The sequence below is a fragment of the Marmota monax genome, unplaced genomic scaffold (assembly GCF_021218885.2).
Source record: "Marmota monax isolate L192 unplaced genomic scaffold, Marmota_monax_Labrador192_F-V1.1 WCK01_AAM20220418_F8-fsc00062, whole genome shotgun sequence".
In the NCBI taxonomy this organism is placed as follows: domain Eukaryota; kingdom Metazoa; phylum Chordata; class Mammalia; order Rodentia; family Sciuridae; genus Marmota; species Marmota monax.
In genome coordinates this window covers 10,944,475-11,088,653 of record NW_026695221.1, presented here as the reverse complement: position 1 = coordinate 11,088,653, position 144,179 = coordinate 10,944,475, and the positions used below count along the sequence as shown (strand labels likewise).

The 144,179-nt window shown below is 41.4% G+C and overlaps 4 protein-coding genes and 1 non-coding gene across 18 annotated transcripts; 1 reads left to right on the top strand and 4 right to left on the bottom strand.

The window, feature by feature from the left end:
- The first annotated feature begins 30,173 nt into the window (after positions 1-30,173).
- On the top strand, positions 30,174-36,231 carry Nrgn (neurogranin). Its single transcript, XM_046432764.2, has 2 exons — positions 30,174-30,477; positions 36,005-36,231. The coding sequence occupies exons 1-2, from the start codon at positions 30,463-30,465 to the stop codon at positions 36,224-36,226; spliced, it is 237 nt and encodes a 78-aa protein (XP_046288720.1). The 5' UTR covers positions 30,174-30,462; the 3' UTR covers positions 36,227-36,231.
- Positions 36,232-37,996: 1,765 nt separating this feature from the next.
- Vsig2 (V-set and immunoglobulin domain containing 2) lies at positions 37,997-43,398 on the bottom strand. 2 transcript variants are annotated; one of them, XM_046432761.2, is made up of 7 exons: positions 42,365-43,398; positions 41,771-41,934; positions 41,158-41,365; positions 40,185-40,343; positions 39,161-39,280; positions 38,901-39,045; positions 37,997-38,187 (listed from the first exon to the last, which is right to left on the bottom strand). In XM_046432761.2, the coding sequence occupies exons 1-7, from the start codon at positions 42,450-42,452 to the stop codon at positions 38,055-38,057; spliced, it is 1,017 nt and encodes a 338-aa protein (XP_046288717.1). In that variant the 5' UTR covers positions 42,453-43,398; the 3' UTR covers positions 37,997-38,054. The 2 variants fall into 2 exon arrangements, with proteins under 2 accessions (XP_046288717.1, XP_046288718.1); XM_046432762.2 differs by having other exon boundaries at positions 38,901-38,957.
- A 134-nt stretch (positions 43,399-43,532) lies between these two features.
- Esam (endothelial cell adhesion molecule) lies at positions 43,533-53,140 on the bottom strand. 2 transcript variants are annotated; one of them, XM_046432760.2, is made up of 7 exons: positions 52,916-53,140; positions 49,285-49,472; positions 47,859-48,060; positions 47,521-47,676; positions 44,970-45,092; positions 44,562-44,688; positions 43,533-44,330 (listed from the first exon to the last, which is right to left on the bottom strand). In XM_046432760.2, exons 1-7 carry the CDS (start codon positions 52,983-52,985, stop codon positions 44,015-44,017), a joined length of 1,182 nt encoding a protein of 393 aa, XP_046288716.1. In that variant the 5' UTR covers positions 52,986-53,140; the 3' UTR covers positions 43,533-44,014. The 2 variants fall into 2 exon arrangements, with proteins under 2 accessions (XP_046288716.1, XP_058431244.1); XM_058575261.1 differs by lacking the exon at positions 52,916-53,140 and adding an exon at positions 50,313-52,863.
- A 4,061-nt stretch (positions 53,141-57,201) lies between these two features.
- On the bottom strand, positions 57,202-92,584 carry Msantd2 (Myb/SANT DNA binding domain containing 2). 12 transcript variants are annotated; one of them, XM_046432672.2, is made up of 5 exons: positions 72,161-74,920; positions 68,412-68,501; positions 64,493-64,592; positions 62,492-62,552; positions 57,202-58,737 (listed from the first exon to the last, which is right to left on the bottom strand). In XM_046432672.2, the coding sequence occupies exons 3-5, from the start codon at positions 64,566-64,568 to the stop codon at positions 57,885-57,887; spliced, it is 990 nt and encodes a 329-aa protein (XP_046288628.1). In that variant the 5' UTR covers positions 64,569-64,592; positions 68,412-68,501; positions 72,161-74,920; the 3' UTR covers positions 57,202-57,884. The 12 variants fall into 12 exon arrangements, 9 of the variants coding, with proteins under 9 accessions (XP_046288628.1, XP_046288627.1, XP_046288626.1 ...); XM_046432671.2 differs by having other exon boundaries at positions 64,493-68,501; positions 72,161-72,240; positions 72,332-74,918; XR_009225750.1 differs by lacking the exons at positions 57,202-58,737; positions 62,492-62,552; positions 64,493-64,592; positions 72,161-74,920 and adding exons at positions 64,733-64,748; positions 80,654-80,826; positions 89,874-89,990; positions 91,610-92,584.
- A 15,630-nt stretch (positions 92,585-108,214) lies between these two features.
- Positions 108,215-108,324, bottom strand: LOC124085267 (U6 spliceosomal RNA). The gene has a single exon (XR_006849390.1). It is a non-coding gene; the product is annotated as a U6 spliceosomal RNA (small nuclear RNA).
- Positions 108,325-144,179: the final 35,855 nt, after the last annotated feature.

The window sequence follows — 144,179 nt, the reverse complement described above, 5'->3', positions numbered from 1 at the left end:
GTTTATGCAATTACAGGGACTGAGAAGTCCACAGTATGTCATCAGTGAGTAAGAAAACCAAGAACTAGTGGCATAATTTGATTCAAGTCTGAACGTCTAGGAATGAGGAGAGTCAAAACTATAGCTCAGGCCAAGGCTAGATGAGATTCTTTGATGTAAGTCCTAGCGTCTCAGAAGTCTAAGTTCTCACATCTGAGGTCAGGAGAAGATGACTTGTCCAAGTTCCAAAAGAGAGAACTCACCCTTACTCTGCCTTTTTGTTCTATTGAGACCCTCAGTTCTGCCCATCCACACTGGTAAAGGCAGATCTTTACTCAGCATACTGATTCAAATGCTAATCTCTTGCAGAAATACCCATAAATATGTTTTTGTGGCTCTCTGGGCATTCCTTAACCCAGTCAGATTATCACATAAAATTAACCAGCACACACACTTTCCCCCTTTCAATATAGCAGTCAAAGGATCCCATTATAATCATCCCTATCATCCCCCAATATCTTCTCATTTCTCTAAGAGTAAGAGCTAAAGTCTTCAGAATGGTCTACACAGCTCTCTGCAGATCTTTATCCTATTATCTCTGACCTCATCTTGCTTGTTCAAGGGCTCCAAGCACACTAATCTTGAAGTTCTTCCTTATTCATTCCCACCAAGCTTTCATGTGAGATTCTGTATGTGTCATTCCCTGCATCCCTGCCTGGAAGGGTTCTTACCAGACATTGTCTCATTCTTCTGCTCTTAACCCAATGAATAAAAGTCAGTGAGATCTTGCCTGGGACAAAAAGCGCTCCTCTTTCCCCTTCCCTTCTTAATTTTTCTTCTTAATTCTGAACACCATGTAATGTATCTTATTTACTGCCTACTTCCCCTAGTAGAATTCATGCCCCATCTATAGAAGTGGGAAGAGCCAAAGCATCTCCTTTCATCTAATTGGCTTCTATTGGGTTATACATGTATCTCTGAATCAATCGCTGAGCTTCTGAGAAAGGAATATGCAAGTTGTCCTATGCCTGTCACCACCAGAACATGCCCCTGCCAATAGGAGGTCAGTTCTGCCCCCAAAACCTGGCTGAAGTGTGTAGCAAGTTTAAAAGCTTCTAAAGAAAATAGAGTTGTGTTTTTAGGAAGAAGGGATAGCAGATGCTGGGCAGGCATAAAACAAACACACCCCACAATAACCACCACATGGCTTCCTGTTATACCACCTGGTTTATTAAATGGTCATTGAAACCAAAGATTAGTGACAGGAATGAAAGGAAAGGGGCTGGGATTGTGGCTCAGTGGCAGTGTACTTGTCTGGCATGTGTGAGGCACTGGGTTTGATCCTTAGCAGCACGTAAAAATAAATAAATAACATAAAGGTATTGTGTCCATCTACAATTATAAAATATTTTTTAAGAAAGAATGAAAGGAAAATGTAAAACATTATACGAGGGGTTAACAAGCCATGGCAATATGAAAATTTGGGTAGCCTTTCATATAAATTGCATTGCTAAAGGGTGTTTTTTGGAGTTGGGCAATGCAAACAAGAAAATCCCAAAAGAAGAGCTTTGCCAATTAGGAGAAAATGAAAAATCATGTGATTTAAACTGTTTTAGAAATACATGTAAAATTTGTTCTGTGGGAAGCTAAGTGTGAGAGTTTGTCAACATGAATTTTTTTGTAAAACATTATGAACACTGTACCTATAAAAATGGAGTCTTCTGTCATGATTATAATCAGTCCATTTTAATACAGAATAACCTGAAAGGACCTGCTTTGTTCTCTGTGATATAGAACTCAGTCAATCAGTATCAGTGATTCAGGAGTGAACCCAGGTTAAGGTCCTAAATTGTCACTGTCATTCTGCCTCTTAAACATATGATATCATGCACTATTGTTCTAAAGCAAACTAAACAGTGATTTGTCTAATGTCTCAAAATTAACCCAGCAGTTTCTCTTTATATGTTAAAATAACTTGAGCTTCTTAACATCTGGAAACATTTTAGCAGTTTCCATATTTCATTTAAATTTTGTTTTTTCTCCCATGAAATTTTCCCATGTTCTTGTCTTTTGCTTTTTGTTTTGTGGGTACAAGAATGTATAGAAACCAGGTACTAATTGCCTATATACCCTTCTTTTGGCTTGAGACTATTTCTATAGAGTAGATTATAAATATAGACTGATTTTTATCACTTCATTTTTATTCCTAATTTTTCTCTCCTATATGTTTGTGATGAACATATAATGGTTACCCATTTTGTGTCGTTTCGTGATGTTGATAAACTCATTTCCAAGTGCTGAAGTGCTTTGTACAACTATAGCTGCTGGGATTGGCAATTACTGATGTCTGTGAGGCTCTTAGAAGAAAACTATACATTCAGAATACAATATTTCAGAATGTGAAATTGTGTTTGTTAATAAAATATGCTTGAAAGCAAACAGCCTCTGTTATGTAGAGCCAAAAAAATTAAAGACTGCTGGGCAATAACGTTATTCTAACTAAAATCTCCAGAGCCACCACTTATTACCATACACCTTAAGAAAGATTATCAATACTCCAAGAACAGCACATCACCTCAGGAAGGATACAAATACACTATCCCAAGGGAGTCAAGATGTAATGGTGAAGTGTGATAATCTGTCATCATTCTCCCCCTAAAGACATACTCCTGTCTCACAAGCCTTCCAACCAAGAACTAAAGCATCTTGTTATGTTGAAATTAGATTACTAAGAAGTAGAGCCTTGTTTGATAAATCAGACATTAAACCTAGTTTTGAAAACTATCCGAAAAGCTTGTTTTTGAACTGTTTGAGACAATAGAAAATATGCTTGCCTAAAGACTAACAAACCACTGGTAGAAAAGCAAGCTCACTGTGGTGACTCCCAGGTAATGAGTTTAGGGTCACTGACTTCCAGATTGTTTGTGCAATATAGAGAATGCTGTGTTGTGCTACCCAGATCTGCCTTCGTCACTCTCCTCTTTTGAGCCTGAAGATGGCTTCCTTTCTAGAAACTGCTCTCAACGGTAGGGGCTCCTGTACCTTAAGTTGCACCTTTCTTATGGGTAGCCTCATCTACTCAGTGCTACTTACAAGGGCTTGATTTGCCTCAGATTGAAACAACTGGGCAGACTCATCCCAACTCCCAGCTTGAGAATGTTAAGAGCTTATAGTTAAGGCTTACAGTTGATTATTGGGTATTAATATGAGAGAAGGGTGACAATGTTCCATTAGCTGCCACTTTGAGCCTCAGATTAGACTTCTCCAGGGTGACCAAGAGATCCAGCATAAATTCCACCATCCTCCTTTCTACAGTACCTAGCTTTTCTCTTTGGTTTTTACCCTTCAGGGACATAGAAAGTTAGACAAATCTGGACATCAATCCAGATTGGTTTAAGCCAATCAGCACTTTCCATCCTGCAGCAGGCTCTCATGATTTCAGAACTAGATGTGTAATTTAGGTCCATCTAATTAGGATAATAACTGCTATAGTTTGAATATCATTTGTCCCCACCAAAGCTCAAGTTGAAGCTTAATTCCTCAGTGTGGCAATATTGAGAGGTGGGGCCCAGTGGGAGGAGGTTCTTGGGTCATGGAATGGAGCCCTCATGAACAGATTGATTTTGCAGCTCTGGATTAGTTACCTCAAGAAAGGGTTGTTATAAAGCAAGCTTACCCTTGTATTTTGTCTCTTCCACACATGTTGCCCATTTGCTTCTCTGCTTTCCTGTCATGCATGACAGAAAGCCCTTACTAGAAGTTAAGAAGATGTCCAAAACTAAATAAACCTCTTTTCTTTGAAAATTACCTAGTCTCATGTATTCTGTTATAGCAACAGAAAATGAACTAAGATAGAAACTCTCAACCAGGGGAGTTTCACACCTCAGGAGACATTTGGCAATGTTGGGGGATATTTTTGGTTGTCACAGCTTAGGATGGGGAGGGGTAGTTCTATATCTACTACGGATAGACTCAGAATGCTACTTAACATCCTACAGTGCTCAGGACATACCCCTACCACCACGAGGAACTACCTATCCCAAATACCTCTAGTACCAAGATTAAAAAATCTGAATTAGCGATAAAATTTTTATTTATCTCCAAGGGACAGCAAGTTTTTGGAGAGGGATGACTTAGCCAGAAGTAGGGCAAAAAGAAATACACCGCATCTGTTTCTGTAGTGATTACATTAGTGATCCACTGAATCAAAGCTGATGTCCTTGGACTTTCACTTGTATGAGCCAATTAATCCTTTTTATTTTTAATAGTTTAACCTGAAGGAAAATGTGATAATTCATTTTCTTCTAAATCTGCAAATCCTGAGCAAAAGAATAAAAAGGGAAAACAGATATGAAGAAAAAGGAAAAGGAAGAAAAGATACAAGACATCAGCTAGAAGGAGCAGCATCTAGAATGGATATGCAGAGAATCACAGCAAATACTGCCCGCATGTGGGCCTGCTGGAAGAGCTCAGACTTTCCCTAGGAGAGAAGACACACGTTCAAAAAAGGTACACAGAAAAGATAGAAAAGGGGTTTCTAAAATACACCACAAAAAGTACAAACCACAAAAGAAACATCTGATTACATTAAAATTTAAAATTTTCATATATTAAAAACACCAGAAGCAAAGTAAAAAACACAGCACAGTATCAGAGGAGATATTGTGATTCAAAATGCATAAAATTAACAAATTATTACTATCCAGAATATAAACTCCTACTCAGTATAAAAACTTTTTAAAAAATATTTATTCTTAAGTTTTAGGTGGATACAACATCTTTATTTTACATTTATGTGGTGCTGAGGATGCTAGGCAAGCACTCTACCACTGAGCCACAACCCCAGGCCCCTCAGTATAAAAACTTTTCATAGGAATGGTAAATACTAAATTCACAATAGTGATTATTATGGAACACTAGAGAAGACTAAAACGGAGGAAGGAGGACAAAAAATGTGTGTTGTGCATATAAATACATATATATATATATGTTTTGTTTCTTTAAAAAAGATGTAACTAAGTTTTGGTCAATTGCCTAGCATGATACAGCCCTGGGTTGATGTCCAGTACTACCAAAAAAAAAAAAAAAGAAAGAAAAGAAAAAAGAATAAGGCAAATAAAACAATGTTGGGATTTAATGAAATCAGGTGGTGGGAACATGACATTTTTCATATTATTCTCTATTATTTGTATGTTTCAGAAAAAAATAAGAATTCTTGAAGATCAATAAGAAAAAATGGAAAATTGGACAAAAACACGAGCAGAAGAGAAAACCCGAGTCCAATAAACATGAAAAAATGATGTTCAGTCTCATTGATAAAGAAAAGATAAATTCACAACAGTGAGATATGATTTCTCATTCATACACTGGCAAAATTAAAAAGTCTGCCAATAACTAAGTAGATGATGTGAAACAAGTAGAACCTATTCATATTCCTCTTAGGAATATAAATGGGCATAATAGTTAATAAATCTAACCATAAGCATATTTGGGGGGCACAGGAGAGTTGATATATAACACCCTTTTCCATCCAACCCAAATTCTGAACCAGATGAGGAAAACTAAGATGGGAAAAAAGTGGTCCAAAGATAACGTTTAAGAAACAGAATATGGAAATGGGGCTATGATGGAATTTGACAGATAATTAACGCAGCCCAGAAATAGTGACATTGCCTGCCCACAATTGGGCTTGGAATTTGGGTATTCTCATTTTGAAGAGAAAGTGAGAATAACTCTGTTCATGGAATCAGAGCTAATGTTGTGATTTTTGTGGAAATTCAAATACATTTGTAGGTTGCCTATGGATCCTGAATAGCCAAAAGGGTGGACTCTTCCAGGTAGTAAACTATTATCTCTCAGCTTCAAGGACACCTTCTAGTCAGCTTTGTGATGCTGGGCTCTGAAAAACACATTTCTCCTTTGCTAGCTGAATCCCTTCTAGGCTCTGGCAATAGATCCCTTAGAAAAGACTTCAGGGAGTAAGGAGGGGGCAGGAGGCATATGTTCTTTTCTGTTTCCTTTCTGTTAGCTCCTTATGCCTATCGGTGTCACCCAACATTGCTTTTTCCTCACCCCACAGGATTGATCCAGCCCCAAACATTCAAGTTTGAATCGAGTTTTCTTTTTTTTTTTCATTTTTAATTTGTTTTAATTAGTTACAGTACAATGATCTTGACATATCATACATTTGAATCAGATGGGATATAATTTCTCATTTTTCTGAGTGAGTTGCAGAATTACATTGGTCGTGCAGTCACGTATATACCCACAGCAATAATAATATCTATTTTATTCTGCTGTCCTTCCAGTTTTCTAACACTCAAAGCCAGCCCCATTAGACTCCATCCAAGGCAGCCACACAGGGCCTATCAGTGCTTGTACTCAGAGGTCTGAGTTTCAGCTCCACAGACCGAGTTTTAGTAATTCCAACTTTTCTTTGTCTCTTCAGACTCAGAGTAGTTGTTGCTTCCAGTGTTTATATGTCAATAATAGCTAAATTTTCTCTCTTGGCATTTTCAGTCACTATGTTAAAAATTCTTTTTACCTGATTAACAATTCTCTATATTAAAATAAGTATGGTGGTTTCTGAGTCCTTATTAGACTGTGATTGATTTAAATGAGAGTCAAAATATTATATTTTTTATTTAGAAACTTCTAGATTAATATGGAAAACTAAGCCCCATTAAAACAACAGCAAATGATTTTATTTTTTTTAAAAAAATCTAAATGTGGTTAGGGCAACAGGAAATGAGACAACATCAACACATTGTGAAGCTGGAAAACAGATTTATCTAGCAGAACAAAGAGAGGCAGTTTCCAAAACCACAGTAGGGAAGATTGGAAATTGACACAACTGCACCACAAAATTCACAAAATATATGGTGGTACCTGGTACTTGCAGAATTTGAAAGTACCAGGTACCACCAGAACTAGACATAAAAGGGGGGTGGGGATAAAACAGTAAAAGCTGTTTGAGAAGCAGTAAGATTCCTAGATTCCTTTTCCCACTTCATGTCACTCTTTCACCCTAGCAGAAATCTGGAGGGCTATAGTCCAGAGGGAATAGAATAATCTCTAGACCAGGTGATATCAGGCCCTGATGGAGACAGAAATACCATGCACAAAGAAGAGGATAGAGTGACCCAAGTACAGACTGAATCATAAGAGACTCCCAACCCTTTCTCAGACATGCCCAGAGCACTGGTAGAAAGACCCTCACTTTCCAGATGAGAGACTGGAAAGTCCATCTATGAAATTCTGTTCTAAAGATAATAATTGACATTAGGAGTTCTCAACAAATATTCCAGCAATTCACTTTGAAACTCAGAGCCATAGAGACCACTCACAGGGTCAAGACCATGATCTGACTGGCTTTCTGTTCCTCACTATTATTTTTTTTGTTTGTTTGTTTGTTTGGTACCAGGGATTGAAATCCAGGCCACTCAACCACTGAGCCACATCCCCAGCCCTTTTCTTGTATTTTATTTAGAGTCAGGATCTCACTGAGTTGCTTAGCGCCTCACTGTTGCTGAGGCTGGCTTTAAACTCATGATCCTCTCTTCCTATCTCTCAACCTCCTTAGACTGGCAAGTGTGCTTCTGTCCTGGAGTGGTAGAACATGTAAGAACAAATAAAAACACTCCTTATCTTGCAATGAAATTACACTCTATACATCCAACTTCATAAGTTGAAATGTTCATAAGTTGAAAGTGCATTTAATAAACTTAGCAAATGTCACTGCCCAATAAATATATACACAGAATGTATATACACTGTATGTATTCTGCCTTAAATATACACAGAATACATACAGTAGCCTATGGTTGGGCAGAACCATCTAACACAAAGCCAATTTTAAATAAGTGTTGAATATCTCATGTAACTTTTTGAAAACCTGTATTTTAAAAATGCTGGCAACACAGTATTGATATAGAGTATCAGTTGTCAACCATCGTAATCATGTGGCCAACTGGGGACTGCAGCTCACTGCCACTGCTCAGCATCACAAGACAGTATTATACCACATTGTGCTAGCCTGGGAAAAGATCAAAGTTCAGCACCACATAAAGACAAATAAAATTAAGTTATTGAGTCTGTCTAGAACCAAAAACATAAATATGAAAAAAAGATCAAAGTTCAAATTTTGAAGTATGAAAGTATGATTTCTACCAAAGGTGCATCACTTATGCACTGCCATAAAGTTTAAAAATCCTAAGTCAACCTATCATAAGTCAGGATATGTATGAGATGTCTCTTAAGAGCTAAGCTTGGAACTGATGCATTCACTTCCCTCCATAACCCAGTGGCCTAAACAAGTCCTACAATCATGCCCAGAGAGAGACATGAGTCAGGAAGCACACACCACCATAATGTGGGCATGAAAAGATGATGGACACGTATAATGATGAAGAACTGAAGACAATTATTCAGCCTTCTGCCCCTGATTACATCTTTATACAAATTTCCTTTATTAGGGGCTGGAGTTGTGGCTCAAGTGGTGGTGTGCTCGCCTGGCATACGTGAGGCACTGGGTTCTATCCTCAGCATCACATAAAAATAAAGATATTGTATCCACCTAAAACTAAAAAAATAAATAAATATTTTAAAAAAGAAATTGTTTTTAAAAATTTCCTTTATTAAATCCACCCCAATTACCCCTATTTGAGTGTGCCACAGATTGCATTCCATACTGCAGATAGATGCAAAAATAGATACCAGGAGGAACCCAAGAAAACAGACCCCCAAAATATATCCTGCTCTCATATATTTAAGAAGCATGCAATTAACCTCCTTACCAGAACAAAATGGAATACTGGTAATTCATGGCATTCAGTGCAATAACAGTAACTCAACTTATCATTGGTGGTAGCAAGAAACAAATTCAGGTGGAGGGCAAGAGAAATAAAGTGAGGGTGGTACTTAGTCACCATGGTGATAATAGTGATTATAAAGATTGCAGAGTCAGCTGACTATCTTTGATGGCTCTAAAAAGAATAAACAGGGAAAAGGAGACATTTAATGCCTTGAATACCCAACTCAAAATCTGATGTGAAATCAGAAAGTCCCTCTGGTGGCTCTAAAGGAGTCCTCCTTTATTCACTGAACTCACATCAATGAGGACCAAGTCTAGAGAATTCTTATAACGCTTGCAGGATTGCAAATTCAATTAAAAATCAAAACTTTTAGTTTCTGTCTCCTACAATAACCTAAGGGTACTGATGGGAAAGTAGCAGGTCACTGAGATATGAAGTGGAGACATTTGTGCAGACATGGATGAGACTAAGAATTTATATGCATAAGTCCTCCTAAACCTCCAGGAGGAGGTTTATATCCCAATCCCATCTCCACTGAATAAAAAGTTTTTGTGATGGCACTTTGGGAATTTGCCTTACAAGGAGCTGTGATTTTCTTCTGAACTACCTCCACTACCCCTCATTGCTTCCAGACCCATGAGAACTAGATGTCAGCATAGTCCAAACTGTAAAGTACAAGACCTAGGCTAGATAGAAGAGATAGACTTTATGACAAAAGAGTTGCAAAATTTCATTTAACTTATAGCAGTCATCTGGGGAGCATTACTTACATGGTTTCTAAGGTTGTTAGACCAAGAAGAATATAACTTAAGACTTAGTTAAACTAAATCTAATGAAATGGATGCACAATGGGGAATCAGGGTTTGCTGTCATGGTTTGGATACTTGACAATTGGCATTAACAGTCAACCTCAGCACTAAGCTACAAGTCAGTAAAGTTGTGATGCCAGAACTTTCCTGGCATATGACAGACAAAGAAGTCTAAATGCTAAAGGACATAAGGATGGATCTAAAATATGCATCTTAAGCAAGAATTCTCTAGACATATCTTTTTGGAGGGTAGGAGGATACTCCCTTCTTCAAGCATTAAGAAATGAATTGAACTGACCCTAATGATAAAACCCAAAATGCCACTTAGGTTCACTAATTAGAGTATGCGTATGAAAATCAGGCAAATAATGAAGTTTGGGTCTGAGTCCCATAGAATGATAGATCCATTTTGTGATTCCCGGCTTCAGAAGGTATAAATTTGGAATATATATATATATATATATATATATATATATATATATATATATATATATACTTAGTAACTGGGAAAATCCTTATGTTGGTTCCCTGACCCACACAGTGAGGTCTGTGGCCAGAAGGGAATACTAAGTTGCAAGTAGAAGCCCCTAGACCACCCATTCCAACCCACTTTCTCTTGCCAAGCCAGTAACCCAAAAGCAAACCCACAGCCCCAGAGGAACTGCAGACTCATTGCTACTATGAATGACTTGATAGAGGCAGAGGTATGATTCTATCCACATCCCCATTTGGCTTCCTTCTTGACTTCAGAAAAATCTGAATGGTCTTGGAGAATAGCTGAAAATTATCACACACTTAATCATGTGTGCTATTCATGGTTGATACCAGATGTACAGTGTAGCCCTTGAAAGGTGGTGCATAGATATTTGAAAAAAGAAATTCCCCACCAGTCCCATTCCTATCTCTGAAGATAATCAAAAGCAAATTGACTACTTGTGGGAGGGACAACAATATATCTTCACTCTCATACCTCAACCTATCTCGATGTTCCTGATCTTTGTCCTAACATAGTCCAGAGAGACCTTGATTGTTGTTATTCTTTGGAACTTCACACTAGTTCATTCATCGGTAACATGATAGAAAGTTCAAAGGCTTACCACCACGGGAAGGTCCTAAGGGTCTAGTGGTCTAGCTCATGTCATAATATGTTTTTAAAGTAAAAGACAATTAGTTGTATCTACCCACAAAAAGAAAAAAAAAAGCTATAATTCTTGGCCAGCCTATTTGGATTTTAGAAGCAACACATACCACATGGTAATGCATTGCTTCTACCCATTGATGAGGAATCTTATAATAACACTGTCATTTTTGATCGGTGTGCAGAACAGAAAAAGACTTTCCCACAGCTCCTGGCAAGTTCTCCTGCCACCTTTAACTGTACCAGACAGCACTGACTAAATAGAAAGTGACTGGGGCAAGTCAAGATTCTCTACAAGGATTATTTTGATCAGCTATGGTTAAGGAAAGCATCTTACTGAAAGAAGAGGTACAGGATGGATACTAGAAAGAAAGGTGAGTGCATATAGTCAGCAAAATCAGATAAGCAGCTCACAGATTTCCATATAACCTTATTTCAGAAATCCTGGTCTCAGAAGTACCATTCCTAAATTAGAAAAATCACCCAAAGGACAGAGTTTTCTAATGTAACACAGACTTGCTTTTCTACAACATCCCTCCAAACTCTCTGAATGGTTTTTCTTTGTTTGTTTGTTTGTTTGGTACTGAGGCTAGAACCCAAGGTTGCTTAACCACTGAGCTACATCCCCAGACCTTTTTAAAAATGTTCTATTTTGAGGCAAAGCCTCCACTAAGTCCTTAGATCCTCACTAAGTTGCTGAGGTTGGTCTTGAACTTGCAGTCCTGACTCAGCCTGCGAGTCACTGGGATTATAGGCATGCGCTACCATGCCCAGAGAGTCTAACTGCCTTAAAGTAAGTCTTTACTGCCAATGTCATCCATGGCTGATTTGATATTGAGAAGTGACCCCCCTGAAAAAGAACATATCATATGTCAAATGTCTACACAGCATAGTGGATATTGCCACTCTTCCCTGGATATCCAAGAGTGATTTCTTAGTTTGATTTTATTTTTTAAGTTCCACATAGGAATATAAACTAGTACATATTTATTGGGTACCATGTGTTGGTTTTTTTGTTGTTGTGTTGTTTTGTTTGGTTTGGTTTGGTACCAGGGATTGAACCTAAAGGCGCTTAACCACTGAGCTACATCCCCCCTTTGTATTTTTATTTTAATTTTGAGACAGGATCTCCCAAAGTTGTTTAGGTCCTTGCTAAGTTGTTGAATCTGGCTTTGAACTTTCAATCCTCCTGCCTCAGCCTCCAGAGCCACTGGGATTACATAAAGCCATGCCCCACTGTTCCCAGCCCATGTATTATTTTGATACTTGTAAACATTTTAAATGTTTAAATCAAGGTGGTCATATCCATCTCCTCAAAACATTTATCATTTCTTTATAGTGAAAACATCCAGAACCAAGGACGATTTTTAAAAAAACTGGTTCTATTCCAAAACAATCACAGTTCTTTGAAGCATAGACTCCTGCTTTGGCGCAGGCTGTGGCAGTCCTAGAGATAGCTTCTCTCTGGGACTCCTCCCTAACAGTCCCCAAAGCAGCACTGAGAGCCAGAGGAAGGCAAAGAGTGGGATACGGTGTCCTGTCTAGTTTTGCCTTACCTCAGGCTATGGCAAGGTTGAATATAAGTGGTACCATATACCCCTCTTCCTGACAGCTATGAAAAGATGGGAGCTCCTATGGACCAAATGATTTTGTCCCCACAAATTTCATATTAACCCCTAATCCCCAATGGAATGGTATTTCAAGATAAGGCCTTTGGAAATGATTAGGTAATAAAGATGGGGCCCTCATGATGAGGTTGGTGCCCTTTTAAGAAGATGAAGTACAGCTTGCTTTCACTCTCCCCCCGACACACTGCTTGCCATGGGAGGATACAACCAAAAGATTGTTGTCTGCAAATCAAGAAGAGGGTCCTCTAACCAGGCACAGAATCAGCCAGCATCTGGCTCTTGGACCTCCCAGCCTCCAGAACTACAAGAAATAAATGTTTATCATTTAAGGCAACCAGTCTGTAGTATATTTATTACCAGAGCCAGAGCTGGGTAAGACAGGAGCCAGGGAAGTCTCAACAAACAGCCAGTGAGAGGTGGACATCCCTTCTCAGACTTTCAGAAAGGAATCTGGAGACACAGGTTGAAGTGAAGCCCATCTACCACAAGGCTTCTGCCATTGCCTCCCTCTCTCCAAGAGAGGAATGGTATCAGAAATGAGCATCTGCCATGGGCGTCCTGTGATGGCTGAGGAACCTGGGTGAAGAGCATAGTAAATACTGGGCAAAGTTAGCAGCCTTCAGAGTGGGAATGGAGAAGGGAGTGATTCCAGAGCAATATGGAGACCGAGCAGCCGGCACAAGATTTTTGTGCCTATTCCCAAGTAAAAGGGAACAAGCCTGAGGAGGCTTCCAGCACCTCCCAGCGGAGCCGCAGAGCCTGAGCCGAAAAGAGTCAGAGGGTGGGGACAGCTGGGTGGGAGTGGCCGCGACAGCAGGGTGGCAGCAGTCAGGTTGCAGGAGAGGCAGGGTGGCAGTCGCGCCCACGCGCGCGTGGTGCCCTTTGTGTGAGGAGCCGTTCTGGGACCAAGATGATGCAGGGGGAGTTTTAGGCAGCATAATGATTTGTTGCTCCCGAACCACGAACCCCACAGTTGTCAGTGACGGCGCTGTTGTTGTTGTGGCTTAGAGTTTGGCAGCGCTGCGCCTCCTGCGCTGTGCTCACTGGCTCTCCGCAGAGGTTCCCAGCAACTCTCCCACCGCCCTTCTGTACAGCCTCCCCAGCTCCTGGCCCGGCAGGCCTCCTGATGCATCTCCCCTCCCCACTCCCTGTCCCAGGGAGTGCGCAGCTAAGGAGGGGGCAGGCGAGATGCTAAGGTACTAATTGTATTAATGAAAATGGCAAACACACATCCTTTCCATCTGGCTGCACAAAAGCAGAGGCTGTTGGGGATGCAATTACCCACTACAGGAGAGAGTCAAATATTTGTCAGGTTTAGCAATAAAATTAATATTCCCAATTACTAGAATCTTGCTAATGAGATGAATACAAATTGCCTTTCCTAGTTGGAAGAGGAAGAACCCGTCGCATAAAACCCAAAGTGCCATTTTTCGCTAAGCCCAGGAATCTGTGCCACTGAAACAGGCATTTCATGTGTTTGAGGATTCAGGGTAGTGAAACTAGAGATGATATTGTGATTGTCAGTGACACACCCCAACATAACAAATTGGGGGTGTGGGGGGTACATTGATCTGGAACCTGTGACCCCTAAGATGCTAGGGAGCCCTGGACATGCCACATAAGATGGCCAAGGATCCCACACACTCTGGGCCACCAGTCACTCTTCCCAGTCCATCTGTGCAGCCTTCCAGGTGTCCTACAGCCGGCGGTAGTAGCCCATTTACGGTCAGATATTTTTGCAATTTCCGACATTTTTTTTTCCTTTGTGAAATTTGTATATAGCAAAAGCTGGGTTTGCTTTGGGCACAGCATATGCTTCATATTTATTGGAATAAGTTTTCTAGTTCCTTAGCATTCTGTTCACTGATATTCCGTATGTTAAAAATATCTCTGCTTTCCCCCCTGATACTCAGTAGTAGGCAGCCACAGTTTTCCTCTATAGTTTTTCTGGGTAGAAACCAGAACATACACTCCCCACATCCCAGGGGAGTTTTCTATACCTTTGCAGAGCTTGACCTGATTTCCCACCCATGAAGAGAAACACAATTTTCTTACTCGCCACCAATTTTACAGAGAATGATACCAGGTAGCCTGATTCCAGGGAGCAAAAGACCCTTATTTTAGAAAGGAAAATGGTAAAGTCAAACACTCCATTTCTCATTAAGAAGTCAAAAATTTTGATCCCTTTTGCGAGTTTATAATGTGTTCAAGGTGAGAAAAAAAAAAGAAAACGATCTAAACACTGGAGAGTCTGGGGCTCCAGGAGATGGCCAATGAGTTCTGCAGGTGCACTGTTTTGAAGAGTGAGCTATGATCTCCTTGGGACCTCACCTGCTGAGAGCACAGCTATGATGCCTCTGGGATTTCCAGGAAGTCCAATGTGGAGGCCATCACTCCTGCTGAGCCCCTAAACACACAAGGAGCTACCATTTCACCAGTGGAACATTGATATTTACAACAAAAAATGAACTGGCACTATCCACATTTGAGAAACAGAATTTGAAGTTAAAACGGCAGAATCAATTCCCAAACTCATGTGTGTGCGCACATGTTCAAGAGAGACAAACAGAGATGTGGGTGGATGTTCACAACTAAGAGGAAAAAACAAATGCCTTGGAAGAGACTTGAATTGAACACGCCCTTTATCTGTGCTGCTGGAAGATTGGGATAGAGAGTGGAGTTGCCAAGGCCAAGACTGATTACCCACTTTAGTGGCCCCAACAGCCCCTCAGAGATCTTTTGGCAATAACACACACATACACACACACACACACAATCCATTCACAGAAATTCCTGCAGCCTTATTGTCTTGACTGATCCAAGGAGCTGTCCAGGGTCTGAGCTACAGGTCATGGGTTGGTAGACTCACTAGCACATCAGGAACCTACCCTGGGCCTCCTGACCAAAGAGATCTTATAAGTGAACCGGACTTAGGAACTCATTATATATTTCAGATACTCTTTTTTCCACTGGTTATTTATAATTTAAAATGCCTTTTCTCATATAAACAACACTCGACAATTGTCTATTGAGTTCTAACCATACCAGGTGCTAGGGATGTGACAGTAAAAAAACAGACACGGAGGTGACATTCCCAGATCAACCCATGAAAACTATTTAATCAATAATAAAGGTAAAGTAATTTTTTAGTGTGGGAGAACTGCATTCTGCACTCCATCTTGGGCTACCTGGAAAATAGCATTCCCTAACTTGGCAATAACAGTGAAAATTCCCACCTGGTCCTTGAGCAACTGCAACCACAAGTAAAAAGTGTAGAAACCAATATTTGTTTAGTGCCTACTGTATGTCTGGCTGTGCTAGCAATTCACATACATTTAGGCAATAGACATAATTGCTCTCATTTTACAGATAAAGAATCCAGTACTCAGCAGCAAAGTTTTCTAAGGTCGTATAGTTCCTAAGCTAGAAACTGAACCCAGGCAGCAAATACCAAAGCCCATATTCCTTCCGGCTATTCATCAACTGACTGCCTCTGTTGGGACTTTGTCCAGGAAGGGTGGGACAGAATGGAAAGACTGAGAGTTAGGACATTCTTAAGTGCTCTGGGGAATCACGGGGCCATGGGGGGAAGTGAAACATGCAGATATATGTATATAGATTACACACAGGCCAATCATTCTGGAATCAAACTCTGAGTCCATCAGTTTTCCTAACATGATCCATTGCTGTCATCCACCCTCCTTACTACCTTGGAATCCTTAGGAGCAGCCATGTACTCAAGCCCCCAGTACTCAGCTGGAACTAAGAACCCTTTTCTTCACTGTGTTTTCTAGGGAGATGTAGGAGTCTTGCAGGAGGAAGCCAGAGTGTGAGTAATGAAAGATTTGCTTATGTAATAGGGATCCACACCATCTAGGGTACAGGGACTTCACTGGGATCCAAGGAATCGGATCTTTTCCAGATTCTCTTCCAAGTTCAACCACACTTGGGTCTGTCATCTTGAGCAAGTCCTGCCACCTTCTCCAGTTCCCTGCTACATAACCTTGATACTGTGATATTCTTCCCCTTTCCCATGAAAAGACCCCCCAAGGAGTACCTGTGCATAGCAACAGGCAGGGGCCACGCGGCAATTGTTTCTACCCATAGCCAATGCTCCTGTCACTTTTAGGTGCTCAATTTTGCATCGCACTCTATGCGGGCTGTGGTTCCCATTTGTCTCTCAAATGTCTTCAGTTTTACTGGAAGTGCCTAAGATGACTGTTCTCCCCACCTCCCTGCCCAGGCCCAGCAAGGTTATCATGGCTTCTAATTATCTAGCTGTGAGCAGAGGAGGAATGTCAGCAGCTTCTACTTAAAATGAAGTGTCTCTGCCTGGATACCTGTTTTCCAATTCCACCTCCACCACTAATTAGGTTTGTGTCCTTGGAAATTCACTTACCTCTCTTGACCTCAGTTTCTTCATTTGTAACAAGGGAATTGAACCAGAAGTCTTTATAGTCTCTGGATTTGTCTCCCTCATCTAGGAATCTGAGCCATCTTCTACCTCCTTTCATTTCATAACCTTAGGATGACAAAGCTTTATTACTGAAGTGGACTCACAGAATCATTCATACAGATGCAAGCCCTTTCCAGCCTCACACCAAGTCATGCAAGACACCCTTATTGGTTCTCTGCAAGGTACAACCCAGTTTCTGCAGTCAGGTTATCTCAAACTGCTCTCTCCTCTCCCTCTCGCTGCTACACCTTTTCCTGGCATGGGGTCCTCTGCCCAGTCCAGCTCACAGTAGGTTTCTTCTGCACAGCAAGAGGCTGCTCACCAGCCAGTCCTTCTCAAAAGCTGTAGAGGCCCAGCTGGAAGAGGAGACTGGTATCTCACCCTAGCCACCCATGTTCAGCCTCAGGACAGTTCTGATCTGCTCCACACGCCCTGCGTGGGTTGGCTCCTGTTGCTAGGAGAACCTGACCATTTGCATTTCCTGCTGTTTTTATTTTAGATTAGCAGCCACACTGCTGCAGGAACACAGGGTATTTTAAGAGAGACAGAAAGGGAAAGGGTGAGAGAAGAACCTAACATGGGTCCTCCTTCCCTGTGGGCATCCTTAACACTCAGGCTAAAGTGACAATCATCCCAGACCCTATCCCCACCCAGGCCTCTCACCTCTGCTTCCATGAGCAGCACCATCTCCTGGTACTGACACTCCTGGCACATTCACAATCACTCCCAAGCCACACAGGAGCACAACAGCAGTCTTCTTCCAGGAAAAGCAAAGATCACGCTTAAAATCAATCTAATGCATACACGGCCCAGGTTTTCCCCTGTTTTAAAAAAAAATACTTCAGATCCCATGTGGATGGTCCAACCCAAAAACACCTGATGTCCAAAGATGATTCCTACTTTCTTCTTTTTCCTTTTTCCTTCTCTCCAGGCACTTCCCTAAAAACAAATGGGTAACTTTTCTACAAAGGCCTCGTACAATCGGTGTTGTCTTCCTAGATTCCCTTCTGTGTTATATTAATCTATCCCTCCCCTGCTCTAACAATCCCTCAACCTTCTCACATTTACCTTTTTGTCAAATCAGTAATCTAATCTTCTTTCTCCTCCACTAGACAGTGAACTCCTAGAAGCCAGTGTCTAGGTCACTTCTAGTGTAAACTCCCTATTTATCTACTCTTGCTCAACATAAATGCTCATTACCACTTTAAAATTTGTACATTTCCATCAAACACATATTAAGCCCAACTAAGAGTTGTAGGCCATAGGTGGTCATAAAACCTACTCTATCACTAGAGAGCTCTCAGCCCTGTGGAAGAAGACACAGATAGTTTTAAACCATGTGGTAAGTGTTGCAATGAAGATACAAAGGATCACAGAATCACAAAAAGGTTCCTGGGGTAGTGTTGAGGAATAGAGAGGATGTACAAGAGAAATCAGGAATAGTTTCATGGAATGGACTCTTGAAGAAGAACTGAGAGTCTACCATGGGATGTTCATTCCAACCAGATATAACAGTTTGTCTCAAGCACAAAGACCTAAGAAAAACGGACTGAATTGAATACATCCTGCAACATACACACCTGGAGCCCTAACCAGGAAAACTGGCTAGTTCACCCCTCCATGCCTACACCCATGCCCTTCCCCATTTGCATTGTTCCTGAAAAAGGAAAAAAAAAATGTCTGCCCTCTCTTTAGCCACTTCTTCTAGGAGGCTATAGGAAGTAAAGTGCTTCTAGGAAGAAGATCAGAGACCAAAGCTGTTCCTAGACACATACTGCAAAGCCCCCTACAGGGCCTCATTCCTCAATACAACTGTCACCTCTTTTTAGCCTCCTTTCAAACAGCCAGTCCTTAGTGTGAGGCTAACCCTCCCAGCCTCACTTAGGATGACCAACTTCTGAAGATCAACTATCAGCTTAGGAGTGACTGATGCAACCCAAAACCAAAGCAGGCATTCCAATGCTAGTCTTCTTCCTGCTGTCAGCTTTTTCTGGGAGGTGGGCTAGGAACCCTCCCAAGATCTCCCTCCCTCATATCAGAGATTCTTTGTCTTGAGACAAAGATTACAACAGAAGTTCCTAGTCTCTACCATTCTTTTCTCATTTTTCTAATTGACAAAAACAATGGTTTATATGGAGCTACAACATAGTCAGCTAAAATATATTTCCCAGTCTCTCTTGCAGGTAGTTATGGACAAAAAGAAGGAAATGAATTTCTGGGGAAACTCATTATAGGGAGATTTATTTTCTTGCTTCCATTCCCCATATTTTTCCTGCTTCTTACCCAGAATATATCTCAGCTAAGACTCTAGCAGTCATCTGGAATCATAAGATAATTTCAATAACGGGTACCATGTACTGAGCATGATACTGTGGGTCATACCAGCCTTGCTAGAAATCCCCAACTCCCCCCCGCCAAAACTATTTATGTACACACAGTTTTTCAAAAAAATTCCAGATTTTTTTAAAATACATTTTTTAGTTGTAGATGGATACAATTCCTTTATTTTATTTTTATGTGGTGCTGAGGATTGAACCCAGGGCCTCACGTGTGCTAGGCGAACGCTCTACCACTGAGCCACAACCCCAGCCCCAAATTTCCAGGTTTTATGAGTCCTGAAACTAGTCTTCAGACTGCATTTTTAAAATCCTGCCTTATGCCAGAGCTCAAGAAGCTGAGGCAGGAGGATTGCAAGTTCAAAGCCAGCCTCAGTAATTTAGTGAGGCCCTAAGTAACTTAGCAAAACCCTGTCTCAAAATTAAAAAAAACGGGGGGGGGGGGGGGGGGGCAGGCCTGAGGTTGTGGCTCAGAGGTAGAGTGCCTGTCTAGTATGCATGAGGCGCTAGGTTCAATCCTCAGCACCATATAAAAATAAAATAAAGGTATTTTGTCTACTTACAACTAAAAAATATATGTTTTTTTAAAAATATTTTTTAGTGTTGACAGACCATTATTCTATTCATTTATTTATATGCAGTGCTGAGAATTGAACCCAGGGCCTCACACATGTGAGGCAAGCACTCTCTACCAAAGAGCCACAACCCCAGTCCCTAAAAAAATATATGTTTTAAAAAAATTTTTAAAAATTAAAAAGGGCTAGGGATGTGGCTCAGTGGTTAAATGCCCCTGGGTTCGATTCCTGGTACCAAAAAAAAATAAAAATATATTTTTTTAATTAAAAAAAAAAAACCTGCCTTACAATGGAACACACAAGTAACCTGGTATGTTCTAGACTTTGTCAAGACAGTCTCTGAGATGCAAAAGGACCCCATCAACTGTTCTGCAGCTCTGGTACACAGTGGGAGGAGACATGTTTTCAACTATTGGCCATCTATATTATTTATTTAATTCCTGTTGCTTTGTATGTTGTGTTTAAATCAAAAGAGCTTTTTCATCAAAATAAAACTAAAAAACCTCCCCTTAGGGAAGGTGGGGAGCCAGCACCACCCCAATTTCTTAGATTACTATTATTAAAGTGGGGGAGAACCCAGTATTGTGCTGTGACTTTGTCCTCTGTGACCTGACAAGCCCTGCTTCCCTTTTGCCAGCACCCCTACCCTCCCTGTCTGGTTCCTCTTAATTGTTCTGATGCAGGGCTGCCACCACCACCCATCTCTCCTCGCTTTCTTCCCCCTCCCCAGGTATTCTCCCTGGGCTGCCAATCCCACTCCAAAGTCACTTTATACCTGCAAGGAAATTAGCATTTATGTTGGGACAGAAAGTGACACTGCTCAGTTCTCACTGTCATTCTGCTCTTAATTAATATTTAACCTCAGAGAGATTGTGTAGCAGACGGAAGTGGCTGATGGGAGAACAAAGCCTGGCTGGCTCTCCTTTTCAACACTGCCTCCCCCACTTCCAGCTCTTTTTCCTGCACACCAGGGCCCTGAAGGACCCAAAGGCCCTGGGGGTGAGAGGCAGGGGGTGCCCCTGACGACCCTCTACTGTACTTTATGGATTTGCTCCCTTTAACCTCTTGTCAAAAGAACCCTACGGCCACAAAAAGAGACAGCTGGGGCCTGGAACCTGATTCTGAGTGCCCAGAGCTAGACCCAGGCCTGGTGTGCCAGGAAGGATGAAGAGACAGGCAAGGGGGGAAGACAAGCAATGCAAATGTGCCCCTCAACAGATTATATTTAATGCACTATTTTTAGTTACCTTCAATCCCTCGGGGCTGTCAGGGCGGTTGCAGCCCCACTCCCCCGGGAAAGGAAATGACAGGCATTATTACCCAGCCCAGGAACACTGGTGCAGTGCGTGGTGGGTGGGGGAGGTGCTGCCTTGCCAGCTCCAAAATTTGGGAACTTAACTTCCAACGGGAAATCGAGGACACGGAGAGAGATGCAGCCGCAGGACCTCCTCCTCCGTTCGCAGCCAGCCAGCCAGATCAACCCCACGTTCATGTCCACTGGGCCCAGACCAGGAGTGTGGGAGTCTCCTCAGTCCCCAAGTTGTCTCGAAAAGTAGGTTATACAACATCCTTCACTGCCAAGTTCTTCCTGCTCTCTAATCTTAGCCCTGCCTCCGGTCTAAGCCCGTTCCCCTTGCTCTGCATGCAGAGGCAAAGGAGGACAGCTGGCCATCATCCCTGGGCGACGGCCCTTCTTTGTCTTGAAGAAAATGATTCCGTTTCCTCTCAGCCCTCTCCTCTCTCTCCTGAGTCATCCCAGTGCCTTTAACCTTTCCACACACATCATGTTTTTTTAGCTCCTCTCCTTGTCACTTTCCTAACCCTGCTCTGAATATATCCCCCAAGTTCCTCCAGGGAACCCTGAAAGGACGCCAGATTCTTCCCCAGGGAGCACCTGAGCATCAGTTTGAAGGAAGGAACTTATCACCCACCATCATCTTGGAAAGGTTTGCCGATTTTCTTGGTTAACTCACCTCTCCACAAGAAGTAGCTCCTTACTGGCTGCATTCTGTCTCCCACCCCTGTGATGACCTCCCTCATCCTCCTGTGTACCCATCAAAGTATGAGATTTGTAAGATGTGGCACATAACTTTTCATGGTCAAAGTGAGGTGCATACAGAAAATTTTTTTGGCAAAGTACTTACAATTTACCTTCTAAATTATGCAATGGCATTCAAATTAGAATTCCTTATTATTGCAGTACATACCAGACCTTTGGAGAATGCTTTGTAAACCATATAAAATATAGCAATATATTACATTCATTCCTTCAATAAATATTTATCAAGCTGCTACCATATGTTAGGCACTATGCTAGATGCTGGGATGTCAAAATGAAAGGCAAAATCCTGGTTCTGCAACATTAACAGCCTGCTGAGGAAAATAAGATGTAACAATGACTAGGCAATGTAATAACTGCTAATAATGTCCACACCAGATACCAGGGGACACAGGAAGAGGCAGAACAGGGCACAGCTCTATGCTTTAATGATTCCACCTTGTTAGGAGTTAACATGTAACTTTTTTTTTTTGATACCAGGGATTGAACTCAGGCACACTCAGCCACTGAGCCACATCCCCAGCCCTATTTTTTAATTTTTATTTAGAGACAGGGTCTCACTGAGTTGCTTAGTGCCTTACCTGTTGTTGAGGCTGGCTTTGAACTTGCGATCCTCCTGCCTCAGCCTCCCAAGCTTCTGGGATTACAGGCGTGTGCCACCACACCCAGCGACATGGAATGTTTTTGACTGCCAGCATACCTTCCTGGGGTTGGCCCACGCCCTCCCAGAGTTTCTATGGTCCTGGAGTGTTTGTCAGTAATACAAGTGCTATTGTTTGGATCTTGCATGCCTTCCAAAGGCCCCAGTGTTAAAGGCTTGGTCCACAGTCTATGGTGCTACTGGGAAATGGTGGAATCTTTAAGAGAAGAGGCCTATTGGGAGGGAGTTAGGTCACTGAGGCTGTGTTCTTGAAGGGGATTTTAGAGCCCTGACTCCTTCCTGTCTCTCTGCTACCTGGTCACCACAGGTAGAAAGGCTTGCTCTGCCACATTCCTGCCATAATGTATTGTGCCACCACAGGTCCAAAGCAACAGGGTCAAGCAAGCATGAACTGCAACCTCTGAAACTAAACCAAAATGAATCTTTTCTCCTCATAAATTGATTATTTCAGGTATTTTGTCATAGTGATGGAAAACTGATTAACACAATAGGCAAATGCTTAGAGCCCTTTTGCAACATTTATATATGGATGCATAGAGAAGAAAATGGTCTTTTTTTCTTTTGAGGGTTTGGGCTGTCAGGCATGTTTTTTTCCCATACCATGCAGAAGACCTATCTGAAGGTATATCTAGCACAGACAGCCTTGCTGAAAGATGGGGAGGAAAGAGACCACATTATTCTAAGCACCAGGTCCAGGCACACCGGCCCAGTTAAGTGGCCTAATAAATCCCCATTTTTGTTTAAGCAAATTACTCAAGAAGGAAGCAGGATCCTCAAAGAGTCCTCAGTGCCAAGATGATCTTTCCTAGAGGACAGAGGGACTGAAGGTGTTGTCTCATGTGCAAACTTGGAACATTCTGTCTTAATGGCTTTATGACAATAAGATACACAGACTGAGAAGAAATTCATCAAGACAGAAATAGCTGTACAGTGGAGCAGCTTTAGAGTTAGGTAGACTTGAGTGGAATCCCAGTTTTGCTGCCTACCAGTTGTGTGCCCTTGTTCAAGTACTTAACCTTCCTGTTTCCCCACAAAATCCTTATCTATAAATACTATTTGCTCCATTGGATTATTGTGAACATGACTTGATGCAGTATACTAAGATGGACATAACATTCATTAGTAAGCCCCGTTCACAATGTCCCCTTCTTTTGTGGACCTGTTCTTCCCCCATTCAAGCCAAATGGTTTCTGGAGGCCCCTGCCAGCCATAGAATCCAATTGGCCATGTGGTTGTGCCACATGTTGGGTCAATTATAATACTTCATTCCCCTCTCCCCAAGGATTGGTACAGGGATAGGCAAGAGGCCCAAGTCAGGTTTATCAGAAAACTATCCTGGGAATGCTTAAATTATTGTCAATGAAGTTGGACTTGAATATTATATTTTCTATTTGGTATAAAACTCTAATGGTTTAAATTCAGAGTTTCCTGTAGCCAAAGTCCCAACATTACAGAGATGGCAGCATTGCACAGAATGAAGCAGAGATAAAAAGAAGAGATTCTATAGACTTTGCATTCCTGGACCTGGTTGTTCCTGGAGCTCCACCTCTGCCCTCTCAGTGAATCAATGCCTATGCTAATGTGAGTTGGGCTTCTATCCCTTCCAACCAAAAGAGTCTTGATGAATGCAGCATGGGATCCACTTAGTATAAAACAGATGGCACATAATAAATGCTCATAATAAATATTTGGCACAGGAAGTACTCCCAGGAAAATGGTTTGAGACCTTCCAGACTTATAGAATCTTCACTTTAATTAAAGATAAATACAGGGGCTGAAGTTGTGGCTGATTGATAGAGCACTTGTCTTTCACTTGTGAGCCCCTGGGTTTGATTCTCAGCACCACATAAAAATAAACAAATAAAATAAAGGTATTGTGTCCAATTACAACCAAAAATAATAAAAAAAGATAAATACAGAAGCCTGTGTGTGAGTGTGTGTGTGCACTGACTTACAGTAAAAATAAAAGGAAGAAGTGCCCTCCCATTGCTCCAGAGATTTCTTTTTATTGGTATAAGCAAATTCCATATAATAGTGAAAAGTAATACCTATTTAAAAGTAGATAACCAAGGAATGGGTAGAGTCTTTGTCCTAATGGTACCTACTTAATTCTTCAGAATATCAGAATAGCTAGATTGATGAGTGCATATGGACGACCAAGTACTGTCTGGTGGAGGACAGGAGTTATCCCCTAAGGTGCTCCAAAAGTTGTACAAACAAGGGATTCTGAATGAACATCCATCAAACTCCTTCCATTGCTAACTTTGGATGGCTTTATTTTGAAATAAAGAGAGTTTCTTCATTGGGTGATCTGGCATGGCATGGTTGATGCCACCTCACTTGAATAGGTTTATGCTAATGTCTTCTGCCTACCAGGCCAAATCAGTGGCCTAGCTGGGTACTCCTTGATTCCTCATGACATATTCATTCATTTTCCCTCCTCATTCAATAATTCAAAAAAATCGTTTTTTCAATGATTCAAACAGAATTTATCCACTATGCCCAAGGGTACTAAAACTATAGTGCTTAAAAAAAAAAAAAAAACTCAATTCTTTCCTATTTTTTCCTACCTAGCACTATTATGGTACGATTTTAAAAAATTATGTATACACAAGGTATACAATGTGGTGATTTGATAAATGTATACTTTATGAAATAATTACCATAATGAAATTAATTAGCACATTCATCACCACACATAGTTATCTTTTTTTGGTGTCTATGCAGTAAGAGTATTTAAGATCTACTCTCTTAGCAAAAGTCACCATGCTGTACACTGTATCACCAGAATCTCCTCTTAACCAACAGAACTTACAGTTTAATAATCATATACTTGAAAAGAAGTATTAAGCAGTTCTTATAGCTCAGAGATAGATAATAAATGATACTCAGGAAATCATAAGAAATATAGACTAAATACATTGAGCGATGGTTTGAGAATTGTTGATGAATGATGGGCACATTGGAGTTAATTATATAGTACTTTACTTACTTTTGCATGTTTAAATTTTTCTAAAATTAAAAAATTATAAGTATTAATAGAAGACAATAAATGGTAGATATCAAGTGAATGGTATAGCCATGGATCACTCCAAGCTTCAAGTATCAGCACAAAGAAGGATGGGGCTGGGATACTAATCACATACACACATTCCAAGAGATGACCATTCTGGATGATTTCAAGATGTCTCCACCTTCTGGATAAGAATTTTTCCCCTCTACCCTGAGGTAGACAACAATAGGGGGAAAAGAGCTGAGAGTATAGCTCAATGGTAGAGCACTTTCCTAGCATGTGAGAAGCTCTTGGTTCCATTCCCAGCTTTGAAAACACACACACACACACACACACATACACACCCCTGTACTTTTTTTCATCAGACTATAAGAACTAAGAGAGTAGAGATTTTGTCTGATTTGTTGACCATGTGGCTGGCTCATTACACTGAGTACAAATATTAGAGGTATTTTAGAAGGAAAAGAGAATTCTAAGTTAGAACTTCAGTGTTTCAGTCCTCCTTCTGCATTACATTAGAAGTCTAACACCACTCAAGTAACAGGTCACTTAACCTCTTTCAGCCTCAGTTTTGTCTTCAGAAAGAAAGGGTTACATCCCTCCATAGTCCTTAAGACTACCACCTTAAATAACACATGTGAAAGCACTTTGGAAAGCACTATGCAATGTATTCTAATGTAACCTAGTAGCTGGGGATGTAGCTTAGTGTTAGAACATTTGTCTAGTGTGCACAATACCCTGGGGTTCAATCCCCAGCACTGGGGGAAAAAAATTCCCAAATGTAATTAGTACTCACTCAACTCTGTTGGTTCTTTCCTCAATCTTACCAAGAACTGTCATCCCTCTGTATTCCTGGGGGACTCGTTCCAGGACCTCCACAGTTACAAAATCTGCAGATGCTCAAGTCCCTCATATAAAATGGCATGATATTTGCATATAACCTACGCACATCCTCCTGTATATTTTAAATCCTCTCTATCTTACTTTTAATATTTAATTCAATGTAAATTTCATGTAAATAGTTGTTATACTATAATGTAACTTGTGGAATAATGACAAGAACAAAGTCTATACCTGTTCAGTACAATTTTATTTTTTTCTCTGAATGTTTTTGACCTGCCGTTGGCTTAATCTACAAATGCAGAACCCAAAACCATGAATACGTAGAACCAATTGTCTATTATAGCAAGCCTTCTATATTATGCCCCTAGTAGCACTCTGCTCACAACAGAAGTTTAAGAAATATTTACTCTTTTTTCATAATGCTGCCAACATAGCAATGCTGATGATGATGACTGAAAACAACTACTGATGAAGATAAGGTGATGGTCGCCTAATATCCAGCAAACCCGATTTTTAAATTTGAATGCATCCTTTAAGCCATGTCCTTTCTCCCTCTCTTCTTTCTGACATGTGGGGTGATGGTGCAAAGAGCCCTCCAGTCTAGCAGAGGCCCCTTTAAAAAATGTTCCCGGGCTCCTCCTCTGCCAACCAGGTTGCTAAAAATACTACTACAGCAAAAGCTGAAATATTTGCAGAGAAAACTGAATTTCCTGCTACCCCCACTCCCTCTACTAAATGGGTAAAATCCTGACCTAAGAAGCCCCCAGTCAGCTACCCCCACTCCCTCTACTAAATGGGTAAAATCCTGACCTAAGAAGCCCCCAGTCAGCTCCTCCTACTTTCCCACCCCCTTCTTATTTGGAGTCCCTCTGTGGGCTTGAGCTGGGATGTTATGTTCAGAAAGTGCCCACTCCAAAGAAAGGAAGCCATGAGTAAGTATTGGCAAATAGATTGTCACGTGCCTTGGCTTTTCTGTCTGCTTACTAGGACCAGCCCTCTCCAAATCCCCCTCCATCTGTCCCAAGGATCTGTATTGGACCACAGAAGCTTTGCAGTAATCCATATTTTATTCTTTCTTTTGTCTCCATCTCCTCTTCTGCCTGCCTTGGCTTCTATTCTTTACCTTCTACCTCCACGCTCCTACTGGTTCCAGCCCACGGCACTTACATGCCCCAGCTCCCTTCCTAACCCGGCCCTTCTGGAGCTTATCTCCTTTTCAGGCCTGCAACCCTTTTTCTTCAGTGGTTGTGGGGGCTGGCAAATATAGAGAAGAGTTCTCAAAACTGGAAGTGTCAAGAAGGACTACAGGATCCAAGTCCAGCTGGCTAATAGGTACCGCTCCAAAAGTTGGCCTGTGACACTCAGGATACAGGCCAGGCAGGCTACCCCAGAGAATGTTACCTGGATCACCATGCCAAAGACAATAACCAAGGGGAGCCAGGCTCAGGGATCCCATACTACACCTGTTCCTCTTCCTAGCTCATCTAATTTAGAATCACAGCCTCTGAGTCCCACCAGCTCACCTTGCTGACAACGTCCTGCCACCTAGTCCAAGACAGGGACTTCTCACTGAGTTTGGTGTTCACTCTAGCTCCGAGGCCATCAGTGGTCCAATCTGAGATGTCATCGTGTGGTGTGACATCCTGCTCAGGGTGTGCGTCTCTGTGGTTGCACGGAGTGTGTGTCTGTGCCTTTGACTCTAAGTATCTGTCATTTGCCTCTAGGTGTTTGAATTTTTTGAGTATCTGTCTTCTTGTTCTGGTCTCTGCTTCCTCTGTCTGTCTTCTCACCTCAGAGCCTGCCCATCCCCCAGGGCAAGCACTGTGGCCAGTTCTGCGTAGGCGCCTCAAGTGAGCTGTTGATGAAATGGTTGTTTTGTGGATGGAGCTGATAGTTGCTGTATCTGTTCTCCCATGGGTCCACCAGTATTTAGACATTCTCGCCCCACACCAAGGTGTCTTTCAGAAAGAGGGAAGGGCTATGCTGCCTGTGTGGGAGTTTAGGGGGAGGGAAGTGTTGTAAAGATACCCCCCTTTCAGCTCTGACCAGCAGGAAGAAGGGCCCAGAGGCAGCACAGCCTGCAGAGGAATGTTGCCTAGCAACTTGGGAGACTTTACTGCAAACTCACCAAATACTGAATTCCTTGGCTCTAATTTGGGAAGGGAAAAGCAGAGTCCAGGCCTCACATCCTCTCTCTTCCTCAATTTCCTCTTTCCCTCTTTTCTCTGGATTTTGGAACTGAAGTACAAGGGGAATTGGTATAACTTAAAGCTCCAGATGTGCCTATCATTTAGGCAAAGGCCTGAGTTCCCAGGACATCCTGCCATTTGGTGGAGGTGGGGGATGAAGGATGTGCCAGAGACAGATTGGGGAACAGATTTTTCAGTTACAGGGGTGGGTGGGTCCCAACATGCTGGGAGAGACACCCCTACACCCCAAGCCCTGGAATTCCAGCCAGCCTCCAGCTCAGCTTAGAGCCCCAAGCTGGTTAATCCTATCTCCATCCTGAGTGGACACTCATTTCCCCTCCCACTCATTTTTCTTTTGGTAAAAAAAAAAAAAAATCCAGCCCCAATATTTGGGTGGGAAGGAAGCATGTAACAGCCATGCTGTGAGTGGCCAATGACTATAGATTTATTAGAATGCTGTTCCAGGGTCTCCTGTCCCAACAGAGCCACAGTGCATTTTCCCCTCCTCTACTCTGAGCAGTAGTTCATCATTTTCTCCTTCCTCCCTTTGGGATCTTAGCTGAGAAAGACTTTCTAGTTTTCTCAGAGATGGTCCATCCTACCCACACAACATGTCACAATGCCAGCTCTGGTACCCTGACAAGCTCGGAAAGGTGGGCTACCACATAAGTAGCAAGCTGTCCCTGGGAGATGCTGCTTCCACATCTCCCCTTCCCAGCCTTGTTGAACACCATAGCCTTTCTCATCATGGACCCAAAGGGCCAATAATTTTTGACAATTCTGTATACTACTGGGTTTGGGGTATTTTTCTTCTTCCTAGGACCAAGGATGAGGGTAGTTAAATATTGTCTTATTTTGAAGCTATGGATCAAAAGGAGGAGTCTGGTATGAGGAGTGGAAAGGGGGTAAAAGGTGTTTCTTCAAAGTTTGTACCAATATACAAATACATACAAAACAGGTGTTGTATGTAGATGATTTTGTTTAATGCACAGTTGATAGATAACAGATGGTGAATGGATATATAGATAATACATACTGTAATCTAGACATCTTGAGTAGGGTGATTGTTATGTGTGTGTATACACAGTGCCATCACCCAAAACATAGGATGTCTGTATATATTTTACATCTGCACAGCTGTGCGTACGTACAAGGTCTGTGTAGTTGTTTTTGCAGGTTGTTTTGTGGTGTCTGTCTGTTGGAAGAAAGGCATATCTTAGTGAGCCTGGGGGAGTATCATATTTGTACCGGTGGGGCTTGTAAACTTTTGTGTTGTGTGCTCATCACCAGGTTGCGCACCAACACTCTTCACTGCATAGCAGGCTAGCAGGCGTGATGATGGGACTTTTTTTTTTTTTTTTGTCTTTGGAGCTTTTCTTTGCGGACTGGGGGGGAGGGAAGTTAGAAGAAGCCATATTTGGGGCTCTAGCTAGATTGTGGAAGTGTAGGGTGGTGGGTAGGGGGTTTGTGGTTTTCTATCTATGGCCAGGAAGGCGTGATGTGCCCAGATGTGTGTCTGTGCTCGGAATGTCGGGGGCCTCCTTCTGCCTACTCCGGCAAACATCTGCCTGGCAGTCCAAGGTTTAGCAAGCAAGGGGATTGAATTTGGGAGGGTGGGGTGTGTAGGTGGAATGGATGGAAGTGAGTAGGCGGAGGGGTAAGCGAAGGAGCCAGAGCAAGGCGGAGAGAACCGACAGAGCGGAGAGAGGGAGTGGTCCTCCTTCCAGTTCTCCCCGCCCACCCTGCTGAAGGCGTCTCCTGATTGGCTTCACGACAGCAGGGCTCAGGTTACATTCGCGAGCGGAGCTGAGCGCGGGAGACCGGACCTGAGAGGAGAGCTGCTGGTTCTGCGCGGGTCCGCCGGCCTCGGACAGCCCAAGAGCTGCCACCCAACATCACACAGACCCCCCCACCCCCGCCCTGCGCCAGGCTCCACCCCAGCCAAGGACCCCCCAACACTAGCATGGACTGCTGCACGGTAAGTCAGAGGGCCTGGGGAACTGGCACTCAGCTTGGTCTGGGGCAAAGAGAGCTCGAGAACCACCTGCAGGGTGAGTGAAGGATGGAAGTGGGTGCGGAAGACCTAGGAGGACGCCTGCTGAGACGTGGGTGATGGGTGATGGGTGATGGAAGGCGCTCGCCTCACTCGAAAGCCCTAGGGAAAAAATGCTCCCCAACTAGCGGGGGGCGTCTGAGCGCCTATCCGCCAAGCAGTCTAGGTTGGACTTCCAGCTGGGCAGGGCTTTGCAGCAGAGAAACTGCAGGTTAGACGACAGGAGGAACTTCCTCCTGTGAGACGCTGAAAATCGTCGCCTAGCGAAGCTGCGGCGAATTCTCTCCTCTGGCATTTGTCCTCTATACCATATAATAGCCCACTGGCACTGTTGTCGGTGGGTGGACATACTGATCTTTCCGATCCTCGGAAGATCGCCTAAGTCCCTGCACAATGTAGATGGAGGTAATCGGTCCATACTGGTCTTAGTAGTGAGGATGGGCAGCAAAAAGCCTAGTCAGTGTGGTTCTGGAGAGGAGTTGGCCCGGCCCCCAAAGCCTTCTCACTCTGAGGGGGCTGGGTGAAGTGACCGCGAGAGAGCCCTGCTGGCTAGGAAAGGAAGCGTCTGCAATTTGTCAGCGCCCACACGGAGACCAGGATGCAGCAAGTGCCTAATGCAAAAGTAGATTACTGTTAAGGTGACCCTGTATGCAAGCACCCGGCACAGGACCTGACTCCTGGTCACTAGAGGAGTACAGTGATCATGCGCATAGAAATTTATTTTATCTATTTATTTTATCTATTTTATTTATTTATTGTATTCTATCAATTGATTTGTCCTCTCCCCACCCCATAGTGTACAAAAAGGTGAGGGGAATGAGCTTGGGAATTAAAGAATACCCCAGTTCTGTAAGAGGTGAGACTTTGTCTGGATATCAAGAGGCTGAAAGAACTTAGAAGCAAGTCATAGTTGTGATTTTAACTCTTATTAGTATCCATAATAACTGCCAGTTTGTGATTGCTCACCATAACCTTACATTTTATATTTAATCATCACAACTCTGTGAGGTAGATATTATTTCACAGATGTGCATATTGAGGCTTCAAGAAATTATTTTCCCAAGGAGGCAGCGCTCCTGGATATGGAGACAGGATTCAAGCAGAGCCTTTTTTCATTCAAATAGCTATACATTAACCTCTCCTCCAACTATATTGTCTTTTCCTCATTATAAAAGCAACATGCACATAATAGTAAATATAAAGAACAGAGAAAGTATAAAAAGAAACATGTCAATCACATACAGTCCTGCCCCTTGGAGAACACTGATAACATCGTTTTCCCTTTGCTTGTTATTCTTCAGGGACTTATTTATTTTTGTATTTACTGTGCTGGGGTTTGAACCTAGGGCCTCCTTCATGCTAAGTATGGCTTTCCCACTGAACTCCATCCCCAGATCAAGAAACAATTTTTTTGGTTGTGAAAGGAGAAATGGAGGTTTCTGGGATCCACTGAGGAAGAACCTCTCAACCCGCAATGTTTTATAAAGTAAAGTAAATAAATGAATGAATCGTGAATTCAGAGATCTGAGTGAGTGGGGGAAGGGTATTGCTGAGCACGAAGGAATAAGATGAGAAGATCCAAATGATAGGGAAAGGAAAGCAGGAGGCACGGTCAGTGGAAAGAACAAAGAATCCAAGAAGGCAGGGAAGGAATGTAGCCTGTCACCTCCTGTGTCTGCAGGAGTAATAAGGGAGGGGTGTGGAGTCCACCTGAAGGCCCTGGTCAGCCCTGGGTGGTGCTTGTGAGTGCCCAGGAAGCCATTTGTGTAGGGCAAATAGCTAGCTAGGTAACAGATGACAGGTGTTGATAGATAACATCTAAGGGACTAGTAGACAGGGTTGCATTCAGTGTCTCCTAAAAAAAAGGAAAGGACACCCACCCAAAAAACATGAAGGTGGCAGATACACTGATCCCAGTGACCCAGGCTCTGGGGCACCTCTTCCAGTGCACCCTGTACACAGGAACTTTCCTTTTTCATGTCTTAGGTTTTCAGGGCCAAAGGAACGAGCAAGAACAGGCACCATTCTTGGACTGTGCAGGACAACAGGAAGTGGGAAAGGGGACGGACGCTGAGGTGAAGGGTTAGGGAAGGATGGGGCTGGGGCCAGACATTTTCCTACCCAATTCTTTGGAGGTCTGGGCTCAATGCTAGGAGGGAGCTGTGATATGTACAGAAAGCAGTCAGTGTGCCTCTTCATTTTTCATTCTGGAACTCCTCCATGACCACTTCACCTGGTCACCTGGTCTTTAGGAAGACCACTAGCCTTCCTCCTTCTTTCTTCTTGGTCACGAGGCTGATACACAAATGGCAGGGGGCGGGGGGACAGGACAGATCTCCTTATTTTTTTAAATCATATATATATATATATATATATATATGATTTTCCTGCATTCATTTACTATGAAAAAGCAGAGGAACATATTTTGGATCCTACTCCTTTCTTTTGCTTGGTCTAGTCAACCTGGTCCAGCTGAATTCATAAAATGATTGCCTGCCTTGAATCAGATCATTACATTGTTTATCAACTGTGCAACCTCAGGGAAGTTACAAAATATCTCTGAGACTCTTCCCAGACTTCCAAAATGGGGATTGAATAGGTAAAATGTGCAGTGTTGAGCACAGGAACTGACACATAATAAGCACCCAACAGGAATAATTCTTATAGTTATTAGGATTTGGGAGCTCAAGGAGACTTTATTCATCTCAGCCAAGTTTTAGTTGTGGCTGAAAATAAAATAAGGTTCCTAGAGGGAAAATGATGTGCCCAGTGGGACTAGAAACCATGGCTCCACCTTCACATCTCCTGCTAAATGTCACCCAGTTCATACAGAGTTCTCCGGGACACACCATCAGTCTTGACTTTGGAAGGCACCCGCTTACTGTGACCAATGAGCCTTTTTCCCTATTCCTACTACTCTCCCTGCAGATCTGTGAACAGATCTGGAACAGGCCACCTCAAAGCTAGCTCTATCCTGAGAACTCAGCTTGAGGGAGAGGGAGCTGATTCTGGGGGTAGGTTTCCATTTTGGATCCAGCTGGGGTGGGTGGAGACAGCAGGTGGGGTCTTGGGAGACTGGAGAAAGATACCCTTGCTCCACTCAACTTCCCCACGCCTCCATGACTGCCAAGGCCCAAGAGCCTAGTGGGCTGGATTTTTTTTTTAATAGTTGTTGCCCCCTTTTGAAAAGAAGTCTCTCTGTTCCCAGAGAATATTCCAAGAAAGACTTGAACTCTGAGAATCAAAGAACCCAAAGGAGTTGTTTTAGATTTTATGTGAATTAAAAAATAAAAGGTCAGGGAGAGATTGAGACTTAGGAAAAGACAAAAAAGAGGGCCCCTCTACACAATATCAGCCGCCTGGTAACTCCTTGAAATTGTATTTATATCCATGGATTGTGAACATCTCAGCACAAATTGAAGAACCATGAAAGCCCACAAAATGAGGACAGCCTGGGAAATCCTGGCAAGGGCATCCAGAATTTAAACCTGTACTCCTGGGTCAACCTGTCTGGGACAGTGATCATTGAAGCCTCACTTCTAAGACTAGATAACTGACCAGAAGCGGGCAGGAGTAGAACTGAGTTACCATTTTTATGTGAGACCTTGGTCAGCTACTGTCTGAGAAGAAAAAGAGAGTAAAAGCAATGCATGTCCTCAGACACATTCCTAGAAGCCATGGGGCCAAAACAAAGGAGAAATGGTCTTCTAACTTGCCAGTAATCATCATCATCCCAGTCCACACTGATGCCATAAGTCATGTTAAGCCACAAAGGGGCCAAATGCTGAGACTTTCTCTATTCCAGCCTAACCACTGAAATTCATTATATCAATTCCTTAATTCTTTCTACTGTCAGCTAGGGCAGGCCATGAGAGAGACAGAAACCTACTTTGGGTATGGGATGGTCAGATTACAGTTACACATTCCATAATGATGGTAACATGTTCTGAAAAATGTGTCATTTGAATTGTGCAAACAATATATAGTATAATTACCCCAATGAAGATAATTATGACAACATTAAATGATATAATCTTATAGTATCATCATTATATATGAGATCTGTCATTGACCAAAACATTATGTGGCTTGTATTTGTATATTAGAATGAACTTTGTAAAATTGTTATTATATAACCACTTTTGGCATACAGAAGCAATTATTTTGCATCAATATAATATTATATAAAACAATCATAATATATAGCTATCATTTATTGAGCAACTAGTCTGTGCCAGAAACTTTATGCATATCATGCTATTTATTCTTCCCCACAACCCATAGAGGTGGATATTATTATCCTGGTTTTTCAGATGAAGGAACTAAGAAAAGATTAGATAACTTGCCCAAGACAACACAGTTACAGCATGTGGTAGAGCCTTGGTTTGCTTTCTGGGTTGCATCTGCTTATCCTAAGTGGGGGTTAGAAATGCACTCTAGACCCTGATATACAAAGGTTCAAATTTTTGGTCCATTGATAACTTTCTGTATGACAGCAGATAGGTTTTTTCTTTGTTTGTTGCTTTTTTGTTTCACCAGATAGGTTTTTAAACCAATCGCCAGTTTTATCATAATAAACTGGGGTAATAATAAAAAGATATGTCGTTGCTTTATTTTTGAAAGCTAAATAAAATAATGCTTGTAAAACACTGTATTATTGCACCTGGAACAACATATGTGCATAAATGGTAGCTATTGTCCTAATTACTTTCTTCCAATGAGCACACCAAGGAAAGGGCTTCTTGCTCCTGCTGATCTTTTCCTTGTTTTTTTGTTTTGTTTTGTTTTGTTTTTTTAAGTGATAGATTTTGTCTGTCACTTATTCTGAGACTCCAGGTTGTGAGGTCAACCTGGGGAACAGTGGGAAAGTGAAGAGTCCATGGGAAAATAGTCTCTTGGCCTCTAACCCATATGCGGGGGTAGAGGGGAGGCTGATTCACTGAGCTTTGGCCCCATGCTCTCCCTAATTCCAGCTGAGCTCTGGTACTGTTCTACTCAGGAAAAGGCTGTCCTGGTGAATCTTACGTACCCAATCACCAGAAAATCCTAGGCTGGGAAGGGCCCCTTCTGAACTGGAGGCAGCCGTTAAAAGCAGGGGAATGGGTGGCCACATCCAGGAATGCCTGTTTACTTTGCTCCTCCAAACTCGCGGTCCACTCAATTCTGCAGCGCCCCTAAATTGGCCACTGGTAATGGGCCCTTGGCTCACTCCGGGCTGTCTGGATTTCTTGTACCCCATCCCACCATGTATTTCTTTCCTGAGGTGAGTGCACAACTATGCCCACATCATAGCCCTGAACCTTCCTCTTTTCGTTGCCCAGGGAGAAACACACCAGTGTGGCTTCCCTCTCTTCCACATCCTCTCAATCCCCCGAGACTCTGGTCCTAACCTACCCTCTCTGGGTCTCCGACCTGACCCGCCAGTAAGAACCCCTTCCCCTTCCCTCCCCAGGAGAGCGCCTGCTCCAAGCCGGACGACGACATTCTAGACATCCCACTGGACGATCCTGGTGCCAATGCGGCCGCTGCCAAAATCCAGGCGAGTTTCCGGGGCCATATGGCGCGGAAGAAGATAAAGAGCGGAGAGCACGGCCGGAAGGGCCCGGGTCCTGGGGGACCGGGCGGAGCTGGGGGCGCCCGGGGAGGCGCGGGCGGCGGCCCCAGCGGAGACTAAGCCAGGTGAGGCTGGCTGGAGGGGCGCTGCCAGCTGGAGACCCCTCTTTCCCAACGCTCCTAGGAAGGAGCAAGGGAAGACTAAGGGCGTGCTGAAGGTAGAGAAAGGTGTGGAAGGAGCTGGGGGTGGGGAGTAGAAATCCGCCAGGTGAGGTGGGTTGGAGGAGGCTAAAGGTGCTGAGATTTCCGAGAACTCACCTGTTTCTCCCTCTCCCCCCTGCCTTCTGCCCCGCCCTGGACTGAAGAAGAAATGAACATTTTAGAAGGTAACGAATACGACCCAAGCAGAGAGGTTTTGGGGAATGCTAAGTGGGAGAAGAGGACCATTTTCCCAACCCTTCCTCTGTCCGCCTTCACTCACTCCCAACCGGGGAACTTGCACCCAGGGAGAAACACACCAGTGTGGCTTTCCTCTCTTCCACATTTGCTACCCCAGTAGTCCTCCGACTCATTGAGATGCCTGAGGCTGCGACAGGGTCACACCTGGATTAACGCAAACACGCAGTCACCCTCATTTGGCCGCACAAGCCAGGCCGAGGGCTATAAACACACCCGGTCTCACTCACGTATCTTTCTCGGGGCTCATTTCAGCTCATTGACTCAGTGGGGGGGGGGGGTCTGAGTGACTAGGGACCCCTGGTAGCCTTGTTCAGAAAGGTAGAAGGGACGGGGAGAGTAAATTCCAGGAGAGGGCAGGTTCTCAGACCTTCTCTTTCCTCAGTTCCCAAGGAGAGATGGATGCCGTGTCCCCTTCGCAGTGACGAGACTTCCCTACCGTGTTTGTGATCCCCTCCTCCCCACCAGCCTGCCAGCTTCTGGAGCCCCCCTGCGTCCCAGAGACTCTTTCTTCCAGGCAGGCTTCCTCGCGGAGTTGCCAAGTCCGTGCCCTTTTAGTTAGCCCTCCAGTCTAGCGTGGTCCCTGTTCGCCCTTCCTCCCCATCCGATCCCCAAACCCCGCACTCCCAAATTTTCCTCCTTTTGCTTCTCGCCCACCTCTCCCCGCACCCAGCATGCAGCTCTGCCTCCGCAGCCTCTGTGCGCTTCCCTGCGCGCACTGCGGAGGGCGCCCTAAGCGTCGCCCAAGTACACTCAATTTAAAAAAATAATAACAGTCCTTTGGTTCTGTGCGCAGCGATAGGGGGCGCCCTGCGTCTCTGTGCGATTCCCGCCCCAGCCTAGCCTCAGAACTTTAAATCTGGGACATGAGGAAGGGAGAAAAGTGTTTACATGGTTTCGGATGCCCCTTGCTCTGATCGGAAGGGAAGTCCCTATCCCGCACCTGCCTGTCATGTTCCCTTCCTTCTCCCCAGCGCACCCTGAGAGCGGCCTCTCCAGCTCTCCTGTTTACGCAAACGCCGAGCGCCTGGAGGCTCGGTAGGAGGAGTCTTCCGCGGCCCCGCCCCTGCCCCTTCCGGCTTCGGCCCCGCCGGGCTCCTGGGGTTGTGGCCGGAAGGTTTTTAATCTCGGTGTGTGCATGTGACCGTTCTGGGTTGGAATGTGAACAATAAAGAGGAATGTCCAAGTGTTCAGAGGGTGCCGGGAGGGGAGGGAGTTTGGGTGCACAAGGCCACCGGTTGGAGCCTGAACAAATCTCATTTGATCAAGCCAAAAAGCAGAGGGGAAGTGAGATGGAGAAACCCTTAGATTGAAATCTGCCCTTTGACGCAACCAAACTTCCTGCTTATAGCATTATCTCTGGGATTTAAAGCCCAATCCTTCCTTTACTAGTAATACTCTTTGGGCCGCCTAGAGAAATTCGCCAGAGACAATATGGTACCCAAAGGTTTTAATTATTGATCTTCCCCCTCACTGCCCTCAGGGATCAGAAGTCAGACAACCATAGGGAGCTTGGACTTCGTGGTCGTCACAGTACTGGTAGATGGGGACCTTTCAAGGAGCCCTTTGCTAGAATCCACCTTCATAGAAGATTGCTCAAAAATCCCAGGAGCCGTGGCATCCTCCCTGATGGATATAAGCAAATTTTTACTGAAGTTAGAAGCAACCTCCAGACAGATGCTGTCTTGTAACCCAGGAACTTTTACATTTTACTATTCCTGAGAATTGTTTGTGGAACTTTTGGTTAAAATGAAAATTCCAGGGCCTGTCTCCCCCAACACACACACACACACTCACCCAGAAATTTTACTGTAAGAGGGATAGAAAATGACCTGAAACTGAATGTTTAATAAGTTCCTGGTGATACTTTTTTAGGTAACCTGAGGACCACATTTGAAGAAATTTTGCTCTGATTCCTATTCTGGTCCAGCTAAAGTGGAGGACAGAGGAAGCTTTGGCCTCTTTTCCTGATTGCCCCACACAGAACTAAACTCAGCTAAGTGATCAGGATAAATCCAATACATTTAAAATACACACAAACACACGCCTTAAAAACAGAAGAGTAAACATTTTTAAATTTGAGAAGGGTTCAGGCTGTCCTGTAAACTGAGTCATCCATGTCCCAACTTGTAAACTAACTCTTTCACCCTGTACACATTGTTCACACACACACTCATGCATAGGTTATATTGCATCTGCCACCACTAAATACCAGGAATGAGCAGTAATCCCTACCCCCTAACACTTCTAACAGTGTCAGAATTTGAGGGCTAAAGGTTCCACTTTCAACCCAAACCCTTTTCTCCCTCTCTGCACCACCCTCTAGCCCTCCTGCTCACCGAAGTTCACTACCCCCATATGTCTCCTTGGGCTTCTTCTTCCTCTCTTTCTGGAATCTGATTAAACAGAATGCAGCAACTGACAGGAGCAACACACCCAGGAGCACCCCAATCAGAGTTCCAGCCACTCGACCTTTGGAGGAATCTAAGAAGACATAAGGCCCTCAGAGCTTCAGAACTTCTTGACTCATCCTCAGACCACTTTATGCAGCCTCCCCAACCCAAGCCTTTCAGTCTGGCCTTTGCTGAGCATTCCCTACCGGTCACAGAGAGGGTCAGCTCACAGGATGAACTGCCCATCTGGTTGGTGGCCACACAGCGGTAGGTGCCCGAGGAGGTCAGGGAGAGATTGGTGAGAATGAGCTGGCCAGATACCTCATCTAGAGGGAAAAAAGGAAGTGTGTCACCTCAGTCAACTGGATGAGCACCTACTATGAGGAAAGCTCATTCATTTTATCCTTACAGCAGTCCTGCTAAAGAGGAACAACTTGATACCATTGGTGAGAAATCAGACTCAGAAAGTAAATAATTTCTAGAGAGTAATTCCAAAGCCACTTTAACTTATGGGCTCTTTCCACCTCACATAATTACCTTTTTAGGCTTAGGGAGACTGCACAAACATGAAGGTGGTGGAATTGAAGTTGGATTCTTACTGGCTAAGGTCAGGTTCCTGGTTGGGGGTAAAAAGGATTAATTGCTAAAAACTGTATCCTCTGGGGTGGCTCTAAACTGATCCAAGTGTTTTTCTAAACTCTTGCTTTAGAAGACAGAACACACATCAAGAAGTGATGGGGGGGGGGGCGGTCCTGGATTGATAAAGGTGTTTGCAGGAGCTGGGGCTATTAGGAGAGATCTGGCAACTAGAGAAAACTGAGAAGCTAAGGCTTTTAGCTATATGGCTCTTCCAAAGATACCAGCTAAAATGATTCAAGCCAGCCCATTCCACTCTGCTTCAGTTTCTTCTCTAGGAAGTTTGGAAGTGATTCATGACCCTTTAGAAAATCTCCCAAAAGTAGACAAGTAGGAATCATAAGAATGCCCCTTGCTCTCTACTCTCTTTCAGGATATCAGGAAAATATTTAATTTGAGAAATAACTCCCAGGAATGCAGCCACAGGCTGCAGAAGACAGACGGAAAGGGAATAATATAGGGACGAGACATGGAAAAGGTAGAGTGGTTTGTCTCATCCTCAATAGTCATAGAACTGGTAATGTGGGTATATGGGATTTAGAGACCACATTTGTGCAGGTGTGCAGTTCCCTCTTTGAGTCCCTGGGCCCTTACCTTGAACCATGCTACCAGGAGAAGGTGTAGGAGAAGATCCAAGGCGTACCCAGTTGTACACTGGCTTCGGAGCTCCCTCAGAAGAGTAGCATCTCAGTTCAGTAGAGCCCCCCACAAAGGATGGCCCATTCTGAGTGCATAAGGGGTTACTGGGGGATACTGCAAAAATCACAGAAGTACTTCAGCAATCTTCTAATCTCACACCAACTAAGTGCTACATTTCCTGATTTAATACCCCTGCCAAATAATGGTCCATTTCTCTCCACACACCACTGCATCCCCAGGAAGTGATTTCTACTATTGGAAATTTTGAGTATTTTAAAGGTCTTCCTCATGTTGAGCCAAAGTCCATGTTAATAATATCTACCCTTTGATTCCAGTTCCTTTGGGCCCACAGTGAGAAATTAAAATCTCTCCTCCACCATGACAGTCCTTCAGATATTTGAATATAGCAGTCACACAACATCTCCTTGGTCTTATCTTTTCCATCTAAACATCTCTTGCCTCTAATAGTTTCTTTTGATTGCTCATCTCTGACCAGGCTGTGATTTGGGGCGAGATGGAATTTCTGAACACAAAGTGGTGCACAGTGATAGGGGACTTCTTCCTTTCATGGCTACCCTCCTTCTCTGCCACTGACTATTGGGAGGGACAGAATCCAAATCTGAACTATCAGTGGGAGGTTCCTGGCTAATGGAGCTGATAGGGGTATGACTCAGACCCCATATAAGGGAAGGGCTTTTTCTCTCAGACCCTTTGTTACTAGGGCCCTAAGGGAGGAGACATTGTGGAGGGCAGAATTAGAGTATGACTGACTATACAGATTAGAAGTCTTCAGAAGGGGGATTTTTTTTTTAAGGTCCCCAGTGCAGTTGTGTCCTTCAGCTGGAAATCAGGATATGGGGAGAGTTAACAGGGCCTGTACACACTTTCAGAGTACACGGTTAACTGGTGGGTCCCCAGTTGGCCTTACCCAGCACAGTAAGGTTGATTAACCCCAACCCATTGGTGTAGAAATCTGGTGGATTGTTAACATGACAGAGATAGGTTCCAGTATCTGAGGGGCGGACATCAGTCAATCTCAGGGAGGCCACCCCTCTTGTGGGGGGATTCTGAAGTAGACTGGCCCGTTCAGCCTTAGAACCAGTGGGATACAGATGGCCATTGGTGAAGTACAGGATCTGAGAAGAGGCAAAAGACATACATATGTTCCCCTTTCTCTCTGGCACCCATTCCACAGTGCTTCCACATGGAAGTGGGAATAAGTCCACTCACTTGAACTAGTAGTGGAGGAGGTTGCTACTCTGTAGCCTGAACTATTAAGGGAAAACATCAATGTATCCTATTAATCAGCAACACCTCAGCCTCAATGGGTTCAGTAATTCCAACTGGGACTTCACTAACAAGGGGTTTTAATATAGCCATGGGAGAGGTAAGGATAATATAGGGTCACACAGACTGAGAAGATCTAGCAAGAGCCCACTTACCTTTTCATCCAAGCAATACTGATCCCCAAATGTACCCCCACCCCAAGCCCTCATTCTTCCTGGCCAACCCCACTGGGGTCACAGTGGCTCTCAGCTCACGGGATGGGATGTAGAGATGGGCTTTCCAGGCTGCACAAAGCTCCACTCCAGGGCGAAGTTGTCTCCCACTGATGTGCTGTAACTGCAGCTCAACTCAGCAGTCTTGCCCACGGGCGCACTCAGGGGCTCAGTGGGTACCTTCACCTCCACAGCTATCCCTGGGGCTGAGGATGGAGAGGGAGGCAGAACCACAATCCTGGTGATCTGGAAGGTCTGGCCTATATTTCAGTGTCTACATCAAGAGCTGGGGGCTCTCTCCCCACAGTGCACTCTTCTCAAGCCAATCCCTCCTTTCTTCTTGAAACCTGATGTTTCCGGGAGGGAGGTGCCCACAGCCCAGCCGGAGTTTTGTGGGTAAAAGGGCCAAGACTGGGCCAGGTATGAGGATGTATTGGCGGAGAAAAGAAGACAATAGCCCTGCTGTGGTTAAGGAATGCCGCCTGGTGCTCCCCTCTCCTCTGCCCTGGTGGCCCTCAACCCCTGCCTGGATCAGCCGGCTCCGCCTTAGCCCCAGAAGCAGCCCTAGCCCACACCGCAGGGACTGAGCAGTCCTTAAAGAGCCCACCCCCACCTCTCGCTGAGGCTTCTCCTCACCACTCAGGCACACAAAGCCCAGCAGAGCCCAGCAGAGGAAAGGCCCCGCAGGGAGCCCAGTCACGGCCACCTCCAGCTGTCCTGCCATGCGTTGGTCTGTCTTGGTGTCGGGGTCTGAGGAAGGGAAGGTAGTGCCCAGCGGGTAGCCTTGTCGTGCCTGGCAGGAGCCAAACTGACTATCTCAGAGCAAACAAGGGGAGAGGCTGGCACCTTCAGGTAGAGAAATGCTCCTCCCTCCTCCAGGCCAACTCTGAAATCACTGTAGCCCTCCTTCCTTTTCCTTCCTCTTCCCTCAGTTTCTGAAGCTGTCAGGCCCTGGTAAAAGAACCGGGCTTTGGGTGGGTACCCTGAGGGCCAGGGCTCAGAACTGGAGCTCTGCAGGAAAAGATTGTCTTTGGAGGAAGAGGAGGCAATCTAACACTGGGACTTGGCAAATACTTCACCAACATGGGCTCTTGCAGTGAGCATGTAATTCGGGCTTAGACCCTTTCTGACCCCTTCAGAGATTCTTGTTCCTCCAAAAATTCTTCTGTTCACCACTTGCCGGAGTAAGAGTCTCCATAAGTCACACCCACCTCCCCATTCCCAGAGCCCCTCCATTGTACAGAGAAACTGAGACCTAGAGGCTCTCTCCATTGTTAGGAAAGAACACGGCAGAATTTTGACATGTATCTGCACCACATTCTACACTCAGCTCTCCCTCAGTAACAAGAGGGACTGCTACACCATAGGCAAGAGATGTGTTTGTTAAGGATCCCATTGTGTGAGAGAAGGAAGCACAAAGGAGGTTCCCCTCCCCAGCCCCATTGAGGAAGAAGAGAGGAAACGCATGCATCCCCAAACCAGGACCATCAGAACTCCAGCAGAAAGCGTACCCTTCGTTTTCATTCCCTTACTGCTCAGACTGGATTAAGGAATTGGGTGCTTTCTCTTTACATATGACAGCAAATGACCTTTCTAAACACTCTAGAATAGAGATATCCCAAGCCAGTAAATTCAGGCTATATGGAGAAGCTTCCTGCTTCCACAGCCTGGTTAGGTTCCACTTTGCATCCTCCTGAAGCTCAACTCCTGAGAATTCCCAATTGGAAAGGATATGTGATTCTTATTTCATATAAACACAGTGTATATTTATTGAAATTTGAAAAACAAAAACACACATTGCAAGTTAGTTTTTAAAATGTCTTTCATATTCCCTGCCCCAACAAATCCAACCAAGACAGCACAACAGTTTGTATCAATGCAGGGAGCTGGAGTGGCAGCAAGGGATGGCAGTTAGATAGGGGTGGGTTACAAATCATCAGGCTGCCTGCGGCCTCTTTGACTGGCAGTCTCCTCCTCCAGGGCCCTTGGAGGGTAGCCAATCTCAGCAGCATTCAGCTTGCTTCATAGGAAGAAGTGGGGGAGGGGTAAAGTTTCCCCTCAATCCCATCCTAGGTTCACTTCCTCTTTTATTTATACTTTTTTTTTTCTTTTGATCTTCTGGACATTTGGATCTTCCTGAGACCCAATTTTGCTATAGTAAAGAGGTAGGAGCAGAGGACTGGAGGTCTGGAGTATGGCTATCTTCCCAAGACTCAGGCCTCTGTCAGTGCTAAGGGTAACTCTTATAGGAAAGAGAGACACCAGATTGTTTACCCTTGAGTGCCATCACACCAGAGACCCAGCCTGATTCTGCATAGGCACTACTATGGGCACAGCACCCACGTGATTCATGGTAGAGGAAGAAACCCCACCAGGGATAATGGATACTGGCTGAGGGTGGGCCCCATTTGTTCTGGGTAGTCTTGGTGAAGATAGGGCCTGGCTGGAGAGACTAGGTGTAGGGGTCATTGCACCAGGCCTGGGAGAGGCATGGGATGATCGGAGGGCTCGTGCTGAGGTAACAGACGAAAGAGTCCCATTTTTAGAGATTGTGTCTGAGCTCTTGGGCCAGGGCAGAGTCCGGGGAGCAGTGGCATCCTCCCTAGTCATCAAAGAAGTAAAAATACATTACAAGCAGAAAGGAAAAGAAAAGAAGGTTTCTATATGTTTTGTCTTTTTATCTCCACAAATGCAGACTTCAACTCTCTTTTCCTTCTCCCATAAAATCTGCCCCTAGGAAAGATGATCTGCCCACCCTTCTATACTATGAGACTCAAACTCTGTGAGGGAAGTTAGAAGAGCCTCCATCCCTGCAAAGATCAGGGACACTTACTTGATATCATTGGCCAGCTCCTCTGGGGCCTTGCCCCTGCGTTGGTACAAGAGGACCAGCCCAGCAAGCAGCATCAGTCCAACCAGGCTGCCCACAACTGCTCCAGCAACCACAGCAGCCCTGGGTCCTGGAAAAGCCTTGGTGTCAGAAAGGAACACTCATCTGTCCCCTACCCTTCAATTCTACTACCCCACTGCCACCAGATACATTCTTTTTTCCTGTTAAAAAGAGAAGGCACTGTCAAGCAGAAAATGGCCAGTCACTGCACAAACATTTGTAGGAAACTTTGACCAGGGCAAGCTCCCTGTCCTGTTACAATGAAAAGCCTCAGCTAACAGGCTTTCTCCCACTTGCAAACCCACCCCCACCACTGACCACTCTTCTTAACCACACTTACCCCTCACTGACCTGTGCTCACTTCCAGAGTAACATTGCACATGGCACTGCCCAAAAGATTGTGGGCTTTGCAGATATAGACTCCAGACATGGAAGTGGAAAGGTTGGTAAGGCTTAAAGACCCACGGATGTCATCTGTAGATACAATTTTGCCATCAGTTCAGTGACTTTTTTTTTTTTTTCACATGTGAAAAAGAAACAAAAAGTCCTGCCCTTTCTCTAGTATGTCCTCTTTGACTCTCTGGGACTCCTATCTGTTCTCTGATGGAAGGGAAAAGTGTGACAGCTCCCAGTTACAGACCAGCTAGTTCAATATCCCTCTCCATTTCTGCTCCTCAGTACCCCCAACTGTTATCTGAAAGGAAGTGATATATAGAAAAACCCCAAACACCATTTTTACTTTTATTTCTGAAAAGCAATGTGATGACAGAAAAAGAAGGCTAGGAACTAGAATACCTAAGATCCAGAATAGGCCATGTGACCTTAAGCAAGTTACTTTAAATCCCCATGTCCCCATTTCTTCATCTGTAAAATTGGGATAATATGATCTAGCTGGTGATGTTGAAATGATTACATGGGCTAATTATTTTAATAACTAATATTTATTGACTATTTATTCTACGCAAAAAACCACTCTAAGTTTTTTACATGTACTAACTTACCAAAATTTCACAACAAATTTGTGAGGTAAACACTATTTTTAAAAAAAATCTTTTTTGGTTGTAGTTGGACACAATACCTTTATTTTAATTATTTCTTTTTATGCGGTGCTGAGGATTGAACCCAGTGCCTCACACTCTACAGTGGTAGAGCTAGGCAAGTGCTCTACCACTGAGCCACAACCACAGCTCCAAGGTAAGTATTATTTTAAAAAAGAAAAGGACCAGGTGCAGTGGCAAATGTCTGTAATCCTAGTGGCTCCAGGGGCTGAGGGAGGAGGATTGCAAGTTCAAAGCCAGTCTCAATAATTTAGTGAGGCCCTCAGCAATTTAGAAAGACCCTGTCTCTAAATAAAATATGGAAAAAGGGCTGGGGAGGGCTGGGGTTGTGGCTTAGTGGTAGGGCGCTGGCCTTGCACGTGTGTTTGACCCTCAGCACTACATAAAAATAAATAAATAAATAAATGTGTCTATCTACAACTTAAAAAATATTTTCAAAAAATGGGGTGGTAGGCTGGGGATGTGGCTCTGGGTTCAAGCTCTGTTTTTTTGCATGAAAATAGTCAAGTGAGACTGGAGCTATAGCTCTGTGATAGAGTACATGCTTGGCATATGTAAGATGCTGGTTAATGACCAGCATAAAAAACAAAACCAAAAACACCACACACACAAACAAAAAGCTCAAATGAAAATTAGAAAGAGCCAGCCTTAGACACTAAGTATGATTCTGTCTGAAAATTAAAAAATAAGGGATTCTGGTTTGGGGTTGTAGCTCAGTGGTAGAGCACTTGCCGAACACATGTAAGGTACTAGGTTCCATCCTCAGCACTACATAAAAATTAGTAAATAAGTAAGTAAATAAATAAATAAATAGTGTCCATCTTTATCTAAAATAATAATAATAAAATAAGAGCTGAGGACATAACTTAATGGTAGAATGATCCTGAGTCTGATCCCTAGTTCAAAAAGAAAAGTGTGTGTAGGGGGGGTATGAAAATCTATATATCTGCCACCCAGATTTAACAGTTGCTAATATTTTACCACACTTATTTCATTTCTCTTTCTCTAAGAAATTTTAAATACTTAAGTATGCACCTTCAAAAAAATAAGAACACTGTCCCACATAATCACAATACTATTGCAATTAATAATAACTTAAGCAATTAATAATAATTCTCTAAAACCATCTAATACTTCATATAAAAAAATGTTGCAATTATCCGTAAAAGATATTTTTACAGGGCTTCGGTTGTGGCTCAGTGGTAGAGTGCTCGCCTAGCATGTGCGAGGCCCTGGGTTCGATCCTCAGCACCACATAAAAATAAACAAATAAAAGCCTAATGTTAAAAAAAAAAAAAAAGTTGTTGTTTTTTTTTATACTTGATGTGTTCAAATCAGGGCTACTAATATCCAGTTTTACAAGTGAAGAAATAGAGGCACAGAGTCACAAAGTTAGAAATCAGAGCTAGAACCTGAAGGCAGATAATCTACCTCCAGAGCTTCCTTAGTAACAGTACACAGCACATGAAAGCAATGGCATCTGGTAGGGGTTTTTTTTTGTTTTGTTTTGTTTGTACTGGGAATTGAAACCAGGGGCACTTAACCACTGACCCTTTTTGGTATTTTATTTAGAGACAGGGTCTCCTGACTTGCTTAGGGTTTTGCTAAATTGCTGAGGCTGCCTTTGAAATTTTGATCTTCCTGCTGGGATTATGGCGCACTACCTAGCCACTCCCCACCATCTGCAACTGTCTTTCTCACCTCCTCTTCTCTTCCTCCCCCTCTCCTCTTCCCTCTGCCCAGTCCTATGCAGTATTGCCTCCCCTTTTCGTCCCAGTCCCCAGGGCACCTCTCATCTTTTCCCTTCCTGAGTCACAGTCTCAGTTGTTAAGAAATTCCCTCACCTAAAGCTGGTGCAAAGAAAATCTGAGGAGATGGGGGCAGCCGCTCCCACTGATATTCAGCTGCAGGCTTACTCCTTGGGGACTGGCAGCTCAGGGTCACGTTGTTCCCCACATGGGGCACACCCAGGAGGCGGCAGGATGGAGGAGCTGGAGGAACTGGGGAAGGAGACACTGGTTAAAGCCCACACCCAAGGGAGCCATGGATCCTCCCCACCCCCATACCCTTCTGTCTCTCCATTGGCCCCACCCCCAAACCTTATACTCAGCCACTTGGGAGAAAGACCTCCTCACCTCCCTGTGGGTGGGGAGAGATCTGGAAGTGTGTGTTTTTCACTCACCTAGCACTTTGAGCTCTAAGGTTTTGCTGCTGTGGCCCCTGCTTTTGCCTTGGCTGTCTTGCACATTCACAGAACAGCGGTAGGAACCAGAGTCTTTCTCCTGGAGGCCCTCCAGCCGCAGGGACACATTCCGGGAGGGCATGGAGTAGACCAGGGATGCTCTAGGTTTGCTTGACAAGACCCCATTGATGTAGGCCAATACCTAGGGGGCAGTTCACTTCCTGTTATTATTCCATGATGCATGTGCCCATGGGTCAGCCAGTTCCCCTCCCCCAAACTGGCCTTCTTCACATGCTGCTCCCCCACACTCATCCTTCTGACCTGTACCAGCTCCTATCCACCATCTCCCCAGCCACCCTCTCACTGCACCAGGTTCCTCGCCAGCACAGACTTTATTCCCCCTTGCATTGTCTCTTTATCTCCCATTTGGAGTGCTTTAGAAAGGTGGCTGAATGAGAGAAGGGAGTGGATAATGTAATAGGGAATTTGTAAAAGGAAACTTAAGACTGCAGAGTAGATCCAGGTTTTGTAGGGCCTGAAACTTATACAGTTGGAGGAAGGCATCTTTAAGAAAAAGATTTTGTTTGTTTGTTTGTTTTTTAGTGCCAGGGATTGAGCTCAGAGGGGCTTAACCACTGAGCCACATCTCCAGCCATTTTAATTTTTTATTTTGAGACAGGATCTCACTAAGTTAATGAAGGCCTCGATGAATTGCTGAAGCTGATTTGGAACTTGCAATCCTACTGCCTCATCCTCCAGAGCTGCTGGGATTACAGGCATGTGCCACAAACCCCAGGCTAAAATTATCTTTAACAAAACAAGATCAAATGATTTCTTTAAACATATTTTTTTCCAGGACTTTGAAAGCTCTCCCTGTAAGTAGGGGCCTTGAAAACTGTTTCATTAGCTTTTGGGTAAACCTGCCTCTGAGTGGAAGTCTTGCATTAAGAAGGAGGAAAAATGGGAGAATGTGGGAGGGAGACTGCCTTTTGCCTTTCCAGGTTTAAAGGAGAGTGGGATAGATGGTAATTATTGGGGAAGAGAAGTGGCCTGTATTCAACAGTTTCCGAAATATACAGAATGGGAACACAGAAACATGGTCAACTTTTAAATGTTTGCTACTTCCCATAAGCTTTCCCCTTTTCTCAATCTCCACTCCCCTGCTCCACCACTACCATAACAAAGTAAAGTGTCTCTGCTATTATAGTGTTCGGGTACCAGATTTCTAGGGGAAATTGAGGGAAATGGAAGTCTTTGGGGACATCTTTAAGATGGGGGGAAAAAACACTGAAACTAAGGACACATGCTTTTCCCTAAAACTCTTTCCTCAGCTTTCATTCCCCTGCCACTCCTCCACCTCCCCAGATCTTCCCTACATCCACACTTGGGTACAGCTTGCTACTAACTGGGATGCTCTCCCCCTCACCTGGTTTAAATCCTTCCCGTCTTGTTCCAAGAACCACATCACAACTGGCACTTCCCATGGTTGGACAGCAAACGCCTCGCCTTGTATAGTGTACCAAGCTGGGAGCACCACTTCCGTTCCCTCTGCCACCTGCAACTTGGTGAGGCCGGTGGGCACGTGTAACTCCAGCTGGGCTCTCGAGAGGGACACTGGAGACAGAATGAGGAGGAGTGAGCGCTCTGGATTGGCTCCCTGCTCAGACCATGGACCCCTGACCCTGCACTGGCACTGCCGGTAGGGAGGCTATGCGAATCTGAACAGACTTTACCATGCCTCAAGGGGAAGCCTTGAGGAGTACTCAGGGACCTGTAACCGAGTGTCCTGCGTCTCCTCATAGTCCATGGGTTTGTTGTAGGGATGGGAACATATTCCTATGTATTTATTAGTACCCAGAGGCACAGATTCTGAGCACCAAGAAGAAGGATCAAGAATATAGCAGGATTGGGGCAGGTCTATTTTTGATTTACACCCCACTTTGAACAGCTGCTCTCCAAATTTCCTTGGGCGAGAGATAGGATAAGTGAGGACGCTAGTCTGGAACACCAGGTCTCCTCACTCTTCAACCCGATGGGCAGAGGGGTTTGGGAGGCCACAGGGTTACCATTAACGCCGCGGTTCCTTCTGAACCTCGGGTGGCCTGAGAGGAGTTCAGCACCCACGCCTGACCCAGTGACTACCCTGCTCCCGGGCCTCCAGCTCAATCCCAAGGAATCCTCCCTAAGAAAATAAGAGAACTGGGTCTTAGAAACTGGGCAGGTTCTATTAGGTCTCTAGGAATTACAGGTAGGGGAAAGGACAGTATTCTGACAAGCACGGAGATTCCCTGACACGTGCACAGCGTTCAGGGGGTGGACTGGGTGTCTGTTTCACTTAGAGGGATGTGGCTTGCACCATGGCTTATAGGGACACTTGTTCTTTTGTCCTTCAGAGAGGAAATGAAATAGCCGAATGCTGAGTCCTTTCTGGGGTAAATAATTTTGGACTAGTACCTGGCTAAACCTGAGGACGCGGATGGTTCCTGGTCCTGGGCTCTGCTTTTTCCCAGCCACAGCACTCTGCACCGGAGTAGGAGACGCCACCTCCGCGAGGTGAGCTGGCGGCCAATCCGCAGGCAGAGGTGGCAGCCAGGCCTAGTTCTGCGCCCTTGTAGAGCTGGTCTGAAATCCTCCAACCGCCCGAGAGCGGATCCCGGCAGGATGCGCGCCACCCCCACAGCTTCCCTGCTGCACGTCTTTACAGAACCCCTCTCAATTCCTTGTCCTTCCTAGCACCCCCCTTCCCATTTCCTGGCGGGTCCCTGAAGGCTGGGCAGGAAACTTGTGCCCGGAGATAAGGCAGAAGACAATGAAGGGGGGCGGGTTGGACCGGAGGCTTTGCAGGAGAAAACAACCCCGGCCTCAAGGAGCCCCGTGGGGACCTGGCCCGTAGGTGCCCACTCTTCCCGGGCTTTTCTGCAGCACACGCCGAGTGGTCAGAAATGGTTCCTGCCCGGAGACTTGTCTGGGTCCAGGAGGGGTGCAAAGTTCCTTTGCCCCAGGCGCTCCAGAGACCTACTCCCTGTCCGCATTTATAAGTGCATTTTGCAAAAGGTAGAGCGGTGGTTAAAATACACAATGGACACAGAAGGATCGAGACAAATGCTTCCTGTCCTACACCCTCGGTCAGAAACCAGGAGCAGGAGAGTGCCACTGGCTTCTCCTCCGTCCTCTGTCCTGGGTGTCTGCTGCCCTTTTGGTCCTGAGTACGGCTGAGGGGGAAGTGGGGAGTGATTGGGTCCGAGTGAAAGGCGTTGGAACAGCCCAAGAAAGGGACCTCTCTGGCCCACTCTGAGACCAGAGTGAGAAAGCAGGCAAATGCCTATAGAGAGTGAAATGGGCCGGCTCCCCAGGGCTACTATTTTTAGTCTCCTTCATTCTCTGAGAAATTCCCCCCATGGACTTCTCACGCCCCAAGGGCAGCAACGCTGAGCCGAGGAGCCTGTGGAGCCAGAGGACCATGTTGAGTGGGGGCCGAGGAGCAGAGCAGCGCCTGCCTCATGCCCCACGGTTCAGAGCCCATTTAACCCTCAAGAGGACAGCAAGAGCTGGGCAACCCGCAGGGCAAAGGGTAGGAGTGTCAAAGCCTTCAGTATCACAAACTGAGGATCAAAACTAGGATAGATGAGCTGCAGGTGGTCGCCCAGTCAGTAAATATGAATTTTCCTCTCATGCTTGGAGACTTCCCAGCAGGAAGGGGGTTAGGGAAATTGACATAGAATGCAGAAAGGAAAGAGGAACTCAGGTTGAAGTTGGGAGGGTAGAGCCGAGAAGCTGTGTCCATTGTGTACTGTAATCCAGGCTCTACCTTTTGCAAAATGCAATTATAAATGCAAGACCGGGAGTAGGTCTCTGGGGCGCCAGGGGCGAAGGAAACTCACACCTCTCTTGGACTCTGACAAGTTTCAGGGCAGGAACTGTTTCTGGCCACTCTAGATCAAGAGGACAGAAAGCTTACCAGGCTTTGGTATGGCTAGGGTGCTACTCTTAAGACCCATCTGTCTAGAGATCCTGATACTTTATGCCCCGATACCACTGGCTCGCAAAAGGGAAGCAGAGACAGAAAGGAGCTAAGAGGTCCCCATCATTGGGGTGCAATTTCACTCTACATCCTTTTAGGCCTTACTTACCCTGGCATCCTCCTAAAATTAATTAAAGCTGATGTTAACATCCTTGTGATTCTTGGAGGGGGAACAGCAAAAAATTCTGAGAAGCAGTAAGGTGAAACAACTTATGATGAGCTCAGTTCCTCCTGGGTCCTTTTCTCCAGGTGTAGCACTGAGCCACTTAGCTCTTGAAGCTATTGCTGCTGGAAGCTTTTAAATCTCAGCACTTTCTAAAAGGTTACCTTCCTCTCTCTGGGAAAACATAAGGGTGGTAGACCTGAAGGAGAGTCACAATTCTCCCAGCATTTGAACCCTTCCCCATTTCCTGTGTCCAAATGACCTCATGGACATGCCTTTGGGGCACCTCCCTTGATTTCCAGGGCAGGAAGCCAGAGGGGACAAGAGGGAGGAACTGGGCTGGAGAATTGATATTAAGTACGTGTGTCAAGCCTGGGGGCCAGGGCATTCCCCTATTGATCTTTCCTGTCAGCTGGGTGTACATGGAGGGTGGGGATCAGAGGGGGGACGGGAGTTAAGTCCTTAAGCTCTTTAGTCAGTGTCTCATCTAGCGCCTCAGCTCATCCAGCTCTGCTGGAGTTAGAGAGGAAAGTGGAAGGGGAATGGTTCCAATAACTCATCCCAGAGATATCCTGGTCTTGTCTGGAGATTCCCTTATCTGGAGATGCCCTTATCATGCCTGGAGATGCTGCCTCCACCCCCCAACACATACACCACACCCCAAACTGGGAGTTGTCCCTGCCTTATGGGGAGAAATCAGCACAAGCCAGTGATGCTCTAGCGTGGGGGTGGGGGACAATGGAAGAAGGGCAAGAGTCTGAAGTTGGGAGTCCTGTCAAACCCAGTTCCTCCTCAGTGCCCAAAGTCCTCCCATGGGTCGGATTCATCCTATATGACATCCCAACTCCCCTCTTGGTCCCGAGTTTAACTCACCGAGAGTACTTAGCCCTAGGAACAAAAATCGCAGCAAGGGCGTCTCAGGAGGGCCAGGTAGAAAAACCATGGCCCTCCCTGGCCTGGACCAAGTCAGGGGCGCCAGTTCCAGGATACACCGTCGGACAGGTGCCGAGCTGTGTGACAAGCCGACAAGCCGGAGCGTGCGCAGGAGATAGGCCACTGACACCAAAGGCAGTCAGGCCAAGTCTGCTAGTGAGCCGGTGGTGGGGTGGGGACCAACTGCGACAGGGGGCGGGGCATTTAAGGGGGCGGAGAGGTCCCGGGCGGGGCCCAATAGTAACCCACCGCAGGGGGGCGCTTCTAGTACTCAAACAGCGGGATCACGGGCTCTACCCAGGCTCTACCAGGTCAAGCTTCAGGTTGGAATAGGGTTAAGCCATGGTACCACGCCAGCCAGTCCTGGGAAGCAAGAAGGAAAGAGGAGAGTCCTGAACTATTATTTTGGGTCAAACTCATCTCCTTTGCCATTGCAGGGTTGGAAGGGTGACTCTAAAGGGAGTTTGGGGGGGACTCTCCGAAGTCCAGATGCCACCCACGCCCTGACAATGTAAAAGCCTTGGGGCTCCAGGTCGAATAACCCGTTTTGAGCTTGGGGGTATCTAATAAAGGACGGGCTTTCTGGAGGACGAAGGGGAAGCGCGATTCCCCCAAAGCTCTGGGACTTAAGTGTTTTAAGAGGCAGAAAGGTGTTAGCGCTCTGAACCCATACTGCTGCCGGATTCAAACGCTTTCCCAGAGTCAGGGGCAGGCACAGCCATCCCAGCAGGCAGGAAGGGTCAGTGTCACACCCACTTGGCACACTCCCAGTAGCCTGGGGCTGTCGGGGTGGAGGTCCTGGACCACAAGCCAGCACCTGCGGCTCTACGCAGGCAGGACGGTCTTTGTGTGGGCAGGGAGAGCGGCTCTGAGTTCTCATAGACCCCCCTAAAATCCTCCAGCCTTGTGCCTCACACCCCGAGCAGAGAAGACTGGTGCAAGGTATCACCAGGAGATGGGCAAGAAACTGAGGCAGCTGAGTGTTATTCCCAGCCCTTCACTCCTAGAATAAACTGCTTATAGGTCTTAGGCTGACTGGGGGGGGGGGGAGCAGAGGGCGGCTGAAGGAAGGTAGGACAAAATTCTCCGTTTCTTTATCCCCCCTTGTCTTATCTGCCTCCCACCCCTGCAATGAAGGGCTCAGGCCTGCTTTGATCCTTTAATTCCCAGGACTAGATCTTGTTCGTTGTGAATTTAATTTCACCGCCCCCACCCTACCCCCCACCATTCAGCCAAAAGGCATCCTTGCGCCCTCTGCTGGCCGCTTCTTCACATAAGTGTATGCACCTGTTTTTGTTTCTCTGCCCAACCGCCAAAAAAAATAAATAAATAAAAAATAAAAATGAGCTCAGTCATTGAGCAAAAGGGGTCACAGAGGACAGAAAGCGTAACCACGAATTTCTGGCACTGCCCCCTTTTATCTTTTATTCCCAGACAACTCTGGGACTGAAAGGCCTACTGAATTCTCTACTCCACACATTGAGTATAGTCTTGGTGCCCACACTGTGCAAGGTGTTTTTCTACACAATGCCCTATAGACCCTCTCTGGGGCTTCTTCCTTGTGTAACCTGCCTGGCTCCTCTTCAAATACCTGCTGTGCGGTGGCTTTGAGAAACGCCTATGCAAACACTAAACTACTCATGCCATCTCTGGAATCTAACAGTTGGCAGCTCAATGGCTGCAAAGGCAACAGAAATAGCTAACTGAGAGCCTCACAGGGACCTACAAACCGCAGGAACGGAAAAAAGATGGGGGAGGGGCCCTTGGTTTGGTTTTCCTATCCTATCACACTTGAGAGATTCTTCTCAGCTTTAATATACATTGCAAAGCACCTTTTAATTTTTATTTATTTATTTATTTTTAGTTGTTGATGGACACAACACCTTTACTTTTATTTTTATGTGGTGCTGAGGATTGAACCCAGTGCCTCACATGTGTGAGGTAAGCACTCTATCACTGAGCCACAACTCCAGCCCACAAAGCACCTCTTGTAAACTCCCCTCCTTTGTTTCCAGACCAGGATTACACCACTCCAAATAAGTAACTCCTTCCAAGAAAGACGATACAAAGTCTTAGTTGTAACCCTGAAATGACAAAGCATCCGATCACACAGGTGTGCTATCAAGTGCTACTTAAGGTATGGATGGCCTCAATATTCACTCCTTAGCTATTCCTTCAAAATTCAGATTTCAAATAACTTGCTATGTGGGAAGCAAAGCAGGAACCAAGGATTAGTGAATCTATCCTTGTGACACAGGAGCAGTCTCTTCAAGACTTTTACCCCAAAGAATTTTCCTGTTTCAACCACTTCTTTCTTCTGACCCTGAGGGAATCAAGTAGTAGAAGGTAGCAGAGCAATTCTATTACTTACTTCAAGTTTTTGCCAAGATGTACTTCAGGGTGGACATTGCATTCTAACCTGGTGTAAAATGAGAATGTTGGCACACATCTGAGCATGATCAGAGAGCTGCTTGCATACACATATGCAAAAGCTAAATCTAGCTTTATATGTTCCTTCCAAACACACTTTATTTCAGATCCGCAAAGAATTTTGAGTCTTCTATTTGAATATAGTGTCTCCACCCTCCTTGAATCTGTTAATATGGCTTAGCTACCTCCACAGCTTATTTTTTTTTGAGAAGGGTCTTGCTAAATTGTCCAGGACGGCCTTGAAGTTGTGGTCCTCTTGCCTCAGTCTCCTGAGTTGCTGGGATCATACAGGCATGTACCATCACTGCCTGCTTTTTTTTTTTTTTTTCCAATGCTCAGTTATCTGACAACCTGCTTTCTTCTATTATAGGCTGTTCTGGCCAAAGACACTGGATACTCAGTATCAGCAAGCTATTTTCTTGGCAAGCCTCCATTTCCCAAAGTTTAGCTTTGTCCTCTTCTCCCTACCTCCACCCTAACCCATCTCAAGCCAACTGGTAATAACTCATACTGGATCTATCTTTGCCATCTTCTCCATTTTAGACAGTGGTCTAGCAATGCTCTGTTCTCAGTAACGTTAAGTAGGTTTAAAACATCTTCACTACATGTCCCTAAAATATTCTGCCCGGCTGAGTACCTCAGAGCAGTGGCAAGTAGGGTGCAGGAAAAAAAAAATGCATGAAGTATTAATGTTAGTTTAGGGTTTGGTCAGGGGCAAAGTTTTGGGGATGCCACGTGGTGGTTCTGATACTAATGCTTTTTTCTACAGAGTTTAACACTGAATACTTGAGATTACTGCTATAAAATGGACGATAAATCCAAGTCCCAAAGAGTAAACTCATGAGAATTTCCTAAGGCTCCTGCCTACACACTCTGCCCAGAGAGAACAGGTGCTACACTCACACATTCTCAGGATATTTATACTCTCCCTGAATTTACACCTATTTTTAGCAGCTTGCATCAGAAAACAGCCAACTCAATAAGCCCAGATGCAAATAACATAAAGCAAAGCCATCCCATTGATTATAAGCTCACTAGTCATTAGAAAAATAAATAAGCACAAAGAAATCAGAATCACAATGAGAAAATCACTATTCAGATTATGGGAAAAGAACATTTTTAACAAAATGCAATTTTATCTTCACTGGTATAGAAAAACACAAAGAATTACATTTCTTACCTGGAGCTGCAGCCCATTAAAGCAAAGCATCTGAGAAATGTTGAGGAATCAAAAATAAATAACCAATCCAATGAGTTCCTATCATGACACCAAAGTGATCCTTGACTACTCTACTAGTAAACTCCTCTTAGCTAAGAGTACTAACCTCTAAGTGGAGTGGTGACTGACCCACTGGAAATCTTGAAAAAATGGTAGTCACCTTCATAATAGACTGATACCTTACAATTTCTTCTCCTATGGATCACTTTTTAAGGTTTTTGGGGTTTTGTTTTGTTTTCGATATTTCTACTGGGCCCTCAATTCCCCCTCTTGTAGACCCAGCAAGAGACATCAATTTATCATTTGCACCCCTTGGGAAGCTTTCTCCTGATTACAAATTTATGTTCCTCAGGTCAGATAGAATATCCTAGTCATTTTTAAAGAAATACAAAATGCGATGTTCAATGACCTTTGGTACTGACAAGAAATAATGACAGTTGGTCAATGGGTGGACACTGAATGAACACTGCCAGTGGATCCTGCTCTGTTTGTTCTGTTCATTATTAGCAGTTAAGCCAGAGCATAGTCCCCACCGCCAGTTCGGCTACAATCTGCTACAAAAAGCGCAACTAGCATGCCAAGAGGCCAGGTATTACTTTAATTTTTTTTTTTTTTTATAAAAAAAGTTTAAATGGCAACACAACCATAAAGTTGGTACATCACAGAAACAAAGATCTTTGCAGGCAACACTGATTGGAAATAGCAAAACACTTGGCTGGTGAAAAAAATGAAATTCTAAATTATATACAATAGTAGCTAAAGGTGATATTGCAAAACAGTCTTATTTACTGTGACTCAAGATTTAACTTGCCATTATCTATTGCTTATTTATTCAGGGTTGTAAATAATACTTATATAGAGACATAGAGATGTGTAAAAATGAAACATTGTGAAAAAAATACAATTTTTCAATTTCATATGAAACTCAAAGTATAAGTTTTGTCCAATATGGAATGTACCTACATTTGTTTACATTAGGGCTCTAAAATCCATTTAAAAATTTTTTGTTTTAAAAAAAGAAACAAGTGACCCACCATGCAAGTTCACTATATATCTTGCTTGCTCAAAATGAGCATTTTTGGTGGGGTCTGTTTTTATCTGCCCAATGTCTACTGTTTCCTCAGAAGTTGTACTGGCCCAATCGTGGAAAGAGTTCCCATGAAGAGTCTGATGGCAGCATCTGGATGAGGGCAGTCTAGATAACATGGAGTGAGTAGAGAAGAGGGAGGTAAGAGCCCAAATCCTTATGAAGGATGACATTCAGTTGTTAAATTTTAAGGGATATCCAATGGCTTTTTCCAGGCACTCAACTAAAGAGCCAGCGGAAAGAAAATCCCTCTCTACTTCTACAAATTTGATATAGATGGATTTGGGGGAAACTCCAGGATCCACAATACAGTTCTGAGACAAAAACCCATTAATACCAACCCAATCTTTGCTGAAGGTTTTGGTATTTGCTTGGAAATGTAAAAATAAGCATTGCTGTAGAGTCCTGACCTCAGCAATTCCGAGGTAGCAATAGGTAATTCGAGTGGGTTCTATTTCCACCTGTAATGAGGCTTGTGCTGAAAGAGTTTCCAGGTCAACCCCGCCCTCTTTTCCTGGGTCCAGGGAGCGCCGTTCCATGTGGGGTGAGAGGGGCCTCTCAATACATTCTTCATAGCCAATGGCATAAAGGCCTGGGCTTTTAGGAATGCCTCCTGGCAATAAATATTGAACAACATTCCCACCAGTTGGTTTGGAGTGGGCAATGGGTATCCAGTCAATTTCCATGTGCAGCTCTAGGCACCTAGCTTCACTAATAGTAATCTCTAAAAATTTGTAGTAAACATTTTTCCAGTTCATTTTTTGTACTCGGGTCATAATGATTCGTCCCTCAGGCTTCTCAGAGTTGAAATATTCCCGAAGTCGCTTGCCAAGGGGCACCTGGGAGCTGATCTCAGCATAATGGTAACGGATATCCTCTTTCCAACGGGTATTATAACCAATTCCAAAAATGGCCAGTTTATTAGAAAGATGGAGCCTTGAAAAGTCTGTCCAGCTCTGAAATAGTTCCCATTTCAACTGTACTGATTCCAAAATCTGTACAATATTCTGCATGATGTCTCGCTTCCTAGAAAGAGAAATAAAAGTCAAATTCCTCAAATGTCCAGAACATCACTACCTAATAAAACTTTCTGTGATGACAGAAGTGTTCTATATCTGTGCTATCCAATATGGTAGCTGCTAGAACTTTAAGATGTGGCTAATGCAAATTTAATTAAATCATATTTAATTTAAAATCGCATTTGTATAGACACATGTGATTAGTGACTATGACATTGGATAACTACAGTATTGAAATGTAAGAAAGACTTACCCATCGGAAGTTTCTAGAAATTAATGGTAAAATGCTTTCCATTTACTTTCTAAAGTCTTGTTGTAGCAAAAATTAAATATTAATAAAGACCCTGGGATTTCATAAATCCAAGGATCATGTTTTTTTTAAGTGACTGTTATAATTCCTATGATGGCCTTCAGATCTAAGTGCCAAAAGAAGGTGAAAGATGCTTTATCCAGAAAAGCATCCAGTGTCCCTCAAAATATTTAACAATTTAATTTCTAACTTAGAAATTCTCCAAGTTCAATAATTTTGGCCCATGTATGTGAACTGTAGGAAAACATACAATTGATTATGACTAACCTGATACAAAAACAAAACATTTTCTGTAATAACTAAAAGAACTGCCTAGTTAACACATTAAAATCTGAGAATTCAGATGGAAAAGGTTCACACTAGGCTTATGTTTTAAAAGAGAAAGATTTAAGATGAACTGATACTATTCTAGAAAACCCTTTATAAAGGGAGGCAAAAATATAGAAAGTATTTCAGTTTTGACATGTATAGTTAACAGAGTAGGATAGAAAATGCCAGTAAATTTTTGTTTCACAGACCACTTAATCATGTAATTTGTTAACTGATACTTCTTGTAGTTACACACGCACACACACATACTCATAAATATAAATTATGAGTTTGTTTCTAATAACTTTGATATTGGAAGACTGGTCTGTTAAATATTAACTTGGCACCAAACTATTATACTCTACATCACTGACAGATTTAACGTACAAAAACACTGAACTGCCACATTCACAATCAAACAAAGGCATGAAAAGTGGATTTGCTATCAGCTTCTGGGAAGATCATGAAAGAAGACAAAGCCTTAAGACTTTCCTATTAAATTCTCATGCCTTCTAGGGGAAGAGCTTCAAGAACATTCACGGGAAGCTTCAGATAGCCATTGCCTGTCTCCTTGCTCCCCTGGACTTTCTTTACAAGATGACAAGAACTAATATTCTGTTATCAGCTGCTTCTTGGGCCTAGGACTGTCCTGAACTTACTCTCCACCCTTTTGTTTGTCTTGAAAGCTTCTCAAGCATCAGGATGGCCATCTAGATGAAATCACTGCATTCCTGGGACATCTACCTCTTCTCAGGGAACATGAAGGCACTTGACCACTTTTTTAATATTTTTGACTGTGGTGCTTGTGAGGCTAAGATACAGGACTATATTTCTGCATGGGTCAACACTTTAAAGGAAAACTTTCTTTCATAGCTACCACATTTCCTTGTCCTCTTGAAATGATTTATTGATCAAGGCAGACTCCATGAAGGAGTTAGGATGGGGTGCCAAGATTTTTTTGTACATTTTGCTCACAGATGTACTTTAATGCCTAACATTCAGTAGGCAAGATATGTGTTGAACAAATGACATTAGGAGATGTTTCATGGATGAAGGATGATGTATTTTACTATAGGTATTATCAGCTAGTTCAGCTAATCCCACATATACCTACAGAGAACAAAACTCCACTGCCTAATTATAGTTATTTTATTCAGCACTCTCTTAGCCCTACATTATTAATGGTACAGTCAGACACTGCAAAGAACAGTCTGAAGAAACTATTGTGCTGGGAAATAATGGCCCACTAGGAAGCTCTTCAGAACCCCCCAAACACACATTAAGCTGAACCCAGAGAAAGGGTAGCACAGGCTAGAGACAGCCACAGCCTGTCAGTTTCTAGTCCTGCTAACCTGAGCCCAAAGCTGATCTGAGTTCAAGGCTCATATCAGTCTCAAAGTGAGAGAACACCATGAAAATCAGACCCTGTAATTTAAACAGTTCCTGGAAAATATGTTACATTTCCTGCTTTCTGAAGTTACAACCACCAGAAAAGTTCAAGTGGTTTGAGGTTGGTAACACCAATTCTGTGAAGTTTTGAGTTCACAGCTAGTTACATCAACTTCTTTCGGAGAAGACAGGTTTGAAGGAATGAACTCCCAATAGGAGAAGTCTTTAAAGTTACTTTTTGCATTATATACTACTTCTTCCTTCTTCTTCTTCTTCCTCTTCTTCTTCTTCTTCTTTTTTTTTTTTTGGTAGTTGCAAATGGACACAATAACTTTGTTTTATTAACTTATTTTTATTTGGTGCTGAGGATTGAACCCCGTGCCTCACATATGCTAGGCAAGTGCTCTATCACTGAGCTATCCAACCCAAGCCTCATATATTCTTCTTTTTTGAGGACCAGAAAAATGGTTACAATTGAGAAACACCTCTGATCCCTGAATGCTTATCCTCTTCCCAGACATAAAATCAGATGACACTGGGAATTCTTTTATTTCAAAGACATACTCTGACAAAGAAATGAGTGTCTGCAAAAGGGTGATGGGGGTGATGATGGTGATGGTGGTGATGATGGTTTGTTAAATGCTTGTTATCTAGCAATCCTTTTATCTTGCCTCTTTGCCCTTTTCTCCACTATTCTTAAACATGAAGACCATAATGTGTGAAATCAAACATAGAAGAACAAGTGGGTTCTATAAATGCTTCAATGTTACCGGTGGAAAAATGAATGATGTTTTTTACTTGCCCCCTAAATTTTAACTTTTAATCTATACTCTTCAATAGATTTAATCAGAAACCTACTCAAAGATATTAAGAAAGAACTGTGAGCCAGGTGTGGTGGCATATGCCTCTAATACCAGCAGCTCAGGAGGCTGAGGCAGGAGGATCACAAGTTCAAAGCCAGTGTCAGCAACTTAGCAAGGCCCTAAGCAACTCAGTGAGACCCTGTATCAAAATAAAATATATAAAGGGCTAAGGATGTGACTCAGAGGTTAAGGGCCCCTGGATTCAATCCCCAGTAAAAAGAAAGAAAGAAGGAAAGGAAGGAAGGAGAAAGCAAGCAAAAAAGAAAGATCAAACTGTGAACATAAGAGATGAGGAGCTCGGGACATAGCTCAGTGGTACAGTGCTTGCCTAGCATGTGTGAAGCCCTGGGTTTGATACCCAGGTGGAGAAGGAGGAGAAGAAGAACAACCACCACCACCACCTCAACAACATGATGCTAAACTCTCAGGAGAAAGAATAATAATTAGAACCAGTGGTAGACATTGTCCTCAGACTTTTTCAGTCCTTCCTCCAGTAGCTACTTCTTTTCCAAATGTATAGTAATTAAGAATTTGCTTTTTGATCCCCAAACTGAATATTATAAGGAAGTTAAGTGTAACTTTGGCCTCCTGTCATTTTACCTAAACCCAAATAAATTCCAGTCCTTGAATATCTAGATATCCACATCCATACATAGGCAACTACCATCAACCTATTTATTTTCAAGTAACACATTTATTCCTTCTTGTGGTATATGAAATTCTCAACATTTCAGTTCACCACTGGAAAACTGAAGCTAAGCTGAGAGAGGATGGGACAAACATAGTGTGGTGTAGCTGTACTTCCAGAGCATGTCTAGTTTCTTACTGACCCTCCCTCCCCAAGGTCATTAACCTTAGGCAGACACACTATGAGGAAAGCAGCTACTTACTGTGCTTCTTCAGAAGACTCTTGTTTTATTTTTAATGTTCTCTTTGTGACAGGTATTTCATCTGAAAAGTAAAGATTTAAAACAAATTATAGTTTCCAGTTTTATCTACATACATTTATATAGTTAAGTATTTCCTATTATTTCCATACTTTACAATACCAGGCCTTAATACTAGTATCCAACACTGTCCAAAGCCAGCTTTATAAATATATCTGTTATATAATGAGATGCATACATTTATATGCAAGATCAGAAACCAGCTCTACAAGTATAAAATTCTTCAAGGTCACCAGTGGATTTCTAGCTAGGAGCTTAAAGCTTAATTTCACTGCAAACATGATTTTAAAAGAACAAGAATGAAAATAATTCTGTTCTATTTAGATTTTCTATGTGGGTTTTACAGAGCAATTATTACCCCAACATCAGGATCAGTGTATTCTGCATGATCCTCCCTGCCACTAAAGGTTTTGGTGACTTCAACTCTGTGGCACAACCAGTGTTATGAGATGCCAAAGTAATTTAGACCTTATAATTTTTGTAAAATTAAGAGGCAGTGATCACTTAGCATCTATCCTTCTTATCTTTAAGTCCCTTATACACTGTTAGTCTGACAGTTTCATAGTTTCTTCTTTCTTCCAATATCTGAGATTGTTTAAAAACAGCACTTGTAAGAAATATATTAATAGGGCTAGGGTTGTAGCTCAGTGGTAGAGCACTTGCCTAGCATGTGTGAGGCACTGGGTTTGATCCTCAGTACCACATAAAAATAAATAAATAAAATAAAGGCATTGTGTTCACCTTAAAAAAAAAAAAAAAGAAATACATTAAGTTAAGCCTTTTTCTTTTGAATTAGCATTTCTCTATCATCAGGTATTCTGTAAAAAACAAACAAACCAGGGCCTACAGACTTTTACCTTAAGCTAGAAAAACACATTTTTACTGCCAATCCTACATATACTTCCTTGGGATTGCCTTAGTACCTCACTGCAGAAGATTTGCTTAAAAGTGAAAGTCCATTATACAATCTGTTCTTTAATGTGCAATGGGTATAGCAAAAAATTCATCAGTACTTCCAAATTATGAAAATAAAAATTGGAGCACTGAATGCAAAAAACAAAAAAAATGACATATGTGTGTGTGTGTGTGTATTTTTTTGGTACTGGGGATTAAACTCAGGGCCACTCAACGACTGAGCCACATCCCCAGCCCCTTTTCTGTATTTCATTTAGAGACAGGGTCTCACTGTGTTGCTTAGAGCCTTGCTATTGCTGAGGCTGGCTTTGAACTCGGGATCCTCCTGCCTTAGCCTCCCGAGCCACTGGGATTACAGGCGTACACCATCACACCTGGCTAACACATATACTCTTAATTAGGTCACACAAATTTAGATTTGATGGCCAGGAATTGCATCTTCCATTTTGAATGCTTTTACTGTATATAAAACATTTCAGCTATTGTTGGTACAGGATATCTCAGGAGGTTTGAAGGAGAATGATCACTGACATGGCTCAGATATCAGTCTTTTTAGTAAAAGTCAAGGCTTTCACTCTTTTTTTGTTCAGTCTATAAAATCTGGGAAGAGTCTTTCCCATATCAGAAATAGAAAAGAAAAAGTATTTGGAATGAAGGAAGGAAAAGATAGATTCACTTAAAGCACTTAGGACAAGAGCCAATACTCTTAGCATCTTAGAACTAGAATCTTAGAATTAGAAGATTCAGAGTATTAAATTTCATAGGATTCTGTCACTGAGCCTCCTTGTGTGGCTCAGAATTAGGAATTCTTCTATCTTTAGGAATCAGGGTGGTACTCAAATCATGAAAGCACTTGTTGGCAGTTGAAACCTACACCAAAGATGCCCACATTGACCCAAATGAACTGGTGACATGTGCTTTGTGCTGAACCTAGAAACAGCAGAAGACATCACAGATGACAATAAGTACCAGTACACATACCAGGTAGATAAATACACATAAGGATATCACATATTTTAGCTTTCTTACCCAATTCCTGATCTGTTGGATAGCCATGGAGATCCTGACTGTGATTTCCCCAGTCCTCCTGTGAATAGTCCTCCATTGTGCTGCCATCTGACTCCAGCTCCTGGTACAAGCCACTACTGTTAATAAGTACAGGCTGGCAGGGCTGAGCATCCCATCCTCCCTGACCAAACACCTGTTCCAACTGTTCAAATGTGTAACTGCTCTTTCTTTTCCCAACACCATGTTCTTTCACCCGACTGTAACACCTGCGAAGGGTCTAAGACACAAAGTCTTTTGTTATTCCTTTAAAGCTGTACTTCCTCTTCCAGGTACGGACCACAGATATTAATTACTATTAGACAGACACAGACAGACAAACAGAGACACATTGTTACAGGAATACTAGATTTCAAATTCATTATTAGAAAAAATACTAATTTAGCATTTACTCAAACATGTTATAATTCAAACAAATTATTTTGCAATTAATTATCCATTAACAACAAGAAACATTACAACATTATTGCATGTACCCCATACACATATTTTTATACCCCCTCCCCCGTTTAAAAAGAATAAGGGGGGAAAAAACAAGAAATACCAGCCAGCCAATAGGATGCACACCTGCCACAGAAGAGAGAGAGAGCTGCTATGGTGCCCAGAATTTGGAAAGTGTGAGGAAAGGAGGACAGAAAGAAGAATTTCCCAAAGCAAAGAATACCTTCCTTACTCTTAAAAAGGAAGACAGGGTAAAAACAATTGCCTAAATAAATTAACTAATAAAACATTTACATAATCTATATTCCTTACTAACTCACTGTGTCTTTGTGGTAGCTGCTAAAAGTTCAAACAGAAGTCAAATCAATAGTGCCACAAGTTTGCAGTCTCAGACATGAATGATCAAGAACACTAATACCTGTAGCTAAAACTAGACAATTTACTAATCTACCAACTCAAACTGCTAGCTAAACAAACCAACAAACAAAACCAATAGTTTTTTTTTTTTTTTCTTCTGGGTGGAGGGCAAAGTAGGAGGTTTACTTCATTTCTTTTTCTGCTACATGCCACAGAGCAAATAAATATCATTATGCAAGTCCACAGATAAAACCTGGATAACTTCATTATCTTGTACAATCCTTCAATTTTTTTCATGGTCTTTATTGTTAATGTATATTTCTGATGATTAGCCCAGTTTCCTGAGTTTAATAGTACATCTTATGTTATCTTATATGATATTTCAAAAGATAAATCATGGACTTAGTCCCATCTTCCAAATTTACTCACATTCAGGCTCTACTCCATCTTTGCTTCTCTTTTGTTCCTTCTAATCTCCCTTATACTATACTGGGTTTCATTCAACTGAACAGAACCAGTTCACCTCTGACTTAATTTATATGCATTAGCAAGATTATAAATTTATTCCAAAGGGTGAGATTACTTTCCACACACCAATGTGTATAACCATCCTCACCAAACTAAAACAACTCCTGATAATCTTTATAGAGCCGCCGTGAAAGTTTATTATCTTTAAATCACAGTTGACAATCTACAAATACTCTGTCACTTGGAGCCAGAAATCCAGATAGGCAAAAGATATAATGAAAACATGAGACATATGATGGTCTTCCCAGACATTAACAGAACAATAATTAGTCACCCACATTAAAGCCAGCCAGTCTACCCCCTGCACAAACGCCTGTCCCATTCTCTCTTTCTTCAGCTCTCTTCTGGTGTCTCAAATGATGCCTTAGAGAAGTGAGGTTTCCAATAATATACTCTTTTTAAAAGCATTTCTTCTTTCTTTTCATAAAGGATAGTCACAACCACATAAGACAAAACTTAGAGAAACATATCAGAAACATGAGTTTGGGAAATGTATGTCACGGGCAAACCTTACAATACAAATGCTGCAGCAGATTTCTTTTGACTTTCTACATGCTCCCCTTTCCCAGCACTCTCTGCCCTCCTTGCAGGGATTGGAATTTGAATTGCAAACATCCCCTGCCAAATTATTTTTATCTCACAATGTCTAGTTTCTGCCTCCAAGAACACCCCAACCACTCTTTTCAACTCTTCCAAGGACCGTAAATGGAGAGTCCCAACACTGTCCCTTCACCCTTTCAAGGCCATAAATGGAGATGGAAACCATGCCACTGCTCACTACTTATTGGCTGCCTGGAAAAAGCATTCAGGACACAAAAAAGCCCAGTTAGCTCTGTCAGTAAGGGCTGGTCTAGAAGTCAAGAAGTAAAACTAAGGTTCTTTTGAAGAAAGGTTCCACACTTAATAGGAAGTGACACAGGTATAAACAAAGCCACCAATGTTTGATAATATACATGGTGGGAAACCACAGAAAAGACTCTTAATCTTTGAAACCACCAAGTTTAGCTTAAAATTTTGCCTAGCTTCACATGTAACTATGAATAATGAAACCAACAATATCTAATCATTATAGATATGGAAGAAGAGTCAGGGGGTATATTTTATAGTTCACCAAAAAAGACTAACAGATCTTGCCATCTCTTACTTGTAGTGTACATTTGGAATACACTTTTATAATAAGGCAATATGCTGATATGTAAAATATCTATCAGGTGCCTGCAGGTAAGATGTTTAGTAACTTCTAAATCCATGTGATAGTATATTCAAAAGATTTCCAAATTGATTTTAACTCTCTCAAGATACAAATAAACATAAGCAATAACTTCTGAGTTCAAAAAAGACCACAAATCCAAGAGAGGCTGTTTAAACAGGACACATTGACTAAAGTAGGGTTTAAAAAAAAAAAAAAAGGAAAAACTCAAATATAGGCTTGCTGTTACCAGAAACAAACATTGGAATTTAGCTAAACTTGGAAAGAGCTTAGAAATCAATAAAAAGGACATATAGAGACACCTTTCAATTCTTATTACCCACAGTAAATCAGAAAAGGTTACATATTCCACACTCTAAATCATTAACCAAAGCACATTATTAAAAGATTGGGTGCCTGTATCAATATTCCTAAATAAACTAACTTCAAAACCTACTCTAAACCTGAGATTAAAATAATACTTCAGAATCTAGAAAAAAGTGAAGTCTCATACCTCCCATTCCAGACAGCTACCAAATTCAACAAAAACCTCAATTTGGCTTTCTTGGAAAATCACAACCTATTAAACACAAAAAACCTGCTTCCCTTTCTTCTTCCTTTACTTTACCCATCTTAGACATTTACAGTAACTAAAGCTCTAATTGCTGTTTCAAAATTAAAATCTTGGGGCAAAGAATTTGCTTAGACATATTTAAGACTATACTATCCTCAAACTAAAATAATAACTTTTCTTAATGTCAGAATCTCCCCAGTATATTGATATTATGTTTTATTTCCTTCCTGGAGGAAGAACTATAAGATAATACTATCCATCTTGAATGAAATAATAGGGATAGAGGTCAGGAGGAGTCAAGAAAGTCTGAATAGAAGAACTCATTAAGGGGTCAAACCAAAGGAGTTCATGGGTATTGCCTTGGGAAGAAACGCCAGGTGGATGTTTACTAAGTCCACTACCAAGTGCCAAGTCCTTAGCACTACAAAAGGAAAAGAACCACAGAAAGACTTGGAAGATGTCCCATTACCAAAGCAGGGAGAAATATAAGATGGCTGACAACTGACCATTTAAAGGATAGAGTGAAAGTTTGCCAAAGTTTAAGATTAGAGTCAAAGGAAAAGAGAGAATAAAAAAGATGACATTCATTGTAGATGAATGTATGAGGAGTCTATGGGGGAGGGGTAGGTAAACAAAGGCAGGAGTTTTAGATTGGCAGGATTCGGGGTTTAACGGCAGCAATGCAGAGAAAGACCCAGGGTTACAGTACACGTAACATTAAATACAGTGCACAATGCAGCTATCTTGCCAAAGTAAGTAAATCCAGTATTGGGTTGTATAAGCAGAGGAATCACATGTAAGCTATGAAGGTGGCTCTTCCTCTCTATTCAGCACCGGTGAGGCCACAGCTGGAGCACAGCATTCAGTTCTGGGCATCGAACCAGCTACAAGAGAGGGAAATTGTAGAGTTCAGAAAAGGGCAAATAAAATAATGAAAGGCTTGGAAAATAAGATCTATATAAGGGCCAGTGGTTTCATCAAAGCCCATCATTATTAAGCTACTTTGGGAATGAGATTAAAGTTTCTTTTGCTTCAATGTCCTCCAGTTCCTCCTCCAACTTTCAGAAAATGGGAAGAAGTAAGTTCTTCCCTGGTATGGCAAAGTAGGAAGCAAATAAAATAAATCATGAAGGCATAGGCCAAGCAATTCCACCACAGGCTCAATGATTTTCTCAAAATTTGCCCCCACAAAATCACTGTTCAAACTGAACTGACTGTAAGTGGAACAGAGCATATAATGAGGAGGAATAGAAATAAGGCATAAAAACTACACATATAAACATATTGTATGTTGTTTAGAAAACATTGGCTTGATCAGTCTAAGATTTCAGATGAAAAATAAAGTCAATATGAAGGGAGGACAGCTCAGTTATAACAGCAGGAAACCATGGTATAAGAAAAAAAATAAGCAGTGAAACAGATTTTCAAATGTAGTTGTCAAACTGGCCATACTAGAAATGCATGTATTGTCATTTTAACCCTCTGCCACCTAAACATGATAAATTTGTAATTGTGTCATCCACATGATTAAATAAAGACTATACTTATTCACAAGCAAAGACTTTTTTTAAAAATCACACATTATTCTCCACAAGAGATGGATAAATTACACTGGGGTGGGTAAAACTTCAGTGATTGGTTTTCTAATAAAAGTGTCAATAACAATAGTTCAAACTAAGGCAAATGGGTATTTTGAAGCAACAAAAGTGTTCATGAAACATCTTTTTACTTCCTTTAAATTGAGATTATTGTTATAGCAAAGATTATGAATTGCTCTTATGAGGCAACAAAACAACACTTTAATATTTTAAAGAAAGATTAAAATTTCTTTAACTATATACTTTGTTACTGTGAGCATAAAAGTAGGCAAGAAAAAACCTTAAATAGCAGACATAAGTCAGTAAACATGTTCCTGCACATAGTAAGAAGGATGTTAAGGATATAGTATAAATTCCTACACATATCTTTTGACAGTGAGTTGTAACTAATGATTATAAAGTTACCTAAGGCAAAACCTGTGAGGCCGACAGAACTTTTTACTACCTATTTTATTACATTTTCTGTACATTAATACGTAACTGACTTGCCAATTGTCTAAATCTTTTAAAACCAACCAAAAGAAAAAAAACTCAACAAAACCAAGAAGAAAAATAACAGCATACCTGTTTTACATTCCCCCAGTTCTTAGTACTACAGAGCAAGTTTTGGCAAGAAAAAAATCCTTTTCATTCTTCGATCGTTTGCTTTTCCTCTCCAGTATGGAGGTACTTAACTTTTTCAGGTCATGGATTGCCTTCCCAGAAAAATGCATACACACACAAACCATTCCATACAATTTCAAAGGGAACATGGACTCAGTGAAGAGCCCAGACAAGAACTTCAGCTTAAAAAAATCTCTGTTCTACACTATGTTGGTTTTGCTTCCATAGAAGAATATAGCATATATTAGTCAGAAACCCTAAAATAAGGTAGACTTAATTTGTATCATAGGCATTACAAAGATTCTAAAGATCAGCACAACTAGTTTAAGTCAATCAACCAGTTTGCTCAATTTCCTACTCATTTAGATAAAGTACATTGATATTTATTTCCCTTAAGAGGTAAATTAGCCAAATTGCCATTTCTCTGCCTCTATTTTTTTCATTTTGTTTTGTGGTGCTGGAGATCAAACCCATGACTTTAAACAAATTAGGCAAGTACTCTACCACTGAGATACATCCCCAGCCTCTCATTCATTTTTAAAACAAGGTCTTGCTTCACTGGCCAACCTGGCCCAACCTCCAAGGCTCAAGAGATCCTCCTGCCTCAAACTCTAAAGTAAACTAGAGATATAGGTATAAATCAGCACAACCCCCACCCACCCCTCTCTTCTGGGGATTGAACCCAGGAGCGCTTTTCCACTGAGCTACATCCCCAACCCTTTTTATTTATTCATTCTTATTCTGAGACAGCATCTTGTTAAATTGCTTAGGGTCTCAATAATTTGCAGAAGCTGGCCTCAAGCTTGAGTTTCTCCTGCCTTATTATAGGGTTGCTGGGATTATAAGTATGTATACCACACTGACCTCCCCATTTCTTGAAGGAAATAATTTCTACCAGTAAAAAGCATACAGAAATTTCTTTACACGTCACAAAATATACCACTTTTTCCCTACCTACTGGGCAAAAAACATTTTTCTGAAGTGGTCCTTAAACAATATTTTGAAAATCCATTCATTATGCTGATTATCTGTTCCAAATATGTTAACACAGTACTTGATCATTCATTATCTGACTTTTCAATATAGATGCTAGATAAACTAGTTAAGGTAACAACTTAAAACAGGGAAATTAATCCATCCAGAAAAAAGCATAGGAAAGTCTTAACTACCTTCCTTAGCAGTCACTGCACTAAGTTCTCACATATTCCAATTTCAACACCACCTGAAGACTGAAGAGTCTCTCAGGAATAGGCAATGTCTACACTAATTCTGTCCTTCTGTCCTATGGGATCACAGTTTCATCTATTACTCCACTAAAATTATTCCTATCATGATCATCAATGTCTTCTTAATTACTAAGAAGAATGGGTTTCATATTTTGTCTTTAACTCATTTGCTCTCTCTGTAGCTCCTGACATCCTTTACCCCCTTATCCCTACCTCTTCCCCTACAATTTACTTTTATTTTAGAAAACTTCCTGTATTACTTACATTCATCTACAGAGGATGAGTGGAGCTTCAAAAGGCTTAATTGCAAACCAGGCTCCAATGAAGTTTTTTTTTTTTTTTCTTCTTCCTTCTGGTACTGGGGAGTGAATCCAGGGGTGCTTAACCACTGAGCCATACTGGGCCATATCCCCAGCCCTTTTCTGTATTTCATTTAGAGACAGAGTTACTTAGGGCCTCACTAAGTTGCTGAGGCTGGCTGTGAACTTGAGATCCTCCTGCCTCAGCCTTCCCAGTCAACTGGGATTACAGGCATGTGCCACCACGCCCAGACCAATGAAGTTTTGAACAGAAAAGAACCTTAAAAATAAACCTAGTCCAAATTCCTCCTCATTCAGCAAATGAGGAACCAAGGCAAGTATTCCTTCAAAGAGGATTTAGCATACGAAAATGAACAAATGCCACTCACAAAATTTTGATGTTGCTAAAGAAAGCAAGCTATAGAATTGTAAACTGCATGAGAATAGGAATTTTGTCCACCTTGCTTGTCTCTATTTTCCTTGGGCCTAGAAAAATGCCTATCATGTAAGATTAATATATTTATTAAATAAATTAATTTTTAAAGTAAATCACTAGTAAGATCAAATTTTCTTAGCAAAGAATATCAGGAAATTCATTGTTTAACCACAATAGATTATAAAATCAATAAATCCAAAGTTAGACAGGGCTCCTGAAACCTTTTCAAAAAAGCAAAAGCAAAACAAGGTATAAACATAAACACAACTATAATCAGCAAATCAATTTTTTTGTAACAATGAAGGACTAACTGCAATGGGCTATTTTTAAAATATCCCTTCTTCTTGTTAAAAGTTTTCTTTGGGGAAAGAGGCCAGTTACCTGCCAAAGGAAGCTCTGCAGTCCAGTCCAAATTTTGTTACTTCTTACACCTTACAAATATTTAAGACTATAAAGTGGTTCTATCAAAGATAGAAAAAAAAGACTCAGTTGTTTCATGGCTTTTAATAGGGTCAAACAGAAGAATGACCACCACAAACAAAGAGATCTTACCTCTCTGGAGCCTCAATCTTTGTAGGTTAGGAACTGTCCAGGATTGAATCCTATCAGCTTGTACTTCATTCTGAATCTGGCTATGAAAGACTCACTCACTCTGTGTTTATAATTGGCCAGGGCTGTCTTCATAAGAAGAGATTCTTGCAGAGAATACATAATTCAGGAAATTTTGATTCTCAGTGAATATCAAGTCCTAAATTCTCTATGTTTCTTCATGCTAGCAGCTGAGAGTCTCTTGCCCACTCAGATTATTAAGAGAAAAAACCTTGGAGGAGGACAATACTAAGTATCAAAAACAAACATCCAGTGTTCATGGAACTAAATTCATGTGATTATAAAGCTTTTAACCTATACTTGACATAATTTACAAGTATCTCAGATTAATGGCAACACTATAAAATCCACACCTCTAGTACACATGCTTATATGCACAGAATTCTCTGGAATACAAGAATCCTTCTAGACATAGAATCCCATGTGTTTCTCCATTTAGAATAAAACAGGTCAAAAAATTAAGGTATAAACACTTATTCTACATATAAGCAGCAATAGGGAGATAGAGTCACCAAGGGTGGGAAAATAACACTATTTGTCTAGAATTTTCTCCTCATCTGAAAGGGGAAAAAAGGTCAGTTTGGTAAAGAACTGACTTGGATTAAAGATTATTTTTATTATATCACCTACAAAAGTTGATGTGTCCGCATCTTTTTTCAATCTTTTTCCTTGCTTCAGATCTTGGGCACCAACTCCACATGTTATTCAGACAATATTAAAACAATATTATCCTATTAAGAATGTGATAGCTAAAAAACACATTCAAGAGAATTCTCTCAAATATTTCTGGCAGAACAGGGGCAAACCATTTCTCTTTAAAGGTCTCCCACATAATCCCTTTAAATAATTGTTCCACAATCATGTCTAAAATTAAGAACTACCCACAACACAAATAAGACAAAAATAAAACAGAAACCTCAGTTTTATTTTTACCATTTGAATATTGTATTGCTTCCTAATTACAAAATTGGCCTTCTAATCATTAGACCAGTGTTTAAAAGGTAAAAGCGGTTTTTTCCCCTGAAATTGTAGGCTACTTTGTTTCATCTGTTGACCATGTGATCTCTGTGATCTCAACTTGTAGTTGTTTTCCTACTAAAAACTGCCACATTTAAGGCAAAGATAATCTGTAACATAAAATTTTCCATTAGCAAATTTTATACATTTATGAAAAAAGAATCCAGATAAACTCATGTAAAAACTAATGTTATTAGAACTCCTCCATCAGACATGGGAGTATAAACATTAAATCAAGATTCAGTCAATTGGTTAAAGATGTAAAAACAATCTTTTTTTTCATTTTCACAGTATTAACTACATCCCATGGATGCCTGAAAAGAACATATCCTCTTTAATGAAAATTTTGGAAATAAGCAAGTTTTTTTAAAGTTTACTACAAACATCTATCCTTGAGCAACCTGAACTTATTTAGGAAATTGGTTGAAAGAAATTTAGGCAATCATAACACTTTTTAATAGCACATTTGGTAAAATTTTTATATTTTATTCTTAGCTTCATGAGGACTGGTAAGAGAAATGGCCATGGGGGGGGGGGGACAACTCTATGTTTTCTGCAAAATCAAACATTTTCCTAATTAGAATAAATAAAATTTAATTTAAAAAATAATCAAACATTTTCCTTATGTGGCTCAATGTGCCACGTAACAAATGTAAACCATTACTACATACTTGAGATAGAGAAGCAGAGCTGAGCAGAAAAAGAAACTGAAGTGTGACACAGATGCAACAGAGGCCTAACCTCAAATTTAGGCATGGAACTCAGGTGCCCCTTCAGAGCGGTCCTAAATTGAGCCAAGAAGCCTGGACCTTTGTATTTCAATGCTGACCAGTAACTGGATCTAGGCTGCCACCAGAGAGGGGGCCTCACCTTGAACCAGACAGCTCCCTGGGCAAAGGGAAATTCCTTGGAGAAATTCAACCAGAAGCCACCAGCCATTAGGGACCCAAACAGCTGCAGGGGACTACTATTTCATCCCTGGAGGAAGGATCTGGGCAGCACATCACATATATATGGAGAGACATATGGTGCATCCGTTTTAAAGTCTAGAAATCTAAGAGAAAGGTAAGAGCTTACCCATCGTCACTTTTTTTGGTACTGGGGATTGAACCCAGGGACACTCAACCACTGAGCCACATCCCCAGCCCTATTTTACATTTTATTTAGCGACAGGTTCTCACTGAATTGCTTAGTGCCTGGCCATTGCTGAGGCTGGCTTTGATCCTGGGACTACAGGCATGTATCACCATGCCCAGAGAATTTATTAATACTTATTTTAACACTTAGTACATTATTTCTATTTTTAAAAACCTCCTCTACATGAAAGTAAAAATTAGCTGCCCAGCTATAGTTAATTTTTTAAATTTTTAATTATTTATACATGATAGTAGAATGCACTTCATTATACATAATGAAGTATAATTTCTCATTCTTCTGGTTGTATATGATACAGAATCACACCGGTCATGTAGTCATATATGTATATAGGGTAATAATGTCTAATTCATTCTACTATCCTTCCTACCCCCGTATCCCTCCCTTCCCCTCCTTCTACCTAAAGTAACTCTATTTTTCCCTAGTCCCTCCCCCCATATTGTGAATTAGCTTCCCCATATCAGGGAAGAAAACATTCGGCTTTTGATTTTTGGGGATTGGCTTATTTCACTTAGCATGGTATTTTTCCAACTCCACCTATTTACCGGCAAACCATAATTTCATTCTTCTTTAAGGCTGAGTAATATATTCTCTCTCTCTCTCTCTCTCTCTCTCTCTCTCTCTCTCTCTCTCTCACACACACACACACACACACACACACACACCACATTTTTTTTAATTCATTCATATGTTAAGGGCACCTAGGTTGGTTCCATAGTTTAGCTATTGTGAAGTGAGCTGCTATAAACTTTGATGTGGCTACACCACTGTAATATGCTGATAACTTTTAAAGTATTAGGAATATAATCTAAAATGATAAATAGTATAATAAATACACAAATCAGTAACATAGTTGTTTATTATCAAGTATCACATATTTTTTTTTAATATTTATTTTTTTTTTAATTTTCGGCAGACACAACATCTTTATTTGTATGTGGTGCTGAGGATCGAACCCAGGCCGCACGCATGGCAGGCGAGCGCGCTACCGCTTGAGCCACATCCCCAGCCCCAAGTATCACATATTGTCATGATAGCATGTGTTATATTTTATACAACTAGCCACACAGTGGGTGTTTACACAGCACTGCCATAAACATTGAGTAATGCTTTGTCCTAGGATAGATATCAGGACAGCTACAATGCTATGACTAAGAGACAGAAAATTTTCAGCTTCATTATACTCTTTTGGGACTACCTTGTATTTACAGTCCATCTTTTGATCAACATGTCCTTATGCAGTGCATGACTTGTAACAAAACAACCTATCTCATCTCCATCATCTATCTCTAAGAAGATAAGTTACCACACCATTTAAACATTGGGCAAACAACAATACAACACAAGGTAATGGACAAATTCCATAGCCTCCTTTGGCAATGAGCCTCATATCTACCTGCTTTTACAGTCAAAAATGTAAGTCTACGGACTGGGGTTGTGGCTCTGTGGTACGGCACTCGCCTAGCATGTGCAAGGCCCTGTGTTCGATCCTTAGCATCACATAAAAATAAATAAAATAAAGATATTGTGTCCAACTACAACTAAAAAATAAATATCTTTTAAAAATGGAAGTTTACTTTGTGAATGTTTCTCCTGTTCTAATTCAGATTTGTTCCCTTTAAGGGGAGTTGGTAGCCCAATGGATAATATAATTTATATACTTCGAGTAATGACTGAATGAATTGCCTTCAATAATGGCTTTACTTATATTTCCACACATTTTAGGTTCTTTTTTTTTTTTTTGTACTGGGGATTAAACTCAGGGGCACTCGACCACTGAGCCACATCCCCAGCCTTATTTTTGTATTTTATTTAGAGACAGGGTCTCCTGAGTTCCTTAGTTCCTCACTTTTGCTGAGGCTGGTTTTGAACTCGAGATCCTCCTGTCTCAGCCTCCTGAGCCACTGGGATTACAGGTGTGTGCCACCATGCCTGGCTATGTTTTAAGTTCTTAAAAGACTTCCAAATCAATGTTTCCTCTATAGTCTTAGGAAACCAGGAATTCTATACTGCCGCAATCTGGCTGGGCACAAAATAACCGAGCCACCACAAAGCCTGGTAGATTCAAACAGCAACTCTTTATTCCCGAACTCCCCGGCTCTACACGCATTTTTCCGGGAAAAATACACTCCCTTCACCGGGCTCTGTGTACCAAATACTCTCAGAACCCCCGCACAAACTCAACGGGAACTCAAGGAACTCAAGGAGTGGGCGCCTGAGGCAGCAGGATACACCCTATTCCCAGCAGGATCCACCCTAAACCTGGAACCACCCTAATCCAGCAGGATCCACCCTAAACCTGGAGCCATCCTAATCCCAGAGCAGGGTCACCTTTCAATTAAAAATGCCATGTCATTCCTACTTGGCTATGGCTCTCAGCACTATACAATTATTTTAATTTGCATCTTCATTTCTTATCATTTCAATGATGAGAAATATTTATAAGCATGATGGTGTCCATTTGGGTCAATATTTGGTATTACATTTATAATAACACGGTTGGCAAAAACATTACTTCGATTGTCAAAATTTAATAAAAGTAGGCTAATGGCTTACAAGGAGGCAATAATACCAACTGGTTACAAGTATGGGTTCTGGAGTAAAATTGCTTAGTCTAGTGTAACCACCTGCTAGCTTTGTGACATCAAATTACTATCTCTAAGCCTTAATTTCTCTACCCACAAGATGGTACGTATATATCAATACTTCATCATAGATTTGTTGTAAGTACTAAGTTTTTAAAATGAAGTTTGCAAATATATGAAAAAAAAATATTCAACATCTTTAGTAATTAGAGAAATGCAAATCAAAACTACTCTAAGATTTCATCTCACCCTAGTCAGAATGGCAGTTATCAAAAATACAAGCAATAAGTGTTGACAAGGATGTGGGGAAAAAAGGAACAATCATATATTGCTGGTGGGATTGCAAATTGTTTGTTATATGCAACCACTTTAGAAAGCAGTGTGGAGATTCCTTAGAAAACTTGAAAAGGAACCACCATTTGACCCAGATATCCCATTCCTTTGTCTATACCCAAAGGACTCAAAATCAGCATACTATAGTAACACAGCCACATCAACGTTTATAGCAGCTGAATTCACAATAGCTAAACTGTGGAACCAACCTAGATGCCCATGAGTAAATGAATGGATAAAGACACTGTGGTATATATACACAATTAAATACTACTTGCATTAAAAGAGAATAAAATTATGGCATTTGCAAGTGAATGGATGGAGTTGGAGAATATCATGCTAAGCAAAGTAAACCAATCCCAAAAAACTAAAGGCTGAATGTTTTCTCTGATTAGTGGATGCTGACCCATGATGGGGGCAGGAGGGACATGTGAAGAATGAAGGAACTTTGGATTGGACAAAGGGGAGGGAGGGGAGGGATCATGGGGGTAGGAAAGATGGTGAAATGCAAAGGACATCATTACCCTAGGTACACATTTAACTGCACGAAAGGTCCATCTCTACATCATGTACAACCAGAGAATTGAAATGTTGTGCTCCATTTGTGTACAATGAATTGAAATGCATTCTGCTGTCATATACAACTAAGTAGAACAAATAAAAAAAATCTTTTAAAAAAATTCTTAAGATACTATGTAATGTTTTGAACAACTAACAATAAAAAATTTAAAAAAAAATTCTTAAGAAAGAATGGTTATTCTAATTCCAAGGGGACTTCTCTAGACCATTGAAATGGAGGCCAGCTGGGTGGATTGTGCTACTTGAGAGGCCCATTTGCTCAGCTGGTCTGATGATTCTAGTTTTCTGTGTCAGCCCCCATTTTCCACATTGACTTGGATAACTCTCCAATGCTAGGACAGACCTCTCTAGAGTGGATATGGAGATTATAGATCCTGTTCCAAATCTTGTCACAATGGGTTAGAGTGAATGGCTGCCATCTTTAGGCCCTCAAATGGGGAAATTTGATGCTTGCACCAGTGGATTAGACAAAGGGAAATGAAGGGAAGGGAGAATGGGAATATTTACATACATAAGTATTCCACAGTGAATCTCCACATCATGTATATCCACAAAACTGGGATCCTAATTAGAATAAAATATCCGCCATATTTGTACAAATGTCAACATATACTCTACAGTCACATATACCTAAAATTAACAAATAAAAAAGACTATAAATGAAATAAATAAAATAAAATGAAGTTTGCTAAATGCTTGTACTCACTGAATGTTAGCAATCATCAGAAGTATTATAAAAATGATGGTCACATTGTATGGAGACCAAGGAAGCCTTATGAATAATGTTAGTTCAAGTATGGAAAAGTAGTAGCACCAAAGTGTTGTACCACAAGGCACATGGGGGGAATAGCATGGAGGAATCACATACTCTAAAGAACTTTATGTAGCAATCAGTATTAGAGTCTTGTGAGGAAAAAGAAGGTAAATTTCAGCTAACCCACAACATCAGGAATGCTAGGTTAATTTTTTCATTTGTCCTTTGATTAGTGCTTAAGTTTTAAAAAATTGTTTTTGATAACATTTGAGTTCTGTAGTTAAAGGATTTTATACCTAGGTGTAGGTTTGTAAATACTAAGTAACATGGTTATATAAACATGTTATTACCCACACTTTATTCAAGTTTCAGAAACATCTGGCTATATGATCACTTCTCTTACTTTTTGCTTTTTTATGGAGTAAAGCCAATCAACTAATCGTTTTCAACAGTTATTAGTCTTGGCATGAATGAGGCAACTAATACACTGACATATAAACCAAGGGAAGAAAAAAACCTTAACTACCCATCCAGGGGATGAAGGCTCACTTACTGACCAACTAGTCCACAGTAGTAGGAAGAAGAGGTGAGGTTGTAGCTCAGTGGTAGAGTGCTTGCCTAGTAAGGGTGAGGCACTGGGTTTGGTCCCCAGCATCACGTTAAAAAAAAAACAAACAAACAAACATCTCTCTCTCTCTCTCTCTCTCTCTCTCTCTCTCTCTCTATATATATATATATATATATATATATAAAGGTTAAATTCCTTATAATAATATTTATTTATTTTAAAATTTGGGGACAGGGTCTTCCTAAGTTGCCCAAGCTAGCCTGGAACTTGTCCTCCTGCCTCAGCATTCCCAGTAACTGGGATTAAATACATGCATTACCACACCTGGTACTACTACCACTTCTTCAAAAATAACAAAACATTTATGAACATGATTATGCTATAGTGAAGAAATAAAAAAAAAATTCCCTTGATTTTTTTCCTCTTAATTTAGTAGTGTGGCTACATTAGTTATATAAAAACATAATCATTGGGACTAGAAATATAGCTCGGTTGATAGAGTGCTTGCCTCACATGCATAAGGCCCTAAATTCAATCCCTCAGCACCACACACACACACAAAAAAAAAAAAAAGAAAAGAAACAAAGAAAAAAATAATTATTATATATTGTTCTAAAATTGGCATAACCTGGGCTAGGATTGTGGCTCAGCAGTAGAGCACTCACCTAGCACATGCAAGGCTCTGGGTTCAATCCTCAGCACCACATAAAAATAAATTTAAAAAATAAAGATATTGTGTCCAACTACAAATAAAAAATATTTTTTAAAAAATTGGCATAACCTTGATCTCTTAACTCCCAACTATTTACCATGTTTCTTAATTTGTATAAGAGAAGGGTTTATCTGGTTTGGCACAAGACTATACCTTCTGGACCCTTCATAATAATGCCTGGTTCAAGAAGAGATGCTTGGGTAGTTAATCACTGAATGAATAATAACCTAGCCCTCTGCTTTTACTGGTTCAAACCTCAATGACAGGCATATAGAGACAATGAAAAAAATAAATAAAGTCAGGTAAATCTTTCTTAAAGCAAAAAAACGAGTGAATTTCTATTTCTTATACATAATGAAAGGTAGGCAGCTCAAACTTTCTAAGGTTATTAAGGCTTTATCAAAGAATATCTTATCTGATTAGTTTTTGTTTTGATTGAGTTAACTGCTCTGAATTACATTGTAAATGTTGGTTTTTTTTTTAAATCTGAATATAAGTTCTTTGAAGGCAGAAGATTGTCAGTTTTGTTCACTGATGTATTTCCCAGCACCTACATCAATACCTGGCATATGGAAGGAAGGGATTCAATAAATTCTGAGGACTGAATGAATGAATAAATAAAAATTCCAGGGCTGGGGATGTGGCTCAAGAGGTAGCGTGCTCTCCTGGCATGTGTGCGGCCCGGGTTCGATCCTCAGCACCACATACAAATAAAGATGTTGTGTCCCCCGAAATCTAAAAAATAAATATTAAAAAAATAAAATAAAATAAATAAATAAATAAAAATTCCATTAAGACTGCATCTAGGCAACTGAGATACCAAATATAAAGTTCTTTTTGACCTATCACATGCTTCTTTCTAAATCATAAGTCAGATGATTCCATTTGAAGTGTTTACAAATTAAAAATTAATAAAAGCAGTTTTGGGTAGATATGAGCCTTTATTCTGGTTTCATTAATATCCATTACAAAGATAATTGGTTTATTTGGATAAATGAAGTTATCAATAGAAAGTAGAGAAACAGAACTTTGTTTCAAAATCCAATCTGTTACAATAAAATAGTCTTACAAAGGCTGAGAAAGTGCAACTAGAAAATAATCTAAGTAAACAACTTCCATACTATTCTATAATTTATATTGAATGATATAATATTTGGTAGCTCAAAATATATAATTATTGAGTGCAACCAAGAACATGCATATAAAAATAAAATGATGGCTGCTATTCCTAGAGTGCCTGAGAGTAAACACAGGTTTGTATTTTACTAAGGAGTAACAATGTATCTTACTAAATGAAAAGATAACACTCACTTGATCAGTGCCATGAATAAAAGTATTTCCAGTGGTTTTCAAGGATTTGAGTACAAATAGGTGAGATTTAACAAATTCAAATATTAAATATATGCCTTTTCCCAAATACAGACTTTCTTGAATTATTTATTTAGAGGAATAGGGGGAAAGACTTGGCATAGATTATGAACTACAGAAAATTTGTGACACATGCATATAAGGCACAGCTTCCTTAGGCATTCATTATTTTAAACACTGAAGTTTCTACAACAGTAAATAGCAGGCAGAACAGAATATAGAGCAACAGAAACAAAATCAAACTATCTAATTACCACTGCAATCCTAACAATTGTTTATAATAATCTAAAGCACTTTACAGTACTAGTCTGATATTTCTGGAACTCAGAAATTTTTCACCCATTTCTTTCTTTTTTAAACAGTACACACATATAACTTTCCAATAAGAAAAAATTGCTATTCAATCTTAACCTAGTAATAGAAGCGTACTTCAGGGTTCTTGTTTGATTAACATTTGAAATCCTAGATGTGAATTTCAGTTCTGACACCTAGCAATGTTAAGGGGGTCGGGGGAGAAGTCAGGATAATCAGAAGACTGGAGAACTGACCAGAATCCATGAGACTATGGAAAGCACATCCTAGAAGCAACACAGACAGGACTGTCTAAATACGGTGTTCTAGATGTATCACTCTGGGTTGAGAAGTAAAGCCAAAAACTTGAGCTAAGAAGAACCATATAGATCTTTGGTAACTATAACAAGGAGTCCTGCATAAGCTAGTAGAGAAATAGACAGCTTACTGCACACAGGTACAGAAAACATTATCAATTAAAATTTCCTCATTCTCCAAATAGGCCCCTGAGTTTGACATGCATGAAATCTGTCCTCTATAGCTTCATTGCCATTGCTTTCACCTCTCTTCTAGCTCACTGTGAGGCACCTCTTTGTGTCTTCTGCTTCCATTTTCAACATTATAGCCAGGGACTGCTATAAAATTTAAGTCTAACCATGTCACACTACCTGGCTAAAAATCCTTTGATAATTAGGATAAAGTCCAGACTCCTTAACACATAAACTGACCTCTTGCTTCTCTAGTGTTATTTTCATTACTGCCCAATTACTTCCCTTCAACATTCACCCACAAACCCCAGGCTCCAGCTATCTAGAATCACACAGCATAAAGAATATCACAGGTATACCTGGGGCACCAGCTGCCATATCACTGTGTTTCTAATGAGAACTGTAAACCTAGAATGAAAAAAATGTTGATATCACCTTAGTATCTTCTAGTCTTATTTAATCTAACTATAGGTTACAGTCCATCAGTAGGCTGAGAAATCAATTTTAGTGAATTATAACCACCTTTCTAAAGCGCTCCAAATGGGAGATAAAGAGACAATGCAAGGGGAAATAAAGTCTGTGCTGGCGAGGAACCTGGTGCAGTGAGAGGGTGGCTGGGGAGATGGTGGATAGGAGCTGGTACAGGTCAGAAGGATGAGTGTGGGGGAGCAGCATGTGAAGAAGGCCAGTTTGGGGGAGGAGAACTGGCTGACCCATGGGCACATGCATCATGGAATAATAACGGGAAGTGAACTGCCCCTAAGTATTGGCCTACATCAATGGGGTCTTGTCAAGCAAACCTAGAGCATCCCTGGTCTACTCCATGCCCTCCCGGAATGTGTCCCTGCGGCTGGAGGGCCTCCAGGAGAAAGACTCTGGTTCCTACCGCTGTTCTGTGAATGTGCAAGACAGCCAAGGCAAAAGCAGGGGCCACAGCAGCAAAACCTTAGAGCTCAAAGTGCTAGGTGAGTGAAAAACACACACTTCCAGATCTCTCCCCACCCACAGGGAGGTGAGGAGGTCTTTCTCCCAAGTGGCTGAGTATAAGGTTTGGGGGTGGGGCCAATGGAGAGACAGAAGGGTATGGGGGTGGGGAGGATCCATGGCTCCCTTGGGTGTGGGCTTTAACCTGTGTCTCCTTCCCCAGTTCCTGCAGCTCCTCCATCCTGCCGCCTCCTGGGTGTGCCCCATGTGGGGAACAACGTGACCCTGAGCTGCCAGTCCCCAAGGAGTAAGCCTGCAGCTGAATATCAGTGGGAGCGGCTGCCCCCATCCCCCCAGATTTACTTTGCACCAGCTTTACTTTTTTTTTAAAGCATTCTTTTTTTTTTTTTTTTTTTGAGAGAGAGAGAGAATATCAATATTTATTTTTCAGTTTTTGGCGGACACAGCATCTTTGTTTGTATGTGGTGCTAAGGATCGAACCCGGGCCACACGCATGCCAGGCGAGCGTGCTACCGCTTGAACCACATCCCCAGCCCTTGCACCAGCTTTAGGTGAGAAAATTTCTTAAAAATTTATACTATGACTGGGAAAGGGAAAAGATGAGAGGTGCTCTGGGGGCTAGGGCGAAAAGGGGAGGCAATGCTGCAAAGGACTGGGCAAAAGGAAGAGGAGGAGGTGAGAAAGATGGCCTACCAGGTGCAGATGCTTTCATGTAGGTGCAGATGCTTTCATGTGCTGTGTACTATTACTAAAGAGGTTCTGGAAGTAGACTGCCTGCTTTCACACAGAATAGAACCTACCAGAGTGTACTGCAAGTAGGTTAAGTATAGTATCATTATGTGGATTAAATAAATTAATAGTTGTAAAACACTTAGAACAGCACATGGCCCATAGTGAATGCTACACTGATGTCAGCTATAATCATTATTTTATGAAATAAATAAATAAATATATATGTAATCAATATAAATATAAATAAAATAAACATAAGTAAATATATATATATATATATATGTAATCAATATAATTATATAATTCAGTTATATACACATGTTATATTATGTGAGTATAGGCCCCAGGACAAAAAAAGAAACTGGGCCGAGTGCAGTGCACACCTGTAATCCCAGAGGCTTGGGAGACTGAGGCAGGAGGATCACAAGTTCAAAGCCAGCCTCAACAATTTAGTGAGACCATAAGCAACTCAGCAAGACACTGTCTCTAACCCCCAAAAAAAAGAGAAAAAAAGAGGGAGGGGACTGGTAATGTGGCTTGGTATTTAAATGCCCTGGAGTTCAACCCCTGGTACCAAAAAAAAAAAAAAAAAAACACTTCATATGGGTTGTGGTTTAAAAAAAAAATGCACCACTTTGTTTTTTCTTTGCAGTACATAAATTAAGGAATGAGATATATAATGAATATTTACACAACTGCAGTTCAACATTATAAAAAATGTGTTACTCATCTAAACATTACCAAGAATAGGTATGACCACTGTGTCACTCCAGAACTATCAGCTTTCCCCTTCTACATGGTTCTGTTTTTTAATTTATTTTTTTAGTTTTCAGCGGACACAACATCTTTGTTTGTGTGTGGTGCTGAGGATCGAACCCGGGCCACACTCATGCCAGGCCAGCGCGCTACCACTAGAGCCACATCCCCAGCCCTCTACATGGTTCTTTATGAACCCATCATTCATCACTTACTAAACCACACCTTCACCATAAGCTATGAGCTATAGCAATTTGTTCTTCAGTTAAAAGGCATGGTTTTTAAACAGCTGATCGCTTAAATTTTTTTGGAACAATTCATGATTTGCACTGTTCTAGATTATGTTGTCTCTAAGCTCTACACCAGCTCTACTAATCTACTGTACTGCCTTCTGCCCAGCCTTAAGCACCACCAGCTTAACATCAACACCAACAAAATACAAGATCTTGCTCAAAATAAGGCAAATGGTTCTTTAATAAGGTAGATAACTTGAAGGTAAATAGTTCACTGCTGTATTTCTAAAATCCCATAAGAGGCACTGAGATATTTGTAGGTACACAATGAAAAAGTCAAGCTGTTATTTCAGACATGATTTTTTAAAACCCTGGGATGAATCTATCAGTTGAGTCTGATCAAAGGGAATGGACAAGATATCCCAATTCACTTCCAAAAGACACACTGACTAATCATTAGGCAAGAGTTATATGCTACACCTTTCCCTTTTACTTTCCTATTTCACTCTGGGCTTTCTAAGGATAGAGGAATTCAATGGCCCAGTCCAATTGTATCAGCCAAGAAAGATATCAAAAAGATGTTCTGAAGCAGTCATCTTCAACTGGGGTAGCCATCCTCCTCCTCTACTGACTGATCAAGGTACCTTAAAACCTATCATACGTGCATATATACTGTAGGTATAAAGCTTGGCTCCTAAATTTAGAATGAACAAAGTAATATAGGTTATTGACATTGTTTCTCTAAAATGTTAACTAGAATATTTCCAAATCACCAATATTTTCAATATACATTCGATAAAACCTACCAATAAGAATTTATGTGAATTTTTCAGAATCAGAATTCATTATGCATACATTTTACAGTCATCTTCATCTCACTTGTCTCAAACTAAGTTTAATATTTTCTATATCCTATTAACTTCTTATAAACTTGAAACACATGATAAAAAGTTTGAATGTTAGCCTGAAAATGTTGGAGAGGGTACATGGATTTCACACTTTTAGGAGATGTATAAACACCATTATTTATTGCTCTGGCCAACACAATAGCCACATTTGGCTATTTAATTTAAAATTAATTACAATTAGATAAAATTAAAAATTCAATTTCACAGTTACACTGGCCACATTTCAAGTACTCAGTTGTTACCTGTGATAATAGACAATGCAGATATAGAACACTTCCATTTACCATTCCAAGTTCTACTGGATAGCAGTGCCCTAGGGAACTAGGAACATGCACTGCTTGCCTCAGCCAACTGAGGTTATAATACTTATATTCCTTGAATTAAAAGCTCTACCTCCTATAATAGTGGGCTATTTTTTTTAACATCCATCAAGGTTCCTAACAAGCCCAAGGTTCCTCCTACATAGGGGTAAAGTAACAGGAAGGGCAAGAAGGAAATGTGAGCTTCCCCTATTGGTCTAAGTATGTATTGACAGGCATCCTTTCACAAAATAAAGACTACTTTAATACTTAAGTAATGACTTTTTACTATGCACAATTCAGTATGGTGACCACTAGCTATAGGTGGCTATTTAAAATTTTAAATCAAATTGAAATAAAAATTCAGTTCATCAGGCATACTAACCACACATCTCAAGGCCCCCAATAGCCACATGTGACTGGTGGCTAACACATTAAACTGAGATAAACAATAAAAAACATTCCATCATCACAAAAAGTTTTATTAAACAGTACTATCTATACTATATACTTTCTAAATTCTTTTTTCCTTTCAACTACTATTTTAATGAAGTATCTAGAATATCTAACTCTATTTTTCACTAGATTTCAAAAAATACCAGGAAATAGAATCCTATTCATTCAGTTTTAGTGTGTGCTTTGTTATCTCTTACTTCCAAAATTGGACGCCATTAAATAAAAGTGTATGGATGGCAGTCAAAGATGGTCTTTTCTTTTAAAATACATATCAAGCCTCAGATTCAGAAGCAGAGAAACAAACTGAATGCAGAAGCTTTCAAGTGGCTGGCTGAACATGTAAAAAAATGACAAGAAAAAAATCTCAGTCTTTCTTACAAAGGATGTGAGTGGCTTACCACAAGTCTTGTCTGAAACACCAAAGGAGAGACTTCAGAGATAGGCAATCTATTAATATATTATACAGGTATCTTTTGGCTCCAATGCACCTCGGCTCTATTGGTTCTCTCAAATAAAAGCAAGGCCTGATAGCCAAAATGAAAGACCAAATACACTATACTGTGATTTGTGTGCTCAAGTGCAAAATTAGTTCCAATGGTAATGACAATTACTGATGAAAAAAATCTAGGCAATACCTCTAGAAAATTAATCATTTTGTTTGTTAGAAAACTCCTTACCACTTCTAAGTTTAAAGAGGGCTCAGTGGTAGAGCACTTACCTAGCAAGCATGAAGCCCTGGGTTCCATCTCAGCAAAACACACACACATACACACACACACATACAAATACACACACACACATATGCAACTAGTACTGATCCAGCAAGCAAGTTTTTTAGGTTGCATACAATCACTTTATGTTTAATCTTGAGGTTACAAGTACATATCTGTTTCATAAATATAAAGCCAACTCTCAAGAGACAATTTTTTTGGAGAACACCCAAAAATATGGGACTTGAGAATGAGTTTTGCAGAGCATCAGATTAACTGACTAAAGTGTGGATATGGTATCTGTCTCAGAAGTGAATGCTTTCATGATTCCAAGTCCAGAAAGAACTTACAACTATTAGAGTATGTATGGATAGAGATGATATCGTTGCCCCCTTTGAAGTCATTACACTTACAGTTGGCTTTAGTCATATGACAATTAATCAAGTATTGCCCTGCACAATTGTTTTATTTAGCTTTTTAACTCTTTGATGTGTGTACACAAGCTTCAGCTAGACTGCAAGCTCTTTGACTATAGGAACTGTACGTTCTTTTATTCATCTAGTAGACAGTCTTGCACATAGTAAGCACTCAAGTATTTGGTGAATGGACACATGAAGAAAAGGTCTACAGAAAAGGGGAAAAAATATGCAAGAACTAGACCAAAAAAAAAAAAAAAAAAAACTTCTGGATTTATTTATCTGACTCAAATTGTTAGCAAATTTCTTCTGGCAAACAAAAAAAGGAACAAAACTTCAGAATAAATAACAATCTGTGTAGCAAGGCAGTTTTAAACATACCATTTTATCCAAAAAAGATAGAACAAATACCAATAAACATGAAAGACATCTAAATGAAACTGTTTACAGCACTAAACGAATGTTTACATCTGACTTTTTTTTTTTTTGGTACTAGGGATTGAGCCCACTATGCTTTACCAGTCCTTTTTATTTTTTATTTTGAGACAGGGTCTTGCTAAATTGCTAAGGCTGGCCTCAAACTTGGGATCCTACTTGCCTCAGTCTCCCTATATCTGACTTTCAATAAAAAATGTGTATGCTTAGAAATAATCCCTTGAATAGTATTAAAAAGTAGAACTTTAGTTTCAAAATCCAAGTTATTAATTCAATTTTTTTTTAAAGAGAGAGAGAGAGAGAGAGAGAATTTTTTTTTAATATTTATTTTTTTTTAGTTTTCGGCGGACACAACATCTTTGTTTGTATGTGGTGCTGAGAATCGAACCCGGGCCGCATGCATGCCAGGTGAGCGCGCTACCACTTGAGCCACATCCCCAGCCCTATTAATTCAATTTTGACATTTATAATTTTAATACTTTCACTGTTTAGATAAGACATTTAGATCAGAGAAATAAGTAATATGCCTTAATATTATTCAGGAAGGTAGTCAGGGCAGGGGTTGGCATAGGACTCAAAGCTTTCTGATGCCTTCATAGGGGGATGAAGGCTGCTATTTCAACATGTTCAAACTATTCCAATGGAAAAACTGGTTACTAGTCATTGCTTTCTTTCAAACTTGGAAAAAATTATTTACTGACTTTTCATAATGGAATTTTTTAGTAAGAATCTCAAATATATTACACAGAAATTTAAATGACACATGGTACTCCTCCTCCCTGTGAACCTCTGATGTTGAGGGGTTGTTTTGTTTGTTTTGCAGAGCTAAAGACTGAATCCAGAGCCTTGTGCATGCAAAGTACATTTTCTTCCAACTCCGAGATACATCCCTAGCCCTGAATTCATACTTAAATGAGCTACATGAGTCTGTACATGAAGTTCCTAATTTTCTTAACTACTTTGTTTCTATTTTGTAAAACCAAACCAAAAAGTATTACTGGATTTTGCAGTTATCATCAAAATAATAGAGTAAAAAAGACTTCTTTATTACTTGTTCCAAATTGGCATTTCTGAAACAGGGATCTAAGGATTTGTTTTCTCTCTTACAATATAAGGTTTTATTTTTATCTTCATAAGCAAAATCTGTGTTATTTGGACATCTACTTCATAACTATGAAAGGCTGATTTCAAGTGACTAGATTTGCTTCTAGGCTGACTCCTAAAGGGAAAGAGTTCAGTTTTTTGTGTGTGTGTGTGTTTTTTTTCACAGTACCTTTATTCTATTTATTCATTTGTATGTGGTGCTGAGGATAGAAACCAGGGCCTCACACGTCCTAGGCAAGCACTCTACCACTGAGCTATAGCCCCAGCCCAAGAGCTCAGTTTTTAATGAGTATTTTTCAAACTTTGTTCCAAAGTCTATGTTTTTGAGTTAAAGTTTCAGTAACACTGCTGTAGACTTTTTAAGCTATCCAAAATTCACTTTCTAGATTTCATTTCACGAATTTAATAAGCATTCAATGCCTACTATATGCTTGCACAGCAAAAGAGCTTATAATTTATAATTTTTACTTTTATTAACAAAGAAGTCTGGGTTCCTTGATTGAAATTATTTAAAGAGTAAAGCACTTCAAAAAAAACAAAAGATCTGCTTTCCTTGTTAACGTCTACTGTGGATCAGAGAACTCATCATCATCTGCATAGTCTCAAAATATTCTAAGAGTTTGAAGTCAACTTGGTCTTACCTGTCTGGAGACAGGTAAACTGATCCTCTTAAAAATTCTTCAGAGGCTCAATCTCCTTTCTTTGCTTTAGGTTTCCTTCTCATAACTGGACAATGAAGCAATCCAACTAGATATTCCCTGGTTGTTTGAGAAACAATTTTATGGAGAGATTTATATTCAGTGAGGTTTTGATAGAGCACAATTTTCCTCTTTCATTGGGAAATTTCTAGGGACAAAAATCAATCAAACTAAAATAGTTACAAATACCTAAAGGTACATTTCTAAACTAAAGAAAATTTCATGGATAGATGCTATCCAGGGCAGGGCTAAAACTCTCCCCCAAATTTACCCTTCATTACCGTGAATAGGACAGTATTTTACTATTAGCTATAACTTTAAAAACATACTTGCATACAAAAAGAGGATGTAAAAGAAGCCCAAAGGAATGCTATCAAATAAACTACTTTAAACAATAACTGATAGGTTTGAAATAGCTTAGCTTCTGAACCAAATTTTCTAAGCAACAGACCCAAAATGAACACTTCTAGAGCTAACACCTTGTGAACTTTGGCACAATCCTCCTCCTTTAATTATGATTGTTCTTACTGAGTTTTATGATTGTTGTTTAGTGTGACTTTTCTTACTTAGTTATGACTGTTCTTGGTGATTTTTAAACCTCCTCCCAAGGAGTTCCCAGAAAAAGTGCCAGCCCTACCAGAAAAGAAGTACACAGATACTATGACTAAGTAATAAAAGTATTTTCAGTAAAAACTGGGAGGATACTACCCAAAACTTTTAACAGACTCTACGAAAAGGGAAAGAGCTTAACTAAAACACAAATCCTTATTTGTCAATAATACCAATACCTAGATGAAAGTCAGAAACAGCAAAATGATAAGCACACTGGTGGGTAAAATTTTTAGCCTACATTAAGCCTCTGCTTTAAATATTCAAGGATGGCCAGATGTACACTGCAGAGTTTACTTGTCACGACATCCGGCAGACTAAAGCAGGGAAAACTGACTTTCAAGAAAGGGCTTGGTCAGAAACATCAGGACCTCAAGCCAACCTTCCTCAGGAGGCATCGTCGTCAATCCAAATTCCAGAACAACTCTCGGCCACACTAACTTTCAAGGAGTGCACTACCTCCACGATAACAACACACAACTTGGCTATAATCAAGCCTTTCCAATTCTCCACAGCATCTCTTGCTTACTCTCCTTCGTACCTCAAATTAGAAGCAAAGCGACTGACACAAAGACTGTCGTCTCAAGGCGCTTTTTGCATGGCTCCCCACCGCCACTTACAGAAAATTCCTTAACTGGGGACCCAACGGCCCCCGCATCTGCCTTTCCTCAATGCTGCCCCAGCTGGTAAGCCTCTGCCTGGGAGCCCCTCCGCCAGAACAAAGCGAGAGGCCCCGGCGGTAGGGGCGAGAAGTGCCTGCAAGCACTGGAACTGCCGCACCGCGCACAATGAGAAACTACCAACTTCAGAATGCAGGAAGATCCTCAATTGGCAAGAAAAAGGGGCGGCGGCAGACACGCCCAACTTCAAACTCAGGAAACCTACGGGCTGGCGGCCATCTGGAAAAAAGCCCCCTTGCCAGGGAGAGAAGAAAAAGGCGGAGGAGATGCGAATCGCCCACCGGGCCCCGGAGGGGAGCCCTGCACTCAGACCGGCCCCCTCCCCCGAGGCCCGCTTCCCCGCCTTCTCTCTGCCTCTGGTTCGCTGCCCCAGGCTGAGCGGCCGGTTACCTTGATGCGCTCCCGGCACTGGGACGGGGTCCGCTCGTAGCCCAGCTCGGCCAGGGCCCGGGACACGCGCTCGTACATGGCTGGCCCGGGGGCCTTGCTGCCGAACACCGTGCCGGCTCCCTCCAGCTGCTGGTACCGCGCCTCCACCAGCCGCTCGTTGCCCCACACTGCGATGAGCGCGTTCGTCTCGGCCGGCGTCCACGACATGCCCCGGCAGGCGGCGGCAGCGGCTGCCGCAGCCCCACCACCACCGCCACCGGGGGAGAAGGAGACCGAGGACGAGGCGGCGCTGCGGCCCCCCAGCCCCAGCCCGAGACCCCCGGACGCCGTTGCCCCCGAGCCCGCCGCACTGCCTGGCCCAAGCGGGGAGGCACCCCGAGGCGTGGAAGGGTCGGACAACGATGGATTTCCGTCGCTCAGACCACCAGGAGACGCCGGGGACAGCACCTCCATCTTCGGGATTTTTAGCGGCGAGTTGGCGGGCAGCTCCGAGCCACAGGGCGCAGCCATCTTCCAAGAGGCCGCCGCTGCACCGCCCGGAAATGACGCGCCCGCGCATCCGGCCACCGCGGTCTCCAGGGCTGCCCTGGGGCCTGGCTCCCCGGCAGGCGGGCCGCTGTGGGCTTCTGCTGTCAAGGATGAGGCTGCCTGGGGGAGGTCGCCCCCTGTCCCCGGTCTTTCTCCGCGAACCCTTCCGCGCCGTCCGCTCCTCTCCCGGAGTGAGGGGCGGGGACGGGGCGCGCCGAAGCCCCGAGCTGAGGAGAAGGGTGGGGGCATGAGGGCGCTGGAGTGAGGAACAGATTGGAGCCTTCCCACTTCCTCTCCAATCTCAGCCTCCGGGAGGAGGGGTGAGGCCCGTGAGGGGGCCCCGAGTTAAGGAGGAATTGACCATTTCGCCCTCTCGCGCTCTCCTGTCTCCCTCCCCTTTACCTCTCTTCCCTCTACACTGCCTCCAGGTGCAGTCTGACGTCCCGGGTGGACACACTCGGAAACCCCACTAGGGGTAATCGGGGAAGGCTCGAAGGTTGAGGGAACAGCAAGCGGTTCTGGGCGAGGCTTTGAAAAGCAAATGTGGATTGGGATAGAGTTTATACACTGTTTCAAACCCATTATATGAAGAACAGCAACTTTTCTAATTCCAGTTTTAATCTCCTCCAGTTAATATGAGTAGGTGTGACCGGTTACAGAATAATTCGATATATTATTGAGTTTTTACACTTTTTGTGTAACAAGAACATGTAAGAACTCATGATCCCAGCAGTATAGTTACTTTCCAATACCATTCTCCATTCTCCGGGATTTGGAAGTTGCATAGTTTTCCCACTTTTTCATGCTGTCAAGTGCAAGGAAATTAAAAAGAAGACTACTGTCAGTTATGACAGCTCTTGTGACCTGCGTTCATAAATTAGTGCTGGAACATAGTGAACAGCAGTGCATATAACTTTAAAGTATTACCATAGTCTTCAATTCTGAAAAGCTGAATTATTTTGGATCATTAACTTTAAAACTTAAGTATTTTTTGTTTTGTAACTAGGAGGCTGACCAAGGAATAAGAATAAACTATCAGTGTACTTTTAAATAACAAATATTATGTTTAATTTTTAAAAAGCTGAGGTCAATCACATTTTTAACCCTGGGAATCACCAGAGAAAATATGGTCATTGAAAAGACAAAGGAAATGAAGTAAAAGAGGAGATAACTTGTCATATTTAAATGCCACCATAGTTTGTAAATTAATTCTAGTGGAAAGCCCAAGGAAATTCCAGAATTTAGACTGTGTTAATCAGGTTTGCCTACTTTGACCAAAACACCCCACAAGAACAACTTAGAGAAACATTTATTTTGCCTCACCATTCCAGTAGTTCATGGTGGGCAGACTCCATTTCTCTAGGCGGAAGGTGAGACAACATCGTAGGGGAAGGGTGTGGTGGAGGAACCCAGGCTCCACTCCACTCAAGGTGAACAGAAAGCAAAGCGAAGAAAGGGAATGGGCTCCAGGGAAGCTGAGCCCTTCCAGGGCACGCCCCCAGTGACCATCTCCTCTAGCCCTGTCCCACCTGCCCAGAGTTACCGCCCAGTTGGTTCATTAAAATTTGGATAGCCTGATTAGGTTACAGTCCTCACATTCCAATCATTTTCTATTATTTCACTTCTGAGTATTCCTGCATTAAACACCGGGAGATTTGATGGACTATGCCTATCCAAATCAACACTATCCCCTTCCTTTTCTTCTAAAAGCAAGGTATAGTTGCTAGTCAATACCTTGGTTAAGAACATGATTCTAGAATCAGAATGGGAGCCTTCACATTCCATTTTTGTGACCTCAGCCAAGCTCCTAAATTCTCAATACCTTGTTTTCTTCGTCTATAAAATGAGGATAATCTCATGACATTGTTGAAAGAAACAACACAGGTAAAGTTCTTAGAATAGTGAGTGCTCAAATATGTTATATGAGGGCTCTTGTACAATCTCAATAATTTATCAAAGCAAAATTCACTCTTAAAAGCATGCAATGGAGGAAGGATAGCATCTTCAACAAATGGTGCTGGGAAAACTGGAAATCCATATGCAACAAAATGAAACTAAATCCCTTTCTCTCGCCATGCACAAAAGTTAATTCAAAATGGATCAAGGAGCTTGATATCAAATCAGAGACATGCCGTCTGATAGAAGAAAAAGTTGGCTACGATCTACATACTGTGGGGTCGGGCTCCAAATTCCTCAATAGGACACCCATAGCACAAAAGTTAATAACTAGAATCAACAAATGGGACTTACTCAAACTAAAAAGTTTTTTCTCAGCAAAAGATACAATAAGAGAGGTAAATAGAGAGCCTACATCCTGGGAACAAATCTTTACTCCTCACACTTCAGATAGAGCCCTAATATCCAGAGTATACAAAGAACTCAAAAAATTAGACAATAAGAGAACAAACAACCCAATCAACAAATGGGCCAAGGACCTGAACAGACACTTCTCAGAGGAGGACATACAATCAATCAACAAGTACATGAAAAAATGCTCACCATCTCTAGCAGTCAGAGAAATGCAAATCAAAACCACCCTAAGATACCATCTCACTCCAGTTAGATTGGCAGCCATTATGAAGTCAAACAACAACAAGTGCTGGCGAGGATGTGGGGAAAAGGGTACACTTGGACATTGCTGGTGGGACTGCAAATTGGTGCAGCCAATTTGGAAAGCAATATGGAGATTTCTTGGAAAGCTGGGAATGGAGCCACCATTTGACCCAGCTATTCCCCTTCTCGGTCCATTCCCTAAAGACCTAAAAAGAGCATGCTACAGGGACACTGCTACATCGATGTTCATAGCAGCACAATTCACAATAGCTAGACTGTGGAACCAACCTAGATGCCCTTCAATGGATGAATGGATAAAAAAAATGTGGCATTTATACACAATGGAGTATTACTCTGCATTAAAAAATGACAAAATCATAGAATTTACAGGGAAATGGATGGCATTAGAGCAGATTATGCTAAGTGAAGCTAGCCAATCCCTAAAAAACAAATGCCAAATGTCTTCTTTGATATAAGGAGAGTAACTAAGAACAGAGTAGGGTCGAAGAGCATGAGAAGAAGATTAACATTAAACAGGGATGAGAGGTGGGAGGGAAAGGGAGAGAGAAGGGAAAATGCATGGAAATGGAAGGAGACCCTCAGAGTTATACAAAAGTACATACAAGAGGAAGTGAGGGGAAGGGGAAAAATAATATAAGGGGGACAAACGAATGTCAGTAGAGGGAGCAGAGAGAGAAGAGGGGAGGGGAGGGGAGGGGAGGGGAGGGGAGGGGAGGGGGATAGTAGAGGATAGGAAAGGCAGCAGAATACAACAGACACTAGTATGGCAATATGTAAATCAATGGATGTGTAACTGATGTGATTCTGCAATCTGTATATGGGGTAAAAATGGGAGCTCATAACCCACTTGAATCAAATTGTGAAATATGATATATCAAGAACTATGTAATGTTTTGAACAGCCAACAATAAAAAATTTTAAAAAAAAATTCACTCTTATTTGGCCCAAAAGTAAAATTTGAGTTTCATAGGTATTTAACATATGAAACGGAGAGTCATGCTTAACTGATATACCAAACCACAGACTCCAAAGAGTTTTAAATTCAAGTGTTCTCTTTCTCCCTGCCCCTTACTGTACCTCAAGTCTAAGATAAATCCTCCTTTACTGTCTGATTGTGGATGATTCTCAAAACACCTCTGACTCATTCAGGAAAGTATCCTAGATAATGTAGATTGGCAGAGTCCTCTCTTGGTAAACTTCTATGTCTAGTCATTATTTCTGTATTACTTCTCTCCTTCCCCATTCCCATTCCCATCAGTCTACCTACTAAGAAAGTTGTGTAAAAAATAAAATTCCCTCCTGGCCCCATAGAGCTTGCCTGTAATCCCAGCAGTTTGGGAGGCTGAGGCAGGAGGATTCTGAGTTCAAAACCAGCCTCAACAACAGCAAGGTGCTAAGCAACTCAGTGAGACCCTGTCTCTAAATAAAATACAAAATAGGGCTGGGGATGTGGCTCATTGGTCGAGTGCCCCTGAATTCAATCCCTGGTACCAAAAAAGAAAAAGAAAAAATGTAAAAGCCATTATTACATATTATGCAATACATAGGCACTACTGTACAGTTTAGGAAACCATATTTATTTGTAACACTGTTTTTCCGTGGCTGATCCTGGATTATTATTATTATTATTATTATTATTATTAGTTGTAGAGTGACACAATACCTTTATTTTGTTTATTTAGTTTGTTTATGTGGCGCTGGGGAATGAACCCAGTGCCTCACACATGCTAGGCAAGTGCTCTACCACTGAGCCACAACCCCATCCTCCTGATCCTGGATTTTGAGATAATATGTAAGGTGATTGCTCAAGACTTCATAGTTTCAATTCTGAATTTTAACATTTATTCAAGTTTTAGGCACTGAGATGGACTACCAATACAATCTGGATACTAAAATACCAAAGACTTCCCAATTTAGTCAGAATTCATGAACTGCTTACTGTGTTTGAAATAATGTGCTACGCCTTTAATTCTGGGTCCAAATTATGGTCATAAGTAGATAAAAGTCTATTTGAGAGGTAATATATGATTTGTCTCAAAATAATGTGCAATACATGCAAATCTACTTATAAACTGTCGACTCCCCTTAATTATGTCATCCTTAATCCCCTCATTTTCTCAATAATCTGCATCAAGTTTTCATTTTCCTGACTTTTTAATAAAGCCTTCCCTGAAGCATTTGGACAGAAATTTTCCTTCTAATACCCATTCATACAACCTGGCACTTCTCATTAGAGTCATTCCTAGATACTCATGGTTGGGGGAGGATTGATTCTAGGCACCTGTAGGACACTCAAGTTCCTTATTTAAAATGTTTTATTTGCATATAACCTATGAACATCCTCCCATATACTTATTTTAAGTTGTCTTTAGATTATTTAATACCTAATGTAAATTATATAAGTAGCTTTGATACTGCATTATGGGATAAGAAATAGTTTTATAAAATATTTTTGATGTTGGCACATGGGCTTGGTGAAATCTGCAGATGTGAAAGCCACCAATATGAGAGCTATCTGTAATAATAATTATTATTATTTTGTGTGTGTGTGTGGTGCTGGGGATTAAACCCAGGGCCTTATACATGCAAGGCAAGCACTCTACCAACTGAGCTATATCCCCAACCCTATCTGTAATATTTTGTTATGAAAGTGTTAATTCTGTTACATACTTCATTATTGTTTTATGAACCAGTGTGTTGTTTGCTTTGTGGTCTTTTATTCGCTTCACATTCCAGATCAAGTCTTCTAACATATTGCCTAAATCTCAACTTTAATCCAAGCTTCCATCATGTCTCTACTGAACAATTAGGCTTCCTATTTGCATATTTTCCCACCTACACAGTATCAATAGTAAACCTAGTTTTTAAGAAGCATTTTTCCTGTGAAATACAATATGCATATATTAAAAAGTATATAAAACATATGTATATATGATGGATATGGTGCTGCAGGCCTGTAATCCCAGCTATTTGGAAGGCTGAGGCAGGAAGATTGCAAATTCAAGACCATAGTGGGCAACTTAGACTCTGTCTCAAAATAAAATGAAAGGCTGGGGGAATTTTATTTTGCACCACTAAATACATCAATTTTCCCTGGTTTTGAATTTTTATAAGGGAAATTGTATGTTCTTAAATCAGATCTATATATACCTTATGGGGCTTTAGTTTATTTATTTTTGTTGCTGTAAATTAATCTAATGAATATATCACATTTTATTTATTTATTCTGCTGTTAAATCATAAGCTGTGTCAAATTTGGAATATTATGAATAATGCTGCTATGAATACTATTGTACATGTCTTTCAGCTCATATGTACAAGTATTGAGTATATGCCTGCTTGCCTTCCTTCCATCCTTAGTTCTATACCCAATTATCTCTACTCTATTTACTGAAAAGACTATCATTTGCCAACCTCTTTTGTTTCATTTTGTTTTTTGTGGTGCTGAGGATTGAACCTAGGGCCCTGTGCATGCAAGGCAGGCAGTCTATCAACTAACTATATCCCCAGCCCTGCCTCCCTCTTTTGTAAAATCATCTTCAATATTGTAAAAGCAATCTATGCTAAGCCTCAGGCTAGCATCATTCTGAATGGAGAAAAATTGAAGGCATTCCCTCTAAAATCTGGAACAAGACAGGGATGCCCTCTCTCACCACTTCTGTTCAACATAGTTCTCGAAACACTGGCCAGAGCAATTAGACAGACAAAAGAAATTAAAGGCATAAAAACAGGAAAAGAAGAACTTAAATTATCACTATTTGCAGGTGACATGATTCTATACCTAGCAGACCCAAACGGGTCTACAAAGAAACTATTAGAGTTAATAAATGAATTCAGCAAAGTGGCAGGATATAAAATCAACACGCATAAATCAAAGGCATTCCTGTATATCAGCGACAAATCCTCTGAAATGGAAATGAGGACAACCACTCTATTCACAATATCCTCAAAAAAAAATAAAATACTTAGGAATCAACCTAACAAAAGAGGTGAAAGACTTATACAATGAAAACTATAGAACCCTAAAGAGAGAAATAGAAGAAGATCTTAGAAGATGGAAAAATATACCCTGTTCATGGATAGGCAGAACTAACATCATCAAAATGGCGATATTACCAAAAGTTCTCTATAGGTTTAATGCAATGCCAATCAAAATCCCAACGGCATTTCTTGTAGAAATAGAGAAAGCAATCATGAAATTCATATGGAAAAATAAAAGACCCAGAATAGCAAAAACAATGCTAAGCAGGAAGAGTGAATCAGGCGGTATAGCGATACCAGACTTCAAACTATGCTACAGAGCAATAGTAACAAAAACAGCATGGTACTGGTACCAAAACAGGCGGGTGGACCAATGGTACAGAATAGAGGACACAGAAACCAATCCACAAAACTACAACTATCTTACATTTGATAAAGGGGCTAAAAGCATGCAATGGAGGAAGGATAGCATCTTCAACAAATGGTGCTGGGAAAACTGGAAATCCATATGCAACAAAATGAAACTGAATCCCTTTCTCTCGCCATGCACAAAAGTTAATTCAAAATGGATCAAGGAGCTTGATATCAAATCAGAGACACACCGTCTGATAGAAGAAAAAGTTGGCTACGATCTACATACTGTGGGGTCGGGCTCCAAATTCCTCAATAGGACACCCATAGCACAAAAGTTAATAACTAGAATCAACAAATGGGACTTACTTAAACTAAAAAGTTTTTTCTCAGCAAAAGAAACAATAAGAGAGGTAAATAGGGAGCCTACATCCTGGGAACAAATCTTTACTCCTCACACTTCAGATAGAGCCCTAATATCCAGAGTATACAAAGAACTCAAAAAATTAGACAATAAGATAACAAATAACCCAATCAACAAATGGGCCAAGGACCTGAGCAGACACTTCTCAGAGGAGGACATACAATCAATCAACAAGTACATGAAAAAATGCTCACCATCTCTAGCAGTCAGAGAAATGCAAATCAAAACCACCCTAAGATACCATCTCACTCCAGTTAGATTGGCAGCCATTATGTAGTCAAACAGCAACAGTGCTGGCGAGGATGTGGGGAAAAGGGTACACTTGTACATTGCTGGTGGGACTGCAAATTAGTGCAGCCAATTTGGAAAGCAGTATGGAGATTTCTTGGAAAGCTGGGAATGGAACCACCATTTGACCCAGCTATTCCCCTTCTCGGTCTATTCCCTAAAGACCTAAAAAGAGCATGCTACAGGGACACTGCTACATCGATGTTCATAGCAGCACAATTCACAATAGCAAGACTGTGGAACCAACCTAGATGCCCTCCAATAGACGAATGGATAAAAAAAAATGTGGCATTTATACACAATGGAGTATTACTCTGCATTAAAAAATGACAAAATCATAGAATTTACAGGGAAATGGATGGCATTAGAGCAGATTATGCTAAGTGAAGCTAGCCAATCCCTAAAAAACAAATGCCAAATGTCTTCTTTGATATAAGGAGAGTAACTAAGAACAGAGTAGAGTCGAAGAGCATGAGAAGAAGATTAACATTAAACAGGGATGAGAGGTGGGAGGGAAAGGGAGAGAGAAGGGAAAATGCATGGAAATGGAAGGAGACCCTCAGAGTTATACAAAAGTACATACAAGAGGAAGTGAGGGGAAAGGGAAAAATAATACAAGGGGGAGAAATGAATGACAGTAGAGGGGGTAGAGAGAGAAGAGGGGAGGGGAGGGGAGGGGAGGGGGGATAGTAGAGGATAGGAAAGGCAGCAGAATACAACAGACACTAGTATGGCAACATGTAAATCAATGGATGTGTAACTGATATGATTCTGCAATCTGTATATGGGGTAAAAATGGGAGTTCATAACCCACTTGAATCAAAGTGTGAAATATGATATATCAAGAACTATGTAATGTTTTGAACAACCAACAATAAAAAATTTAAAAAAAAATTGGGGGTAGGACAAGATGGACTTTGACATAAAAAGCCCATCTTTTTTTATGTGTCTGGATATGAATGGGTATTACTGGGCTCTTCTATTATAGTGGTCTATTTATCTATTCATTTTTCTGTTTGTCTTTCTTGTGGAAATATCACACTGTCTTAATTACTGTGTGTTATGATTAGATAATGTGTGTGGTTTAGCTTGTGTGAGACAATGCAAGAAAGTTTAGAGGTGAAATAATGGAGTTATGAGAGCCTTAACCTAAACAGTGCATTAATCCACTTGAATGGATTAACTGGGTAGTAAACCACAAGCAAGTAGCGTGTGACTAGAGTTGGTTGGTCACAAAGAGTGTGCCTTTGGGATGTATATTTTGTCCTTGATGATCAGACCTCTCTCTGCTTCCTTGTTGCCAGGTCCTGAGCTGCTTTACTCCTCCACACCCTTCCACCATGATGTTCTTCCTCACCTTGAGCCCAGCGCAAAGGAGCTGGCCATCTATGGACTGAGACCTCTGAAACCATGAGGCAAATAAACTTTTCTTCCTCTAAAATTGTTCTTGTCAGGTCTTTTGGTCACAGCAGCCAAAAAGCTAACTAAAACACTGTGGCTTTATAATTTTATGACAAATAAAACAAGTCCCTTTTCCTCTTGTTTTTCCTTCTCCTTCAAAAGTTGCTTGCTATCATTGATCCTTTACATTGCCATATACATTTTAGAATTAGTTTTTCAAATTCTACAGAAATTTTGATTGACATTGCATTGCACCCTGTGTACTTATTTGAAAACTCATATTTCTATAATAATCAGCTTTCTAATCATTGAAAATAATAAAATGCTTCATTTATTTAGTGTTTAGTTTCTCTCAATAAAGTTTTATAGCAGAAGGGGTGGGTGTGTAGCTCAGTCGACAGAGTGCTTTCCTCAAATGCACAATGTCCTTGGTTCAATCCCCAGCACTGCAAAAAAAAAAAAAAAAGTTTTATAGCTGGGTGTGGTGGTGCACACCTGTAATCCCAGCAGCTCAGGAGGCTGAGGCAGGAGGATGCTGACTTCAAAGTCAGCCTCAGCAACTTAGCAAGGCCCTATGCCCTAATGAGACCCTGTCTCTAAATAAAGTATGAAAAAGGGCTGGGAATGTGGCTGAGTGGTTAAGCACCCATGGGTTCAATCACTGGTACCAAATAAATAAAGTTTTATAATTTCCTACATAAAAATCTTACACATTTTTGGCTGGATTTAGTCCTAGGTAGTTGGTATTTTTTTAAAGCTTTTGTAAATTCTATCATTTTTAAATATTTCATTTTCTAATTGTTTTGCTGACATATAAAAATGCAATTGATTTTTGTATGTTGACTGTGTGTGTCTTGTACTCTTGACTAAGTGGTCTTTTAAAATCATAAATCACTGCACATTCCCTTGTTAAAAATTCACCAATGGAAATTAAAAAAAATAAATTAATTAATTAAAAAAAATTCACCAATGGTTTTCCTTTAGAATAATATAATTCAAACTCTTTGCCATGATTCTGGTTGTTTAAAAACATGTAGGGGCTGGGTATATAGTTCAGTTGGTAGAGTGCTTGCCCTGCATGTACAAGGGCCTGGGTTTAATCCCCAGCACCGCCCCTACCCCAAAAAAGGACAATTTTAAAACATGTTCACATATTATTTAATACTCTTCCAAGAAGTTGAGTCTATGTTCCCTCACCCCTTGACCTCAGTGAGTCTTTTAACTACCTTGATGGATCAAATGTGAGAGAAGAGATGCTGAGTGATATTCAGGGCTAGAATTGAAAATGCCAATTTATCTGGAGACATTTTCACCAAGAACCTCCATCTACCATGTAAGAAGTTGGGCTACTCTAAGTGCACCTGGAGAGACCACAAAGACAAAGTTAGTTTACCAAAGAGCCAGAAATGCTCCAGCTTCCAATTGCTTTTTTGGTACCTTTTCCAAATTTTTACATGTGAAGGAAGAAACTTTGAGTTGGGGAGGTGGGGAGTGCAAGAAAACTTGAGGTGGGGAAGAAACTTTGAGGTGTGAAGGAAGAAACTTTGACCAGAGAGACAAGATATGCTCAGAGAACCTCAGAGACCTGCAAAGGATCTCCCCACAACTCAGCTTTTCAAATGAGTATTTATCAGCACATTTATGTCACAAAACATCCAAAGACTGGAGAAAATTGTTCTGAAAGGCTTGAAGGAAAGAAAACTCAGGGTCATGTAGGCGAGAAATAATTACTCTTCCCACTATATGGAAAACCTCATATATGGTGGAGTATTAGATAGAATACCCCCAAGTGTTTTGCCCTAGAAATAAGACTCACACATACAGGGTCAACTGATTTTCAACCAAGTTGCAAAGTCAATTTATTGCAGAAAATATCTTTTCAACAAATGGTGTTGAAAGATTCAAAAAATCTTTTCAGGGCTGGGGATGTGGCTCAAGTGGTAGCGCACTTGCCTGGCATGCATGCGGCCCGGGTTCGATCCTCAGCACCACATACAAACAAAGATGTTGTGTCCGCTGAAAACTAAAATATAAATATTAAAAAAAATTCTCTAAAAAAAAAAATCTTTTCAACAAATGGTATTGAAACAATTGGATATCTATCTGCAAAACAAAAAAACAACAAAAACCTTGAATCTTCCCTTTGTAGTATATACAAAAATTGACTCAAAATAGGTAATAGAACTAAATGTAAAATAATTGTAAACTAAATGTTATACCTAAAACTATAAAACATCTCAAAAAAAATAGATCAAATCTTTGTGGTCTTTTTTTTTTAATTTTTTATTGTTGGCTGTTCAAAACATTACATAGTTCTTGATATATCATATTTCACAATTTGATTCAAGTGGGTTATGAGCTCCCATTTTTACCCCATATACAGATTGCAGAATCACATCAGTTACACATCCATTGATTTACATATTGCCATACTAGTGTCTGTTGTATTCTGCTGCCTTTCCTATCCTCTACTATCCCCCCTCCCCTCCCCTTCTTTGTGGTCTTAAGATAATTTTAGATCTCAAACCAGAAGCATAATCTGAAGAAGGAAAAAAATTGATAATTGAAAATTAAATTGAATTTAATTTTAAGAATTTCTGCTTTTTTAAAAAGTTAAGAGAATGAAGAGATAAGCCACAAACATAGGGAAAATATTTGTAAATTATATATCTAGTAAATTACCCAAAATATGCACAACAATTTCAAAATTCAATAACAATAATAATAAGTTTATTTTTTAAATGGGCAAAAGATTTTAAGATACATTTTACTCAACAAGATATATTGATTGTAACTAAGCACATGTTATAGTATTGATATCATAAAAATGCAAATTAAAACCTAAATGAGATGCTACACACATAATACAATGTCCAAAATAGTTGAATCATTTTATACCATCAGCAGTGTATAAGAGTTCCAATTGCTCCAAATCCTTAGACTAATCATACCAACCATTCAAACATTTTGGAAGACAGTTTGTCAGGTTCTTAAAAAAAATTATACATAAGCCAGGCATGTGGGTGCATGCCTATAATTCCAGCAGCTCCAGAGACTGAGGCAGGAGAATTATGAGTTCAAAACCAGCCTCAGCAACTTGGTGAGAACCTTTCTCAAAATAAAATTTTAAAAAGGGCTGGGGAGTGGCTCAGTGGTTAAATGCCTGAATTCAATCCCTGGTACCATAAAAAAATTTTAAAAAGTTAAACATACACCTGCCACATGCCCCAGCCATGTGATATCTAGGAAGTTCTTCAAGATAAATGAAAATATGTTCATGCAAAGATATACATGACTATACATTGCAGCATTACTAGTAATAATCAAAAACAGACCAAATGTCTGTTAGCAAGTGAATGGACAAATTGTGATTTGTCTATACAATAGAATATTACTCAACAATCAAAGAAATGAACTATTGCTATGTTCAACAATAATGAATCACAACATAATTTTGCTAAGTCAAAGAAGAAATACTATCCTTCATGAAGATTATACACTGCATAATTCAATTTCTATAAAATTCTAGAAAAAGCATATTAATCTATGATGACCAAAAAGTAGTTGCCTTGAAATGGTGGGAGGACAGAGGTGTCAAAATCAAGGAGAGATTACAAAGATGCACAAGGAATTGTGTGGGGTGATGTATATCTTTTCTTGATTGTGGTGATGGTCTCACAGGGATATTCATATGTTAGAAATTATTAAAGTTTACACTTTAAGTATTTTCAGTTCATTGAACATTAATCATACCTCAATAAAGCTGCTATTAAACAAGTAGTTCCAGGCAAATAGTAGGCACTCAATGTTAATTGGCTGTTGACTTTCCGGGACTCTGATTGCTTGGAAGTTAGAAATGTATTCTTCTGTATATGTTTATATAATACCTAACAATTACTATGTTAGAATAGGTTTTCAGTAATGCTAATTTATGAATATCATGTTATATTGTAAATACTTAACACATACCCATTAGATTCATGTCATTTAAGGGGCACAAATATATATTTTTTCTAACACAAAGTTTTTGATTAGCAACCAAAGAAATACAAATTAAGGTAATGAAATACTATTTTAACCTTTCAATTTACAAATAATTTAAAATGATAGTATGACTTCTCTTTATTTATTTATTTATGTTTTAATAAATAGCTCAACTGTTTTTTTTGAACACAATGCCTTTATTTTTATGTGGTGCTGAGGATCCAACCCAGGTCCCTCCCGAGCTAGGGGAGCGCTTTACTGCTGAGCCACAATCCCAGCCCGGAGTTCTCTTTATATTCAGAAGAAAAAAGCCATTTCCATCTCTAAAGCATTTTACAATACCTATTTGATGAGAGATTGGGGAAATAGTAATACACTGCTAATAAGAATATAAACTGAATTTTTCTATAGAACAATTTTAAACTCAAAAGCTTCAAAAACATAAGAACTCCTTGATCCAGATATACCTCTTGTTAAGAAATATATACTAAGAAAATAAAACCACATACAAACATTTAGTTATGAACTGTATAATCCTACAAGACTGAAAGAAGGCAGTCTGAAAATGCTGCGTTCTGTCTAATCGTTTTTTATGTTATGTTCTAGAAAAGGAGGTAAAACTACAGAGGTTGTAAAAAAAAAAAATCAGTGGTTGCCATGAGAGAAAAGAGGGATGAATAAGTGGAGTATAGGGAATTTTTAGGGTGTAAACTTCTTCTGTATGATACTGTAATGGTGGACACCATGATATTACACATTTGTCAAAACCCATACAACTACATAGCACAAAGAGTGAATCCTAAATTACGGATTGTAAGGAAAAATAACCAAAACGGTTTTGGCACCATAATGAAAGTACAAACAACCAGGATTGAAGCAGATCTCAACAGATTCAGCAATGCCGTTTATTTATTGGCAAATTCAATCATGCACCGGAGGGGCTCACTTTCTGGGTAGAAAATGGCCCTGATTACAGGAGAGGTCTGGGTTTATATAAGTTACACACTGGAAGATGACTTAACCCTTGAGACTTTAACAGAACATATCAGTTTGGGCATTCAGGAAACAGGTTGTGAGAATTTGAAATTTGTTGTTACTGGGCACTGGGCAAGGATGGAGGGTTCAGAGTTCAGCATTCAACACTTATCTTTTTCCCTCCAGGGTCTATTGTACTGTCCCTGGAAAAGGACTTATTTGGGGAATGATTAATGTTTGGGCTTCTTTCCAGAGACTGTCATTTTAGGTTTGGTGGATATCTCCTTCCCAGGGATTGTCTTGTCACAGGGTGAGGTTTGCTTCCTTCCCAAGGATTGTCTTGTCACTGGGAAAGGATGCATTGATAAAGGATCAATGTTATCAAAGTTTCGCCTTCTCCTCCTTCCCTCTTCTCAGGCCACTGTTTTGGGGGTTATCATTTCCATATCCTTCACAGACTTTAATTTTATCAATATTGATTTATCAGTAGTAATACCAAAGAACCATATTAGGGGAAAATGGGGGAGGGAGCTCTCTTGTACTTTCTGCTCAATTTTTCCATAAATTCAAAATTGCTCTAAGAAATAAAGCCTATATTTTTTCTTTTTCTTTTCTGTTCTCCTCCCCACCCCCATCCATCACCCTCCCACCCCACCCCCATTCTGCACTTTCCTTTCTTCTTTATATATGGCACAGGGAATTGAACTATTGAACTTTTAGCTCTTATACTTGGGTCTATAAATTAGTTTTGAGTTACTATTTGTTTGCAGTATAAGGATGAGATCCAATTTATTTTTCTCCTCCTTCTTCTTCCTTTTGCATCTGGATTGTTTACCCAGCATGATTCATGGAAAAAATTATTCTTTCTCAATTGAAAGGTCTTTGTCCCCTTGTCAAATATCAATTGACAGCAAATGTGAGGGTTTATTTCTAAACTCTCAGTTCTATTCCCCCAATTTATATGTCTATCCCTATGCTAGTATCACATTGTCTTTGTTACCACAGTGTTGTGATAAGTTTTGAAATTGTAAAGAGTTTTGAAGTTGTAAAAAGTTTTGAAATTGTAAAGTCCTCCTACTTTGTTCTTTTTCATTATGGTTGTGGCTATTCTGGGTCTCCTAAATTTCCATATAAATTTTAGCACTGGCTTATTAGTTTGTACAAAAAGAAAGCCAGCTAGGATTTTGATAGGGATTGCATTGAATCCATAGATCAATTTGTCAGTGGGACAAATTTTCATCTGCTATGGTTTGAATGTATGTCTCCCAAAAAATTCATATGTTAGAATGCAAGATCTGGCATAATAGTATTAAGAAATGGGACCTGAGTCCTGAGGGCTCCCACCCTTATGAATGAGTTTGATATCAAAAAAGAGCTGGAGAAAAATAACTAAATACCTTTCTCTTCTGTGTCCTCCAAGTGCAGACTCAGTGCTCTCCCTATCTTCCATGTGAGAATGCAACAGCAAGACAACACCTTGAAAGCAAAGAGTAGCCCTCACCAGACACCTTATCTACTGGCACTTTGATCTTGGATTGCTCAGTTTCCCAAACTGTAAAGAATATGTTTCTCTTCTTTAAATTGTCCAGTCTGTGGCATTTTGTTACAGAATCATGTATGAACCAAGAAAACATCCTTTTTAAAAACAGTTTTTATTTGTAGATGGACACAATATCTTTGTTTTATTTATTTATTTTTCTATGTGGTGCTAAGGATGGAACCCAGTGCCTCATGCATGCGAGCCAAGCTCTCACTGAGGTTCAATATACCCCCCTCAATTTTTGTGGGTTTTAGAGTAAAGTTCTGCACTTTGTTTGTTAAATATATTCCTAAATAGCCGGGCATGGTGGTGCATGCCTGTAATCCCAGAGGCTTGGGAGGCTGAGGCAGGAGGATCGAAAGCTCAAAGCCAGCCTCAGCAATTTAGTGAAGCCCTAAACAACTCAGCAAGACCCTGTATCTAAATAAAATATACAAAAGGGCTGGGGAAGTGCCTCAGGGTTTAGGAGCATTCCTGGGCTAAACAAACAAACAAACAAAAATGCCTGAGTAGTTTATTCTTTTTTTAAACAATTTTATGACCATATTTAGCTATCAGCAAAAATATGAAACGCTTCACGAATTTGCGTGTCATCCTTGTGCAGGGGCCATGCTAATCTTCTCTGTATCATTCCAGTTTTAGTATAGTGTATTTAGTTTTGATGATACTGTAAATGTTATTTGTTTTCTTCATTTCCTTTTCAGATTGTTTATAGTAAGTGTATAGAACTACATATATATGTATATATAATTGGTATTGTATATAATTGGTCTTGTATCCTGCAACCTTGTGGAACTCATTTATTAATTCTACCTTTTAGTGAATTCCTTTTGATTTTTCTATATTAAAGAACATCTCATCTAAGAAACAAAGAGTTTGATCTTGTTCTTTCCATCTGTATGCCCATTACTTCATTTCCTTGCTTAAATGCCTCATCTAGAACCTTCAATATTATGTTGAATAGAGATGGCAAGAGGAGACATGGAGCTGGGGATGTGGCTCAAGCGGTAGCGCACTCACCTGGCATGTGTGTGGCCCTGGGTTGGATCCTCAGCACCACGTACAAATAAAGATGTTGTGTATGCCAAAAACTAACTAACTAAATAAATATTTTTAAAAAGAGAAGAAATATCCTTGTCTTATTTCTGATCTTAGAAAGAAAGCATTCAGCAATTTGCCATTAAGATTGTCAAGGATGGGCTGGGGATATAGCTCAGATGGTAGACTGCTTGCCTACCATGTACAAGGCCCCTGGGTTCAATCCCCAGCACCACCACAAAAAGAAAAAATAAAATTAAATTAAAAAAGAGTGTCAAGGGTTAATAGGGACAGTGCTTGCCTCACATGAACAAGGCACTGGGTTCAATCCTCAGCATCACACACACACACACACACACACACACACACAAACACATACAAAAGAATAAAGAATGTCAAGGATTGGCAGTGTAAATTTTGGCTGTGTGTTGTGCTGTGTGTGTGTGTGTGTGTGAGAGAGAGAGAGAGAGAGAGAGAGAGAGACTGAGAATTCACCCCAAGAAAACTTTACCACTGAGCTACATCCTTATTTCCCTTTTTATTTTTTATTTTGAGGCAGAGTCTCACTAAGTTGCTTAAGGCCTTGCTAAATTGCTGAGGCTGGCCTCAAACTTTCAGTCCTCCTGCTTAGCCTCCCAGATTGCTGAGATTACAGGTGCTTGCCACCACGCCCAGCTGTTTATTTATTTTTTTAAGACAGGGTCTCACTAATTTGCTTAGAACCTCACTAGATTATTGAAGCTGGGCTCAAACCAGCAATTCTACCAAAGCCTCTTGAGTTGCTGGGAGGAACTATAATGCCTGGAAGAAACTCCTTATTATGCATAGTTTGTTGAATCTTTTTATTCTGAAGGCATATTAGAGTGTTGGATTTCATCCAATGCTTTATCACTCTCCATTGAGAAGATCATGTGATTTATGTCCTTTATGGACATAGTGAGTTTTACATTCAGAAATTAAACCAACCTTGCATTTTGGCAATAAATCCTATTTGGTTAGAACATATAATCCTTTTATATATTGCTGAATTTTGCTTATGTTAAGGTGTTGTAGGGACAAACAAGGCAAGGCACCGAAGATAGCTGCAGCCAGGTTTAGAGGGTACAGCCTTTGCTGTAATCAATCAATTCCCTGAACCTCGAGTTCAGGGAGTTTCAGAGTTTTATACCCAGCATGTAAGGGGAGGGGCTCAGAAGTTCACAGTCTGCAGAAGTTCACATAAAAGCAGCTTTTTCTTTCACTGTTCTGGGCATGTTAACACTTCAAGGACAACACCTGAGAAGGGGAGAGCTTCTTCTCTTCTTTCTATCCTCCCCCTGCCAGCTGTTACCATGGAGCCCATTTGTAACTTATCTTAAAAATGTAGACATCTCTGTGAAGCCCAGTTCAAGGCCAGAGGCCTTGTTTGCACTTTTCTTCAAAGTACTATACTTGGATACATTTGTGAAAAACTAGTAAGGGGGTGTCCAGCACCTGGAGTGCTGGTATCTTCTCGGCCAGTGGCCAAGTAAACAGGGTGACATGAAAATAGGAAGTTTATCTACAATGGACTCTTTTGCTGACAGTCCTAAAATCAGCCATGGTGAAGAGGGCTTCTCTGTGGAGAAAGAGGATGTCACTTCAAAGGTTTGGATGTGAGGTGTCTCTCAAAACCTCATATATGAGATAATGCAAGAAGGTTCAGAGGAGAAATGATTGGGTTGTGAAAGTCTTAACCCAATCTGTGAATTAATCCCTTGATAGGGATTGACTGAGTGGTAACCGAAGGCAGGTAGTGTGTGGCTAGAGGGAGTGGGCATTGGGGATCATGGCTTTGGGGTATATATTTTGTATCTGGAGAGTGGAGTCTCCATGTGAACTGCTTTCCTCTGCCACATTCTTCTGCCATGATGTTTAGCCTTACCTTAAGCCTCGAGAAATGGAGTCTGCTGTCTATAGATTGAGACCTCTGAGACCTCTGAGACCGTGAGCCCCCAAATAAAATTTTCGCCTTCTACAATTGTGCTGGTCAGGTCTTTTAGTCACAGCAATAAAAAAGCTAACCAAAACTGCTTGCTAGTATTTTGGGTCCCTTTGCAGGGGTGGTTTGAAAACAATCTTTGAGAATTATTCTGACCCTAGGAAGATTGCTCGTGGTGATACTTAACTTTGATTCTCCCTGGTAAACTATCTAGCCTGTAACAGTGGTTCACTTTATGCTTGGACTATATCCCTTCTTGCTCTGAAACTGATGTTTTTTTTTTTTTCTTCCCCCCCCCCACCTTCTCTCCCTGACCTCCTCCCTAACCCTTTCCTCCCCATCCTCTCCTCTCTGATCTTTTTCTCCCTGATATCTCCTTCCTAATCTCAGGAAAGAGGATTTCTTTGAATCACCTCTTCAAAAAATCCCTGTTCCCTTTGATGGAGAGAATCATATACTCTGGGACAGGAGTCCCCTGTGTTTCTTCTTTGATAACAAAGCAATAAAATTTCTTTTTCCTTTTTCTCAAAACCTTGTCTTTGTTAGACTGGCATCAGGACAAGACTGAACTTTCCCTAACAGTCCTACAATTTAGCTTATTGTTATCATAGAGCTATGAACCTCTTTTTAATTGCTTACCATCAACATCTCCATTGTTTTCAAAAGCACCCTTAAGCTTGAACTTGCCCATATTCTTTTTCAAATAAAGTCAGTTCCCTTGCAAAAAGCCTTGACACTCTGTTCTTACAGAAAAATTTTCCTGGGTAAACACTATATCAGTGCTTCAGAGTTGGGGGTAGGGACAGTGATTCACTTGTTTTGGAGTAAGCTGCCTCTGCAAGAGAGGGAGCAGATTGTGGGTTTAAGTGTCACACATTCTCTCTGTTAGTACTGAGATTTAGTAGATTTTCTTAAAGAAATGTTTCTTCATTTGCTGCATGCTATTAGGACAATTTTCAGGGACTTTAAAATATTTATTTATTAAAAATAACGTTCCTAAGGTATTCTTGTTTTACAGAGCATAGAGGATGAGAGAGCTCCTCACACTGTCATTCTAGAAATGGTCCTCTTTCTCCTTCCCTTTTACACCAAACTTCTCAAAGGTATTATTAATACTTCATGCTCAATTCCTGTCTCCTTTCCACCCTCAAATTCTTGAAAGGACAACTCCAGTCAGGGTTTGGCCCTCCATGAGCCCAATGAAGCTACTCTGTCAAGGTCATGAGTGCTTGCCACAATGCTCCATTCAGTAGTCAAAATCTAATTTTATTATACTTGATCTGTCAGAAGTATTTGATGCAGCTGACCTCATCTTTCTCCTTGGGATTCTTTCCGGACACTCCACTCTCCCACTTCCTGGTCTTCCTACTAACACATTTGATTTTTCATTCTAGGCCTCTTTCACAGTGTCTCAGATTCAGTCCTTACACCTCTTCTCCTTTTTTTTCAGCACTTCCTTGGTGTGAAGACCAGTTTCATGGTCTTCACTAACCACCATATGCTGTTGGCTTTCAAATGCAAACCTCCAGGCCAGGCCTGACCTCCAAACCACATACTTTATTGTTGCCAATAAAGCCTATTGGACTATATGCACAAAGCAGTCATAGATCCTCTGTTCCACACCTGTTCCTTCCAGACTTCTCCTTTAATCCAGCTGCTCAGGCTAACAACCATAGAGCTGGTATTGATTCTTCCTCACTTTGTGTCCAAACTCAGCAAATCCCATTGGCTTTGCCTTCAAAATTTATTCAAAATTTGACTTCTCACAGCCTCCATTGCTGTTCCATATTACCATTACCTCTTGCCTAGGTTATTTTGAGAGCCTCCTAAGTGGCTGTGCTGCTTCTGCCCCTCCCCAGTCTGCTCTCAACAAAACGGACTAATCTAGTTATCTCTCTGACCTCATCTCCTATTGCTACCTCCCTTGCTGTAGCCACTCTGACCTCCTTGGTTGCTGTCTTGAATATCTAAAGCACACATTTGCCTCAGGCCTTTGCTCTTCCTGAATCCTCTGCCTATACCTTTTCCCTAAATAGCTGCATGGCTCACTCCCTCATGTGGACTTCTGTCAAATATATCTTCCTCTCTGGCCTGAAATTCTGTAATGAGAGAACCATCCCCATGGATGATTTGAAATTTCTTTTCAAAATCAATTATACCTGGGAGGGATAACACACTAAGACTTCATCAGACATAAGGATCTGGGGGTATTGCTCAGTGATGGAGCACATTCTTAGCAAGCCCAAGGGCTCAGGTTCAATCTCCAGCACTATAAAAATATATCTATCAATCTTTATGAGACATCAATATTCTAGCATTAAGGGTTTATTTATTATTTTTCATGCAGATAGCTAGTTGAGAGCAGAGCACAAATAGCAATCTGGTAAATTTTGAGTGGTGCTCTAACCAATGAGGGTTAACAATGAAAGACATTGTAAGGTCCTTGCTTAACATCTGGATGGCCGTCTTAAGTGACAGCCACCATTTTTTTTTTTTAAAGAGAGAGCGAGAGAGATAGAAAGGTAGAGAGAGAGAGAATTTTTAATATTTATTTTTTAGTTTTCGGCGGATACAACATCTTTGTTTGTATGTGGTACTGAGGATTGAACCTGGGCCGCACGCATGCCAGGCAGGCGCACTACCGCTTGAGCCACATCCCCAGCCCAACAGCCACCATTTTTAAGAAAAAGTTTTGATTTCCTGCCCAAGGGCCTTTCTGAGAAAGGCTCACCACTCCCTCATACCAAACCAACCTTTGACCACCTGCATTCTTTCTTACCCCAGGGCGTATCACCACTCCTTCATACCAACTGCTGGCATTAGGACCTGCAGGCTCTGATCCCTGAGCCTGCCCCATGAAAGATGCGGGAACCCAAGCCTGTATTGCCTCTCTCCATCTATGGAGACATGGTCTTTATTTGTCAGCTCTGACAAATAGACTCTCATGTGTATCTCTGCCTGGTCTCCATCTTTCATTTCTTGCTCACCCATCTCCTGGTTTCTTAAGCTTTCATAAATGAGTAGAAGACTCTGGGCAGTCAGTGAACAAAGTGGATGGGGGCACAAGGGGTCATTGAGTTATTTGAAATCTCAAAAAAGTAAGATGGGAAGAAGAAAGACAAAAACATTACAGTCTGCCCTTCTAAGATATTGTATACCACCACATTAACATGGGCAAAAGGAACCTGGAAGGTACATGCCTCCAGTCCTTTGAGGGGGAAAAACAATATACCTAAGAAATTAATTAGAATTTATCAAAAGTGCTGGGTGTAGTGGAGTGTGACACACCTGTAATCCTTAGCTACTTAGGAGGCTAAGGCAAGAGAATCACATGTTCAAAGCCAGCCTGAGCAATTTAGGAAAACCCTGTGTCAAATAAAAAAAAATTTAAAAAGCTAGGGATGCAGCTCTGTGGTAGAGCGTCCCTGGATTCTATTGTTATACTTGAGTTCGGGACCCCCAAAAGACCACCAGAGATCGATGTAACCAGCAAAGAGGTGTTTATTGTGAGCTAGCTAGGTCCTCCGTGCGCACACAGCAACTGGTGACGCTGAGAGGCCCCGAGCCCAGGGTTTGCAGCAGTTTTATACACTCTTTGGGGAAGGCAGGGATTTCACATACATCATAGCATCTCTTAGCAAATCATCACACACTGTGGGAAAAATCATAAAACAACTCTAAAACATGATTAGCACAGTCACTGGTGGGAACAAGTTGGGTAGGGGTGATTGGTCAGTACAAGAGGGGGATTTGTTTGAACTGATTGGTTTAGGCAAGAGGGGTGTACATGCTAAACTACCTGGTTTCCCAACATGTTATCAATCACCATAAACTACTGGGAGGGTCATCTGGCATCCCAGGTATTTCCCTGTCTCATGCTGACTGGTGGCTGCTAGGGGATTACTATGGGTCCCCACCTAGCCTGACTGAGTCAGACACACCAGGTACAGAAGATTTCTCCTGTTATTTGTAGATAACTCAGCAGGGTGGGTATGTGCCTAGGAGTGCTCTGTGGGTCTTTCCAAGGACAAAGGTCACGCCCCCTTCCTTGGACAGGCTTTGCTCTGAGGTGGAGGCTGGTTTTTCACTATTCTTAGTATTGAAAAATAAATCATCAAAGTACTTGGACCCAGGCATGGTGGCACATGACTCTAATCTCAGCAGCTCCTGAGGCTGAAATAGGAGAATTGCGAGTTCAAAGCCAGCCTCAGCAACTGTGAGGTGCTAAGCAACTCAGTGAGACTTTGTCTCTAAATAAAATACAGTATAGGACTGGGGATATGGCTTGGTGGTCCAGTACCCCTGAATTCATTCCCTGGTACCCCCCTCCCCCCAAAAAAAGTACATGAAATTGAGGCTGGGAATATAGCTCAGTTGGCAGAGTGCTTCCCTCACATGCACAAGGCCCTGGGTTCAATCCCCAGCACGACACACACACACAAAAAAAGCCCGAAGATGATATATGAGAACCCTATAATGTATAGCCAGGTCATCTAAAGTGAGTGAACTTTGCATATAAGAAGTAATATTGGGGGCCAGGGTTGTGGCTCGGTGGTAAAGTTCTCACCTGGTATGTGTAAGGCACTAAGTTCGATCCTTAGCACCATATAAAAATAAATAAATGAAATTGACTGGGGATATCGCTCAATGGATAGAGCGCTTGCTTAGCATGCACAAGGTCCTGGGTTCAATCCCCAGAACCAATACAAAAATAAATAAATAAAGGTATTGTGTTCATCTATAACTAATTTTTTTTTAAAAAGAAGTAGTAATATTGGATATAGTTTATTTATTTCATTTAAGAATCATCATGTTCTCTTCATATTGACAGTCATTCCCAAGGGAGGAGAGAATTATTGACCTCAGTGAAACCAAAACTGAGTTATCTAAGGAAACTTTTAGTCAGAGACTCAAGACACCCTGTCCGAGAATGGTATTGAAATATATATGTATTATGGGAGTCCTAGGCCAGAGGCCCAACTCCGGGGGTTCCCACAAACCAGGTCTGGCCACTTCCCCCAAAAACCAAACAGAAAGGATGATTATGAAAATTAGGAAAATAACTTTAATCAAAATGGTCATATTGAAAAGGAAAAGTGAGATCTAGCATCTCAGCCTTGTCTTCAGGGCTTTAGAATTAAATGGAGGAAGAATTGTAATCCTTCACAGTGAAGTGGTCTTGACCCAACTGTAGTCTTAGTTGATCATTCTCTCAGTTCTGGTATGGACAAGTCTTTACTGCTTGAAGGGGCAATTTTCATTTGTTGCTCAGGATGTTTACCTATCAGACCTGTGCTCCTAGATAGGGTGGATTACTAGAGATTTCCAGGCACCACTCTAAGGGTCTGATGCTATAAAAGCAGACAAATGTCCCTGCAAATCTTATCTTAGCCTTGAAGGGGTTAGGTAAATTTAGGGATAATAAACCTTGTATTAACTAGTTTTTAGATTAATATTCTTAAATGATTAACATGCCTACTTGCAGAGTTGAGCAGGGATGTGATCCAAAATTTAAGGTAACAAAAGAGACAGATACAAAATGAATTCAGAGATGCCAAGTTTTATCTTGGCTTTGGTTATCCCTTGGGCATCTGCAGGTCTGAATGAAGAGTTATTGCTTTTATCAAAAGCAGCCTAAGTTCCTGTTAGTATAATTTGGGCGAAGGGGTACCGGGGATTGAACTCAGGGTCACTCGATCACTGAGCCACATTCCCAGTCCTATTTAGGTAGGAATTCAGGGACACTAAGATGGAAGAGACAGTGTATAAGAAAGATGCTGCTGGAAGATGAGACAAAGACACAAGTCATGTCCCTGTTTACGAAAAGTCCCATTACCATGACAACTCCTGCCACTGAGGACTTAGTTTCATGACAATTCTTGCCACAGGTTTGATATTTAGTGGTGGTGGAGTGTACTGGGGATTGAACTCAGGGGCACTCAACCACTGAGCCACATCCCCAGCCCTATTTTGTACTTTATTTAGAGACAGAGCTTCACTGAGTTGCTTAGGGCCTCGCTTTTGCTAAGGCTGGCTTTGAACTTGCAATCCTCCTGTCTCAGCCTCCTGGGATTATAGGAACACACCACCGCGCCCAGCAGATTAGATATTTTAAAATGACCAATGGGGGTAAAGTGTGCAGTATTCAAATTAGGTTTTCTAAAGTAACCAACTGGGGGTGGGGGCACGTGGAGACTATTCTAACCAGGTATTGTAAAGTAATCAATGGGAGCAAATGGGGTAAAGTTTTCAATCCAGTCCATATAGAGAAGAGAATACCTTTGAGCTTAGCATATAGAACACTAATTTCCAGACACTGGGGTATTGAGTCTGTCTCTCTCCCTTGGATACCTGTGTTCTACCTTACGGAGTACTGTTTTCCCCTTCACCTTCAATAAACCTGTACTTTGCCTGTTACTTCTGTGTGTCTTGCTCAAATTTTTGTTCAGGACACCCAGGACCTGGACCACAAATGGACACTCCAACAACAAAAATGCTGCAATTGGCCCTTGATTAAATAAAATATGGCTAGGCCTGACAGCATACACCTGTAATCCTAGCAGCTCAGGAGGCTGAGGAAGGAGGATGGCAGAGCAACTTTGCAAGGACTTAGGTAATTTAGTAAGACCCTGTGTCAAAATAAAACATAAAAAGGGTTGAAGATGTGTCTCAGTAGTTAAGTGCCCCTGGGTTCAATTCCTGGCACAAAAAAAAAAAAAAAAAAGCAAAATAAAACACACACACAAACACACACACACACACTCAAAACTACAAGAAGATGCCATCTACAGGTTGGCAGAGGAAAATTTTTTGAATAATACACAGTGTTGTGAGAAGACCCAGGGAAACTTCATCTGGCATACTCATATATTTGATACATTCCCAAAGCCATCCCTGAGCAGTCTGTAAACTGTTCCTGAACTAAAACGACATGGAAGCCATTAGGCAACAAAGTCTGGTATGGGAAACTCCCAGCAGCAACCCTGCTGGTTTGAGAATGCCCAATTCATATGACTTCCTACCTAGCTCCATCAGAAGTTCAGCACAACATCGGAGATGGGGAGACCCGCTGGAGCCTCGCAGCCTCTCAGAGATGGGTGTGGCTTGCCAAAATGCTGATCATCCTGTTTATTGCAAGACTCCTGCCACACCAAGAAGCAAGCACCAAAGCAAGACTCCTCCTGCTGAAACCTTATCCCTGCCTTTGATGTACTCCCCCTTAAATAAAAAATGGGGCCATTTTTTGATTGTTAAATTCCTGCTCCTATCAGAATTGCTCCCCCTTTTATGTGATTTCTATCTCTTGTCTCTATTTCTTGCTAATTATTTCAGACTTTTTTTTTTTACATTTATTTTTTAAGTGTAGATGGACACAACACAATACCTTTTATTTTTATGTGGTGCTGAGGATCAAACCCGGGGCCCACCCGTGCCAAGGGAGCACTCTACCGCTGAGCCACAATCCCAGCCCATTATTTCCCAGACTTTTATTTCTCAGGCAGCTCACACCTCCTGAGCAGGAACCTACCCTGGCGAGGTGCTGGTCATTCCTGCAATAATGTAATCTCTGTGAAGAGTGAGTGGCAGTATCTCACAAAATCACAAAATTGTAATACTTAGTTGCATTGGAGAAAGTTCACTTTTAGGAATTTATTTAACAGATTTATCCTCATGTTGGTGAAGAGATGTCTGGTGTAAACTGGAAAAGCACTGTCACAATATATTACAACTCCTTCCATTAAGAGTATAAGCTCAAAGAAGTGAATGAAGGAAATAAAGAGAGAGGAAAGATGGCTTAACAATAACACTGGTTTATTCAACAATAATAGGTTTATTGGGGACAAACCTACAGAGTGGAGCCCAATGGAGACTGAGACCTGTCTTCTGCTTACAGCCTGGGGTAGATATGGGGGCATGAGGAGTGGCGAAAGTTTTGCGAGTAGGCCATCGCAAGGAGGTTGTTAGGGAAGGGCCCTTTTCGTTATTACCTCTATTACTCGAGGTAGTCAATGTTCTGTGTCAAACCTGATGTTTTCAGGATTCCAGTCCAGGATAGTAATTTCCTTTGTATGGTGATGACATCTTTGTTGGGTTTCTTTGCATAATGATGGGGTATTGTCTGGGTTTAAGATCTGGCTGAGTCAGAGTGACCATGAGGTGACTCTTATTCTAAGATGGAGGACATATTTCAAAATGACACTGCCTGTGTCAAGTTCTACGTAACAAAGGGTTAAGTGAATTTCTCCACACCTCGAATCTGGAATGGCCCTTGGACTTGCTTTAACCTTTAAAATGTGGCTGAAGTGATGTTGTTCTTGAGCCTAAACTCAAGAAGCTGGTGACTTCCTTTCTCACTGTCTTGGAATTCCGCCCTTGGACAAGTAAGTAGTTAGAGATGGAGAGACACTGAGTTGGCAAGTGAAGGCTGGAGGCATGGTGAGCCAACAGCTGCTGGAGCTGGGAAGGCAGTGAGAACACAGTGCTTGAGGTTGGAGCAAGGATGACTCATGTTGTGTAGGCACGAATGAGGAGCAAGATATTGCCTGTGGAAATTCAAAAGTTAGAAAATGTACCTAAAGAAGTTTTTAAATTTTGATTAAGGAGGTCTCCAAGCAAAATGTTGTTAAGTACCTTTTGATTTTGTCTACGTATGTAGGATAACACACAGGAAAAGAGGTGAGCAAAAGAAAGAACTGTTCAGCTTATAAGCAGAATTTAGAGAATGTACAAAAGCCCAAGATTTTCTGGCTTGGAAAATATAGTTTTAAAAATAAATATAAAATCAAATCAAGTTCATGGATATAAACACCCTCATTAAAACCTGGATTATTTAAGGTGATGCCAGCTGGGCACAGAGGAGGCTAAGTGAGGCAGGAAGATTGTAAGTTCAAGGACAGACTGGGCAAGACAAAAAGATCTTGTTGCAAAAAAAAGAAAAAGAAAAGATATGTGGTAAATAAAATAATAGGATGTCATTTTTTTGGATTAAGCTTCTGCATTCAGTCCCAACAGGCCAAGATAAAAACCAGAATGGTGTCACTCATGGTAAAGGCCAAGCTAAAAACCAAATGGTCATGGTAAAGTAACTTCTTTTTGTGTGTGTGTGTGGTGCTGGGGATTGAACCCAGGGACTTGTGCAAGTGAGGTGGGCACTCTACCAATTGAGCTATATCCCCAGCCCCACAAAGTAACTTCTTATGATCTGACTTGCCAAGAAATCAGGAGAGAGATTACAGTCAAATTTCCCAAACAGGACAGTCTCAATTAGCATGATCATGAAGTTCCTTTGTTTTGCTTGCCTGCCTTCCTTCCTTCCTTCCTTCCTTCCTTCCTTCCTTCCTTCCTCCCTCCCTCCCTTCCTTCCTTCCTTCCGTCCTTTCTTCCTTCTTTCCTTCTGTACTGGAGATTGAATATAAGTGTACTGGAGACTGAATCTAAGCTCTACCATTGAGCTATGTCACCAGCCCTTTTTATTTTATATTTTGAGATAGGATCTCAATAAATTGCTGAGGCTGGCCCTGGACTTGTAATCTTGTCTCAGCCTCTCGAATTGCTAGGATTTTAGGCATGCACCAAGTTCCAGTTGAGTTGTTATTTTTCTGGAGTTGGAGATCAAACTTAGAATCGTGTACATACTAAGTACTTACTCTACTACTGAGTTATGCCCTCAGTCCACTCTGAATTTGAGGACAAGTTGTATCTTGCTCCAGCTACCACCCAGAGGTATGATACTGTTAGGCCTCCTTGAATTTTGGAGCCATCTTATACTACACTGAGATATACTACTCCTGTCTATGCATTGGGTGACTTAGAAGCCTGCCAGTTAGAAGAAGCCCCATAACAAACATTGACTCTGCAGCAGAATCTGGCTGCAGTTTAAGTGGCTTTGCTGCTTGAGCCACATGACAGTATACCATGATTCCAGAGGTATTTGTTGTAGATATGAATACCTTGTGATGTCTTTTGCAAGCTCCATTATGGAGACTGCAATATAAACCCCTAGGCTCTGTTACAAGACCATAGTTGCAACAGTTAATGCTCTAAGTTAGAAAGCAGATCTTAAAAAGACAACAGGGCTGGGGATGTGGCTCAGTGGTTAAGTTCCCCTCCGTTCAATCTCTCGTACCAAAAAAAAAGAAAAAAGACATAACAGATGGAGAGTTTAGTACATAAATATCCCAACTTTGTCCCTCAGGTGAGATAACTCTAAGATACACTCTATACTACTTTCAGACTTCCATAATGGGATTAAACTCCAGACGCTCACCCTTTGTGGCCGTCTTCCTTTTTCTCACACTTTTACTTCCCTACTTGTGATCCTCTTCCCCAGGTAAATGCATAGAGCAAGGCATGTGGGAGTGGGCATGAAGCTTGCATGCTGTCTCTGGGGCCTTAGCCTTCATATGTACAGTTTCCCAGAAGTTCCCAAACTCTAGAAGCTTCATTAAGTAGATATGATAGATTACATCATTGGCTAATGGTGAACCTTTAGCCCCTCTCTTTTTTCCAGAAGTTAGAATGTGGGACTGAAAGTCCCAATCCTCTAATCATACTTAGATCTTTTCAGTGAACAACCTCCATTCACAGGCTGACTAGGGGCCTCCAGACATAGTCATCTCATTAGTATACAAAGGACACTGATCTTTTTTCCAGAAGTTGGAATGTGGGACTGAAAGTCCCAATCCTCTAATCATACCTAGATCTTTTCAGTGAACAACCTCCATCCACAGGCTACCTAGGGGCCTCCAGACACAGTCATCTCATTAGTATACAAAGGACACTGATCACCCCCAGAAATTCCAAGGATTTTAAGAACTTTATGTCAGGAAAAGGGAGGCCAAATACTTATTTCACATTACACATTTATTTTAAAATTTTTATTGGAAATTGACAATTTGTAATTGTATATACTTATCAGGTACAAAGTGATCTTATAATTTCCTTTTAAAAAATTTCTTGATGTGCCAGGCGCAGTGGTGCACACCTGTAATCCCAGCAGCTTGGGAGGCTGAGGCAGGAGGATCATGAGCTCAAAGCCAGCCTCGGCAACAGCAATGCACTAAGCAAGTCAGTGAGATCCTGTCTCTAAATAAAATTCAAAGTAGGGCTGGGAATGCGGTTCAGTGGTTGAGTGCCCCTGAGTTCAATCCCTGGTACCCCAAAAAATAAAAAATAAAAATTCATTGATGCATTATAATTAACATAATAGTTGGGACTTATTGTGATATATTCATACCTGCATATAACATAATTTGGTCAATCTAATTCCCAGTACTTCCCCTTTTCTTCCACTCCTCCTTCCTGCTAGTTCCCTTCATCTACTTGATTAGTATCCTTCCTTATTTTTTTTTTTTTTTTTTTGCAATGCTGGGGATTGAACCCAGGGCCTTGTGCATGCGGGGCAAGCACTCTACCAGCTGAGCTACATCCCCAGCTCCTCTTTACTATTTTTATGAGATCCTTTTTTTTTTTTTTTTGTCCTCGTTTTTCTTTCTAGCTTCCATATATGAGGAAAAAAACATAACCTTTGACACTCTGAGTCTGGCTTATTTCACTTAACATGATTTTCTGTGGTTCTATCCACTTTACTGAAAATGACATTCATTCTTCTTCATGGTTTAGAAAAACTCCATTGTGTATATATACCACATTTCCTTTTCCATTCATCTGATGTCAGGCACCTAGGTTGATTCCATGACTTGGCTATTATGAATTATGCTGTTATAAATATAGGTATGCATATATCACTATATTATGCTGACTTTAAATATTTAGGATAAATACCAACTAGTGCTATAGCTGGGGCATGTGGTGGTTCCATTCCTATTCTTTTTTTTTAATATTTATTTTTTATTTGTAGTTGGACACAATATCTTTATTTCACTTATTTTTTTTATGTGGTGCTGAGGATCGAACCCAGGTCGTGCAAGTGCCAGGCAAGTGCTCTACTGCTAAACCACAACCCCAGCCCACCATTCCTATTCTTTTGAGGAAACTCCATACTAATATCTATAGTGGTTATACTAATTTACATTTCCATCCACAGTATATAAGTGTTCCTTTTCCCCTGCATCCTTGCTAGCATTTATTATTGTTTGCATTCTTGATGATTGCCATTCTAACTGGAGTGAGATGAAATCAACTTAGTTTTGGTTTGCATTTCCTTCTTTGCTAAAGATATACATACATATTTTCATGGTCACAGGTAAAGACTTGAAAGTAGCAGAGATGAAGTAGGCTCCTATTCTCACAGAAAATTTTTGAAGCTGGTGGGTACTAAAAGTTTCCATTCACTGATGCTTTGTGCTAGGCAGACTCAGGGCATCTTACAAGCCTTGTTTTACTTAAGTTTCACTTTACAAGTGAGTTAGGCTTATCTCAGAGAGGGTAACTTTTTGCCATAAATCATATCATTAGTAAGTGATGGAACTCAGCTTTGACTCCAGACAACTATCTGGGGTCAAATTTATTCAAATGTACATCTATTTTATTTTTTTGAGACAGAAAATGTACACCTATTTTATTTTTTTGAGACAGAGTCTTGCAGTGTTGCTGAGGCTGGCCTTGAACTTGTGATTTTCTTGCCTCAGTCTCCTGAGCAGCTGGAATTATCAGAATGAGGCAATATTCTTCTTTTAATGCAGAATAAGCCTGTATACCCAGCTCTTTCTCTCTCCTCCTTCCCTAAGAAAATAGGGAATACAAATCAAGTGTGGTGGCACAAGCCTGTAACCTTATCTATCTAGATATCTTTTTTTTTGGGGGGGGGTAGGGATTGAACCCAGGGCACTTAACCACTGTGCCACCTCTCTATATATATCTATATATCTATATCTATATATTTATTTATTTTGAGACAGGGTCTTCCTAAGTTACATAGGAACTTGCTAAATTGCTGAGGCTGGCTTTAAACTTGCAATCCTCTTGCCTCAGCCTCCAGAGCCACTGGTATTATAGGCATACCCCACCACACACATTTAGGGGGGCTGAGGCAGGAGGACAGCAAGTTCCAGACCAACCTCAACAATTTAGCCACAGCCTTAAGCAATTTAGTGATATTCCGTCCGAAAATAATAAATAAAAAGGTCTAAGGTTGTAGCTCAGTGGGAAAAATACCCCTGGATTCAATCCCTAGTACCAAAACAAAAGATAGATAGATAGATAGATAGATAAATAAGTAAAAGAAAATAGGAAACACAATAGAGGGGCTTGGATTGGACAGGGAAGATTTGGGACCAGAAGCATGGGACAGGGATAGAAATGGTGGAGATTCCACTACAACTGGGAATCCTTAAGAAGACCCCATAACAGGCAAGGCGTTCAAGAAATGGGGGACAATTTCTATCCCTGTGCCTTCAGTAAGTAATAAAAATTCCTAGTAAATAAATGTTTGAAAGAAGATACAACCAACTGTGTTTATATACATATGCTAATAAAGGTTGTTAAAGTTAGCAGTGGGAAAAAACAATAAACAAACTTATGAAATCTCCTTATGTTTGTAAATCAATTTCAAAGACCAAATGTTGGTTTGAATGAGTCTGTTTTCACATTAATCAAAAAATGTGGACTTTTTTTAGCCTAGTTTCCTGGTATGACAGACAAGAGAGTATGGCATTCTATAACTGTTATAAATGTGAACATGGTTTAATTTAATGATGGTCATTAATGGCCTATAACCAGGGCACAACCTTTTAGGTAAGTGTTTAACTTTGGAGCATTAGTAGAAGATTATTCACCAACTTTTAAAACTCTTCTTCCCTTATTTATACATTAATACCATTAGGTCTCTAGCCTTTAAATTCACATAGTCAGACACAGATATGAATAAATTCACATATTATTTGCAGTATATGGTGGTTTACATAAGGGCTTCTGAGTTTAAATGTGACTGTTAGTTTTGCATCTCATATATTTCCTGCCAAACCAGCAACTAAAGAAAATTCCTTTGCAAAAAAAGTTTCCAAGCATGACCTGGTAATTATTTTAATGGATTTTCAATGAAGGGTGAAGTGCCAAACTATGTAGCCTGAAGGCATGCCATAAATACATTTAAACTGACTCTGCTAACAGCTCACATAGAAAAATATCCAAATAAGTACTATTTCAATCTTACTATACTGTTTCTCATACGCTCAGTTAGCATATCTATAAATATTTAAAGTGTTCAAGGGAGCAGCTGCAGAAAGTGAATTGCCCAAAGAGAGAAGCACTCTGGGATGGAAGTTTTACTTGGTCTGATTTTCAGTCTGTATCTGAGATCTGACAACCCGAAAATGAGGGATGAGAACTAAAGCTGATCAGTTGAGAGAAAAAATAACTTCTCTGGGTTAAAAGGGCAATGTCTCACCTATGCTGAAGGACCTGATGTTGAAATAGACAATTGTTTTTCTATGTATAGATCTGCTCTCACCTTGTCATTGTGGTAGATACTACTGTATTCCCAGTATTTGTTGTAATACACACTTGAGTTGAGAAAGGTGTGTAAAACAGAAATCTCCACCTGTTCTTCTCCCAAAAATTCACTGAATCCTCCTGTAAAAGATATATTTTCTTGCTGTGTGTATATGTATAGCTCTTGCTATAGTTATTATATGATTTAGGTGTTCATTCTATACTTAGGGTCATCTGAGGTTCAAGATTATTTAGGGGGTAGAGGAGATCATCTACATGTTTATCAAGCAGCAAATAAGAATTTAGTAAGAAAGCCCTTGGGTGGATTCTAGAGTTAGAATAAAGTTTTCTTTGAGGAAATTTCAATATAGGCAGTAAAACAAAGAACTTGTGATTGGAAATAAAGAGGGTATCTGCCAGACAAGGGCTGGAAGCAAAGGAACCTAAGCCCTGTGCTTGTAAACTTGTGTAGGGCTTGAAAGCATATAAAAGAGAATACAAAGAGAAAAAGAAAATGAAGGCTGAACTCAATGGACCAGTGATGCTTTCTTAAGCAACAGAGGGCACATTTTTTTTTGTGTCTGTATTTTTATTTATTTTTGAATATTAATTTTTTACCATATGATTTATTTTTTTAGTCATACATGACAGCAGAATGCATTTTCACATATAATACATACATGGAATGTACATACATCAATCATATTATCTATTCTATTCTGCTGCCCTTCCTATCCCCCCTACTCCTCCCCTCCTCTCCCATCCTTTCTCTCTATCCAATCTAATGTGACACACTTTTTTTTTCTTTTTCTCATCACAATATCATATATGTATTCTGTATAACAATGAGATTCTCCTTCCATCTTCCGTGCAACTCCTCTTCTCCCTCTTTTTCCCTCCCACCTCTCTTCCCTATTTAGTGGTAGTCTTCAGAAGGGCACATTTTTTTTTAATATTTATTTAATATTTATTTTTTAGTTTTCGGCAGACACAACATCTTTGTTTGTATGTGGTGCTGAGGATCGAACCCGGGCCGCACGCATGCCAGGCGAGCACGCTACCACTTGAGCCACATCCCCAGCCCAGAAGGGCACATTTTTGAGGGGAAAATGGCGGTGGGCCACAATGAGGGTCTGGGTTTTACAGTGTTTTAGCAGGGCCAGTTGGTCAGTTACTTTTGGAGGGCTCCTTTGGGGCGAGGCACTAGGGCATGTAAAGGGAACAGTTGTAGATAAGGGAAGTTCGCTGGGGCTTATTGTCCATGTCCTTCAGGGCTATTATGTGTTTATATGGCACCAGAAATTTCTAGTTTGCAAGTAAAATTCCTTACATTTTTCTTAGCTAAGTAACCCATTTTCTTAGTTTACAGGAGCATATCCCTTTTCAGAAGGAAAAACTAGAAAGTTTCCATGTTTTTTTTTTTCTCACTGATGAGGAAACTCAACAGATCATGTAAGTACCTTGGCAGCAGTTACAAAGATATTTTCAACAATTGCTTTCATTGCCTCAATTCCCAATTCAGCTAACTAGGGAATCAGCCCTTTTGCTCTGGCTCTGATTTGAAAAAGTATAGTTTAGGCCAGGCTTCGAGTCTAGGGATAATTCTCATCAATGGGGCAAGGTCTGCCACCTGGTGGTAAGAAATAAAATGCCACTTGCTTTCTCATTTGATCTATTTCCTTTTTTAAAAACCCCTCAGTTTTGCAAACCCATTCTCAGCCTTTTGCTTGGCACCAGCCAAAGGCTCCTAACAGATGGTAATGACACTGGTACCTTGAGGAGAATTGTTAAACTATATCTGGAACTCAACCATCTTAAATCTCCTTTGCAGTATTTTAGAACTGCTGGGAAGCAAAGGTGAGGAGGAGACTAGTAGGTGGGAGGTTTCTCTAAAGGGTAAATAAAGCATTAATTCATTCATCTGCACACAAGCATTTGTTGAGTTATTGCTGTGCACAAAAACCTAGGCTAATTAATTTGTAAACAGAAATGTGTAAGGCAACGCCTGTGCTCCTTTTGTGACAAAGAGATGGCTGGATGACCAAATTAGGCTAGGAAAATAAATTAGGGTAATTCTTTCTTCCCTTTGAAAGGCTGAGGAGTTCGCAGAATAACTGAGTCCATTAGGGGGAGTGCTAAATCCCCAGAAAACACAAGTGCAGAGGCACACACAAGTACACATGGCTAATTCTAGAATATGCCTACAGTTCTGGGGATTTAGCCTATCCATCCTTCATAGAGAGCTCCCTATTTCCTAGGGAGCTTCTCCTTTCAGTACCTAAAACTTCTACAGCATTGAGTACTTCAACTCCTTCCTCTTTGACCAGCCCTGACTTTACTTTTGCATTTAGGCTGTGCTCTCACAGTGTGGTCTCCAGCATCAGCTTTATCATCACTGGGACACTTTTTAGAAATGCAAATTGTCTGGCCCTACCCCAGACCAAATTGAAGAGAAACTCTGCAGGTTTAAAGCCTTCAGGTGATTCTGATCCATGCTAACGTTTGAGAAGCACTAGACTAAGAAAACCATAAAGGTAAAGACAGGGAATTTAGGAGGGGAGATAAAAAGGGAGGGGCAATGGAGCCTACATGTCAATCTAGTTATCTCTACAGAATGTTAGCAAAAGCAGAGGAACATCTACAAAGGGAGGACAGTCATTGAAGAGATTTTTGCCAACTCAACTTGGCACCATTTTTATGATCACTAACTCCAAAATCAGCCATTTCTGGTACCGAGATCTTCGTAGGGGAGGCATGGACTTGTCTTCATTTTGCATTACTCCAGAGAGGGATAATCCCTTCAGGACACAAAGCAAGTTAGATAAATTGGGGTTATGTCCACCCTACTATCCTCAGCTTCAACTCTCTCTACTCCCTTCCAGATCCATGGAAGACTTCATCTCACCTCCCTGTTAGTGTGTATAGTGGAAAGCCCCCACTTCACATATTCACTGGGGTACCATCGCACACATGCACCTTTGTGGTTGGTATACTTGGCTTGAGAACTAGAGCCATCAAACTGCTAGAGACACTGCACCACTGCACCAGCTCCTTCCTCTGTTGAATAGAAATAACGCTATTTCCTAAATAGAAATGCTGTTTAAATGTACAGTATTACAGTGCACATAGCTCAGCAAGTATTATTCCCTAGTTTGTTTTTTTGCCACAAATCCCCCATCCAATCCTGTTTTGCCTGTGCCTCCCTACCTTGTATTTCTAGTGGGCTCTCAATAAACAATATGGACTAACAACAGAAGAGCGCTTCTTCTTTCTTCCATACTTCTCTTTAGTTGGTGCCAAAAAAATGCCAGCTCAGGGCCAGGGTGGCGGGTTTGTCACAGTTTCAACTGAACAAACCACTCTTTTTAGGAGGAAAGACATAAGCGAATTGAGGCATCTTCCCGCCCTCGGTTCCCTCTTCCTTCAAGTGGGCACACAAAAAGTGGAGGGCAGAAGTGGGGAGTGGGGGGTAGGAGACAGGCTCCATATGTCTGAGTCCCAGGTCACCTCGGTCTGGAATCTAACTCAACTGCAAACTACAAGAGAGGCCTGGGCAGGGAGTAGAGCCCTCCCCCACCTCCCGTAGCTGGGTGACTGTCAGGCCGCATCTGCTCCAAATTTATAGCTTCTCCTCGGGCCGCCGCCGGCCTCTCTACGGCCTCTTTACCAAGTGCAGCCCCAGCTGAGACCCCTCCCGCGGGGAAGGAAAGGACACACCCGCGCGGGCTCCGGGCCGGGGGCGGGGAGCAGGTGTGAAGCGGGGGTCTCTGCGCGCGTGCGGTCACCCTCCATCGCACCGCGGAGACCCGGCTTCACCCCGGTGTGCTCACAATGGCGTGGGGGCCAGGCAGAGGGCGGCTCATTACCTCGGCCGGTGGGGGAGCGGCTGATGGAGGAGGTGGGACGGGGGGGGGGTGGCAGCAGCCGCCTAATCACCGGCGCAGACACCTGGGCCGGAGCGCGCGAAGCTGGGGAGAGGCCAGCACTGCGGTCCAGTCCGCAGCTAAGACCCGCCCTTGCCAAACCCGCGCCAATCTGGGCTTCCCAGGCGGGGCGGGAGGAGGGCACCGAGAACAATACGAGGCCGAGTTCAGCGGAGGGACCCTTGCGCTTTGGCTGTTGGCGCCCCCGGCGGTCGCCGATTGCCTATTGTGTCTCCGCTGCCTCCGCCGCCTTGAGCTCCGCAGCCACACCCTGGACCTCCACTCTGGCGCTCCGCCTGTGTAACTCGCTCTCATAGCTGGCCCCCTCTTTGCTAAAAGAGCAGCCAGCGCCGCAGACGCGTGCCAGGGGGAGGGTTGTGCACTGCGGAGGGAGGAGGGGATGCAACGAGAGGAGAGTACACGGAATTAGCACCATGCCGGTCTCCAAACTGTACCTTTCACGTGCCTTTGGATGAGGAAATTTACACTTGCTTATCTCTCCCATCCCAATTGCTCTGTCCTGACCAGACTCTTTTCTAACCCGAACTGATCCGCAGAGGAGAATCCCGCCATTTCTTTTCTTTCTTTCTTTTTTGGCGGTAGATCTCTTTGGGCCCTGGAAGGCCAAGGTTAAAGAGGAGCGGTCTGGCCACATGCAATGTATACCTCTAACTTTGAGGTGAGAGAATTGGTTGGTAGAGGGGTGTGAACAGAGGACTCAGAGACAAGCACTAGGTTCAAACATCTGGCTTCAAGCTCCCTTCTTTCGGTCTCAGGGAATTTGCGCCTGTCTTTAGCGCTTTGTTTAATACTCCTAGCTGCCTTCCTGTCACTTTCCCTGGGAGATGGGCATCTGTGGGAAAGGACCTAAAAAGGGACCAGAAAAAGGATTGGGAAATTGAGGTCTAGTAATGTAGGGTTTGCGTGTGTGGGTAATGTGGAATTGGATCAAAGTCGAGAAGTCATCAGATTCAGAGGCCATAATTTTGCAGCCCATGAACCAAATCTAGGGCATTTTTAAATATTTATTTATTTATTTATTTTATTTTTGGCAGACACAACATCTTTGTTTGTATGTGGTGCTGAGGATCGAACCCGGGCCACACGCATGCCAGGCGAGTGCGCTACCGCTTTAGCCACATCCCCAGCCCCATGAAATATTTTTTAAAACATTCTCTCATGGATAATATCATATTGTGGATGATAAAAATATATAAAATTAGATTAATATGAACTCCCATGTACACAGCTTCATTACTTATGCATCCCCAAACAATATTTCTTCATCTATTTTCACTCTCTCATGATTTTGGAGCAAATCTCAGAAATCATATAATTTCTTCTATAAATATTTCAGTGTAGTCCTAAAAGGCAAATAACAATAATACATATACATACCTAGTATAACAATTCTTTACCATCAAATATACAGTAATGTTTTAGCTTCCCCAGCTGTCTTATTTTCTGCATTATTGTTCAAATTAGGATTCAGCTGAATCTTCACAGTGCATCATTATCTCTTTGAGTCTGACTTTACCCTCAATCTTTTATTTTTTCCTTCTTGCAATTCATTTGTTGAGGAAAGTAGGCCATTTGTTCTGTAGACTTTTACATAGTCTGGATTTTGTTGATGTATCCCCATGGTGTCATTTAACATGTTCTTCTGCCCTTATTATTTCCTGTAAATTGGTTTTTAGATATAGAGGCTTGATCAATTAATGCTTGGTCTTTTATTCAAGAATACTTCAGAGGCAATATCGCCTAATTTTATCAGGCATAATGTCTGCTTCTCTGTTGTGTTGTCATATTAACATCCAGTAAGGATCATGGTTTAGATCCATATTTCATTGGGGATTACAAAATTGTGACATTACATTTCTATGATTTCCTCTTCTTTTATTAGCTAGAATACTTCTATAAAGGAAATCTGTCATCAACTATCTTGAGGTACATTTGAATAGGAAAGACAAGATAAATGCCCTATTCTCATTTACATATTATTTTTCAAATATTTGAGTTGATTATTTGGTATCCTCTAAAGGTGACCACTGAACTTTTTAAAAACACACATTTTTGAGGGCTGGGGATGTAGCTCAGTGGCAGAGTACTTGCTTAGCATGTGTGAGGTCCTTCCTTTGATCCCCAAAACTGAAAAAAAATGTAAAAATATCATTATGAAATATATTCTATGTTTCAAACCAAGTATATTTTGATTGCCTTGGTGTTTTTAAATCTGTTGATTTCATATTAAAAACACTAATCTCTGGCTTCTTTTATAGATGATCTGGAAACTTTGAGCTCTTTTCTCAGCAAGACTAGAGCAGCAGGCTTTGCAGGAGGAATACTGTCCCTTCAGTGGGCATGCATTCTTGCCTTGGTCTGCCCAGGTCTTTACTATCACTTCCTGATCCCTGTAGATGTGAGTTTGTAAGACAGATTCAATCAACTGTTTGATTTTATAATGAGAGAACTAAGGAAGTAACTTACCTATCTGTTACTGGAAAATAAGTCTGAGATGCTTACCTAGAGGAGGAGAAAGGAAACAGGAGGGAACCAGCTGATCTCTGCCTCACCTTCAATTTGAGCTGAGTCAGAGACCTGGGTACATACATCTCAAGATAACCTTCCTCCTGATTCCCAAAACAAGCTTTGCAGAGGAAATTTGGGATTATTCCAAACTCTTCTCTTCTGCCTCCCACACCCAGTCAGTCACCTAGCCTGCTAATTAGCCTTTTTGCCTTAGTTCTGTGTTCTGTCCCCCTCCAATTCATCCTCCTTCCTTGCAAAGAAATTTTCCAAAACATAAGTCTAATCATGTCACTTTTCAGCTTTAAAATCCACCAGTAACTCTTCATTGCCTTTGGGTTACATCCAAATCAAACTTCTTAACATGATGCATAGGGCCCCTCAAGGTCTGGGCCTTACCATGGGTACCTTCTACCTTCTGGTGGCCCCTCTGGTGACCCTGTTCTGCCTTTCCAAACAATTATGTCTATATTTTGTCCTTTTTTTTTTTTGAGGGGGGGGGGGGTTGCTGGGAAATCAAACCCAGGGCCTTATCCACACTAGGTAAGCACTCTCTCAACTGAGATATATCCCCAGTCCCTTGTCCTTTGTATTTGCTGTTTGGTTCTCCAAACCCCCACTCCTTCACCAGTTAACTCCCACTTCAAGCTCTGATCTTAGAAGAATCTTTTTTTGGCATGTCTTGGGCTGCATTTGATATCTTACTTTGCACTTCTATAGCATACTGTGCTTACATTAAGAATGATGGCTTGCACCATGCTAGCGGCTCTGGAGGCTAAGACAGGAGGATTATAAATTTAAAGCCAGTCTCAGCAATTTATAGAGGCCCTGTTTCTAAATAAAATATTTTTTAAAAGAGCTGGGGATAAGCCCAGTGATAAAGCACCCCTGGGTTTGACCCCTGGTGTCTATTCTCTCCCCCCAAAAAGAATGGTGCCTTGCTATTGGTCAGATTTTTGTTTGTTCCTTTGTTTTGTTTTGATATTTAGATTTGATTTGTTTTCACCTGGCCCCCTCCTGGCTGGTGTGGGAGCTTCCTGAGGCCTGATAAGGGCTGTTTGAATCTCCAACATCTAAGCACACAGTAGGTGGGTCAGTAAAGATTCCATAATAAATGAAATTAAAGAAAAAGATGAAGTTTGGCGAACTTTTTAGGAGAGGACTATCCCCCTTCCCTTGCAGAGGAGACAGTGTTGACGACTATTCATCGAGCAGAAGCCCAGGAGACAGTAGGTTTTTCTTGAGGCTGATCGAGCACCCCGGAATCCAGCCCGGTGCCTGCGGCTTTGAGTGGGTCGCCACCCAGAGCCTGTCTGGACCTGGCCATCCGCGGACCAACGTTTCTTCCTGCGTGTGTGTGTGTGTGTGTGTGTGTGTGTGTGTGTGTGTGCGCGCGCGCGCGCGCTGCCAACCCCACCTCCTCCCGCTGGGAGGATAATTAAAGCGCCAAACGGCGGAGCGGGCGGGCAGTGTTCCCGGGGGCGCATTTCATCGGGTCTGATTAATGAGGCCGGGGAGTTAATGAGGAGAAAGCTAAACGGAGGGAGCTGAGCAGCGGAAGCCCTCTTGGAGATCCCGGAGGGGGCCCTCCGAAGGCATCTCCCGCCCTCTTTTCCGTGGAGGCTTAGTGCAAGCCACATGGTGCCTCTGGTTCCACCGCCGCCTCAGGCCCAGGAAGAGAAGGGGGTGGCCTCCTGGTCACACTAGCCTCAGTGAAGTCCGGTCTCTTTCCTAACCCAGCTAAACAGGACTCCCCCGACCCCACAACAAAAACCTTGCCTCTACTAGCCATAGCACAACAAAGGACCCCACCAGAGCGCCCCCTTCCTTTTCTTCTGGGGAAAAATTGGCCTTGGGTCTCTGATCACTTACAAATTTCATTCCAGACCCGAATTAAGAACCAGCTCTGCCGTTGCCAACTCAGCAAACTTAGACAAGTACTAAGTCCTTTGAGCCTCAGATTCTGCATCTGTAAAATGGGACCATACTCCTTCCCCTGCCAACAAATAGTTCACATTTATTGAAAACTTAGTAAGCACCAGATGCTATTCCAATCGCTAGGCATGTGTAATCTCATTTATTCTTTCCAATAACTCTAGGAAGTAGGTTCTATTTTTAGCATCTTTATTTCAGAGATAATGACATGGAGGCAAAAAGCCTTGTTGTGGTCACCCAGCTACTTTTATATGGGGTCACCTGTTCCTAAGCAGTAGAGCTGAGAGGTGAATGTACACTGGCTGCTGACTCCAGATCCTGTGTCCTTAGCACTAAGCTGCAGTGCTGGTTCTCCAGGTGATTGTGATAATCAGATCATATAACACAAGAACAGGACCTTGTAAACTGCAAAATGCTAAGCAGATGTGAGAAAAAGCCACAATGTTAATATCATTCATTACCATTTTTGAACAGAGTAGACAAAGCAGTAAACTCTGTGTGACCTCCATGATCACCCCTCAAGTTACACACCTCTGTGGTTTGACCACAAATACACTAAGTGGTCTCTGTCTCCCTACAAGTGGCAGAGCAATGATAGACTGAGTTTTAAGGGAAAGAGCATAACACAAAGGGATGAGAGTGAGCTTGGACTCGGGACACTCATATTCTCTTGTGACTCTGCCATTCACCAGCTGTGTGAACATGGGTGAATTGCTTGATGACTCTAGCTTCATCTGTCAGTTGGGAATGCTAACTAATGCCCCTATGTCATGAGGCTGCTGGAAAAAAAGGCAAGCGTGAAGCCTTGGGTGTGGAAGGACATAGTAACTATGTGTTTAGAAATGGTCGGAAGGAGAGTCCAGGTGATTCTCCAGAGGCAGGTCAGGGGTTTCTATCAATAGAAATAGGGCAAGGAGCTGAGATCCCCAGTGAACAAACATCTTCCTTTCCAGAGCAATCTGACTTTGGGATCTGCAACTTCCTATTGATCTTTAGTCAAGAATGATTTGGGGCCAGAAGCCAATCAGCTCCAACAAAGTGTTGATGGGTTTGAAATGAGCTTATTTCCTCTGGATGAGTTTATTCTGCTGAATCAGAGAAACTGAGGCTGCCCTGGCAACTAAAAAAAATCAGTGAGCTCCCTCTTGTCTGACATCTCCATGCTCCCCACCAACCCAGCTCTTAAGGCCCTAGCCCCTCACTAAGTGCTCGGTACCACTTCCCCTCACTGTGGAGCCAGCAACATGAGCAAAAGGGGAGCATCAATAATTTTCTCCAAAGGAGCTTGTGTCTAGAGAAACCAATATTTAACATCCCCATTTACATTGAAAGCGTGATTCTGATTATGAGATGGTAATGAGGGGATTAGCCAGAGGAGAGAGCCCCCCTGCCTGCCTCCCCTTCCTGTTCTTCCCCCATCACCCTGCGTGGGGGGCTTACTTCAGGAGGACTGGATATGGGGGAGGGGTTCAGACGCTCCCACTGGGAGAGCATCAGAGATGCCAGAGCAGGGCAGGGGTTCTCTAAGACCCCATGTGAGAGCCCCTTATTCATGTCTGGAATCAATTAGCCTCAGGAGGGGTGATGGGTGAGATATGAGACACCTGACTCTGGTCCTTCCCACTCAGTCCCTTGCACTGAGCTCCTCTACTGTTGGCTTCTGCCCAGTATTCCAGATCATTGGTTTTTAGGTGGTGGTTTGCTGCTGAGGTGAAGGGCTGAAGTGAGAAAGTGTTAAGAGAACTTTTGCTGGGCTCCGGTCTTCTCTCCCCTGCCTCTCTGAAATGACATCCTCCTTGTTCTCATCTCAGATACTGGATTTTAACCAGGCTGCCAGCCTTTACCTCTGGCTCTTCCAGTGGAACAAGGGGTGGGGGATGGAGAGAACCCAAGGGGGTCACCCATCCTGAGGCCCTGTTTGTTGGTGGACAATGGCGCTCAGACGGGATAATTCAGTGTGTGATTGTGGTCACGCCCCCCCTTTTGTGCCCCTTTCAGAGCCAATCTTCCAGGCCCAGATGGGTTAATCCATAATGCAGACGAGCAAGTAATTGGCTGTCAGCCCAGTCTCCCTCACCCCCTCCCTATTAGTGCCACTGCCCTAATGAAGCCCAGCTTGGAGAGCCCCCTTCTCAATGAGGTGCCGGCCCCGACCCAGCCAGGCACACATGTGTCTCCGCTGCTCTGCCTGAAGCCTGGCTCCCTTTAGGGACCCCCAGCCCAGCCTCCCCGGGGTGACCCAGCTGCCAGTGCCTTGGCGGCCTTGGGGGGAAGCTGTGATAGATGGGAGGGAGTTAGTTAATAGAGCTCAAAACACATGGGCCCTGTCTCTTACACAACACACACACACACACACACACACTTTCCAGCTTCCTCTGACAACATCCCTAGTTTTTTTGAAACAGCCCTATGTAATGTTTCCCACTCCCATCTCCAACATGAACTGTGCCGAAATAGGATTTATTTTTTTAATTATTTTTAAAATTTGCTCTAAGTAGTTATACATGACAGGAGAATTCATTTTGACACATCATATATAGATGGAGTATAACTTCTCATTCTTCTGGTTGTACATGATGTAGAGTTACACTGGTTCTGTAATCACATATATAGACACATAGGGTAATAATGAAACAGGATTTAAGTGGGGGCTATGAAACTGCTTCCGTGGACACTGACCCAAGTCATTGCTATTCACCCCATCCCGGCCTCTGCCACCCTAAGTTCCCGTGTGAGTTTTAGGCAGAGATAGCTCAAGGCAGGTGAAAAGGTGAGCTTGGCCATCAGCTTACTGTTTCTCAACAAATACTTGAGATTTTTCTTTTTCTTAATTCTTAGCTTTACATCTTTGTCTCCAGACCATACAACTCTTCCCACTCACTTCTGGAACCAGTTCTTTAGTTAGAGTTAGGACCAGAACGAAGCCAAATAGATGTAGTATCTGCAAACAAGAGCTGTTCTCTGTTGAAGTCGTCTTTTCTGGCATTGGGCAACACTACCAAGTTTGAATTCCCTGTCTCTGAAGGGATTCAAGTCAAACCTGAATGACATCTGTTTAAAATGTCATAGAAGAGAGGCTTGGGGAGACTATTTGCAAAAGGAATTAACCATTCTTTGATTCCCTACGCTTATTTTCCTATTTCCATCTCTCTGTTCCCTCTTTTCCCCTAATATAAGAAATGGTGGCCTTGCTGACCTTCATGCCAAATCAATAGTGGAAAAGAGATTCTGGATTCTGACTGGCCTTGGGGATGTCTGTTGAGGCAGGAGCTCTGTACTCTAAGAGACCCCCCCAACCCAAGATCAAGGATCTTTCCTTGATCCACTTAAATCTTTACAAATGATATATTTGGGGGTGAGGAGGTAACCAGGGATTGAACTCAGGGGGCACTTGGCTACTGAGCCACATCCCCAGCCCTATTTTTTTGTATTTCATTTAGAGACAGGGTCTCACAGAGTCGCTTAGCACCTGGCCTTTTGCTGAGGCTGGCTTTGAACTCATGATCCTCCTGCCTCAGCCTTCCAATCCACTGGGATTACAGGTGTGCACCACCACACCTGGCTATTTTTTCCACCGTTTATATGCACATAGGAAATAATTCAATATAACTAAATTATTTACGGAATTCTGCCAGGGACAGTGCTTATAATCTTTGTACTTAGATCGTCACTCCAGATCCATTCCTATGTTTCTGTCTCTTCTTTTAATACCAGGGTTAGTGCCCCGGAATAGATAAACCTTCTCATTATAAAATTTTAGAGATCTGAGTCTCTGAGACTATCAATGTTGGAATCTGTAAGGGTTTCTAATATCACAATGAGGACCCTTTATGATGAAGACCATGAGGAAGAAAATAAACCCCCATACTGATTAGTGCAGGGCTCAACAGACAGAGGCAAGTGATTCTGAGAAATCTTGCCCCATTTCTGATTAGATGGGGGAACAGCACTGGGTGGTGAAATATCATTCAGAGGTTACTCCTAGGAGATGCTGAATATTTATGAACCATGCAATCAGGCCCTAGGATGTAAGGTTTAAAGAATAAACAAGCAGCAGGGTATGGATATGGAAGATGGAAGGGGAGTCATGGAAGAGAAACCACGGGAAAGGAGAAGGGCACAACAGGGAAGAAGGAAAGAAAAGTTTCCCAGGATTTGTCAGTTTAGTTTCATTTCTACTTATTGTATAGATGGAAATGAGGTCATAGTGAAGCTGGGCTTTTTCAGATCAGACTGTGCGTCTCTTGTGGGAGTCCAGAAAGATCTTGGAGTCATCTTTTCTCCAAGGAATTGAACTCCAGGAGAAGTCAGTGAAAAGGAGGCCCTTTATGGCATAAGAAATCAAAGGTCAATGTGAGTAGGAAAGAAGGGGACCCCAGGGCTGGGGAATCCCTGCAGATCCTGGAGGTAGGTCCAGTATTCAAGGGAAATGCAAACACACAGAAGCATCAAAGGAACACAAACAATACTCAGTGATATAGGCTGGAAAACACTTTCACACATATGTGTTTAACACAAAAACATTTCTCTCTGAATGGAAATCATGAGAGGCAAAGGAATATTCCTCTTTAATTGAAAAGTAGGACATTCTCTCTATAGGATAAAGGGGATTTGAAGATCTTAATTGGTCTCTTCCTTTGTGAATTTCATCCCCGCCTACAGAGAGGGGTCATGGGGAGAGAAAGAGAAAGGGAGAGAGAGGAGAGAAATTAAGACAGAAAGAAATAATGAACAGAGTCCATTTTGACTTTCCTGAGACTGGAAATGAGCCAGGATTTATAGATATGACCAAATTCAAAGAGCCACAGGTTTAATACAGATAGAAACAGAGGCTGGAGGACTTCAGAATTAAAAACAAATGGCAGAAAAAGATCCAGAGGACGTAGTGAATTTCACTCAGCAATGTGGATGTCACTCTGTTACTTGAATTATGCATAAGGGTAGAATGTGTACATGTCAGAGGTGAGGCCAGGGGAGTCTTCCTTCTGCTACACTCAAATGCAGTTCTTTCACAGGGATGCAGTTTGCTTTGTTGATTATGCATATGGGTGTAGAGTCAGCCTGAGTTTAAATCCTGAATCCTCCATTTACTAGCCAAAAACTTCAGGCAAGTTACTTAACCACTCTGTGCCTAGTCTCCCCACCTATAAAATGTGGATAAAAATTTTACCTAACTATAGAGTTAATAGGAGAATTAAGTAAGTAAATTCATAAAGTACTTAGAACAGTCCAAGCAATAGTAAGTCCACAATAAATATTATTCATTTCTTCTTTAATGTTAAATGAGCATTTATGATGTGTCAGACTTTGTTAGGCACCAGATATACAAAGATAAACAAGTTCCCCTACTCTTCAGGGGAACTTGGAGCTGATAGGGAAGATATACATGTAATTAAAACATCATCTATTACATTATATGGAAAGGAAATGGACCAAATGGTCTGGGAGGACCCTACTCTAGGAGACTTAGAAGGACTTCACTGATCAGGTGACTGAAGTTGGATAGCCAGGATAAAGGAATTCAGAAGTGGGAGAAGGGCAGGAAAAAGTCACTTCAGGAAGGGAGGATAGCAAGAACCAAGACATTGAAGTAAGGAGAGTATCAATCAGTCAAGGACTTCTTTGTCACCTGGGTGGGAGTCTATTCTATAGGAAGGACAGATTCATTATCATTTTTAAGTAGGCAAATAACATGATCAGATCTGAAAATTAGAGATAGCATGTAGCTCAGTATCTGGCACTTAGTAGGTGCTTACTAAGTGGGGATTGGACAATAACAACTCCATAGTATCAGTGTGGAGGATGGATTCTCAGTAGGAGACTGAAATCAGGGATCAGGGTAAAGGATGGTGAGAATCTAAGCTGAGGCAGTGACAACAGAGATGTGCAGAAGGTACAGAGGTGATGATACACCTCTCAGAAACTCACTGGACTGTCATGCTCAGTTTGGGACCTGGAGTTTAAGAGGGATATGGAGAAATTAGAGTCCAGGAAAAAAATCCTGCTTACATCTGTAACAAAACAGCAGTAAATACTGGGAATAATCATAATAAGAAGTGATACAAATAATGAAAGCATTAAAAATATTAAATGACATTAAAATCTGGTAGCTGTTTTATCTTCTACAACCCCGGATTAGAGGTGGGATGAGAATATTCCTGCTTCTCATAGTTCAATCTTCTCATACTTCTCTCTTCCTCCTCCCTAAAAATCTCCCTGCCTTTGAATCTAATGTCATAAGACTCTATCCAGTTTCTTTGCTGCTCATTTTCATGACCTCCTGTCCTCCCAGCATCTTGTCTACTCTATCTTGACCATGAACTCCTGTGGCATACTCTAGTGGATTTTGCTATAATCAATAACTGAACTCTTCACGATTTCAATTTCAAACATTCTCACTTCCAATCTCAATTATCTGTTTTTTACCCTTACTTCCTTTCTTCTGGTATTCCAATTACAACAAATCTTAAATCACGGCAGGACAATCCATTGATCTCAATTCCTTTCCATTCACTTCAATTCATTTTCATTGTTGATCTCATGGTCTCACTTCCTTTCTTACTCAGCTTAAATTGGCACATTTAATCATTAGAATACGTTTCTTTCTTTTTTTTTTTTTTTAAAGAGAGAGGGAGAGAGAAAATTTTTAATATTTATTTTTCAGCCTTTGGCTGACACAACATCTTTGTTTGTATGTGGTGCTGAGGATCGAAACCGGGCCGCACGCATGCCAGGCGAGCACTCTACCACTTGAGCCACATCCCCAGCCCCAAGAATGAGTTTCTTGAAGACATCCTAACTTCCTTACCTGACTCTTCTGTGAGCTTGTTTGGCTAACCCACAATCTTGGAGAAATTCAGCTTTCTACCTATTCCACACCCGCACTCAATTGGCTGAATGTACTTGGAGAAAAAGATAAGACTGCTGGTCTCACTTTTAATTAATGATTACTAACCTCAAGTAGTTCTCTAATGCTGCCTAGTAAGTATACACCTTACTATAATTGTTAACCCTCCTGCTTTCCCACATGACTGTCAGTCACTGTTCTCTGTTCAAACTGCCAACTCCTCATCCCCTGTCCTCACTCTTAGCTCATAACATTGATTTCTATTTCATGGAGAATAGAGAAGCAATCAGAAGAGAAATCCCATGGGATCCCACCACCACATCTCAACACCTCTTTGTATCTGTGTCCCTATATCCTATCCTTTGTCCTGTTTCTGTGGATGAGCTATTTATGTCCTGGGTAAGAAAATCCATTCATACACTTATGCACTAGATGCCATTGTCCCTCCTACCCAGGGACATTGCTCCAGCAGCTCTACCCCCTCTTCTCTGTATCACAAGTTTCCCTTCTCAATGATGTATTTTTTTAGCTAGCACGTAAACATGAGATTGTTTCCTTCATTTTATTAAAAAATTCCTAATTTTACTTTTTTCCAACTATCTCCTTATAAATATCTTTTTCATTTCAGCAAAGCTCTAATTCTGTTCCATTTATTCTCAATGAATTTGCAACCTACTCCAGATATTTTGCTCCCATCAACCTACCAAATCTGCTTTTAACAAAGTCAACAGTGACATCTAAATTACTAAATTCAACAGTCAATCTCAGTCTTCATCCTAGTTTTTTTTTTTAGTCCATTTGATGTATCACACACACACAAAATGTCAAAGACTGGTAGCCCAAACAACAAATACTTACTTTTTACAGCTCAAGAGGCTTGTAAGTCCAAATAAAGATGCTGGCAGATTCAATGTAAGGACCTGCTTCCTGGTTTATAGAAGGCTGCTTTCTCTATGTGCCACCATGTGGTGGAAGAGGCAAGAGAGCTCTCTGGGACCTATTTTATAAGGGCACTAATCCCAATCATGAGGGTCCACCTTCATGACCTTATCACCTCCCAGTGGCCCCACATTCAAACACCATCACCTTGGGGTTATGATTTTAACATATCTATTCTAGGGGGCACAAACATGGGGTCCATAACATGGACTGATGTTCCATTCACCAAGGTCATTCCCTCCTCCTTCACTTGTTCCTCTTTTCTTCAGTTAATTTACAGGATGCCACATTCTTCCAGATCTCTCTTACCTCTCCGGTGTCCTCTCAGCCTTCTCTATTCTTCCTCTTCAGTTTCCTAAATTCTAAATGTTACAGTGCCCAGTGGCCCAGTCCTTGTTCCTGCTCATTTTTTTAATCTATCTCCCTTGGTGACTTTATCTACTTCTGGGTCTTTATGCATTTATGTGATAAGGGTGCTCAAATTTATACATCTATCCTAGATGTGATCCTCTGAATTTCAGATGAGTCTATTCAACTGACTATGTGATGCCATCACTGGGATTTCTTTCTTTCTTTTTTGGTATCAGGGATTGAATCCAGGGTCCTTAGCCATTGAGTCACATCCCCAGCCCTTTTTATTTTTTATTTTGAGACAAGGTCTCCATAAGTTGCTTAGGGCTTTGCTAAGTTGCTGAGGCTGGCTCAAACTTGTGATCCTTGTGCTTCAACCTCCTGAGTCACTGGGACTATAGGCATGTGCCACCATGCCCAGCTCCAGCTCTGGAATTTCTAACAGGCATCACAAACTTAATATGCCCCAAACTGAGCTCCTAATATTTTCCACTGAATCTAGAATGCCTTTAGGTTTTCTCATCTTAGTAAAATTTTGTTAGATCTATTTCTTCCTGTGGTACAGGGAGGGGATTGAACCCTTGTGGATACTCTACCACTAACTACATCCCCAGTCATTTTTTTTTTTAATTTTAAGACAGGATCTTGCTAAGTTGCTGAGTTGGCCTCAACTTGCAATCCTCCTGTCTCAGCATCCCGAGTTGCTGGGATTACAGGTGTGCATCACTGTACCCTGCTGTAGGTTCTGTTTTGAAAATATATCCAGAATCCACATACTTCTCACCACTGCTGGTACCACTCTGGTCTTATCTACCAGCATCAATTATCTATACACTGCAAATCTTTTCCAGCTGGTTTTCTTGACTCCTGCCTTTACCCCATCCTCAGACTATTCTCAGCATACTAGTCAGAGAAATCCTATTAAAAAATAGGGCAGAATCTGTTAGTCCTCTGGTCAAATCTCTCTAATGACTCTCATCTCATTAAAAAAAATTACCAAAGTCCTTGTTATGTCTTACATGGACTATGCAATCTCTTCACTCTTGATGTCTCTCCCTAGTTACTCTACCCACATAGATCTTCCTTGTCCTTAACTCACCAGCTATACTACTGTCTCAGGGATTTTGTACTTGCTATTTCTCCATCTGGAATGTCTCTTTCTTAAGATAGCATGGCTCATTCCTTCACTTACCTAAGGTCTTTACTTAAATGTAATTTTCTCAATGAAGACTTATCTGAGGAGCCCCATTTAAATGAAATTGTGGCATTTGCAGGTAAATAAATGGAGTTGGAGAATATTATGCTAAGTGAAGTAAGCCAATCCCAAAAAACTAAAGGCCAAATGTTTTCTCTGATTAGCGGATGCTGATCTATGATGGGGGGGTGGGGCATGATAAGAATGGAGGAACTTTGGATTGGGCAAAGAGAAGGGTGGGGAGAGGTTATGGGGGTAGGAAAGATGGTGGAATGAGATGGGCATCATTACCCTAGGTACATGTGTGATTGAACGAATGGTGTGCATCTCTGCATAGTGTACAACCATCGAATTGAAATGTTGCACTCCATTTGTGTATGATGAATTAAAATGCATTCTGCTGTCATGTACAACTAAGTAGGACAAATAAAAATAATAATAAAAAATTAGCTTCTCCCACCACTACTAGTTTTCATTACTATTTAACTTGCTATATACTCAACAGATTTATCTTGTTTCTTGTCTATCATATCTATCTATTAGAAGGTAAGCTCCACAAGAACAGTTACTTTGGTAACTGATGTATGCCTAATTTTCAAAAGAATGCTTTGTATAGAGTAGATGTTCAATAAATCCTCATTTAGAGAATGAATAAATACAAATATCTTGTCCCTGAAAAGAAAACATCAGTACCGTGAAGACATCAAATCTCTTAGATTGGTCCATAAATCTAGGTAACTCAATAGTAAGTCTCAAAAAGATTTTTTTCAAAGCTTAATTGAAGGATACTTAAGGCCATCTATTTTTTTTTTAGGAATAGCTGGAAGAAGTCTAAACATTAACAGTAATGAAAAGAAGCTATCATATAGTAAAATAAATTACAGAACTGCAATAACTGAACTATAAATATTGCCATGAGAGTTAACATACATATCAACTGAAGAACAGAGATTCCTAGTCACACAGGAATTTTGCATATAAGAAAAGTGGCCCTGCAAATCAGTGAAGGAAAAAATTGAGATAGCTGCTTATCTGTTTTAGGGGAAAATTGTATCTTTACCTTAATCTTTATACAAAAATAAAGTCTAGTTGCATTGAAAGGCTAAGTGTAAAATATTAAACCCTAGAATTATTAGAAGAAAGTAAGGATTCTATTCTATCTTGGCAACAGAAGGACTTCTTAAGCATAACAAAACCCCAAAAGTCACATTATGTTGATAGCATTTGACTTTATTTTTTTCATCAGGCAAAATATTTCAAAATTAAAAGTTGAATGACAAACTGAGGGAAAATTGCAACATACATTTGAGAGACAAATAATAAATTTTCCCCAATCACATAAGGACAAATCATGCAAAAATATGCAAGTGGTCAATAAACATATGAAACATGGTCAAATTCCCTTTGAAATAAGAATGA

Excerpts from the sequence above, each read along its gene's own strand:
- Vsig2 (XM_046432761.2), bottom strand. The coding sequence starts at position 42,452 with ATGGCAGGACAGCTGGAGGTGGCCGTGACTGGGCTCCCTGCGGGGCCT. Across the intron at positions 41,935-42,364 it reads GGGCTTTGTGTGCCTGAGTG|CCCCAGGGATAGCTGTGGAG; the intron begins GTGAGGAGAAGC and ends CTCCATCCTCAG. Across the intron at positions 39,281-40,184 it reads TCCTGGTAGCATGGTTCAAG|ATGAGGTATCTGGCCAGCTC; the intron begins GTAAGGGCCCAG and ends TTTTCCCTCTAG.
- Msantd2 (XM_046432669.2), bottom strand. The coding sequence starts at position 92,386 with ATGCCCCCACCCTTCTCCTCAGCTCGGGGCTTCGGCGCGCCCCGTCCC. Across the intron at positions 62,553-64,492 it reads TCCAACAGATCAGGAATTGG|ATGAAATACCTGTCACAAAG; the intron begins GTAAGAAAGCTA and ends TTTACTTTTCAG. Across the intron at positions 58,738-62,491 it reads GAGTCTTCTGAAGAAGCACA|GAAGCGAGACATCATGCAGA; the intron begins GTAAGTAGCTGC and ends TTCTCTTTCTAG.
- Esam (XM_046432760.2), bottom strand. The coding sequence starts at position 52,985 with ATGGTTTTTCTACCTGGCCCTCCTGAGACGCCCTTGCTGCGATTTTTG. Across the intron at positions 49,473-52,915 it reads CCTAGGGCTAAGTACTCTCG|TGTCCCTCTCGAGAGCCCAG; the intron begins GTGAGTTAAACT and ends TTCTGTCTCCAG. Across the intron at positions 44,689-44,969 it reads TACTCTGGAAGTGAGCACAG|GACCCAGGGCTGCTGTGGTT; the intron begins GTCAGTGAGGGG and ends AGGCTTTTCCAG.